The 144,179-nt window shown below is 38.9% G+C and overlaps 8 protein-coding genes and 1 pseudogene across 10 annotated transcripts; 4 read left to right on the top strand and 5 right to left on the bottom strand.

Annotated features, from left to right (window-relative positions):
* The first annotated feature begins 3,333 nt into the window (after window positions 1–3,333).
* On the top strand, window positions 3,334–63,954 carry nlgn2b (neuroligin 2b). 2 transcript variants are annotated; one of them, XM_033978189.2, is made up of 9 exons: window positions 3,334–4,060; window positions 25,851–26,584; window positions 34,030–34,083; window positions 41,371–41,520; window positions 54,717–54,902; window positions 57,869–58,134; window positions 58,741–58,894; window positions 59,161–59,521; window positions 59,948–63,954. In XM_033978189.2, the coding sequence occupies exons 2-9, from the start codon at window positions 26,068–26,070 to the stop codon at window positions 60,873–60,875; spliced, it is 2,616 nt and encodes an 871-aa protein (XP_033834080.1). In that variant the 5' UTR covers window positions 3,334–4,060; window positions 25,851–26,067; the 3' UTR covers window positions 60,876–63,954. The 2 variants fall into 2 exon arrangements, with proteins under 2 accessions (XP_033834080.1, XP_033834078.1); XM_033978187.2 differs by having other exon boundaries at window positions 59,155–59,521.
* On the bottom strand, window positions 18,728–18,832 carry LOC117382050 (U5 spliceosomal RNA; annotated as a pseudogene).
* Window positions 63,955–66,008: 2,054 nt separating the features above from the next.
* LOC117381787 (endonuclease domain-containing 1 protein) lies at window positions 66,009–68,118 on the bottom strand. The gene is made up of 2 exons (XM_033978805.2): window positions 67,807–68,118; window positions 66,009–66,636 (listed from the first exon to the last, which is right to left on the bottom strand). Exons 1-2 carry the CDS (start codon window positions 68,101–68,103, stop codon window positions 66,028–66,030), a joined length of 906 nt encoding a protein of 301 aa, XP_033834696.1. The 5' UTR covers window positions 68,104–68,118; the 3' UTR covers window positions 66,009–66,027.
* A 2,237-nt stretch (window positions 68,119–70,355) lies between these two features.
* Window positions 70,356–98,098, top strand: kdm6bb (lysine (K)-specific demethylase 6B, b). 2 transcript variants are annotated; one of them, XM_055226421.1, is made up of 21 exons: window positions 70,356–70,541; window positions 72,524–72,651; window positions 74,616–74,739; window positions 86,480–86,536; window positions 86,618–86,819; window positions 87,003–87,221; window positions 87,528–87,683; window positions 87,756–88,007; window positions 88,499–90,831; window positions 90,957–91,083; window positions 91,223–91,328; window positions 91,777–91,982; window positions 92,081–92,241; window positions 92,326–92,394; window positions 93,092–93,240; window positions 93,330–93,444; window positions 94,059–94,246; window positions 94,341–94,482; window positions 94,822–94,948; window positions 95,015–95,185; window positions 95,648–98,098. In XM_055226421.1, exons 3-21 carry the CDS (start codon window positions 74,621–74,623, stop codon window positions 95,669–95,671), a joined length of 4,923 nt encoding a protein of 1,640 aa, XP_055082396.1. In that variant the 5' UTR covers window positions 70,356–70,541; window positions 72,524–72,651; window positions 74,616–74,620; the 3' UTR covers window positions 95,672–98,098. The 2 variants fall into 2 exon arrangements, with proteins under 2 accessions (XP_055082396.1, XP_033834062.1); XM_033978171.2 differs by having other exon boundaries at window positions 72,520–72,651.
* Window positions 98,099–101,176: 3,078 nt separating this feature from the next.
* Window positions 101,177–104,442, top strand: tmem88a (transmembrane protein 88 a). Its single transcript, XM_033978366.2, has 3 exons — window positions 101,177–101,528; window positions 103,200–103,514; window positions 104,067–104,442. The coding sequence occupies exons 2-3, from the start codon at window positions 103,209–103,211 to the stop codon at window positions 104,346–104,348; spliced, it is 588 nt and encodes a 195-aa protein (XP_033834257.1). The 5' UTR covers window positions 101,177–101,528; window positions 103,200–103,208; the 3' UTR covers window positions 104,349–104,442.
* A 278-nt stretch (window positions 104,443–104,720) lies between these two features.
* pcolcea (procollagen C-endopeptidase enhancer a) lies at window positions 104,721–112,630 on the bottom strand. The gene is made up of 9 exons (XM_033978117.2): window positions 112,499–112,630; window positions 110,897–111,005; window positions 110,556–110,814; window positions 109,221–109,345; window positions 108,703–108,839; window positions 107,490–107,785; window positions 105,359–105,436; window positions 105,111–105,281; window positions 104,721–105,030 (listed from the first exon to the last, which is right to left on the bottom strand). Exons 1-9 carry the CDS (start codon window positions 112,579–112,581, stop codon window positions 104,900–104,902), a joined length of 1,389 nt encoding a protein of 462 aa, XP_033834008.1. The 5' UTR covers window positions 112,582–112,630; the 3' UTR covers window positions 104,721–104,899.
* Window positions 112,631–115,960: 3,330 nt separating this feature from the next.
* On the bottom strand, window positions 115,961–122,694 carry vamp2 (vesicle-associated membrane protein 2). The gene is made up of 5 exons (XM_033978118.2): window positions 122,354–122,694; window positions 120,084–120,189; window positions 119,817–119,975; window positions 119,548–119,599; window positions 115,961–119,418 (listed from the first exon to the last, which is right to left on the bottom strand). Coding segments are annotated over exons 1-5 (336 nt in total). The 5' UTR covers window positions 122,356–122,694; the 3' UTR covers window positions 115,961–119,401.
* Window positions 122,695–123,346: 652 nt separating this feature from the next.
* Window positions 123,347–129,615, bottom strand: mpp1 (MAGUK p55 scaffold protein 1). The gene is made up of 12 exons (XM_033978386.2): window positions 129,256–129,615; window positions 126,699–126,827; window positions 126,545–126,623; window positions 126,290–126,375; window positions 126,118–126,186; window positions 125,128–125,324; window positions 124,951–125,054; window positions 124,786–124,866; window positions 124,606–124,686; window positions 124,320–124,525; window positions 124,175–124,249; window positions 123,347–124,085 (listed from the first exon to the last, which is right to left on the bottom strand). The coding sequence occupies exons 1-12, from the start codon at window positions 129,376–129,378 to the stop codon at window positions 123,909–123,911; spliced, it is 1,407 nt and encodes a 468-aa protein (XP_033834277.1). The 5' UTR covers window positions 129,379–129,615; the 3' UTR covers window positions 123,347–123,908.
* A 1,531-nt stretch (window positions 129,616–131,146) lies between these two features.
* On the top strand, window positions 131,147–141,665 carry tmlhe (trimethyllysine hydroxylase, epsilon). Its single transcript, XM_033978418.2, has 7 exons — window positions 131,147–131,457; window positions 131,550–131,726; window positions 132,062–132,341; window positions 135,082–135,201; window positions 135,760–135,996; window positions 137,860–137,998; window positions 141,446–141,665. The coding sequence occupies exons 1-7, from the start codon at window positions 131,325–131,327 to the stop codon at window positions 141,575–141,577; spliced, it is 1,218 nt and encodes a 405-aa protein (XP_033834309.1). The 5' UTR covers window positions 131,147–131,324; the 3' UTR covers window positions 141,578–141,665.
* The last annotated feature ends 2,514 nt before the right edge of the window (window positions 141,666–144,179 follow it).

The raw sequence follows: 144,179 nt of genomic DNA, 5'->3' as shown, positions 1-144,179 counted from the left end.
CTCTCTCACCACAGACAACACCACTCTGCATCCCAACTTCTCCCGGCGTCTCAAGGGCACAGCCAGGTGCATCATGGGTAACCTTGATTTAGGTGAGGCTTATCATGATGCTGGATTTAACTCATCACGAGATAGGACACGCTTGGCCTTGTTGGTAAAGTCAATATTGTGCAGTAAGCAGATGAGACTTCTGCAGATGGTGACTTATTAACCTCTGACCTGTCCCTGAGGTCAGAGCTCGAGGGGCCCCGTGACCTTTAGTCTTCACAATGCAGTCTTTTTAGCTAACGTGACGCGTAGTGTGATGAGATGACCACACGTGACCTGATGTCAACTGCTAGAAAGCTCATTGTAAAAACTGTAAGCTATGTGTCTAAACAGCACTACACTGCACATAAGGAGCTTTTCTGCCTAGCTACATCTGTCACTAAAGTTCAGAGTTGGCACAGCATGCTTCATTTTTCTATAGGTTTAACAATGCATGTACACAGATGGTGGATGCATACCATTAAGTATTGGCAAAAGTGTCTCATCCCAAGTCACTGCAGTGCCACTTTAAACACATTGAAACTAAAAGTAATGATATAAATGGCTGGAGTATTGATTGAATCCCCAGGGAGCACTATTGCTTTGGTCTTATCTTGCAATAGTGTCTATCTGTTAGCTCTGAAGTATATGATTTCCCATGAATATTTAAAAACAAATCCATGTCTGGTTGTAATACATGTGCAGTATGAAAAAGTGCACTCAGAGATAACATTGCGTATAATGAATGCTGGTATTGTTCTACATTACTGCACACAAATAACTCTGATGTAACTCAATAAGGGTGCTCCTAATCGGTAGTGTTAACGTTGTGTTTATTTGAGCTCATTGTGGTTTTATCAGTTGAATGAAACTCTAGTGTAGCTGCACATAAATGAATTAAATCAAACATGTTTCCTCTGTGCACTCCGCTAACAGCCTTTTTACCTGGCTAATGATTACAAGACTGATTTTAGGCTCCTAATGGCCCTAATGACTGATTCTCATATGAGTAATATTAGTGAGCTATGTGGTCTTTGAAAATGTGCTGGTAATTTGTCAATAAGCATCCAAGCAAGAGTCAAGAAAAAATGAGCTCATCATATTGAATTTTCGTACTTGTTTAGAGGTACATTACGCAACTTTTCAGGTGTGTGTGTGTGTTCAGTTACATGTGTTTAAATGCAAAAAAGTGAGTGTGGTCATGTTTTCACAGTTCTGACTTGTTACTTGGTTTGGTAATGTTTGTGTGTCTACTAGGAGATAGACTAATGTCATGCTTTGGAACATTCCAGGCAAAGCAAACCTCTCCATAGTGCATCTTTAATATGGGTTGAGTTTAAAAATAATTGTGGACATGGTTAATGGCCGTTATTGTAGCAAATGAGGTTTTTCTATCAAATGAAGTGGACTTTATCTGATGAATGCGTGCGTCATGGTAGGACACAGTTCAAGCCAGCATAAAGAGATTGATCAAGGCCACAACCACCTTGATGCTCATGAGCCCTACGTAACATGAGCATTTCCACATTGATTTCTATAGGTTGTGGCTGATAAACACAAGTCAAATACATTATACATGCAATTACATCATAAAATAGGAAGCAGCATAAATGTTTACTGAATAAATCAATGTAATGCAGAAGAGACATCCAATCAGGGGCTCAAAACATCACATCGCCCTTTATAATTTCACTTAACAGGAGTTTTGGCACACAACCTATTGAAGTGGAGATGTTCCAGACCCATTTTGTAAAGTGAAGGCTTGGTCTCAACAAAATATAAAAGCCTATAGTAAAACAAAAGTATATGTTCATATGTGGTGATTCAAAGAAAGTGAAAGGTTATAATCTTTAACGTTATGTTTTTCTACTTAAGTTGGTTATTTGATTTTTTTTTTTTTTTTTTTTTAAACAATTGTGAAGGAGTGACATGTATCTGTATATATTTCCAGACAGTACAGTATTACTTTCCTTTGCCATGTGTATTAGTTAGGGACATAGTGAACCACTAACACTTTGTTTTAATGCAAATATACTAAGATCTGATATCTCATGATGACCCTTATGGCTTTTTTTTTGTAATGCTGAGAGCGCTGTGTGTGTGTTTTTATGTGAATGTGTATTGTAAATGTTTGCCAGGATATACTATCAATAGAGCATTGCTGTTCTGTGAATGAGCCTCTTTATTCCAGTCTTGTATTTATCAGTAGGTGGTGAGCTGCTGCCCTTGTTCTAAGCTTCATCTGACCCTTGTGAATTCCCCAAAGAAGGGAATCTCCTCTGAGTATTTAAACATAGCAACTAAAGCCTACATTTCTGCTCTTTCCTGACCTCAAGTTGCAGAAAATGATAGTTTGTGTTGTTAGTATATTTCTATTGCAAACATCGTTAGGGATATTGAATGTAAGTAAGGTCAGGAAGAGTAGCCACTTAAAATGACCACAATCTCCATGCAGTTTATGGTCTTCTGTGTGCGAGTGAACATTGCGTCCTTGAAGGTAATGTTCTGGACTTCATGAAAATGACTGTAGACTGTAACGCCTTGGGCAATATCCATTAGAATAGCTCTTCTAATGGTTTTACGATTTTATTATTTCAGACTTTATTAAATAGCCAGTGCATGGTTAGTTTTTCTTACAATTTCCAGTACAAACTTTTAATGATAACTTTCAGACAATTGTATTTGAGGATATGCTGTTTATTTTCTTTTTCCTTTTCTACGTTTGCCTAATGATTTGAGCATATTCTTCAGAGTCAAATAGCATATTCATGAAAATTGTCTTGATCTTGTTTTATACTGCATTTTTTAGTACTAATAGACACTACCTGAGAAAATAGACTACGATACAAAAGAACTTTTCCAAAACTATGTCCCAAACCATGTCCATTGAACATAACTTAACCACAACAACAACCACAGTCCATAACCAGTCCATGATGCACACAATGCAGCAATCCAGTATTTCCCTGTGCTCCAGATTGCCTCTAAAAGTTCCATGGTGTTGCTTTAAATATCCGTCCTTTGATAGTCGTGTAGTATCCCCTGTGTCTGTCTTGATTTGCTCAAACAAACAAACACAAATAAAACGGTAACCGGGAAAACTACTGCTCTGACGTCAGTGCGTTGCAGTTCCACGTTTGAGCACAATCCCAACGAAATCCCACTGCAGTTTTTTTTTTTTTTTCTTCTCCATCACATGGCGACCTCTTCTTATTGAGTTACGCGTCGCCTCTCCTTGTCATGACAACCGGCTGCGCACTGAAATATTGGTCTCTCGTTGCCTTATATCGCCGCGTGAGTGGATGAGAGACGCACTGAGAGACACGGAGGAGGCAGGGGCTTGTCGCTCCTCCAGACTGCAATCATATCACTGATTCTGAACATTTAAAGCCGTCCTTTTTCCCCAAAACATGCGGCTGTAGCGGAAGATACATCATCCGGTGCTCTAATTCTCTCCAAGTGGAAGAAAAGAGAGAGGGAGAGACGCTTTGAAGACGAGCTGCATTCAAAATCGGACTGGACACCTGATTTTTGCGTCTTGAGTAAGATGTTCGCCTTTTTTAAACCCCCCAAACCCGCTCCGTTTTAAGAGCGATACCGTGGATTATTATTCCCGTCATGAACAAATGAGGGAAGGGGGACGCGTGCTTGCGTTAGTCTTGACGCTATAGCGTTTTATTCCCACAGATTTTTTTTTTCTTCTCTTGCTCGGTTTGAGGTCAACGTTAAAACAAGTGAGTGAAATATCAGCACAGAGCAGGGTGTTGTCAGAGAGAGGGATGACAAGAGGAGGCAGGGGCGGCGGGGGGGCCGTTTGAGGTGTGCTTTTTTGGGGGGAAAAGCCGGATAAAGACGAGGGAAGGTGTACAGCTACTACCGACACACCAGCGACGCCTCCTGAGAAATAATCGCTGGGAGAAATGGCCTAGTTCCGAGCCAAAACCGGTGACCACAGAGAGGATAAGAATCGGATGGACCGGGCATCAGCACCACCATCATCGTCATCCCCATAATCCCGGTGTCTTTTCTAAAGGTAAGCCTGCTGTTAACCACCTCCACCGTGCTCGTTTTTTTTTTTTTTTTTTTTTTGGTGTGTGTGTGTTGCGCAATCGGACACATTGCGCACATCTTTGACGCACTGTCACTATTGGGAGAATGAGGTTTTAATGTAAATCCTCGCGCAGTTCGGTTGCCATAGCACAGCTTTTTTCCCTCCTCCTTTCTGATAAAGAGGAGCCTTCGATTGGCCTTGCCTGTTGATGAGCTGTCACTTAACATGGGGCGTTCAATAAGGTGCTGCTAATGAGCCCTGGATTCGTGTGTTTTAATTGGAACCTGCACATTATATGGAGTGGCTGCTTCTAACAATGTCTCCCCTAAAGTCTTTGAGAGCACCTATTGATTACTGTATTCATGTTTGGTGATTGCCTGACTTCTCAATTATGCTGCACTGATAATCTCCTGTGTAGGCCCCAACTCCAGAAGATGTCCTCTCTGATGGACACAACATTGCATTGGCTACACATACACACACACTCATGCACACACACTCACACACATACATAAAGATGCAGATAGTGAATTAAATGATCCAGGGGAGACGACGCCATTAATATTCAGCACTGGTTGGGCAGCTCTCAGTTAATGGTAGACAACAGGACCTCTGTTCTGACAGGTCAGCGATGAAAAATGGTATGTTTTCATTTTTAGGAAATAAATGAATTTCTATGACATGGATACAGCACCCATAGCCACGCGAGAGTGACATTTAGAAACCCATCAGGAAAAGTAATAACATGCTTTTGTAGACTTTTGCTGAATCTGCCCGTTGCTTGGTGTTGTTGGTGCACTGTGATCCAGATTTGTGGTACACTGCTTTATGTGGCTATGTGGGCAGTGACAGACATGGAGGAAACAAGAGCTGGATACAGGCATGTGGTCAATTGATTTGTTTCAAAGTAAAGTATATTGTGACAAATATTGACCAAAGCATAAAAGAGAAGGATTTAAAGTCAATTCTCTTTTAATTAGAAAACCAGTCTTTCAAAAAAATGCCCCTCAACAGTTCGATAACGTATAGGCCAAGGGATCACTTTATCTCTAAATACAGAATACTCAGTGTACCTCGATCAATGGTGCATCTGTATGGCTTAAATAACTGCCCATTAATGAAAGAGGTGATGCAAGGCGAATATGCAAGAAAATACAAGACCCAAATACCAAAGTATCTGGTGGTGAATTTGCACTTTAAAGGTAATAGCAATGTTCAAGTCTTTCTGCTGCTCTGGGGACCCAGCCTTCAGGGCTCATTAATATCATATGTTTTAAATATCTAAAACATCATTTTCTGTTAAAGCAAGGGGTGATTTGTTAAGATTTATCCACTGAGATATATATATATATATATATATATATATATATATATATATATATATATATATATATATATAAATCACTGATGGGCTAACAATAGCGCATCAACATTCAGCATCAAAGCCAACGTAGCCAAATATATACTGTTCTTTTCTTGTTTCTATTTTACATCTTCTTACAATCAAACAAAACAGTTCTCTCTGCATTACAAATTGAGGGGTGTAAAAGCCTTAAAATGGCACACTTATAGAGAGTGTGTCCTGAGGGTTACCTTAAAGTCCGCTGAGAGTTCTTGCATTTGTGACAGTTTTCAGTGGGACACCCCTCAGCTCTCAGATCAGGAGCATTTGTCACCATGTCATACGTGTGAGTGGGAGCAGCTGGACGTCTGCCATTAGCTTTTCCATAGTGTCACTGCTGTGGGAACATGTGAGGGAAAGTGGATGTAAGTGGATATATTTGTATCCATAATCCATCTGACAGGGTCCATCTGACATTCACATTTTGTTTGTCTAAAATTGTTAAATAGGACATAATAGTTAATTAAAGTCAGGTTTTATGGAGCAAGCGTCTTCTTAAGTATACATAATTTTGTTCCCATGCTCTATTAATTATTACCACTGCCAAGGAGGCCATGATTTTGCAGATGATGTTGGTTAGTCAGTCTGTTGGCAGTCCAATGTATGTGAATCTAGAGTATTTGTATGGCTTTACATCACTGACATCTTAAGGTCAAAGATTCAGAAATAAATTGTGGTTCTCAAACAGTGGTGCAGGTACCACATTCTGTCTCTATAGTTGTATAATTAGACAGACCTGGTTTAGTCCAGATTTAGCTATGGCCCAGTCCTGGTGGTGCTTGGAAATAGGTCTATATCAGCCTCTATCCTTCAATAACTGATAGATCTTAAAACATTGTCCCATCTATTGTTATTGTGAGATTTTCTGTTGCAATATTTCACCCTTAATACTTTGTTTTTTGTGACAGGCAAACTTGGAAAACCCAATAGTGGCATGGTCCTTGGTTTAAGAAGTTTTAGTGGATTTGTTTCCATTGTGGGTTAATTGAATTCAGGATTCACCTGTGAACTAGACAATCTAATAACCTTATTCACTATTTCAAGTTAGAGACTGTAGAATGAGTTCTGAAATGAGGTTCAAATCATTACCTTGTTTTGTGTAATATTCAGATTAAATATAAGTATTCATAATGCTTAAGGCATCCTTTACTGTCCTTGATGTTGATAAATTGTCTTATTTACTTAAATTTTACCCATCATTCAAACCCGCTGGGACAAGCTGGACTACAAATGGAGAATTTGCCTATTGTGCATGTTTTTGGACTGACGGAGGATACAACAAAAAAACATATAAACTAGGGCTGAAACAAGTTAATTGGTTAATTGCAACTAACTCATTATTGACACAATTGCCAACTAATTTAGTATTCATTCAATTAATCGTTTTCTGAACTATATACAGACTCCAAAACATGCCATTTGGTGACAGAAGATGTTTTATTACTTAGACAAAGAAGTAATTATCCCAAATTGAAAACAAGAAATGTGTTAATTTTGGGTGTTTTTTTAATGAAAGTGTGAAAACATATTATATAAAGACGTTTTATCTACTGGCATCACTTTAGCTTCATCTCGGACAAAGTTTTAAAAATCTCATATTCACAGGTCTTTCAAATCTAAACTAATTGATTAATTGAAAGGAAAATTGCCAGATTAAGTGATTACTAAAATAATGGTTAGTTGCAGGCCTAATATAAACTCCACATGGCAACCCACACTGCCTGGGAATCTAACTATTTTGCTGGAAAGATTGCCAAACCACAGAGCCTCCATGTCTTATGTATTATTGTACTTTTCTGTAACGTGTTGCTGCTGTGTGAAACCAAGACAATAGAAAACCTCTTGACAAATATAGCAGAAAGTAGCAGAATCCTCATGCTGTTGCTATCTATATCCCCATACATTTTGTCACCTTCTGTCCAGGCGAGTATCTCATATAGCACCTATCTTCCCCATCTGTTGGAGCAGAGTGCACACTGTAGCAGGTTTTCTAGGTGTGTGCGGACCATCATTTTTACGCAGAGATGTCGTGAGGGAGAGAATCGCGAGGTTAAAACGACCCAGCTCTTAGTCACGTTTGGATCGGGGAGAGTAAAGCAGGAAGAGAGCTTGACCTGGCCCATTATCTGTCTGCGAAGCTTTGGGGATGGAAGAAGAACTAAATGCCATGGTAACTGCATTGTGTAACATCCTTTTAAGAATAGCATGTAACAGTCATCCGTGAGACCTTGTAACTGCCATTTTGTCTCAAGCATAACTCACCAAACAACACTGACATTCTTGGAAAATCTTGTTTTGTACGCAAGCTTGCAAAAAACCCATTAAAAGTTGAGACTTTCTTATATAGCTGGATGCTTCAGTTCACCAGATATCCTCCATTAGCGAGTGAGTTATTTCCCTTTTTTTGTGATATTAAAGGAGCTCTGACCGAAGCCATCATTAAAACATGCGGCATAGTCTTTTAAAGGATTCTTTCAAGCCGTGCTAGTGAGTCATGGAGTACACTAATTATAAGTCACCATGCACATGTTAGCCTAGCTGCCGTTTTTCCTCAAAGGTGTGGGCAGTTTTGAAAGAAATGGCTGCTAAGGGTGAATGTATGGAAGGCCATTACGGAATGACACAACATTGGCTGCGGCTATAATTCCAGCAAGTCATTGGAAATCTTTAGCGCATTAGCATTGTATCGGTAAACATCAAGGCTGAAAATATTGGTCAGATAAATATTGCAATACCAGAGTTGCGTTTTGCATTTTGTTTGCGTTAGAAAATATTGATTCATGGGAAATTTGCAACATTTCAAGAAGATATTTTGCAATGGAATCAAATATGCAACTGTGATACATTGATGCTTTCTTTAAAGTGAATCTGTAGTGAATCTGAATTAATTCATTTTATTATAATTCCATAAACTACCGGTAATAATAATAATAATAATAATAATAATAATAATAATAATAATAATAATAGTAGTAATAATAATAATAGTAGTAGTAATAATAATAATAATAATAATAATAATCTGGAGATCATTTGGCCATTACTGTAAGTACTTTGGATTTAGGTTTTACCCCAAATATGCAAAAATGTTTTGATATCTGGTACATTTGAGTGAACATTAATTCCAGTAGTTTACATCTTGAAACCTCCACTTGTTTACTATTTTATGTACATGTAGATAAAATGCTCTTAACTGAGTTGTGAGGACATTATATGAACTATATATGTTCCATGATTGGGATAACAATACTATTTTTACTGTTAGTATAGTGTAATTAGAGTTTGATTATCAACAACATATAATTAATATAAAGAGATTTCAAAAAGCTTGTATATTTCAACTGTATCGTAATTACTGATTACTACTCAGCACTACTACGACATAGACCACAAGGTTGTGAGACACAAAGTGGTACAACAGGAATTATTTATATAGCTGACATATGCCGAGCTCTGCAGTGTCCAAACACAGTCTGAATATAATTGGCAATAGAAACAATACTACCTGGCAGAAACAATATGATGTATTCATTGAACACTTGTTAAAATGTGTTCTGTCAGTCGAATGAGGTACACTGACAAATTATTTAAACCAGCACTGGCCATCTCTGGTTAAACATTGTCAACAACTTAATTGTGTTTAATGGACTTCAAAAATGTCCAACTGGCAATTCATCAGTTTGGAATACAAAGCCCTCGTCTGATTACTGATTGGCTGGCCAGAGAGAAACCTCCACTCCACCAGTGTCTTTTTCACTTTATTTCTCAAGCACTGCCCAGATCTTGCCACACAAATAGAGTTTGTTTTTTTTGCTGTGGACAAACTGTAGCATCCTCAATATTCTTTGTCCATTCCAGTTCCATCCCACACCAATCTGCGCCTATCGGTCAGTGTTACTTGTTCATTAAAAATGATGGCGGCTCAAACAGCTTCCGAATGCCGGACCTACTGGATTTTATGAAGGGTATTACTTTGAGTTTGAAGGCTGTAAAACTTAATGGTTATCAGCAGAGTAAAGGTGGACCACAGGTTTATAGGTGGCAGCAGCTGGTTGGCCGCAGCACATAGACCAAAATGTCTAACTGACCAGGATAATGAAAGTCTCCAATTAACTCAATTTAGAGAACCAACCTGGCACTTTGTATTTTCTATCAATTTGTATTTTGATTTTTTTTTTTCTATTGGTTAATTCATGCATGCCAGGATTCCTTAAAAAAAAAAAAAAAAAAGGTAAGTAGGGATATGCAATCGATTGAATATTAATCAAGGTTGAGATAATTAATTAATTTGTAATCCTCAATGATATTCCTGGATCACAGCTATTCCTCAATCCGTAAAAGCATGTGACTTGGAGATCAGATAAAAAGTCTGTATTGTTCATGTTTAGGAAAGTATTATTTTAAGAAGGTCAAATGTTTTCATTTGATTTAAATTAAGAGGTTTATTTTTTTTTTATTGAGAAACAATATACTTCTTCCTGATTCACCTCATTTTTACATCGTGCCACTTTTAGTTTTACCAGACATGTCGTGACCAAGACTATTCTATCTATTCTAATGAGTAGTCCTCTCTAGTTGTTTTGCAGCGTTTTTGGATCTAGGCAAAATATAGCACTCAGAAGTGACAGTGGAGGAGAAGCAGCAGTGACATGGAGAAGTGAGAATGAGCACACACATTATCAGAGCGTCGTAATTGCCTTGTTTTGATCTGATGGCTGATAGCTGATTGGACCGATGAGGAGATAGAGGTGATACTGATCAGAAGATAGACTGCAGAAGAACACAGGGACACACCTCAACAAGTACTTTTTCCTTGTATAGTAATGCATGCCTTAAATATTCTGTCAGTTTGTCTGTTTGGCTGCATCTATAGCAGTGTTGTCACGATACTATGAGTTTAAACTCAATTTTTGTTTGTAAGAAAAAGGCTTGATATTTGATTTCAATATCGCGAAGAACTGTGTTATTTTCAGCACAAAATAAAGGCAGTTTTATTAATTTTACCATGTGGTCTTGTGTTAATTCTGATCAACAAGTCAAGACTACTTTTTTTTTTCTTTCTTTTTTTTTCCTTCAATACTTTCAAATCTAGTGTCTAGTTTCAGTACTTTATTTATTTATTTTTTTTTAGCGTCAATTAGTCTCTGTGTTGATATTTTTTTGTCTGACATTACAAATACATCATCATTACAAATTATTTTATTTATTTTAATTGATTAAAGGTGCACTGTGTAACTTTTCTGGTGGAGGGTCCGCCTTCGCTTATCTCCATGATGTTATCGCTTTGTCCGGAATGTTCCACAATATGACATTAATGAAATATATCTTGCATTTATTCAATTACAGGTGTTTTTATTTCTCAAAACTACCGCAAAAACCTGCATTATTACTGTACACGGATCCACATCCACAGATCTGACCTGTAACTTGGCCTGGTGATGTGGCCTGCTTGTCTCCATGGAGATAGCTAAATTAAATGCCATACTCTAGGACATTTCAGGAAAAAAAACAAAAAAAACAGCATGAAGTTAAGCAGGTGGTGGATCTTTGACCAGAAAAGTTACACAGTGCACCTTTAAGTAAGTAAGTAAGTCTGATTTGATTTTAAACATTATAAGTGATCAGTATGAGCTGCAATATTACGTGTGTGGATTTTTTATTTATTTATTAATTTTTTTTATATATATAGAATTTCAATATTTTTCCGAAATGTCACAGTAGATTTATTTTCCAGCCCAAATAGATTCCATTTGCCACCTCAATAAATAACACACTTTAGCTAGTTCTTGCTTTTTGTCCTCTTTGAAAAGGTGTGCAAACTTTGTCAGGGCCTATTATAAGATGCCGGTGTGTGAATGTATAATGCATGACACACACAGCAGTGAATGTAGCATATGAATTTGTAAAACCAGATTTGTACCGCCGCAATAAAGAATTTAGCAAGTGGTGACAGATGTGTTGTCTGTGGAAAAGAAAAATATCAGGTTAGCACTGCAAAGTCTGCTCTTTATAAATTGTGTGTTTTTTGCCCAGTGCGCTCTTGTGTTGTTGTGAGCAGTTGTTGTGTTTGACTAATAATAATTTGGAGGATTCCCACAGAAGGTGAGAGAGGCTATTATAATTCAGCTGCTGTTTGTGTGCTGGTGGCATGTGTTGACTTGCGTGGCAAAGTAAACTGCGTATATTTACTGCTATGAATGATTATCCCGAGTCAATAGACCCCCAAAATGAGATAACAGGTTGGGCATGTGATTTGTTTTCCATAGCTGGAATAGGTAATATCCTCTTTGATTTGTTTGAATGGGTGCATCATTTTAACAAACTGTTTAACAAACTGTATGATATTGTCTGATCCAGTATTTGTGGGTGTGGTTACTTGAAACTTGAATAACAGTTTTGCACCAAAAAAAAGTTTTTTTTTTACTTTAAAGGACACATATTATGCTATTTTCCAATCTCTGTTATAATTGTTTCCTCATTAAAAACAGACCTGGAGTTGTATTTTGTTTCATTCACACGTTTAACACCCAAATTCTGTATATTTAATCTGAGTTCTTCTCTCAAAAGGAAAAAAAAACTCTGTTCCACTTTGTGATGTCATGTGGTGATACAGGAAGTGCTCCACTGTGTTTTTAAACTCCATACACTTTCACTAGAATTATTTTTGATAATTTCAGCCCTGGAATTTCATCTGTTCTGAACAAAAGGTAAAAGGTAGTTGTTAACTTGAAAACTACCACATCATGACATCATAAGGTGGAACAGAGCATTTTAAACTTCTCTAGGTATTTATTTTTAATGAGGTAATGACATTCTAACATGGTTTAAAGTTCACAAGAGTCAATTTTGTGTAATATAGAACCTCTAAGAGAGAAGAATCTGTATTAATATGTAATTAAGCAATTTTCTAGTTGTGTCATGTATTTCTTCATTCATCTTCTGCTATGTGGTATTGCAGGTAATGGTTGCTATCCAAGTTAATTCAGAGAAACTACTAGTTAAAACAGGTTCCAAACAATTCACACATTCTTTCACTAATGCCAGTTTAGACTTTTCGCCCCAAATGAATCCCCATTGAACAGTCATGTCATTTCCCACAACACATAATGAGTAGCATTGTGGCCAGACCCTGCCTTATTAGTGGTTGTAGCCAAGCAGCAGGGTCAGGGAAGGACTATAAACTTTGTGCACATACCTGTTGAAATGTAATGATAATACAGTTTGTAGAAGTTCTCATTCATTCTGAACAAAATTGTCAAAATTTACAAATAAACCATTTTAGTTTAACCCTGTTTTTTTCTGCTGTACTTGCATGATACTTTCACTTCTGTTATTATTAACGACTAACACACGACATATTTAGATCACCATGTTATCTTTTACTGTTTTAAATGTTATTCACAGAAAACAACATATTAACATGTTTAATACATTTCAGTGTTATTTTTGACTCTCTGGGTCTCCCCTCCCTTTGCTCTCTGCATTAAGTCACACCCCCTTCAGAGCGCTATCACAACACAATCAGTGTGCACCCTGCTAATCAAACTACTGCACATCAGATTGAGTTTGTCCAGTCATTGTGTACAGTTTTAAATCATGCTTCTGTCCATCTAAGGAGAATGCTTGTGGGCTGAGCATTGCACAGAATAAGTAAGGAGAGTTTGATTAGGGCCCAGGAGAGGTTGCTAAAATACTCAAACATGTATGGATAACACCTCTTCAGGCATGTTTTTTGATGAGGGAGCAACATTATAACATGGCACAAAAAAAAGAAAAGGTTTTTTGCATAGTACGCCCTCTTTAAGGCCAAAATACACCATGGGTCAAGAGCAAGTTCACTGGTTAATCATTAGAACATTAAATATAAACATTGAACATTACGTAACAAAGTCCAACAAGTCAATTTTATCATCCTATCTAACCTCATGGTTCAAGGCACTCTCTGATCGCAATTAGATTTTTCTGACCTTGTTGGAAACTAAAGGCACCATTACTTTATTTTTCTAATGCAGCAGAAGTTATTAAAGCAGAATGGATTTTTGTCTTCGGGCTGAGCTGATTTTAATGCTGTATGACTCTTCTTCTTGTCCAAACAAGTAAACAAAAGCCCAAGTGCACAGTTGTTTTGTTATTCTCGGGATCCCTGTCGATACAGCTGCGTTTTACATATAGAGTGAATTTGGTTAGTTTATTCTGGGAGAAAAGAGGGTCGTGTACTGCCATAGAGAGGATAAAAAACACTACGCAGGTTATCCCAGCTTCTGAAAACATTTAAATTATTCATTTGTTTAGATACTCCACAGTGCATTACCACAGCAATCTGGAGTGGGAATCCAGTGGTGACAAGGACACAAACCAAACCCGATAAACAGAGCAGTGTTTAGGATCTTTAAGGTTACCACACTGTCGTCTTTAAGTGGGACAAGGATTCAGACTGACACAGCCAGACAGTAATATGTTGATGTAATAATATCAAAAATAACTTGGAGCATCTGCAGTCCAACAGCTAAAATTAATCACATTCTACTTTCCACTTCCTCTCACAATATTTTCAACTCAGTGGAGCCGGCTCATTGTACCTCTTAAGCCTGTCATGCATGATATACTCTGTGTGGGACAATTAAACATTTTACTTCACTATAAAAGATAGCAGGGACGTGCAGGCTTTTGGTGGATACATTTTGCAAAAATGTTCCTAGTTTGATGTGGATTTTATTCGGCCTGACACTCGCTCCACTCTGACGCAACACTCTCTGCTTTAAAGGTGCAATGTTACTTTTCTGTTGGCCTAACTGCATCTCTTTTCTTGATGGAGATAACTTTGATTTGCCCGGAATGTTCCACAGTATAGCGTTAAACTTATCCATCTTGTTTTTGTTTGTTTTTTAATTACAGGTGCTTTTATTGCTACAAAATTACCTTGTAAAACATTAATTTTAACTGTGAGTGTGGTCACATCTCCACAGATCTGATTTCTACTTGGAATGGTGGCATTTCCATGGAGCTACAGTAGATACGTTTAATGCTATGCTGTGGAACATTACAGGCAAAGCAATAACATTGTGTTGATAAGCAGGTGGCTCAAACCTCCACCAGAAAATGTATACAGCGCACCTTTAATGGCTCATAATAACTCATACAGTACACATAGTTTGTAATGAAATGCATGTTACATACATCACCCACACAGAAGACAAAGAGAATACCTCCATAACCACCTCCCTGTATTCTTCTGTATTCTATATTCACAAATAAACAAACACTTAACCACACAAAGCCTGTTATTCTGACGTTTCAACTTTATGATTCACCAATTTTAACAAATACTTTTTAACTGTACTCTGCCTGCCACCTCTTTGTCTCATCTGCGAATAACAAGTGCCATTAATAGAACACAGTTTCCACTTTTGAGTCGTTTCATCTTAAATCCCACCTCATCCCACTCTGCTGTGACTGCAGCTGCCTCCCTCCTCTCCCCATCACGGCTGTGACTGCTCTGTCACCCGTATATGACATCTCCAGTCCCATTCACACTCACATGATCTTATATAATAACCTGACAGGTGCGATTGACATTAGTCTATCTGCCACTGACTCTGTGGGTGATCCCAATACTGCCCTACAGGCGGTACAGCCATCCAAATGTAATGGAGAGTGGTGTTACTGGTGCCAAAGACCTGTTCATTACTGTCACCTGGTCGAATGTTTTTGTTGTTGTTTTTTTTCCAGGTGTTTTTTGTGTTTGTTTGTTTGTGTGTTACAATGTCTATAATGAACATTTTCAAGTTAATATTGAAACTCTTTGTGCCATGTTTCTTAGAGCAGATGAAACAACTGACGTATTGATACTGAAAATAATAATAATAATAATAATAATAATAATAATAATAATAATAATAATAATAATAATAATAATAATAATAATAAAATAAATCATATTAACAGGAGAAAACTGGACCTATACTGAACAGTTTTAAAAATACTTCTGGACTGTATCAGAATCGGTGGAAGAGCATATGAAAAGCTCAATAGCAGAAACAGATCTCCATTTTGGAAAATTGCCAAAATGTAGTGGATTTTATCAAGAAAGGATGAAATAATATGTTCATAGCTGTAAAACAGATTTGCCTTTTGAAAATTTAACTATGCTAAGAGTAAACTATGACTGAAAGACATCTTGCGTATTAACCCAAATTTTCCTCAAAACAAATGTGCAGAAATAGCTCAGTAACCAAGGCTTCATTATTACACTATCCCGCAGTTATATCATGCTTGTTTTTGTTTCATTTTATTTATTTATTAAATGTTGCTCATTCAACATTAACAATATTAAAAATGGCCCAATTTTATGTTCATACTTGAGCACATTTTGCTGAAAGTGTTGATGTCATTGCAGATGGTCAAATCAGTAAAACTAAGGTCATTGATAGAAGTCCTTTGTTTAATGGCGCCATCTGTTATAAAACTCTAAATATAGCTCACGAAATAAAACACCAATTTATTTACCTTTTTATGATATTATCACCACTCTCGGGAGGTGTTCCGGGCATGTCCCAGCAGGAGGAGGCCCCGGGGTAGACCCAGGACACGCTGGAGGGAGTATGTCTGTCGGCTGGCCTGAGAACGCCTTGGGGTCCCACCGGGGGAGCTGGAGGATGTGTCTTGGGGTGAGGGAAGTCTGGGAATCCCTGCTTACACTGCTGCCCCTGTGACCCGGTCCCACATAAACAGAAGAAAATGATTATCTCATCTTAGCTGTAATAAAATACAGTTTGGTCCTATAATAATGGCTATTTTCTTAATGTACCGGACACAAAATCTTAATTATTCTGTTGGTCAGTTGTTTTAGCTATACATGTTACTTAAATATTGTAAGTGTGTCCATGTTCAGCAGTGAAAGACTATCCAAAGTATATTTTAAGACCCATGTGATTGGATTTCCTTCGTATGACATTAGTTAATGGAGCTTAATTTTCCTCCCAACATTAAAACTATTATTTGAAAACCAGGTTAGTTTTAGGTTAAAGGTCTTTTTGTGCGTCGCTTGGACTTAATGTCACAAATGAGCAGATGTAGCATTAGAAATAATATAATCTGACCACACATCAAGGCATTTATCTGTCTATAAGTCTATTTGATGTGTAATTAGGGATGTCACAATAGATCTTTGTAAGAAGAAAGACCTCAGTGTTATGATTATTCAGTATTATTCTCACCATGAGCAAACAACAGTGAAATATGTCTTTTCTTTCATTGTCTAATATGTTGCCATTATTTTTTGTATGTTACCAGCTTTATGTAACCGAACTTTCTGACTGAGAAAGTAAAGCTAATGTGACATAAAGAAGCACTTTGCATTTAAGGTACATTTTTAGAGTATTAGATTGAATTGAACTGACTTACCACTTTATAATAACCTTAATTAGCCTTAATAATGCACGGACTGAGACTTAATTAAAAATGAACTCATAGTTTCAAGAATGATATAATTATAGAATATAAAGTGGTTGCAAATTATGTCATTTCATTCCAATACTAAAGTGTTACTCTTAATTTTGCCACTGAGTTACTGTATCCCGGGACAGTTATTTTTTACATTTGGTGGTATTCAGAATACTGTTACTTTTCTAAATTAAAAGGACTGCATAGCGGTACTTTGTCACGCATTTTTGGCTTTGAACTGCACGGTATTAGTGAGAAAAATAGAAAACGCAGATCTTGCAGTGTACAAGTGCGATTTTTCATCTCTAATTGGACATAAATTAATGCATAACAAACAGTGCAACAAAAATAAAGCTGTTTGTAATTATATGTCATGTTTTCTGCACTCTAATATAATGCAACTCAGTGTAAAAGTATTCCAAGTATTCTGAATACAGTACTCTAATTGGCCCAGGTAATGGAATAAGTACAAAATACATTTTAATTAGGGTATTCAGTATTCTGTAACTAAATACATTTTCACAGTATTCTTCTCATCACTCACTACAATTATAGTGAGATCTAAATAATCAAAAATATCCAAATAATCTTGCCATTCCTATGTGCAGTTGCTTTGTCTGCAGCCATCTTTGAGCAAAAGCTTTAAGAAAGAGATGAGCTATAACTTGACATTCAGCAGACCACTTAACCATGGATGTCATCCTTTCTCCCCGCACCTGCCTCTATTTTAGCTCTGCTCACTACCTCTGCACTTCTCCCTATGCTCTCTCTCCCACTTTTCCTTTTGACCTCACATGTTACCGTATTTCACCTACTTTTCACCACTTTACGTTGTCCACAAGTCTTCCGGGCCATATTTTCTAGCATAAAAACCCAGCTACTACACTTGGATACCCAGCAGATGACAACAAGCCGTAATGAATTGGTTAACCTTGCACAGTGTGAGCCTAATAGTCACTACACGCCCTTTTCCAGAAGCATGATAGCAAATTTTATTACCTGTCCAGAGATTAATGGCACACTTAGCAAGTTCTTCAGTGCACCGTCTTTAAAACAAGATTGGCCGAGATGACGTCAAAGCTGGAGGATATTTTGGTGCTCGTGGCTTTGGTGTCGTCACATCTGAGTGATCACATTTTGAAGTAGGCTGCAGTGCTGTCAGGCCCACGGCTACATCCAGTGTATCCTGTCTGCCCCAGTGCATCCTGAAGTCCTCGGGCTCTCCTCCCTCGCCCGGGATGTGGAGCAGAGCAGAGGAAAGGTGTTTTACCCGGGGGTCTTATGTGTAATGCGGAGGTCTCCAGAGCATTAGGGACTTAAAGGGCCACTACGGCAGAATATCAGAATGTTAGACAATAAAACAGCGACTGTATTTGGTTGTCACATATTTAAATTGTTATTTATCTGATATTCCTTTATTTTATTTTCTAATTGGGCATTATTTGGTTGTGTTTTTTTTCTGTCTGTTTAGATATATTGATTTTAGTCTGTAATCATAAATAGCCTTTCTTTACATCTACCTTTGTGCTTTATACAGAATGAATGGTTATTATATATAGTAATAAAAAATAAAATATGTGATAATATTGTTATTTTTGACAGCAATGTTTAATGGAGTGCAGATGCAAACCTGTTCCAAAGCCCTTACCTTAACCAAAATACCAGTCCATAAACCTGATCCTACCATACAAAAATAAACAATAGCCAGGATAGACACCAATGCAAAGTTACTGTTGTGTGGCATAACTGTATTCAGAAAAATACTGCAAAAGAATCCAGATTAATTGCTTCATTGAGTCAGAATTCATCCCCAAGGGGAAACTCTTTTTGGATAATCTCTTATTGTTCCTCTCCACAGAAATCTTTAGTAAAAGGAAAAAGATTTGTACGATCTGAAGAGAAACAAGAGTGAATTGAAATTTACATTTTTAATCACAGACACACAAAATATAGTGGCTTTATAACACACTGACACAATTATGCCATTTTTACTCCAACTTTCATAAACAGACGTCACTATTGGACTGTGCTTTCTCGCATTAGCCTATGAGCTGGAGGCCATGCAGCTGCAGTGCTCTCTCAGACCCTGCATCACCATCAGACACCTATACACGCCAATGCACAGCCGCAGCTATTTCATCACCTACATTGTCACTAATTAGTCCGACACCAGATACTGTGTACACAACAGCGTGACACATTTTAGCACTCCCAGTTAGCAAACAAACCAGTTCTGGCTAACTGTTAAATTGCTACTGGCGCTAGTGGTTATCTGGCTTTCAATCTGGCTTGGGTTGTTGATGCTAGTCCACTGGAGGGAAGCCCATAAATCACAATTTCACCTGTCCTGTGGTTTGGTCCTATCCAAGATAAAAGTGTGGCCATGCGATCTACAGGTGTGAACGCGACGGAGCAGTGTTTACCACCAGCGACATATTGATTTCCTGGTCTTCTGCTGACACTGATGGAAACCCTTTGTCTGCTATCAGCTTGTAGTGCTGCTCCCTGAATGATCACCACGGCTGCTGTGATCAACTGCTGCACGTATGTGTGAAGAAGTTTGTAAAGGTTCCAATATTTCCTTTAGAGGGAAGGGTTGAGCTGTTTTCTGAGTTGTATATTATAAATCATTGTACAATTCAACAGTGAATAGAGGTGTGCAATTAGGGCTTATCAAATTTTAATGAAATCGAGATCTAGTTGTTAAGTTTTCTTATCAAGAGGTCTACAGGCAATAGTGGCAGTAGAAGGATGTGGTTTAGAGTTCAGACTTTGGATGAATACATTTGATTTTTTTTAAATAAACCTTTGTCATGACGCTGGTAAAATGTGTCCTGTTTATGTGTAAAAAATAAGATAAAAATGAAACCATGATTAAGTAATAGCAGGTTTGATTCATTATTCTGTCTTTTTGCCATATGGGCCTGTGAAAATTAGATCCTTAATCTTAATTTTAGCCATGTTTTAAAATAAAGTGCAATTTAAATACATACTAGCGTATTTCTGTGATGTGCAGAATTCATTTTAGCTTTGCAAATGAAGAGACTCACAGTTATACTATTTCTATGGAATAAGCTCACCTTTGGAATAGATAGCTCCATGTCTCCACTACACTATAAAACGAACAAAAAGACAGTGCTTTGGTGTGGCATGTGTTGATTAATGCATGTTTTTTATAAACAGAGGGAGCTCTGAGAGACAAGGGCAGAAGCACAGATGAACCTGCCAATCAAAGTCACAAAATGAATAATAAAAAGCGCGAAATAAAAGCAGCACATTTGTGAGAAGTGCAACACGGTTCTTGTAACTGTTTTATTTTATGGACTTTTTGAGCCTAATTTACAATATACGTCTTCATGAAAATACAGAATTTAAGAGTATGCAAATTTGGATGTTATAACTGAAAGAAAAGTATATTCATCATGTCTAAGAAACTGATGTATTGTTTAGTTCCAAATGCATAAGTAAAGTGATCAAAACAGTAATGAATTGTCAAAACTTATGTACAGTTAGGAACTACCTACTACTACTACTACCTGACTAGTTATATCTATCTAAAAAAAAATAAATAAATAAAAATACCATAAATCTGTCTCTGTCTAAATACAAATTACAGTTAAATAATAAGTGAAATGTAAAACCTTTATTTGTATATTTATTTTTCATTTGTTTATTTATTTGTATAATGGTACAAATAAATCCAATGTTTTTTTTGTTTTTTTTTCAGGAATCTTTTAACCTCAGATGACACATACTCCGTCAGATCTGCTCCTATTCCCCTCCACATCCCAGCCCTTGTCCTACTGGCTCCATTACCTGTGAAACATAAACATTTTCGGGGCTTAACTATTAGGTTTAATTGAAAGACACATTTTAAATCAAACTGGCAGCTAGTGATTGTTTCTTTCCGCAGAACTAATTTGCTGAAAATAGTGACCCTAAATTAATTACGATAGAACTTTATTTGGGTTGACTTGTTGGGACTCTGAACAGATAAATTAAACATGATGTTAATTGACAGGAATGGGCTGAAAATGGTCTATCAGGAGCACTTTAGGATCTGACTGTCAGGCGGTTCACATATGCTCCGCTCTCATTACCATACAGTAGGCACTAAACTGTCAGTTGCTATAACGGCTCTGCTAAATGGAATGTGATATCTAGATTTTTACAACCCTTTACCATCTTTGTCTCTGCTTCCTGTGTGTCCCCGTGCGGTCTATACTCTGAGTCCAGACAGGAAGCTATAGGCATTAGTGCGATGGCATCAGTGTTAGAGTGTGAGCAGAACTTGGCCCTTTGGCTAAAGCTAAATACGCACTGACAAGGCTAATCTCCAACTTAAGAGTCCCTTATCTGTTAGCTCCTCACTTTAGCGCAGAAATAGTAGTCCTTTTTTCCTATATCATTGACTTCTCTGGGCCTAAGGTGAAGTTTAAGTTTACTTTTTACATAGCTCCTCAGAATGGTTATTTCTAATGCTGTAAAAACATGTTCAATTAGCAATTTCAGGTGCACTATGTGAATTTTTATGCATACACTACCTGCTTGTCTCCATGGAGATGTTATTGCTTTGCCTGAATGTTCCACAGCATGACATTAAACTTATCTATCCTAACCGTGCCCACAGTAGAAGTGCATGTTTTTCAAGGTGTTTTTGAGCAATTAAAGTACCTGTTAGTTAATGACTGCAAGATATACAAGTTTCATGCAATACTGTTAACATTTAAGGCAAAGCAATATCAGAAAAGTAAAAACATGGATGAATCCGTTATAATTACTTTAATGTATATAGAGTGCAATAATAAATTAGCTTGGCCTCATCCTTGTGGTGGTAATAACACTGTACAAATAGCTGCTCAATGTTGCTAGTTACATTCTTATCCAAGAAAAGCCAAATCCCATTGATTTTTGGATGCCGGTTTTGTCAAAAAGCCTTGATTTCTAAGCGCCTTGTCAGCCACAGATGTTGACTAGCTGTGGAAAGCAGCTTGTCATCTCAAGTAGTGCATGTAGTTGGAGCGCTCATTGTGGAACTAAAGCAGTACCAAATCCCAGGGCTGAGGCAGTCCTCCAAGTTTTCCACCAACCACTTAGACTTTCTGTTCAAATGTATAGCCATAAAGACAGAGAGGCCATTACCCTCTCAGACAACCTCGACACCACTATCTATTACATACAATCCAATAGAAAAGGCTTGCATCAGCTTCAGTGATTTGTGTGTCAATCTCCTTTATTTTATGTGTGTGAAGATATGCGCTGGGTGCCATTGCGGCTCACGGTTGGTTGACGTGAACAGATGTTAGGGATGTAGGAGGACTACCGTTTGGAAATCAGAAGTGAGAGGTTGAGAACAGACCAATTTGTGCGCGCTGAGGACACGGGGCTCACATGCAACCTGCTGACGCCTCATTTGATTTTATGCTAGCGCTGGAACGTCAACACTTGTTGGTGCAGGGAGGCGTGAGTTACAAAGGCGAGCTGACAGGATACACCTATGAGATGAGCAGGGAGAATGAGCCGTCTCTATGTGATATGTGCCTACTGACCTTGAGCCTGTACTACTGTGTGCAGTCACATTTGTTAACATGTAACTGTGTGGAAAATGGTTGTAGGTATATAATGCATGAACATGTGCTTCATATAATTTGAGTCTGAATAAGCCAGGAAACATGAAGGAGCAGTCAGTAGAATTAAATGTTTTAGACATTCTAGAAAACATTACTGATTGGAGGAAATATTAATGAGCTATAATGAGTTTAACTACTATGATGAAATTATTAGGCTAAAATTGCAATGTTATGGCCATTCCGCTACTAACATAACAAACTACTCCTTTTGCTCACATGCCCTATGTATGGGGACAATATATATAATACATATAGAACTACTTCAAAGAACCTAGACATTTTTAAAAACCTGTCTGACCAAGATTTCATTTCACAATGATGCTTTAATCTTGTACTGTAGGTAACATAAATCTTTCAGCTTTTTGCAGACTCACTTTATTTTTGACAAAGTCCTTGCCTTCCTTTCAGTTCTCACCTGCTTTCTATAATACGCAGAGCCTTCACAAAATGGAGTCAGTCAGGATCTTTTAATGACGTGTTTTTTTAGACAGCTTGCTCTGATTTGCTCTCACAGACCACAATATCCATCTCACATCACTAAGTTGCAGTGACGTACCATGGCTTCTTTAGCCTGTATTCTGTGCCAGTGCAGTATATGGATAGCACGCCGCCTTTGAGGGTGCTGGGATGAGGTGGCATTCACCCAACAGTTAGCTCCACATAAAGCCTTTATCACACCTAAACGGCTCCGTCTCCCAAAGCCAGGGACAGATAAGCACTGGCCATTCATCTGTAATGATGTGGAAGCAGGAAGCGGCTGAACTTGGAGCGGAGAGGGAAGGCTAACTCTGACACAGGCCTTGAAAAGAAGTGTAGAGCCATGGGATTCTGCTTGTTCAGCTCATATAAAGCTATTGGAACATGCATATTATGCTGGGTAATTGTATAGACTCTTCAGCCAGAAAGATGTGACTCTGGGCATATGCATATATATTATAGCATATCAAATTCAACATATAATCAGCTCTCTTTGTTGACAGAATAAAACAGTACTGGTTCAAATTGTTATTTTTATTTTATTTTTTTTGTTACTAACAAAATCTGAACTGAGGATTTAGTGGTGAAATGTAACAAAATTTTATTCAAAAGTACCAGAGAACTGACCAGATTTCTCAAAAAAAATAAAAAATAAATAAATAAATAAATATAACTAAATTAGTTATGAGTAAACAACTGAACAACTTTCTTGATTGAAGAAAAGTCTAAATGGGCAACATGAATTATTTTTCAAGAGGTTGTCAAAAAATCTAAATATTAATACAAAAATAATGATTTGGGAAATTGGGTACATCGTTGATAATACAAAAAATGTATATGTCAAAATGCAGCAAAAAGAATTGGGTAGAAAGGTAGTAGAAAAGAGAAAAAATAAATAAAGCAAAGAACATGTGCTGTAAACGTCTTATGAAGTGTATATATAAGTGATATTACTGCACCTTTATGGGCAATAGTCTTTTCAAATTTGTCAGATACATTTTAAGATACATTTTAGTTTCGCTTTCATGCACACTGCTTTTGCTTTGACATCATATTCTGATTATTGTTACCAACAAATATTGACATATTCCTTTTTCCCAGTATCGCCCACCCGTACTTTTTATTTGTTTAGATGAACCATTTTATCTGTTTGCAAAAATGTAGCCACAATAAGAGACATTTTGGGAGGAATGCACAATATGCTTTGTCCTCACAGAGCACAATGGAGTCCTTGTTTAATTGCTCTTTTGTCAGCTGCCGTCTGCCAGAAAGCCATTACATCATACATCAGGTCTGAATCCTTTGGCGATGACTGTTTAATTCAGGTGCACTGTAGAGAAAACAACATCCCCAGAAACCTCACTACAGCAAAAGCAATGTGCTGCAATAGATTTTTCTCACTTTGCTTTGACCGTTTGTGTTGACTCTATCGACTGATGTAACACACTCTCATAGAAATCGTGATAATACATTCGACTGCTTCCTGTGTTCCTAGAGTAAATATGAGGTCATTAAAGAGATATTTGAAGCTGTATCAAACTTGCAGGAGACGCCTGTGGCTATGCCCGGGTTCATAGATGATGTAAAGTGTTTGGTGCACACAACTGGTAATGTAACTTGTGCTGCTTAGAGTTCAAAGTTAAGATTTACATTTTTTTCATATAAAAGGCTCTATTTCAAGATGACCAGTTTGTTTGGTTCTTGAACTTCAACAGTGAAACAATGCAATATTGTTCTGTTTGTGTGCTGTAATAATATGGCATGGACATGTATAGATATAACAGTTTGTTTGCGGTGTTAGGAAGTAACTGAGTACATGTACCGAGAATACATATGCTGAGTGCTAATTCTGAGTAACTGTATTCAAGTACAGTTACTTTTTGACATTGCATTACAGTACTTGATCTTGTAATATACTGCAAACTGCATGTAATCAGTGAAAAATGGCAACTCTGCTTTTGTGGTGAGTGATTTTTCCATCTCCAATTAGTGATAGGAAATACTTTAAAACAGTGAAACAAATATAAGCTGCTTTTTCAATGTGTGCCTATGTTGATAGAGACACACTTTAAAAAAACAATCTATGTTGGATCTTTATGCTATAATTTAAATCTAACTCGATGTAAAAGTATTCTATGTATTCAGACAGGACTACTAGTATTCAGACAGTAATACGGTGGAATACGTTACAACACGTATTTTAATGTAGGTATTCAGTATTCTGTCACTAAATACATTTTCAAAGTATTCATCTCTTCACACCTCTGTCTTCATTTAGGATCAGGGCACATGCTTTTTACACTTGTATTTCCTTATTGCAAATGTATTACTCTAGCATGCTATGATTGGTGTCAGTGTATTCTTCTTAATCTTGGGTGAATATTCTCTTAGTGTGAGGAACCGGGTTTTATTTTGACACATGAGTTCTAGTCGAGGTAGGACTTATTTTTTTGGTTCATCTGTGGTAGTTCTGTTCAGTTGCCTCAGTTTGTTCCTCCATGTGGAAATCTTACTCCAACTGACAGGGAACAGGCAAAGTCTTAGTTGAAAAATATTATCTAAGTACTAAAGATGGAAACAATGAATAATGCATCCTATTGTGCTTATTATTTGTGTACTGTCTGGACGGCGTTCTGATTACATGTCAAAATTTCCTCCCACACAGCAATACAGTCTTCTCAGTACAATCTTGATTCTAGTGTGAGCAGATTTGTACTTTTGTTCTGCAGTGGCTTTTTAAAGACGCTGACGGCGCCTTTAAAAAGCACAGCTCTCCTTGTCACACTGTCACACCTGTAACCTGTCTGTGTGTGTCTTCCAGGCCTAATTGGATCCTGACTGCAGCCTCGGGCCTATCAGGAGCTGAGGAGGAAGACGGATGAAACCACACGCGCTCTCGGAGAATGCTACCTACCCCAGCGCCTCACCATGTCAGCATAGGGCACCAGCTCACCTGTCCTCTGCCACTCACCCTCTTTTTACCCTTGTTTACTCCCTTCTGATTGGATGCTCCTCCGTCTGTGTCTGTCTGAAGTGATATGACTACACGAGTCTCTATTTTGGACATGTTGCTTTTTCCTCTCAATGCTGCCGGCCATCAGGGCTATGGTGGTAAGCGGTATCACCCCTCTCACCAAGTCACCAATCACTGTCTGCTTTGGCTTTTGGGACTAGCCCTCCATTTGACCTTGTCCTTGTGTCAGCGTGTCGACCCCAAATACCCCATAGTGTCCACAGGCTATGGCAAAATCCGGGGCATCAAGAAGGACCTCAACAATGAGATCTTGGGCCCAGTCGAACAGTTCCTAGGTGTCCCATATGCAACAGCACCTATAGGAGAGAGGCGTTTCCAGCCCCCCGAAGCACCCGGGTCATGGCAGGAGATCAAAAATGCCACCCAGTTTGCCCCTGTGTGCCCCCAGAACGTGCACGGTGTCCTGCCCGAGATCATGCTGCCCGTGTGGTTCACAGACAATCTGGATGCTGCCGCCACCTATGTGCAGAATCAGAGTGAGGACTGCCTTTACCTCAACATTTATATTCCCACTGAAGATGGTGAGTATCTTCTAGTATAAATAGTTAATGTTGAACAACACTAAAGCTCTCAGCGTATCCCCAAGACATGCTAAAATGGTTTTCATAGAAAGGACCAGGTCATAGTATTAATAGATACCTTCCTCTAAGAGACACTGTAGCCCAAATGTAAATGCAAAAAGGTGTAATGACACTTCAAAATATACAAGCAAGAGTGCAAACACTCATACAAGAATAAAGTACCTAGTTTGCTACTGTTGGTGCTACTTTAATGACTCCTCCCTTTTCCATCAGGTGTCGCCACGGCAAACTAGCCCTACATAGATTTGGTTGATCTTTGTGTCAAATGACCTTCCCGTTACAACTAGTCACATTAGGCTTCTGTGATCAGGTTGGACAAAGGGGCGTGTAAAGGCTTCACATGAATGCAATAATGTATGTACATCAACATACAATAACTCATATAATGTGTATACCAATGTTTTCACTATTTTCCAAACCATAATATAAATTACTTCAACACTTGACAAATTTTGATTGTCATATAAATGATCACGTTATTACGTTATTATATCAGTTCATCAGAGGCAAGAAAGATACTCAGTGTAGCAGGTTTACTGGTATATTATGTCAATCAATGCAATACTGCTCTTTATATTATCCATTAAGATGCTTACCGGCTAAATACAATTTAAGTATATAATAAGGCTGGTAACAATTTGGTGAATAGAGAATATACTTGCCTATAATTAAATTTTGTCTTAACATTTTCAATTGGATTGAGTATAAATAGACTCTAATTTGAAAAAGTGATTGTCAGAGGAAAGCAATTGCATTGTCTAAACCTATTATTACTATGACAGCCCAATATAGAATTGTTATCAACAGATATGCACCGTCACCATTGAGTCACAACTGCTATTCTTAAAACTGCCAAAGGAACAAAGTGTTTTTAATGTTTTTTTCTTCTTTTTTTTTTTCTTCAAAGCTCTATTACAACAATTTTTAATAATTAACCAGTGTCATCGAAAAGCACATGCACTTAGCATGATGCTTTTGAAGCCTGCATAAAGTTTACCCTGTGTGGGACTGTGTAATGAGCGAGCAGAGCAGTGATGTACAAAGGAGACAGCTGAGCAGCAGATTTCTGCCGGTTCCTTTAGTTAGTCCACCGAGGCGCTGTGATGACAGTGCATGTCTCTTAACGACTGACTGACATATGCTTACAGTTAGAGACTGGCGCGCTGGAGCAACCCCTAAACTCACACATCGGAACTAATCACCCCACTGTTCCCATGAATAAGAACACGTTTGAGAACATGTCTCCTCGGATCAATCTGGTATCACATATGTTTCAGGCTCAGATGCGGAGGGCAACTGTTGCACAAAATAAAGGCATTAGGTTTAGATCATTTGTAGTGATCTGAGAGAAAAACACACACAGTCATGGACTAAAGTAATTATAATGTATATAATAAGTTGATAATTACCCATGTATATCTTCATTAACACTAAGCTTACACATGTTGTCTGGGCATAGTGCATACCAACCAGTTGACAGGGTCCCAGAATTTCAGTTGAGTTTGAAGCCTTTGGTGTCCAACTGCTGTTTAAAATAAGCACCAAACCATGTATTTCTCCTAAAAATATGAAACCGTATTATTAACAATATAAACGCCTTCTCTTCCAGCTCTGAGTTTTGTGCAAAATCTCTTTGAGTTTGAGGTCAGTTTCCCTCTTCAGTTGTTGTTGTTGCTGCTGTTGCTCAGGTCTTTTTGAAGGTAGATGTAGCCTGTGTTCAAAACAACCAGTAGACACTTAACCACTGCCAGCTGTTTTGCCCACTATTTTGCTATTTGCTTCATGGGTAAACCAAAGTTACAACCTTCCTCTCTGATCATTTTAGATCAAACCTGAGCCTATTTGGAGCTATTTTGGTGCTGTAATGATCTTAGAGAAGGCAGATGGTCAGGTAAGAAAATCACACCATCAAAGTCAAGCAAGGCATATGCTAGTGGTGATAGTAGGCAAGAGTAATGTTACAATTTTGAAAGATTTTTAATGAATGGGCTCTTTTGAGACTTGCGTATTCACTTGACACATACAACTGACTATAAAATACACCTGGATCTAAACTTATTGTCTTAATTTTGTGTATTCATGTTTTGGAATGAATGATTTTGAAGTAACAGTACTTCTTATAAAGGGTGGTGCTAGATTGTATTCTCCGGAGGGACGGTCTGCTGTGATTGGTCAATTGTAGTGATCAACTTTAGGAACGGGATTAGAAAACGGGTTATGGTTAAGGTTAGGTTGAGGAAAATTATTTGGGTTAGGAGTAACTTTAAAAACTAAGTTAATACCTTCTAGCCTTAGCTCAGATGAAATGAAAACCAGTAGGCGTACAATATTATAGGCCTGTTCATAGCAATATAACAAGTTAGCTTTTTATGGGTTTTAGCTTCCTGTTATATGCAACATTTTGAGGACTTTTCCCATTCAGAATATCAAATATTTTGTTTTAAATTGGTAATCATCCTGGCAACAGGCCTAATGTGTCATCATTCTGAAACCCAGAGATAGAAATTTAAATTTATATATATATATATATATATATATATATATATATATATATATATATATATATATATATATATATATATATATATATATATATATATATATATATATATATATATATATATATATATATATATATATATAATATTATATTATATTAAGTTACAAACAATGCAATTTTAGCCAGCATCAAACCAGTATTTGTACAAATGTATGCATTACATGGATGTGCTTTATTCCCAGACTGGATGCTGTAGTGTGTTGTGTTAATCTCAGGGGAGTACTTGTGCAAATGAGTGAGACTGATTTCACATGTAGCCTGTCTTCTTGTCAGTATCTGTCACTTATTGTCAGGGGTCACCGCTTACACAGTGCTGATATGGTCCCGAGGGATGTGTTTTTTGCCTTGTATGTGAGAGTGAACCGGGGGGAAAGTGGAGGAGAGCAGAGTGCTGGTGCTATCAAACAGCACATTTTTCATATGTAAGTTGTCACAGCGCCTCAGCTTGTTTACGTGATGTCACAAGTGTGCGAATGTCAATCGTGCTTGCTCTAGTTCACAGGGCACTGTCATTGGGCTTTAATATTTCTGAAGATATTTTTTCTTGGGCCACATCCATGTCATCTTCCACTAACACTAAACTTTTCTCTGGCTTTGGTATTCGCTTCCTACGAAGAGATGGTGAGGGATGCAAGGGCTGGCATTTGTAGTGTGGGTGTTGTGTTCCAACTCTCAGTTAATGCTGATAGGTGTGCCAAAACACAGTTAAATGAAGCAGCCAAAATCACACTTTAAGGAGTTGATTTTGACACATTTAAGCCCCTGCACCTTTATGCTGTGTATTATCTTTGTATTTCTACTACAGGCACACTTGTGTTCTATTTCAGTCTACTAAATCCCCACTCTGAACATGCTCTTTGCTGTATTCTTTGGAGCCACAGGAAAATCGCCGCTCTCTTTTCTCTCTGCATCTGTTCAGCCCTCCTCAGTGGATCCCTTCCTGCCTCCTCTCCTCTCTCCTCCATCTTTATGCAGATGGGTGGTAGCAGGGTCAGTGTTGTGAATGCAAATGAGCCCAATGCCCTTCTTCACCAGGCCACAATCTAGCTGACTACTTCCTGATGCCAAATGAAATACAAATGGCTTCTTGATGTAATGTAAATAATACAAATGTCCCCTAGACAGAGGAGTAAGTTTTACACCCCCTCTTTTATCTCTCTTGCGCTTTCCTCTGCTGCTTCACCGTCCTCGCTCTCCTCTGAGGGAGGCTGCAGGGCAAGAACACTGTCCTGGTGCATTCCTCTTTCCTCAAGACACTTCTCAGGACCCAAGATCCTTCATTTTTATTGCAGCTAGAGCAGCCATTTACCGTGCTCTTTATTAAAAACCATATTTCAGGACGCAGGACAGAGGAGGCAGGGATAGAGCTGGAGGCGAGGGACACAGGAGATGCAGGGGATGGCTGCTGTGTAGAGGGGGCTGGACTTGGGCTGTGTCTGACACCTTGTCAGGCAGACAGGCCACCGCAGACATGACAGACTGCAGCTTCATCGACGCTCCGCGCTGAGGGGATGCACAGGGATGCAGGCCAGCTTGTGCTCTGACCACTGGCTCAATGAAGCGGACAGAGAGGCTGTGCAGGGAGACAGGGAGCGGCACTAGGTCACTCCAGACTGGGACAGGCCCTGCTGAATAACCCCACAAAGGGCAAAAGTCGCCACTAATCACTGGCCCATTATGTCAAGAGAGCAGAAAGCAGCAGGCGTGTGCACTTATTTACTCCTCTAAGATCGAATGCAGACAGTGGACAGTTTTGGTTTAATATGGGAGGGTATTAATCAATTGTGGGGACTGAAATCTGTGTACACACTCAATTTTTGGAGACTTGCCTTTCTTAGGGGGACACAAAATCATGTCCCTATGACATAAATTCTTTATTATTAGATCAACAACATGGTTTAAAGTCCAAACAGGTAAAGGTGAGGGTTTAGGTTAAGCAAATGACTATGGTTAAGATTAGGATTAGCCTCCAGAAAATGACTGTAAATCAATGGAAAGTCCCAAAAAAGCATGGAAAGTGTGATGTATTTTAGTATAATAAATTGCAATAAGGCCGATTTAATGTTAAATGGATACTCAAAGTTAAATTTACACAGTCCATTAATCTTGATTTGAGCCGTTTAAGATCATGATTGGTTATAGGGAGCCCGTGCCACGCTGCTCAATATGTGTGGCAAAAACTAGTTATTTAGTTTAGATATAAAATCCTTTTACATGTACAGTGTAAAGTCAAGACTGATGCCATTTATAAACATTTTAACATTAATTAAACACATATGCACAAGTGACAAGAACCCTGCTAAGCTTCAGCTGCTACTTGTCTGTAATGTCTAGCACAATGTTAAATTTAAACAATCTGGATTAGCTCTTTCTTGAGACTTGAATTGTTGGTACAGGAAACATGCTGGTCTCAGGTTATAACATGAATGCTAATTTACACATCTAGTCCCTGCAGATTAGTGTGAATACTGGGAATGCAGATTAAATGTACACAGATGAAATGACCACAAATAATTTAAACAGATATTGCACGTGGTCACATCATTCAGATACTATGCTAAAATAAAAATACACTCATATACATAAACACATGTATTTTTACAGCCTCTATTGCCCTCCACCAAAATCTGCACATAAACATACTCCTGATCATTCAAAACATGAACACATTATTGGCGAGAAACCATTTGTGGGCAAAATGAACACAGCATCAGATTTCCATAACTCTACATTGAAGCTGTGTGGAAGTAGACCAGGCAGTTGATATGTTTATGCCAAATGAACAGCGAGAGGAGAAAACTTCCGAAGCCATATTTGTTTTTTACATGAGACATTTTTACTTTGAGAGAGCAGAAGAAATCAGAGCAGTGTGCATTAGGCGATGAGGTGTGGTTGCAGAGTGATGCTAAGTAGTGGGGAATTGCTGAGCGGGCTGTGGCTGACTAATGTGCCTCTCTGTCCATTACCGGTCTGTCTACCTGTCTGCCCTGAATTAACCACCATCTCGCCATATGGCAGGAAGAGCTCCCCCGAACAAGGCGCCTGCATACTGCTACTGAGGATGCTGCAAATCTATTCAGCATCGACCCTGGTCCATTTAGAAGGAAGATAAACATTTTATATCGGGAAACCATATTCATATTTGTCCATACTGAGGCACACTGAAATGCACTATTGTAAGAGATGCTGTAGTGCTAAAGTATTAAAATGCATTGTGTACAAGCAGCTGCAGTGAATTTAGTTTATATATTTGTGCACATTTTATTATTATTATTTGATTTTATTAGTCAAATTTGCATTCACATTCAAGATTTGGATTACGTAATTAAGATGGAGAGCAGTGGAGATTAACTGTTTATGGAAGAAATGTCCAAACACATGTTAAATCTTTTCATTATTTTTAAGGAATTATTGATATATATTGATTTAATATGGCAGATTTCTGAAACAATACTACATATTTTCTCCTAGTTTATTTACTGACAGGGAACACACTAAACTTTGTGTCAGTTTTTGTTTCATCTAGATAGGCCCAGCATTTACAGAGACATTAATAAACCTATAGTACCAGGACTATAAGGGTTTAATTAGAATAAAAAGGCCTCCAACCCACTAAGATCCACATTAGTCATATAGTCAATTAAAATATTACTGTTTTGTTTGGCTGTATAAAAAGGTTCTTAAAGCCAACGTAATTTCTTGCATATTGAGTTTGCAGACATTGCTACAACAATACATATTGTGAACAGCCCTATAGTGCCCTAATGTTTTATGGCTCCTTTGTCAATAGACACAGTCGGCATTGCTTCAGTGAGGCTTCCAGCTGAATGTGAGAAACAGGCCTGTCAGCAGCGCAACTTGCAGTGTGATAAACCCCTTGGCAACCCAATGCAGAGTCTTCTCTCCCCTTTTAAAGGCATACTCCGCAATGCCTTCCTTCCCCACCGCAGCGCCGCACACACGCACAGAGAGCTACGAGGAGGACAGCAACAGATGATAAGGGCACCGTTAACATGCTTAGAGTGTACATGTAAGGCTAGATGATCGTGGGGGGGCTCAGCAAGACAAACGTGAGTGAGTTTTAATGACTTCCATGACACAGTGAAAGATACAAAACCCGGTGGTAATTGAAGCACTGATGGAGAGCTTTGCTAACAGAAACAGAAGCAAGAGAAAGAAAAAAACAAATTAATGGGATCCTTATCAGTTGAGACGTACAGAGGTTGGTGCACCGGGGCGTTGCTTGGTCACCGTGATAAATGCTTTTTATTGGCCCAGTCCTATGGAGCGTTTAACAGGCGTTACCATTAAAGCTTAATGTGGGGGGCTACTCTTTGACCTTGGTGAATACAATCGTATACCTTCTTACAGCACACAAGTACAGCACAAGTAGCACCTTTTTCTTGGCTTAGTACTTGTACACCTCACCTTGTTGTATAATGTTGGTTTCAATTTGTAAGGCTCTCTGCAATGACGTTCAGTTTGGGGCTGCACCACTGGCCCGACTTAATGTAGGAAAGCGGTATCCTGCAATTGCTATTCGCCTTTCCTGACCAAACGGAGTGATGGCTTGATTCTGCCCATTGATTTTTTCTTTACAAAGCAGCGGTGTGTCAGGACTGATTGGGAGAAGGGGTTGAGGAGAAGTGGCCTCTTGGGTCATTTACAAGGCACTCCGTGACTAGATGTTAAACACTCGAAACAGATGAGTTTGAGGTGATCTTTGAAGGAGACGCTGTAAGCATTTTGTCTCACAGTTTTGATGTGCTTTGCAAAACAACTGAGTAATCAATGTTCTTTCTTTTTTTGTTTTTCTGAATGTTAGGTCCACTCACAAAGAAGCAAGATGAGTCGACACTGAACAGGCCAAGGGATGAAGGTAAGGCTTTACAATCTCGTAAATCACAGGGCATCTTACACGCATACAGCCATGCTCCTATTTTAACTGCATGAATTTTCTCCCTGACAGGTGAGCATAAACTAGAATCCATGCACAATGCCTCTTTATGTGCGACTACTGATTAATTGCTTTTACATTATATTCAGTCTTCCCGCACAAATCACCTATAGGCCTCTGTGTTTTATCTGCAAGGTTCATTTTATATAAACACTAATAATTTAAATATGATTATTGATGTGTGACTTTTGGTTTCATCAGTAGAAAAGGACTGGACTGGAATATAAAAGAGTATATTTTATTCCACAGCCAGCAATTGAAACAGAAATGGAGAGAGACCAATATTTTCCAGATGATGCAGTTTTTTTAAACCCCAGAACAGCTGATAGCCTCTACATATAATTTGACACCAATATATAGGGTCAATTTGAGCTATTTTCCCAAAATAATACAGCTTAAATAAAACTCAGTAACTGTCTGTCCACTGTTCATCATATAAGAATGGCATACTATTAATGAAAAATATCATGCACGAGTTTCAGGCTAATCGTTCCTTCCTGATTTGAAGCATTTTGTGAGGACCTTTCCCCATTTAAAAGACACAATATTTAGATTTGAACTGTGTTGTGCAATAACAAATGTTGACGATTGCCATGGCATTTCCTTTAAATCCGGAAAGAATGAGCAATGATTTATAGACCTCCATGTTTCACAACAAACTGTTAAAAAACAGTGCAGTGCTGTGGCTTCATCACAATATATATGAAAGTTGAGCTCAGTACTAACAAGATTCAGGGTACAACCGTTATAGGCTTTGGTAAATTAGGCAAATGGGGGATCACATGTACTCTGCGTGTTCAACAACAAGTGAATGTTATCATTATTAATGTCTCATTTACTTGCTTGTGTTTGCCTACCCCACTGGCTCTGACACATGTAGCACCCTAATTACTTCAGTAAATAATTTTCGAAACTGGTAAATTGGACTTAAACAAAACACATGTAAATCTTATAGCAGTGTTTCTCAGAGGCTTGTACTGAGACTATGATTGCACAAGCCATTCCTATTTGAATCCATTTATAGATGTCACTTATTACCTTTGCTGATCAGTAAGGTATTGATTACTGATTAAATATAGTGATAACACAGGCATAAAGTTTTACCTATTTTTTACAGATTGTTTTTAGGCTATGGCATCAATAATTTGATTAGGGGAGCCACCATAATCTCTTATATTAATGGAAAACGTCTTCTAGTACAGGGCTATATTCAGTACAAGCTGATGGAAATACTCTTGTCTCTCCACTGATGCAACTCAAATCCATGAAGACACTGTAGGCATCTGTCAGACGAGGCACACTTACTGTATATTACATGACCGTATGCGCACTCAACAAAAGCACAAATTTGTGCATTTGTGTGTCTACTCGGATGGGCATGTGCCGCTCTAATTTGTGCCAGCGTGTGCGTGTGAGCCCTTTCCCCCCCAACCCTCCTCATTTTCAGGCCATGTGTGCTATTTGGGTATTGAATTCTCTTTGCCTTGCATCTCTAATTGCCATGGTTTAAAAAGAGACAGATGTAGCTAATCCAATTGTGCGGTTTCTTAACGGTGGAAACACAAGGAAGGATTCGCTCAGGATTGCCGGCGAGAGAAGCGAAATGATAGAGCGGAGATGAAAGCTGTGGAAGAGAGAGCACAGGGGAGGGCACTAGTGGGAGAAAAGGGAAAAATAGTCATAATGAAGACAAGTGCATGATGAAATGACATTTATAGAGCTTTGAAAGTGAGAGATTTGGAGAATGACAGAGCGAGAGGGCGGAGGAGTGGAGGACTGCTGGAGTTTGACATTTATGCTGACACCTGATGGATCTCGACAGGATCAGGAGGGCTCTGTTTAGGGCCTGGTTTTCCTAGTTTAACAGGCTGTCTATTAAGCCCCGCCCAAGGATCCACCTTCCAGACATTGTTACTTTATGTAGATAAGACTTAAACCTCACTCCCTTCATAGATATGCTGCTTTTGTTTATTATTAGAGGTGTGTTTTTGTTTTATTTTTTCCATATTATGTCCACATTGCAGTCAATTAAAACCCTGAAAGTGCATATCTGATTTAAAAGTTGATGTATTTTTAGACATCCAGGCATAAAATATATCCAAAACAAAAATATAATACTGCTATTTTTGGATCAATCAATGAGAAAAAACTGTTGGTAACTTAGGTGTACAGTTTTGCACTTACTGTATAGTCGGTAGCAGGAAGATAATATTAGCAGACCCAGCATCACATTGCAAACAGTCCTGCTTGTGTTTTCAAAAATTATTCACTTTGGGGGCCAAAGGTGTATAGGTCCTGAGGTGGAGCGGGATATGTATTTACTGTACCCCAAATGAAAACCTTTCACCCATGAATACTAAAAATCAAATACAATATTAAAATAATAATTAAAAAAATAAATAAAATTAATAAAATTTATAATAATAATAATAATAATAATAATAATAATAATAATAATAATAATAATAATAATAATAATAATAATAATAATAATTTTAGCAGATATAATGAATAAAAGAATAATTACAAAATGCATGCTTAAGCTTAACAATACCTGAAATGTAATGTACTATAAGACATTATGGGTAACAATAATTCTGTATCATGCAATTATTCTCTTTTGATGTATTATTTAAGATTATAATTACAAAGATGTTGCTTCAATTTTCCCAAAGTAGTAGGCAGTAGTGATCTCTAAACAAACACACATCTGTTACCCTCTGCGTAGCCACTAAGTTACCATTTGAAGGCCAAGAGAGTCTAAATTGCTTGTGTATGGACTGTACCCAGGTGTTAAAGCACATCTGGACAAAAGACTTATCTTATTGTGGAGTTATTTTGCAGTTGGCTCCAGGAAGAATGTAAAAAGTGCATCTCATTGAGTGTGGGTTTGTGTGCGGGGAGGATGGGCTGACTCAGGCGAAAACTTTTACACCCAAATCAATCTCAATTTCCATAAGAGAATGAATGAGAGATGAGCAGAGGAATGGGAGAGTATAGGACGATCTGGGTGGTAGGATATTGCATTAAGACGGAGAATACTGAGCAGAAAGGATCAAATTAGGTAGACAGAGGAGGGTAAATAATGCGCTAGTGTAGAGGGAGAGATAGAAAGCTCCTTGTCTGCTGCATATAAAGTTGGGATTAAGCCCACACCTCATCGTGAAGGTACTGTAGGAGAGGTAACAGGTCATGTGTCAATGTAGATTTTAAGTGAAGAACAATGGCATATATTTTGGGACGTTTACATTGAATATACTGACTAGACTGTAAATATGACATTGTTATGGGTGGAGAATAATCACAATGCAAATGATTTATTATTATTGTTAGTATTAGTAATATTATTTTCAGTGGTGAGTCTGCAACTGTTTCTTTGGAGATGTTATTGCTTTACCTGGGATTTTCCACAGCATTAAACATGTCTGTCTTGTATTTATTCAGTTACAGGTTTCATAGCTCAAAAATACCTTGAAAAACATGCATTCGTGGTGAGATCGGATCGCCTCTCCATAGATATGACCTGTGACTTGGCTTAGTCAGGGGAATCACTTGCTTGACTCTGTAGAGATACACAAGCTTAGTGCAATACTGAGGTACAATCAAGGCAAAGCGATTATATCTCATGGGGAAAAGCAGGTGATGGACCTTCCACCAGAAAAGTTACATCGTTCCCCTTTAAAGACTGTAGTAGAAGATGTATTAGACCTATTAATTAAGTCACAATATTATTATAGCAGTAGGTGTTGCTAGTTATTATACCCAGGATCACAGCCACTAGCATCTTGAATGCAGATTTCTTAATGCCCCTTGAACTCACAGTGGCCTATAACTCGTCAGATATTTCATATAATCTGCTTTTTCATACATCAAATATGTAGATGTAATGTAGTGTGGGTTAATCTTTTAGAAACCATTTAGTGTGGACATGCTTCTAATAAAAGTCTGTAAAAGTCCAATGTATTGCTCAGATAAAACATGGAGGTACACCTTTCATTAAACCTTTGTAGGTATGCATGAGCTTTTTATCTTTTTGTTGAAATAAAATGAATGTATTTTTCCCTTTTAAACAGTCTCTCACATTTATTGGACTGAGCAAATATTTTAGTGATGTTTTAGTTTGCGAAGAGTGAAATATTATGTACTTCGGCACGATGTATTATTTGAAGCAGTGAGTTACTACAGTCCAACTAGTGATTGTGCTTAAAGATGCACAGTGGAACTTTTTCCTACAATACAGCATTAAACTTATCTATTTTGTATTTATTAAGTTATAGAAATACATTAAAGCATTAAACATACTCTTTTTTTTTTTTTACTATGTGTGGGGTTGTTACTTGGCCTGGTGGCATCATGGTGATATGTTTAATGTCGTACTGTGGAACCTAAAGCAATACTTTCTTTATGGAGACAACCACGTAGCAGACCCTAACACTGAGTTTGTCTTATTCTAACTTAATACTACATTTCATAATTATATAGTTACATTAAATTACATTCTGTCAAGTGAATTGTCATGTTAGAGCCGCTACAGCTCCTGTCCTAAAGAAAAGAGCCTACTATTGCATGGCTTCTTTCTGAATACACCATTTGCATTTTGTGTTTTTCTCAGATGTCAACTTGGTTTTTCCACATCAATCATACAGGCCCATTAGGAGGCCTCAAGATGATGGGTAGCCCTTGTGGTTTTGAAGGGGCCAAGCATAACAGTACAATAAATTCTGCCATAATCTTACATCAAACATTGTAAATTGATGTTTGTCTATCAGTGCTATGACGAACTTCAGTTCAATGTGTGGTCTATTTATATGTAAAGATAGTGGGATAGTTTCAAGATTAATTTATGGTATTTTACATAATTAAAAGTGCACTATGTAATTACTTGGATATGCAATTGCTCTGACTGGAATATTGTATTGTAGAATATACCTGGAATCAGTCTGTCTTTCATTTTGTTTCATTTTAATTAATTACTACTCTCTCTCTCTCTCTCTCTCTCTCTCTCTCGTATATATATATATATATATATATATATATATATATATATATATATATATATAGATATATAGATATATATAGATATATATATATAGATATATATAGATATATATAGATATATATATATATAGATATATATATAGATATATATATATATATATATATATATATATATATATATATATATATATATATATATATATATATATATATATATATAGATAGACCTCACCGTTGTTTTAACTTTTTAGTGAATCAAATGCACAGAATTATAGTATTATGAGCTTAAGAAAAATACAGGTACTGTTAAATAACCTTAATCCTTTAAATGTCATTGACAAAGTAGGTTGCATTTGTCTATAAACTCTCATCTATCCCTGTGGATTCATTTAGTGCCATGAGTACGGTGAGTGCGGTTCAAGGCGACCCTCTGATATGTCACCCCTCTATACTGTCATGGTAATGCAGGGATAATTGAACTTGTTTACATATCCTTGGGGAAATCAGCAACGGCTCTCAATCCACCAGAGGAGGCCGGCACATCAGATGTACGACTCAAAAGCATTATTTTTACACAGCGTCTATGTCATACGTGCTGAACATGAATGGATGACGGCGTATGTAGGCATATGCTCTGCTCCTCTCATCCTGTCCGCTGCTTCTGACGAAGTGACGCACCCTATACTGCATGTGTAACCTGAGATTCAGGTGGTGATGCAGGCGCCTTGTGCAAATACGTGAGTAGAATTTGTTACCAGGGCAACAGGCGTTCAGTGAGTCGGTGCGACGGAATGGCTGGTGCAGTTCTATTAGGCAGTTTCCATAGCGACTCGGCATCGCAGCTGCCTATGCAAGAGTTTGTGTGTGCGTGCTCTGTGAATGTCGTGTGTGACTCCAGTGTGAGTTGAGTGTTCATTAGCGTACCTTGCTATGTATGACTTGCTTTGTAACGTTTGGTATGTTTTTCATCTTTTTTTTTTGTTTGAACCTCCCCTCCATGTCTCTAGCCTTGCCGGTTGTCTCACGCTGGCCTATTTTCATCCGCTACCTTTTTATCTCTCTCTCCCCCTATCTCTGTCTCCTCCATCTCCTAGTGCTGAGGCTCATCAGGGTAAACAGATGCTGGGGCTGTTATTTATGTTTCCACTTGGTCTGGCTTTCATACAAATTATCCACAGGCCGTGCACAGTGCCGACGATCAGCCTAACTGGGCTGCACACTGGCAGCTCACCAAGCCCCATCCACGCACAGACAGGACGAGCTGAGCACAGACACTGCGTGGGGGAGCGGGGGGGCTGCCGGAGACTGCCATAGCAACAAAAGATGGCCGGGACGCCAGGAACACACAGGGCAAAGGGACCTGCTCCTCTGCTCCTGTTAGATACATACAGGGATAATGAAGAGGGGGGTACTGTGTGGGATAAACTTGAAACTGTTGTACTACCTATAATTTCACTTATTACATTATGATGTCAGTGGATATACAGCACTCTCATTTCATAGACAAAGGTCAATTCTCATACCAGGTCCTGTCTATGTGTAGTTTGCATGTTATCCGCATGTCTGGGTGGGTTTCCTCCAGGTACTACAGTTTTCCCCATCACCCTAATACAACAGACAAATTCTCCAATAAAGTAGTCCTGACCAAACGGCTCTGGACTGCGGTCACCCACTGCAGACCCCATCTCACCGTGGCAGAATTGAAGCGTTCGGTCAAATGCACAAAAACAGATTTCACTAATCAAATATTAAAGTTACCTTATTAAACATGGTATGTTTTTGGTATCTGCTCACATTTATTCTTTTGAACCATGTCATCACATAATTCACAAAGAAAGAGGTGACAGGAGGTCTAGGCGACAACTTGTAGCAACCAAAAGCACGATTTCTGACAATTACAGCATCATTGTTGCGGCACATGCTAACTCAACAAAAGGAGATATTTTCAACATTATTGCACATTGTTGCACTCGTCTGTGGACAGTTCCGTAATGATCCACATTTTCTCTGCATTAGATTTGTGTGTCTTTTTATAATTACAAACGCAATGGGAAGAAGTCAATTTTACCCTTATGAGACAGTAGTGTCAGACTGTGGTGTGCATGGTCTTCACTTAGGGATTTTTCACTTTGTACCAATAAAGTAGAGTACAACTTGTTCCCCAGAATTCAACTTTGTTAAATGTATTCCTTGTTTGTTTGTGTGCTGCAGATATCCGTGACCGCCGTAAGAAGCCGGTGATGCTGTTCATCCACGGGGGCTCGTACATGGAGGGCTCAGGGAACATGTTCGATGGCAGTATATTGGCCGCCTATGGAAATGTCATTGTTGTCACCATGAACTACCGCCTTGGCGTGCTCGGTAAGTCATGTCACCCCTTCCAGACACTTTTAGGGAGTAGTAAATATTGGCCCCTATCCGATACCATTTCTCTAAAACATAAAAATGATTCAAATAATGGAGGCCTGTGGCTATATTATTTCTGTCATGTGAGAACGTGGGTATGTGTAGCATAGTAATCTTTAGGAGTGAAACAAGACAAATCCCTTGTCAAATTAAACAGAAGATTCTATAATAAATTTATTTAGAAATCTTTCCCCAAAAACCTGCACAGATCTGTTGTCCAATGCCATTTATATTGCTTGCAGTCTGATGGCAAATTAAATTAAAATCATGTCTCTGTGCCAGGATAAGACATCTTATGGCATTATGATATCATAAGATACTGTGTGATGAGATCTTGTCCCTTCCAATAATGTATCTGTGTGGCATTGTATTGTATGGTCCATTCAGTCTCAATATATTCTATAGAGTTGAACTCTGAATAAATCTTATCTCTCTCATTCCACTACTATAGAGAGTGGAATTGTCCACATGCACACAATTACACGTGTCTATTCTGGATGTTCATGTATTTTTGAGTTGTGGCAACCAATAGTGACTGTTGTTAGCTTTCACGGCTGATGCCACAGATCAGAGGATGTGAGTGCTTCCCTATTCCCTTTAGGCATTAAATATAGCTGCACATGACATACATGGATGCACAATTCATCATAAACACACAGTGATAGAAAATGATACACACGGATTACTCCAAATAAAACATTCATGTCACGTTATGCCATGTTTGTTATGTGTACAAAAGTTCTCTTAGAAACAGATTTTATTTGTATGTTAGTCATTAATGTCAAAATATTTTGTCAGAGCCTTTAAAGCCACATCCAGATGGGAAACATGCATACTGTATATGCCCCATATCTTGTTTATTTATAATAGATAAGTAACCAGGGATCCTCTCCCTAGTTTTGAAGACATGGGTTTTATGTGTATTGGTGTCTCTGCTAATGTAACCTCTTATGAATCACTATGAGTCAGTTGCCTGTCTGGTAGACAAGCTCATTGGCCGAGGTTCCTTATTCAAAACAATCAAGATGGTGACAGTATGTCCTCCCAACTGTGAGGTTAGTTTACTTCTACTTCTATTCAGTTAAAGAAGATCAGGAATATAAGTCTGTTACTAAATTAACAATGTCAAAGAAACATGAAGAATGACTTAATGTTTTGTGTCTCTGTGCTAACCTCAAGTCCATCACTTGTGTAAATAGTTTTATCCTTGTCCATCTGCTTTGGCTGCAGAAGAAATTGAACTGATACAAACGTCTATCAGACTCGCTGATACAGCAAGGACCCTGGCAGGCCAGGCTCTAGTTGCATGTGACATCTAAAAGTAAAGTCACATTGTTATTGTAGGACTTTGTGAACATGGGAATATATTGTAGCTCAACTAAATAGACTCAAGAAGTATTCTGTTTATGCACATGTCTGAAAGTAGAACTACAATGTGCCTGTTGGCTGTCAGTGTATTTCTGGATTAAGGCACTCTCTGTTTGTACATTCTGTGTTAGAGTTTCGTGTGTGTGACCTCTGAGTATGTGTATATCTGAGTATGTGTACTCCCATGCTCCGGAAATCAGTGGAGTTCAAGTATTTGCACCGACTGTCAACTTTTGGAGGTGTTTGCATACGCACTATCTCCGTCAGTCATTGTGGCTGCCAGGTTGGGTAATCAAATCTTGTTTATTGCATCAGGTCTGTTTCAACATATCAGAATAACAATAAACAGTGAAATGAGAGTCATGTAGGATGTCATCCAAGTGCTGTGGCGAGGGGTAACATGATCCAGAGCTGTATTGACAATGCCAGGACACACCAGTCCATGAGGTAGTGACGCAAACTGAACCTGAAATGCTTGTAACATTTGTGAGGTAATGTTTAGTTTTAAATGAAAATGAAAAGTCCCAATATTTATAAATATTTGAATGAGGGGGTCATTATTGTGTACCTTATAGCGTGTTTTACAGCAATACTGATGCACTTAACAAACTACATGGATCTCTTTGCCAATGAACTAATGAACTGGAATGTATTACCTAATGGTTTGGCAGACTTGTTAAGATGCACATCTGGTTATCATTTGTGCATTGTAAAATCTGGTAAAACACACTTTTCCAAACTCTTTTTCTTCGAAAATTTGGCAGACAATGTACCACTTTCTTTCTTAGATGTGTTTAATTACATCGGCCCTCTTGTGTTGGTACTGCCCCCTGAATTCAGTCTATTTCTTTGTCTTTAGTTAACAATGACACTATTGGTGATGATTCATTCTTCATCCAACAGTGTGTTTATATAAATTACACACTGTACATGTGTATTATGACATCAAGCTGTTAATCAAATGTCTTCCTTGTGTCTACCGTTTATTTAATTGTAGACATAAATATTATTGGGCAATGTAACGTCATGGAATAGTTTTTATAACGTCATAGAATATTTTAATTAATTTATTTTTTTAACATGTGTGTTCTTAATTTTATTGGAGAAGTGGCTTAGCTGTTTCATCTCATCACAAGAAGGCTGAGAAGAGATCATTTCCAGACAGGGACTTCCATGCGTGGAGTTTTCATATTCTTTGTGTGTTCTCCAAAAATATGTGTGGTAAACTTGCATGGTACTCTCTCATATTCAAATCCAACAGCTTTGAGTGAGTCTTGAATCATGTTTTTAATCCAGACTGATGATCCATATTATCAGAGGGATTCATACACATCTGCACTCACGAGCATTAATAACTATATGTGCTTTTGCATAGAGCCTCAAAAACACATACTGTATATAAATAGATGGAGGTGGAGAGTGATCCTGCTGAGTGATTATAGAAGATGACGCAGTGTCCTCAATTCTTTTAAAACTCTTGATACAATTTGGTCTGTAGGCAAAAAAACATGCACTCCCTCTTCTACAGATGTAGGCACTAAAGAGGTTAGTGTATTAAACAGATGACTCTTGTATGCTATTGCTATGTATGTCATGTCCCATAAACCTGCATATTTTTTCTGTGTGCATGCTAATTGCTGCACGTGCATGTGTAATAGTTTTGCATAGAATAGTTCTGCATAGATGCGTAAATTATACATAAATAATGCACTATCCATGTGAATGTTTAACAGCACCCTCCTTTGACTTTGAGATTTGCTGCGCTGAGTCCAGGAATATTAGTTTATTATCAAAATGTAATAAAATGCACACTTTTAATAATGTGTTTGAATGTAATATGGAAACACGCCGAGCAGGGCCAACACAAATTTTTAAAACAAGTTAAAGGCGCACTATGTAACTTTTCTGGTGGACTTGGCATTGATCACATCTATCTCCATGAAGAAAGCATGAGCCCACTAGTTAGATGCTGTATATGGAGCGGCTGTGACTGTTTTGGGCAATAAAATAGTGGTCATTTATTAAGCAAAATAGCACCTCCATGAAGATGTGCAGATGCCAGACATGTTCCTCCAGAAATGTTGCATAGTGCACCTTTAACACGAATAGGGTAGCAAAAACAGTGGGATCATCTTTTTATATGGTTGTTTTAGAAAACTTCTGAAAGGTGTCATCTCTCTATTGTGTGTCGGTTTACACTTTCAAGCAGCACTGTATTACAAACTCACAAGATATCACTATGTCTAGAAAAGAGGAGACTTTGCATGGTAGTTTTTGTTTCGCGATATTTGTATCAATACCAAACATAGAATTTTATTAATAATAAATTGTGTTTCATATAATATTTTTGCAGATAAAACTGTTGGCTGGCTCGATTCTTGGGCCGCCTGTGCCTTTAAGAGACTGATCAGGAGTCAGGAATAAGACGAAAGGAGCGCGGAATAGAGACGGATGAGGGAGAACGGTGCAGAGATGGAGGCAAAAAGAGAGCAGAAGGGGGGAGATGGGAACGGGCTAAAAATAAACTGTCAGAAATGCTTTTTGAAAACGGCTCTGATGCTAAGTATTCATTCAAATAACTCCTGCAGCCTTTTATGCTCTCGCTCCACTGGTACATATGTTAGCATGCTATAGCTCTTCTCCAGATAGCCTCATGAATTTATCAGAGGCTGGATATAGTGGAGTAAAATGGGTGAGTGGTTAGAAAATGTCTGCTAGTTCAGAGGTTAGTGACAGTAGATTCTTTCCCCCTCCATGGCGTCGCGGCTCACCTTCCTCCTGCCCTGTGCCGGAGGAGCCTTCTGATTTGTGTTGCATAGCCATCTGTTCTGACTAATTAACTAATTAACTAATTAATGAACTCTGGGGAGAGGCCTACCGTCGTGTGGGCTCCAAGAGAGAACATTTTTCACCTCAGGAGGAAGAGATGAAACGCTGCTCCTCCAAACCTTTCTTCTTCTAAGGCATAGCAACCTATTAAGCCGTAGCTACGTCAACGTTTAATGAAAGCCTATTGTTTGTACAAAGGGATTCATCCATTCTGCAATTAGTTTGAACTTTAACATTTCAAAAGGATCCCTAGAGGGCAAAAAGTCTCTAAAATTTTTACTCAGATAAAATCAGTTGTACACTATTATGTGTATGTATGTGTAGGGAAGACTGATATTCATTACTGACCGTGAACTCTTTGACACAGGATATGAGTCGGTTGCCCTCTAACCTAAAGTTGTGCGGTTACTTGCTTCCAGACTATTTATATGAAGGTTAATCCCACCGTCTGCGACTGAGATGTGACTCGTGAAATATGTTGAAAGTTCAACATGCAACAAGTCCCACAATGTACTATGTAACCTTTATGCCACCTGCTCGTCTGGAGATTGTATTGCTTTGCCTGGAATGTTCCACAGTATAGCATTAAAATTTAGCATCTCCTTGAAGACAAGCAGCTTTTACAAAAGATCTATGGAGAGGTGGCTGCTCACAGTAACATGTTTTTTAGGTAGTTGTAGTTGTATTAATGCAAGATAGATAAATCAATATGTTTAATGTGTCACATTGTAATGTAGGACATTCCAGGCAAAGCAATATGATCTCCATGGAGACAAGCAGATGGTAGACCCTCCACCAGAAAAGTTACATTATGCACCTTCAATAGTAAAACACCAACTCATTTTTCCACTACTGTATGAATGCTAATAGAAGACAGAAGAAACTCATTTGTGTGGGCACCAAATACAAACTGTAATATGGAAACATTAAATGCACAAAAAAAGGAAAATATTTAGTAAAAGAAGTTACGGACAATGATATTTTTTATCCAAGAGTGTAAATCCAAAGCGTGATGTTTAGTCAGGATGTGTCAGCATTTCAAGAATATTTTCCTATTGGAGTAAATGAGCCTTGGGACGCTGTTCAAATCCTGTTGTTCTCATAAACCACACGTTACCCATGACACATACTGCACTCGCAGCCAATAAACATTTCTGCCGCCATTTGAGTTTAGACCACTGTCTCTTCTCAGCTCAGCATTCCTCAGATCCAAATGAAACACGCCCACACTCTGCTCAAAGCTAGACAACCCTTTTAGTGAGCAGTAGTGAAAAACAACACATTTTTATAGTAAGTGCTACTTGATGTATGGTAGTCAAATACAGTGATTTGTGGTCAGGGGAGGTGAGCGTTGCAAGAGCTGTGGTTCTGAAAACTTGGGCTACGTAAAATTGCAGGTGCATGGGTAAAAATATACAAAATTACAATACAAGTACTGCTGCCAAAATTATACTTTAGAAAAAATATGCATAAAAATATTACTGAAAGTAGTTATTATTTACTTTTTAAACAAATTTCTGTACAAAAACTTAAATAAAACCAAGTTGAATTCAGTTGTGAACCATAGTCTGTGTATTCTCTGAGCTCTGGCCTGTCAGTTGAGGTGATGCAGTACAGTGTGTATATAGAGGAGCAGAGACAGCACTGAGACAGCTGGGCACCTGCTGAACTTACCAACTTCTGTAATTTTAAATGTAAGTAAATTCAATTGCATGGTTATAATTCTACCCAATTACAAGTACATCGACTTAAAAGAATAATTACTCAGCAACATATTGGTATTTACTTTTTTTTTTTTTTGGGCTTATTTATCTTTAGTTAAATTATCATTGTTTCTAGAAAAAAGTGTGTATGCGACCATCAAAATTCCCTTATTGATTTTATATGATTGATTTTTATTTTTATTTTTATTTATTTTATTTATTTTTTTTTACATCATTAAGAATGTTTTGCAGTATTATGAAAATCAAAATATTTTAAATAACACTGTTTATGGTAATAATGGGCAATAATAGTCCTATAGCAAACAGATTTTTTGTCTAGTTCCCAAGTTAGGGGTTTCTCGGAGTGCGAGGTAAAGCTTAGGGGGTACTCCACACAAAAGAGTTTATGCATTATCTACATCTCCAAAGCTCAAAATGCTCTGTTCCACCTTGTGATGTCATGAAGTGGTATTTTTCAACTTAGCATTTACCTTTTACCTTTAGTTCAGTCGAGATTGGCAGTTCCAGGGCTGACATCATCCAAATGATTCTAGTGAAGGTGTGTGCGCTTTAAAAACACAGTGGAGCTCTTCCTGTATTGCCACATGACATCACAAGTTGGAACAGAGTGTTTTCTGTTTGAGAGAAGAACTCAGTCTAAATATGCAGAGTTTGTATGAAACATGTGTGAATGAAACAAAACACAACTCCAAGTCTGTTTGTGATGAGGAAACAAAATTATAATATGGATCAGAAAATAAAATAGCGTAATATGAGCCATTTAAGTTAATACATCATTGTTTTTTTCTTTAGAAGGAGCGATACAAAGTGCGTAAGTCTGAAAGCAACCATCAAAATTCCCCTGATGTTATTGCCACTGATCCTTGAACCTCCCCGCCTCCTGTCACTGTACTGTCTGAAGTATTGCCTTTGAAATGTAAGTGACAGCACAGTTTTACGACACAGCCTGGGTGCGTGAGAATGGGCCTCTGGGGGCTGAAATTGAAAGCTATACGTCAGGTAATGAATACAGTGTCATTGGGAGCCTATAGGTGACGTACTAAAATCATATTAGTACAGCAGGACTAGGCCCAATTACAAGGTATAATTTCATTCTGGTTGTACTTGACATACAGAGTGATGCATAATTGAAGGCGACCTGCCAGCTAGTCCTCCCTGTGTACCTCAGCTGATTCTCACTGGAATAATAGTCCTAATATTTGAACTACACTGTAAATCACATCTTTCTGTCAGTCCCTTTATGAATGCTTGGTTTAGATATCTTGACATTTACCTGCACGTACTGAGGCTGAGAATCATTTATATGGCAACGCCTTTTCTTTTTGCAGTAGGAAGCCTGTAAATGTGGATTCATTATGACTATAGCATAACCAACAACTGCCTGTATTTTTTCTTCTTTAAACATTTAACCATATTGTCTGTGTAATCTCTGAGTCGTCCAGGTATGGTCCATAGCAAAAGAAAAAAATATTCTGTCAACACTTTCGTCCAGTTGACAGAATCTAATTTTTCTTTTTCTGTTTGATCATATTGAAAAGTTTTAACTTTTTAACTGATTTCATTTGACAATAGACACCTCTCTGTGAATAGAAAAAGTGAAAGTAATTTAAAAACAGAAAATACAGTCAACCATATGTCTGTTGTTCCTTTGTGCTTCTGCCGGAACATATTGGATTTCATAGTAATGAGATTTTACCTCCCTCGATGATTGTTTTAAGACTATACATGTATTGTTGTATTTGAAGATTTTTGTCTCTGTCTGATGCAGCTGAATATATGTTTATAAAAACCATGTGCCAAAGACTGCAAAACACATTTTAGAGTCAATCAAAGCTTTATTACATATGGAAAAATCTATATTTTAATGATGTACATATGATTTTTTATCTTATGCTCACATGTTCCCTAGATTTGTCATATATGAATAGAAACTGCTATATTTAGTGTCAAGAGTATTTAAGGATAGTTTTGGATTATGATTCAGTTTTTCAGTTCATACTACAGACACAGCAGTATACATGTTTTTTACTGTAACCTTTTCACAGAACACAAAAGCTTTAGGCTAATTTCATCTATGCTGTACTCCAGACCTCTTCACCAGTAAACAAACTCTTTCCAGTGACAGGGAACACATTTCTTTTCACCCAAACGACTCACCGGAAGTCATCTTGTCATGTTTCATTTGTGCATAACCACATTCATATCCTCTCAATAATCCCCAAGGTTAGCCTACAATCCACAACCATCAAACATGCTGCTTCTGAAACATGATAACCGCTCCTTTGTGCAGGAATTATTCACCATCTGCTAAGGTTTTTCTCGTTTTGTTGTGTGATTTTTGCCTTATTAATTTGGTGAGTCATGCAGAAAGACTGCTTTGTTTTGTATCTTCCTGTTTTCAATCACCTTCCCTCTGCGTATCAAAAGGCAATATTTTTCGGCACTTGTTTTCGACACCTCTCATCCTCTTAGGTGTGATGAGGCAATGACATTATCAAATACGTCCTTCACTGTCGCTCGTTCACCTTTCTGTCATTTTGGGTCTGACAGTAGCTTTGGGCAAGACTCAGCCTCATGCCTGCTTCACGTCTCCTGTGTGTTTTTCATCCTCTTCTTCCTCTTTGTGCCAGAATGTGCCCATTGACCCGCACAGGTTTTGGCCAAGCTTTAAAAATCTACTATTTGAAATGACAGTTAGATACATAAAGGATCAGAATCAGAATGACTTTTCATTACAGACATGCAGCCGACCATCATGTGACTTTATTAAAAATAAAGTCACATGATGTACCACTTGACAAACTTTACATTTATTTCCTGTGATGTGGTCTTTATTGGAATATTGGTGCATACTGCATATCATTCACTTTAGCTGTATAAGGTTAGAGTGCAGCTTGGATAATCTGTATTTTGATTCATCAAGAAGAATATTGTTAAACTAATTGTACACGGAGGATCTTCTGGTTGTGAAGTGTGAGGTGCTGATCACTCCTGAGATATTTATAACTACCTACACTTCCTTGGGGGGGGAAACTGGTCACAAGCCAGAACAAGTTAAGTTCTGTCTTGAGAAAATAGATAATAATAATAATAATAATAATAATAATAATAATAATAATAATAATAATAATAATAATAATAATAATAATAATAATAATGAAAAAGAAAAAATTGCTTGTACTTCTTTTACTGCATCTATGGGTCAGTTCAGGACAGTAGTTGATACAAGGTGTTGTGTGCTGCCGGCTTATCTGTGAATAAATCATTAGATATTACAGTCTGACTGTAGCCTTTGTAACTTGTAGGTAACTGTCTGTTGCAATGACATTTGAAGTTTCCCTCCTCTAGTTGGAGACCACCCCTTATTCCTCCCTGTCCATTGTCTGCATATGAAGTGTGAGTCAGGAGACCCTCCTCACAGCTGCTTGGCTCTTACCTAAAGCCAGCGTTGAATATGCATGAGACCATCCTGATAAACTGCTGCTATCAGCACTAAAGTCAGGAGGAAGCCCCACTCAGCAGATGGAGGGAATCAGAAAGAAAACTTAGTGAAAGACAAACCAGAAGACCAGGCGAAACATATCTTCAATAACAAATGAAAATGCTAAGTGTGTTTGCTCATGATGCCCTTGTAAAGGCAATGACAGCGCCACGTCCCGGCTGCGTGTTTGTGCGCGTGTGTGAGTCTGTTTGTGTACTTGAATATATAAGTGCTTAGATGTGTGTATGCAAGTGCTTTGGCGAGTGTCTGTCCATATCATTTTGCTTGAAGCTCTGGACAGTTGCCAAGCAACTGTGGCAGGCAGCGCAGCACTCGACCGGGCACACGCACACATACACACACTGTGGTGTGTGGCAACACAGGTCAGCGCTCATATCTTACCCTAGTCACTCACTCGGGCTAATGTCCAGTCAATAGGAGATGAACCAGGGATTATAGTGCTATAGCACACGCCATATTATAGGCATGCATATATTTATGACCACACTCGTGACACTGACATGAAAACACATTAAATCGTTTTAATTGAGTGATGCCTGTTGAATCTATGCATCTATGTAATCATGTGTCAACCTTAATGAGTAAGTATTTTGGTAATAATTATATACCTGTGTACACACATCTCTGCCCATTTCAATTTTCAGTGTATCACACTCAGAGAACCCCAGAATATGATATTGTGAAAGGCTGCGTTTCTTTTCCAAGGACATATACATTGCACATACTCAATCTTTAAAATGTGGAGTTGCACATTTTTTTGCTTCTAGTCCTAGTTTTTGATCAGTGTGTTCAATTATAGTCTTGACTCAAGTTAAACATGCATTATATATTTTTTTCTACTCCGCTTGCCTCTGTGGAGCTGTTTTTGCTTTGCGTGGAATGTCCCAGAGTATGGCATTTAACTTGAGGTTGCCTCTCCACAGATCTGAGATATAACTGTTGCTTTCTGTCTATGGGAATTAGTTGCATGTATTGTGTAACATTCCTGGCAAAGCAAAAACAGCACGTGAACAGAAGTTGGTGTCTGCTTCTCCACCAGAAAACGCACACAGTGCACCTGAATTTAACTATTGCAGTTTGTCTGATTGTTCTCACATGTTAAAGGTTGAAAAGTTATTTTATAAAATGCCTTCCAAATATAACAGTTGCAGATTTCTTTTGTGCATGTAAACATGGATCAAAATTCTGAGCTATTGGATTATCTGTTTATTCTAGTTGTCTGATTTGTACTGATCATGTAAATGTTCCCACTGTAACATATTTAGTAAGTCTATCCAAGTTGTAATGGTACATTCATTATCATGATGGCCTCATCATGGGCATCATCACTACCTCTCCAAACACATTCCTCTGCTCTGTACAGTATGCTGACTGTCCTCCTGGGCCATCTGCTCCTCAGCTGCTTTAGGCTCTGCACAATCTCTAGCATTATAGTTTTAATCCTACGAGTTACTAAGTGTCTCATACATTGTGTCCAAATATTTTTCCTGCACAAATATATTGGCGTAGTAACAACAACAACAAACAATTTATGAGCTGTATAGTACATTTATTATTACAAATGCATATATTTATGTCCCGTTTTCAGGAGGTATTTGGCAGCAGGTAGTTTGTTGGCCAGCTGTTGCAACAACTGTTAGGTTCAAAGTGCACACAAAGTGGCTGTTGCAGATTCCACCATATGACAAACAGTCCCCTCGGTGCTGGCTATGCTCTGCCTCACTCTATTAACTTTATGCATTAGGTTGTAAGAACAGGACGAACCCGACGAGAAAGAACAATGTCAAATCAACTATGTATCCAAAAGTCTCATTATGTGCGCTTAATTAATTCTAACACCTAAGCATTCCAAGTGGACGATATTTTTTTTTTATCCAAATGTATGCCATAGAGGTTAGAGGTTGTGGTAGGCTCGTAGTAGAAGTAGCTGCTATGTATGTTTGTACAAGTGGTAAGTTATTCAGTCGTGACAGTTTTGTGCTATATAACCCATAAAAATTTACTCTGATTTAATTTAGATTCAAAATTGTATTGTCATTGCCATAGAAAACAAGGAAATTTTCTTTAGAGCATCAAACACTGCATAGTTTTGATGTAGTGCAATACAAAAGTTATCAGTATGTCTTTTTGTCATTCATTCATACATATTCCCTTTGTATTCAATGTTTTATAACTTTTAGATTTTTTTTAATGAAAGCCCAAGACTGTTGCACGCTAAATTATTATGTAGAATATTGTATAAGTCTAGTATAGTATTACAAAGTGTGTGTAACCATATACTATATTCAATAGTACATTTCATGAACAAAGACTGAACATGCTTCTTCCAGTTATTATTACATTAGATTCTATCACTGTACTCCCCTCTAAATTATGGCTTTAATACATATCTTTGTATCATCCAGCCCACAATCATTCAGGTAACGTTGATAACCAGATCCCGCAGAGCTTGGACATAAGACAGCAATAGGATGCTTACCTGAGTGTCTGAACCCTATTTTCCTTTTGGGGATACTGTATCTTGTGTGGTTTATTTTTAAATGGGAGCCTGGGCCCTACAGGTCTATTAGGGAACATTAGTCTCTGTCAGAGGCACACATCAGTGGCTGCTAACCGGCTCTCATTACCTCAGCATCCTGAGCAGCACCTACACAGCGGTCTCCATAGAATATCAATCACAGGATCAACACTCATGCTCCATTGGTCTTATTCTCATGGAAAATAGAGTGGAGCTGGTTAGACATAGGCCATAATTTACCTCTAACATTTCATATAAATTATTATAAACTTTTAGAACCACTACATTTTGCTTCACTTTAACAATAAAGGGGACAACCACAACCATTGGCCTACAAAAAGGTAACAGATGTTTTGCAAAGGGATCTCCCTATTCATGGGTTTTGGACAAATGATTCCTTCTTGATTGTGAGGATTTTGTGAGGACCTTTCCCAATTCAAATAGAATATTTATTTAAATGAATAGCTTGAATATCATACAATGGTTAAGGATCCACTAAAACAAATCATATGTTCCTTTACTGACCCCCTGTGGCAGGAGTTATGTTGCTATGGTTTTCTTTCTTTGGTTTTGAGAGTGTTCAATTTTTACCCTAGCACTTCACTAACACCACTGATCTAAAAAATAATATGTTTTTTTGAGTAATTTGAGTAACAAACCACACACTGCATACTTCACTAGCTTATAAAATGTCTAATGCATTAAAACTACTTCCATAGGAATATTGTGCAAGTCTTTCAGACCATTGTCCTTCTTTACAGAGAGCTTGCTGGTCACAATGGCTGCCAATAGGCGAGTGTGTTAATTACATAATTACAGTGATGCTGAGCGGCTCCTATTAGAATCCTTATGTATTATTAGACACTGAATGGACATTATGTACACTTTGTTTGGTACCGGTGATAGTTTGTTCAGTTTAATTTAACATTTAGTGGGTGTTTACCTACTGTTGAAATGTCTTCCCTTCTGTTCATCTCACCCTAACTGTGCTGTATTTGTAGTGTGGGTATTAAAAAATGAGTAATTTGGCGTAGCTTACAGTGTTAAAATCTCAGCAGACTTCACAGGAGCTGGAGCAGTTCTCCAAAATGACAGGTTGCCATCTTCCGCTTAAAAGAATAGTTTGAGATGCACTTGGATTACCTTGTTGTCTGACACTTATTTCACTTTTCTTTTTTTCTTCTCTTTTTGTTGTCGCTTTGGCCGGCAGGCTTTCTTAGCACAGGGGACCAGTCAGCGAAGGGGAACTATGGCCTGTTGGACCAAATCCAGGCTCTGCGCTGGCTAAATGAAAACATTGGGCACTTTGGAGGAGACCCAGAGAGAATCACCATCTTTGGCTCTGGAGCAGGGGCGGCCTGCGTGAACCTCCTGATCCTGTCACACCACTCTGAAGGTGAGGCCGCGCTTAATCAACACATCAACACAGTATGAGTTACATACACGTTTTACAGGATTACATTTAAATATTAAAAATCAAGCACGTTGCATTTTGACATATTACTAAACCACAACGCCTACCAAAGGCAGAATAAGAATCTGACTTCCTTCTGTTTTTATATTTTACAACAGCTCAAACAACAAACAAACCAGTTAGCCCGCAGCAGAGTGACCCCACATATGTGTGTGTCATTGTGAGTTTGTTGCACTAAAAACACTTTTTGTCCAAATCTGAGGTGGGAAATGTTATCATCCTGTGCTTCTTAGGCGTTTATGTTTAGTGTTAATTCCTCTGAAGGAGGAATTAACATGACACACAAAAACATAATACACACAAATTCTAAAATTTGTTATTTCTACAAACTGTCAAAAATATAGATTTGGAGTACTACTTCCACCTCTTCTTGAACTTATGCCCAAAGCGCAGTAACAATATGTAAGCAACAAGCGCTCATGTAATACTAAAAATATTCAAAAATATGTTGCTATATGCAAAACTCAATTCTTTCCATTCACTGGTAGCTTGTATAATAAATAAAATGCAGAAGCAAGTCTCTGTTTGGATTTTGACACATACACACGAGGATATCCCCATAAACTGTGAAAGCCGAGTGGCGCAGTGGACTGGGTTGACAGATGGATATAAACAGTAGGTTATTCCCCACCACACACTGCACCTTGGGACACAAGCTCTGAGATAATCCCAAATAACGTCACTCCTCATGGAGCTCAAATCACTCAACTATGCCAACAAAAATTGTCTTTCTGAAATGAAACCTATCCTGTCTGACCGACTAATACCCTCAGATGATGTCATCAACATTCCTGAGGGGGTAAAGCTAACTGGAGTCACTGCTCTGTCTGTAGCTCTGTTTCTCAAATTAGACTTTAATCTGAGGTTTTAATACAATCTGAGTGAGTCAACAAGTGAGATGATTTGTTCTGATAAAGAAGTCCTTAGGTTTTTGATTACAGAAAGTTTACCTTCACACTATAATAATAATAAATGTCTTGCTATTCTTGCTTTTGCCAAATGTTATGCACACCACTCTTTGTAAACAGTTGAGTAATACAGGTTGTGTTGTTACAATGTATTTCATTTAGCCGTAGGCAGGTAGAATTTTAACACAATTGCATTTAGTGTGATGTATTTGGAGGAGATTTGATGGGAGTCACCAGATGTTGGTTCCCTAATCCTGTGATGGGATCTCTCACTAAAACCCAAAGTCAAAAAGTGACTGAAAAGTGACTGTTTGAATCTGATATTTGTAGACTATGAGCTGTGACAGGGTCCGCCACCTGCTTTTCTCCATAGAGTTGTTATTGCTCTGCCAGGCATGTTCCACAGTATAGCATTTAAGGCTATTTAGGTATGCAAGATAAATAAGTTTAATGGCAAACTGTGGAACATGTGAGACAAAACAATAACATCTTCATGGGCACAAGCAGGTGATGAACCCCTCTCCAGAAAAGTTACAAAGTGCCCCTTGTCTGTGTCCTCCGCTTCACTGTACTCAATAATCTATTAGAAAATGAATATGTTTTTCATTACTGAACTAGTAGTGGCTGAAGGTCATTTGGTCCTACCTCACAATGTGTTTTTGGTCCAGTGCAAAGCAGCATTTCTCTCCTATAACATCAATATACTTGCTTTTGGGAAGTATTTATTTTGTAGATCCTTTGCTCAGTCTGCACTGCATGCATCCACGGAGCATCCATTTTGAAGTCAGACTGTAATGGCTGGAAGTGTGAAAAAAGTTGAACAGTTTGTGGAGGTACTGTATGAGCGGATGAGAGATGGGCTGCCTCCGAGAGCCTTCCTAATTGATTTCACAGGGAGAGGAGCGGGGGTGGGGCACATGCAGAATATGGCAAAGGGGGATGGGGGGGCTTAATTATTAATGACAGAATCTGCGGATAAAATAGAGGGACACAAGCCATTTTACATAATAGCGCAACAGTGCAAGAAGCATCTTTCTATTTGCTTCGCCATCTATCTCCTCTCTGGCATTATCTGACACATCAAGACCACTGCTGCGCGTTGATTCACCGCCATTTTTCTTCTCGCCGTCTCTGGTCATATGTAATGGGAGCATATTTTTCCCTGGCTGTAACATTCAAAAAGATTTTTTCCCGGCAATGCAACGCAGCAGGATATCTCCTTCATCTTGCTTCATATGTATTACTCCACATTTGCTCCTCCTCCAACATATGCATTATTTAACACACTCACACTCCTGGCTCTCCAAGGCCTGCTAAGTGTGTCAGGAAGAAAAGTGTGCTAAACTGATAGAGAATATGTGATTGTACGTGGTTAAAGGTGTGCTGTGTTACTGTTCTGGTGAGAGGTCTGCCACCTATTCTCCAAAGGAGATGTTAGCACTTTGCCTGGAATGTTTTACAGTATAACATTAATCTCATCTTTCTTGCATTTATTTAAAGTGTTTTTACTTGGTTTTGCTCAAACATACTTTGAGAAACATGCACTCTTACTGTGAGTAGGCTCGCCTCACCACAGATCTGACCTGTAACTTAGACTGATAGCATCAACTGCTTTACTCTATGGAGATTGATATGTGTAATGTCTTACTGTGGAACATTCCAATAGCATATCCATCAGTAGTTTTCAAATTCTACACTGTGATGATGCCGTACTCTCAGATGCGGGGCAACAGCTTTTCTGTTGATTACACTGTACGTTTTGTTGAAATATCTAAAAAGTAAATCCACAGTTTTTAAACCTGATCATTTCTGTTAGCTACTGGACCGTAGAATTCACTATATTGAAATATTTCCTTTAACAATATTAATTCTAGCTGCCTCCAACTGTGTTAAATATTATATTATTTCTCTAGAGACAAGCAGCTGAAGAAAAAGCTCCATAGTGCATATTTCACAATGGATATGCTCATCTTCCAACAGGCTTGTTCCAGAGAGCCATTGCACAAAGTGGTTCGGCTATTTCCAGTTGGTCAGTCAACTACCAGCCCATGATGTACACTAAGACCCTGGCTAAGAAGGTGGGTTGTAACCTGGGGGACATGGCAGAGCTAGTGGACTGCCTGAGGAGGAAGAGTTTCCGGGAGCTGGTGGATCAGGACATCCAGCCGGCCCGATATCACATCGCCTTTGGGCCTGTGGTGGATGGAGATGTGGTGCCAGATGACCCTGAGATACTCATGCAGCAGGTCAGAGCTAACACTGGTGATCTAGTGGTATAGACATTACTCAAACAGCATTTTTACATGTAAAATGGTGATTATGAAGTATGACAAGGGATGGGCAATCTTTTTAAAAATCATGATGTCGATAATGATATTCTGACAATGCACATGTGCTAAAATGTGCCTTTTAACGATGAGTTCACACTTGTACAGTCACAAAACTGGGACAAAACCTGGAACTAACTCTGGACTAGAGCAGGACTGAACCAGGACTAGAAGAGGACCAAACCAGGACAAAATTAGGACTAACACTGTGCCCAAACCAGGACCAAACCGAGACAAGAGTGAACTCATCCTAAATGTCTTGAGCTGCAACAAAATGTAAGTGACTGTAAATTTTACCACATAAGAAATGTAACTTTGAGGTAATTTTTAATAATTTTAATTCTTTACAATATACTCAATATAATATACAAAACATCAAGTGCAACATTATCCATTTTGATGTATTTCCTACTGTTAGTTCTGACTATTTTCTGGATGGAGATAGATAGAAAAAATACTGGCATGTTGAAACTGTTTCAAGCCTATTATTGTCTAATTGTGTTATGTTGTGCTTTGTTGACACAGGGTGAGTTTCTAAACTATGACATCCTGCTGGGAGTGAACCAGGGAGAAGGTCTGAAGTTTGTGGACGACAGTGAAGGAGAAGACGGGATCTCAGCAGCCTCATTTGATTACACCATATCCAACTTTGTGGACAACCTCTATGGATACCCAGATGGTCAGACCATACTTCATTTTACACTCTATGTATTTACTAACCATATTAATTATAAACACTATTCTTATAGTAAGTCCTAAATTGGAAATTTTATAAGTTAATCTACAGTTTAGAAAACATTCTAGAAATACTATTAATCAAAGTACTTTGTAATACATGATGTATCTGTTGTGACAGTTGCAACGAAAAACTGCACTTTACTGCATATTATGCTTTATTTCAACAGTGAGTTCTCATTTAGCTTTCCTGTTTTTGGCAAGGTAAAGGTATCCTCAGGGAGACCATTAAGTTCATGTACACAGACTGGGCTGACAGGGACAACAGTGACATGCGGAGGAAGACCCTCCTGGCCCTGTTCACCGACCATCAGTGGGTGGCCCCTGCCGTCGCCACGGCAAAGCTACATGCAGAGTTCCAGTCGCCCGTCTACTTCTACACCTTCCACCACCACTGTCAGACCGAGGCCCGGCCAGAGTGGGCTGACGCCGCCCATGGAGATGAGATCCCCTATGTGTTTGGGATCCCCATGATGGGGGCCACTGACCTGTTCCCATGTAACTTCAGCAAGAACGATGTCATGCTAAGTGCCGTGGTCATGACATACTGGACCAACTTTGCAAAAACAGGGTATGTATGATTTTGTAATATGTGTGATGTAAGACTTTTTTTTGTATTAACTAGTTTACTCTCACAGGATATCCAAAATCCCTAATGTAATATGTTTAATGTTCAATATGTCAGCAAAATGATGCAAGAAATTTTTATCTGGCTTTCTCTATTTTGCCACACATATGTGAATATTTCTCTTGCTAGCTACCACAAAAAACATTTCAAATTATTGCCTCTTTTTTTTCATGCAGTGCTGTGCTTTAAAAAAAAAAAAAAAAAAAAAAAAAAAAAAAAAAAAAAAATATATATATATATATATATATATATATATATATATATATATATATATATATATATATATATATATATATATATTATTATTATTTATTTATTTATTTATTTTTTAATTTATATATATATATATATATTTTTTTTTTCTTTCAGAGATCCCAACCTCCCTGTTCCACAGGACACCACTTTTATTCACACAAAACCAAACCGCTTCGAGGAGGTGATCTGGACCAAGTTCAGTTCAAAAGACAAGCAGTACCTGCACATTGGTTTGAAGCCTCGAGTCCGGGACAACTATCGGGCCAATAAGGTGGCCTTCTGGCTGGAGCTGGTGCCACACCTCCACGGCCTTCAGCACGAGATCATCAGCTCTGTGAAAACTCCAGTGACTCCCGTAGGTCCCAATCGCATCAGGCCCAACCCTGGCCCACGCTCCACACGTCAGCCTATCATCTCCACATACCCTCCTGACCCAGACCCCGACAGCTCTGAGCGGCCACGTTATCCCCCCTTCCCTGAAGAGACACGGGACTACTCCACAGAGCTGAGTGTGACTGTGGCTGTGGGCGCCTCTCTGCTCTTTCTAAACGTCCTGGCCTTTGCTGCGCTTTATTACAAACGCGATAAGAGGCATGAACTCATGCAGAGACGTCACCGCCGCCTGTCCCCTCAGAGGGGCACCACCATGGGCATGGGTGTGGGCATGGGAGTGGTAGGAGCCCCACCTCACAACGACCTGGCTCTGAGTCAGGAGGAGGAGCTGATGTCACTGCAGATGAAGCAACAAAGAGTGGAGCTGGAGCACGGAACCCCTCTCCCCTCCCGCGGAGTGCACGGTGACCTGGAGACACTGCGGCCCCCTGTGTGCCCCCCTGACTACACACTGGCCCTGAGGAGAGCCCCCGAAGATGTGCCGCTGATGACGGCCAACACCATCACCATGATCCCCAGCACTATCAGCAGCATGCAGCCGCTCCACCCCTTCAACACCTACCCACCCGTCCCGGCCCCCTCTGGTACTCCTGTCCCCAGCCACAGCAACAATGCTCTGCCGCACCAACACTCTACCACACGAGTATAGGACCACGCACAACTCTGGGCTCACAGAGACATACCACAAAACTGCTCCACCATCAACCCTCTGTGTTTGTCTCTTTTCATTAAGCCCTCATTCAAGCTGCAGTTTGTACGTTTTACATTCAGGAACACCTCGACATGAGGACAACAATCAAAGGAGGGTGTGTTCAAATGCTCTTTGCCATTGGTTCTTGCAGCTTTGCCTCATTACAGCTTTCTGTATTTGGTGTTTTGAGATGCCAAAAGTGCAGCTTTACGCTCATAGCCCCCTGTCAGACGTAGACAGCCTATCACAGTCAATCAGGCAATTTATGTGTAGCTTAGTTGTTTTGATCATGTGTTGTTGTGTCAGTGTAAAACTATGTTTGACATAGAATACAAATAACCATTTTCATTCATGGTTTAGGGGAAAAAGACAATGAACACAGTGAGCTGCTTTGAACGAGGCGGCATATGCTTAACAAGCTGTGTGTCATAAAGAAGAGATTTCCTGAAACCTACAAACTGCAGCTTTAAAGGCCCAATCTGGAAGTGTAATTTGGCACCATGCATTGAGCACTTTGTCCCCAAAGCTGTCTCCGTTCTGGTTTAGAGATATGAGAAATGTACTGTTTGCAGTACAAGAATGTGACAGCTGAGCGTCGTCCCTTCATTATGAAATGTATTTTTTATATTTACAAATTAATGTATAGTATTATACTGTATAATACCAGAGTCTTGCTTCATAGATCTATGTAGAGATGATGCCGTTTCCAGATTGGGGCTGGCTCCTCTGGGCGTTCCTGGATAAACTGACTCACTCAGTGTGTGGGGTGCGACCTGAATCCAGGCTGCCCATTAGACTGGGCTGCATCTGGGCCACACAGGCGCTAATCACATCCATTACTTTATTTGTTTCTCACTCATTATCTCTGTCTCTATCCGCATCTCGGCCCATTTAACTGCTTCTGCATTTACGGCCTCACACCACTTTCTCTGTGCATCTGCCCTTGTAGCTCTTTTTATTAAACCATTGCATTATCCATCTCACATTCCCTCCTCTCTCTTGCAATCACTACTAGACTCTTTATTCCTTTTGGAGTCTTTTATACAAAAACACAAATGTAAATGATGTATTATTAATAAATTGTAAGGATATGAATGAAAAAAGATATTCTGATATCTCGTTTTTACCAGCATTCTTGGTGCCAAGTACTGTGACAAAGCTCCTCTCGTGCTGGCGTCCAGTGGACGTCTGAGAGGCCTACCCTGACTGTATTCTACAAAAGGAAATACCATTCAGAAAAGTGCCAACCCCTTCATTTTTCTGTTTGATCCACACTTTTTAATTACATTCAATGTTGCACTGTGGATGGTCTCTTCTCAAAGGGAAATCAATATATCCTTGTTTAAAAAATGAATATGAAGTTTTATTGCTGTCTGGAATATTTGCATGTTTTTTTAAACAGTGTGGACATTTGCCATTTAGATTTCCCATATTCTGCCTTGTTTTTTATTATTTGTCATTATTATTATTATTATTATTATTATTTTTTACTTTCTGTTTTAAAATACACAGCACTTTGTGGTACTTCAACTGATATAAAAGTATAGAGAGATGAATATTGTGTAAAAGTATACTAAAGAGAATAAAAATTTCCTCTTTATTTTTTTCTAACACTGGGGCTGTGCCACACATTAGCAGAAAGACTGACAAAGCCTTTATCTCCCCCTCATGTTATAACTTGTCTCTTTTGCACAGCCACTCTCAATATCACACGAGGAAAGCACTTTTTAAGTTACAAAAAACAAAAGTGACTGCTCGACATGATTAGTCCTAATGCGTTTTGTGTGTGACTGACTATATCCATATGCTTCGGTGTTTGAAGACTGCCTGACACTTGTCTTTCATCTTCTGTTGTTATTACTCTCCTCTCAGTGGGATGGGCTAAATTTACCATGGCTTAAAGGTGAGAGCGCCTTGCAATGTGTGTTTCACAGCTCTCGCACAACTGAACAGGAGACTGACGGGTCGCACTTTGGACATTCATGATCAAACAGCCCAGTGATTTCAGGACAAACGTGGACAAACGCTGATAAATCTGTTGTCTACTTTGATCTGCCGGTGCACGCAGGAGCAGAGCCGAAAACAAGAGTTCAAAACTCCCTGACAGACACAACTCATCCTCATGTGTCACTACAGGAGCTGGATATGTGTGGGTCATGTGATCACGACCCTGGGGCCAGACTGCCATCCCTCACTGGACTGGAGCAGAGAGGACAAAACCAACACACCACACAAACTGTACATTTTTTTTAAGTGTAAGAGAACCAACTGGGAATTTGTAAATATTCTGTTTGTCCTTTGGTTTGAGTGATTGGCCAAACCTTTTTTTGTGACAGCAGGTGCAAGTTTTGTTTTAGTTTTTCATCTTTTTTGTTCTTTTCCTTATTAAGAAAATATGTTTCAACGGGCCACAGAAACATGCTTTCAAGAATAACATGATTTTAATGACAGCATATCTGTTGAGCTCAGAATACACTCAAAAAACTAATGCTTTCAGTGCATTAATACTGTATAATCACCCTTTATTGGCAGATAGCAAAGCTAGTTAGGGACATTGTAATGTCACATTATGTTTTACATAACAGTCCTTTGATTGGTGGATAGGCCTAAATATTCAGATTCTATTCATCCTGCATTAATCTTTACTCGTTGTCAAGTTTGCATTTGTGCCAATTTTAAAGATGCATTCTTTTTTTAATTTTATTTCCATATAATGTAAGGGTCAGCCAACAGATCGGAAGCACACTCAAGTTTACATGTTTACACTACAGTTATGATGTTGGCTCGATATAAGTGAAAATTAAAAAAATATATATGAATAACAAAGGCTTAACCAAACTTCAGATATCCTCTTGTACCAGATGCTGATTGAGAAAGTGGAGGCTTGCACCTGTTTGTCTGTTTCATTTAGTCTGTTTTAGTATCTGCTTGAAGCTCAACATAATGTGAGAGAGCAAAATGGACTGAAGGGGTTGAAAGAATAAAAGTTAATATTTCTATTTCAAATAGAGGCTATTACACACTGTATGTTGTGTATCTGAACTGGAAATCATTAAAAATACATTCTTAAACAAAAGGCTTAATTTTAATATTTAACCAAATAACCACATTGCCTTGAGCAGTAATTACCAAACTATGGGTCAGGACCCAAATTTGAATCCCCAAAGGTCTCCAGGGGTTTCCTTTTTTGTCCATATAAGACAGTGTTTTGTCAGGTAGAAGACTGAGACATCTTATAGATGAGAAAATTTCCTTAGGACCCTCTATCTCCTTTCACCATGACATCACAACATATATTCACTGCAGAGGAAGTTCACACCATGTAAAACACAACATATAAGTGAAGATTTCTAATGTTGTATTGGTGTGATAGTTTTCATAAGCAACGTTAAGTGTTCAGGATTCTTTATTATAAGAAACTGCAGTAACTAAGCGATGATCAAAGTTTTAAAGAAAACTTTGGGGACATTCAACATATGGTGCTAGACGTTTCTTCTGTCTTCAGTTTTGTGCTTTTTCTAGCCACTAGGGGTCAGTGTAAGCTACAGCACGCCTTTATAATGCGACTGTGGCCAAAATCTGCAGCTTCTCTAACGTTTAAATCATTTTCACCTATTATTTGACATTTTGGCCAAAGCTTAATTTATGGAATCAATGCACTGTATGTGTACAGATGTAACAACTGTGGAGCAAAGGTCCGCAGCAGCAGCAAGGTTAGTATCAAAAATAATCCTAATCCTGCTCACATTTGTATCAGGTCACCTATCCCACTGGCAGGGCGGCTATCGTGTGTTACACTGACTAGTTACTACTCAGAAGAAACTTTGCAACTATAGTTGTTAACTTTGAATAGGCCACATTGTATATATAGCTAAGGCTATTCCATATTTATAGGCCTAACTGTGTTTTGCACACTACGCTGTTTTTGCACATTAGGTGCCATCAAATTGCAGTCAACATAACACTCTGGGGAAGTTTAAACTAACATACAGCTACATGTCTTTCACATTGTGTTACAATTTCCATGTCATGTTTTAACTTACATTATTTATTTGGGTGAACAGAATGTGCGATGGAGCTGTTCAGCTTTACTGCAGTTTTAAGGTATTTTTATTTTTTTCTATTCTGAGAATGCAGTATTTAAATCCTCTCGGTCCAGGACAATATTTTTATCATGGTAGATGTACTTGCAGCATAATATCCACATACTACAAAAGTGATGCATTTGTATTTACTATATTTGAAAAGAAATGCTTGAAATTGACCACTAGAGGGAGGCACAGGGCCTATGCTGCAGAGAGGGAGTCACACAAGGCAACTCTGTAATTCTCTTTATTACGGCACGTGCTGTTAAAAGAACCATGCTTAGATAAACTATATTTTACTATGGTATTAGCTGTAACTCCACAGCCTTGTGATAAAAGACATTGTGTTTTCCATATTGTGATAGAAATGTAAATTCTTTGTGAGGTGAGCACACATTGTAGTTTAGTTCCTTGGGCATCATCCAAATTACCAAAATTATGATGAATCCTTAAATCATGGTAATCTGAAAAAGCTAAGAATGTTAAAGAGGCTGTATGTAACTTTTTCTGGTACAGTGCATGCCACCTGCTTGTCTCCATGGAGTATTTTAAATGATAAATAATACTTTGACAAAAGAGGGATTCTTACTGTAAATGTCACAGTATCTGATCTTTAACTTACCTGCTTGTCTTTATTGATACAGATAAGTTAAATTCATACTGAGGAACAATCCAGACAAAGCAATAACCTCTCCATGGAAACAAGTTGGTGACAGACTCTCCACCAAACAAATTACACAGTGTACCTTTAAGTTAAGAAATTGGTAACATTTCCTTGGCTGTTCCCATATATTTATAAAAAAAAAAAAAAAAAAAAAAAAAAAAAAACATTTTGATAGGGCTTATACTACTACGTTGATTTTAGTAAGAAAAAAACAACAAAGACAGCTGAGGACATCTCAAAATATGTTGTCTTTATTTCACAAGAGAAGCTAAAATAACCAGCAGGCCAAATAAAACTCAAAAGTAACTTAGAGATGAATAAATTTTTCAGTTACAGTGGTTGCATGTACACATTCAGATGTTTAGATGGTATGTTGCAGGTAAACAGGAAGTGGTGATGGAGAAATGCAGTTGTCATAGAAGATCTGAAGGTTCTGGTCGACCTCCAGGTTATCTTTGAGGAACATCTCCAGCTCCATTACTGTCATCTCATGGACACTGTTACCCTCTTTGGCATTTTTGGCCAGAGCCGCATGGGACGGGAAGCGAATCCGGACGTCGTGAGGTGCGTTCCGGTCGTATTCTGTGCAGCAGTAAGCAGACCATTTGTCTTCAGGGATAGCCACACGGTCCTGGTTGTTACGGCGAATCATGTTACCCCTGGTGGTCACCCCGGTTACGATGTAGGCAGTGCCACGGCAGAAGTTGTTTAGACGGACTCGGATGCGCTCTTCATACTCACGCCATGGGCCAATGTTGAACTCACGGATCTCAGGGACTACATTGGTCAAAGTGTAAGTAGCGGCACGGTCGTGTGGAGTGGACTGGTGCTGGTCAGGATTTAGATGGCCTCTTTCATAAAGAACCACATCCGAATAGTCATCAAGGACCGCCTGGCTGTCTTCAAACTTCATATGCAGGTATCCAGTGGGGAAGGGCAGCATGTTACCATTTCCATCTGTTTCAGCCAACTACAAACAGAAAGCAATATATCATGATCAGTGGTGGATGAAGTACTCAACTATGTTACTTAAGTCAAAGTACAGATACAGGGAAGTATCACATTAATGTAAAAATATTAAAGTACCTGTTTAAAAATATATAACACACAGATTTTGATAAAGTATTTAAAGTAGTTATATAGATTAAAAAGGATAGAGATTTTGGTCAATAGTAGCAATACAAATCCATTTCAAGTTGTTTCTCATCAATTTTGTGTATTTTTTTTTTATTTTTTTGTTTACTTAAATCCGAAGCTTGAACTCTAAAACTTTAGTCAGAATATTACCACGAACGTGGTAAAAATAACCTCAAACCATTAAATCATGTGAAAAGTGCTGTTTACTTTTCAGTACAGTTAAAAAATGTAGTAGAGTAAAAAGTACAGTTACTTACTCTCAAATAAAAAAATTCAAAAGTATAAAGTACCCACTGTAAAATGTACTTAAGTAAAATACAGATACCTAAAAATTCTACTTAAGTACAGTACTTTACTACTTTTACTCCATTACTTTCCACCACTGATCATGACTAGTAACGAGTTATTTACTATAGTCTTTTTACAATACATTTTTGAAAGTATGTCCTTTTATTGGACAGACAATACTGAACAAAAGTTACATTGACACTGAAACATTTCCTTAGCGTTCAAATGATTATAAATGATTTAATATTGATAAGTTATTACTGTTTAGGGTAAGGTTTATTAGTCATCATATCTTCAGGTAGAATTAATAAACTAACATTATGCTATTTGTATTTGCAGTAGTATTTGTTGTATATTCATGGATAATTATATATTTAATTTATAAGTTTATTCCATAAACCATACTCTTTTTTTTCATTTACTATTGAATGTAGTACGTGCACGCTTTCGAGGAATGTGTCGGGAACATAAAGATCCTATTTACCATATTCTCTTTTTTCTATTATTACCTACCCATGGTTTTCAGAGTGATGAAAATTTTGTTACCATAGCAATTACCAATCCAAAATAAAATAGTATATCTTCTGAATGACCAACCATCCTCCAATGACACCATATAACAAGAAGGTGAAACCCGTGAACTGACTCTTTTCTTGGTAATCACTGATATTACAGTTATTATGATTGGTATGGTTTCAGACACATATAGCCCCACCTGTGGTTCATACATCCAGGGATAGTCCACTCGCCTATCCCCTTCGGTTTTCTTGAATGAGTAAGCAGAGTACACCGGGATCCTCTTTTTGGGGTCGTATAAGGTCACGTACCGAGGTCTGTCTGCGTAGCGTTGGCAGATTTTTTTCAGCCCGATGTCGGTAAAGCCCCGTGGTGGTGTTCCCATATATAGAGAGTCCTTACATCTCTCCACGTGATTAAAGTCAGGAACTACTGTCGCCAAAGTTAAAGGTAGAAAGCACAAAGTAAGGTTTAAGAATAAAAATAAGGAATGCATCTTGGTTCTTTTGCTGCTGCTGCTGTGTGCCGTAAAAAATGAAATAGAAAAGTGTCCAGAGATGAAAATGAACAGTAGATATCGATATTGTATGTAAAGTTGCGACTGTCAGGATGACCAAAGACGGAGTGGTTGAGCACTCATTTGACTTTATAAGAGATAGACAGATAGGATGTAGAGTTATTAAAGTAAAATGCAAAATGTGCTACTCGATATTTATTGAAGAACAAAACGACTAATACTAATACTTGTCAGTGCATCTCAGCTGTGTATAGTGTGTTAGTGGCTAGTGTATTGTGGTGTCTTTTTATTGCATCATTGTCATAGAGGTTGTTTTTTTTTTTTTTCATACAAAGGATCTCAAATAAGGACAATGGCAAACACAGGGCAATGACATACATTTTAAATCACAAAGACATGATGAATAAAATGACATTTCATGTATTAGTCACTTTTTCTGTTATACATTTAGTTGATCATGACAATGACAGATAGACCCCTTAAGTGGTAGAGAGTGCATAAAACGCAATGAAAAAAAAATCTATGCTGTTTCATATTATGTAAATACTAATGGTGTGTCATATTAACTTGAGCAACAGTGTCTCTACATAATACGTCAGTTGTGATGATTGGTTGTTGTTTTTGCCCTGTCTGGCCCTCCACACTAATCTTGAGCTATGGCATTCATAACTTATGAAACTGGTGCTGATGATGCAGTTATATGGACAAACATATTTTAGCTGTCAGCAATTTGTAATTTATTTTATTGCATACTTGCATATGTACTTCTTACAGTTTTGTATTTTGCTCATTTGATATTTAACATTTTTATTTTGTATTATTAGGCAGTGCTTTAACACACAACGGTTTACATTTATCTCTTAGATATTTAATGCGGGCAGCCTACATGCTTTTCTGCACGTTCCATCCACATGTAGTAAAACATACCAACCACTTGGGGACACTGCAAGCTTGTTTGTCAATTTATCTTTTTCTCTATTCACTCTTAAAGACTTATTACAATTATTTAATAGAAACATTGTATTTAAGATAACCTATCCAAATATTTTAATTAGTATTAAGTTAAAGTACAAGTTAAGTTCTGTTCTGTTTTCTGCAGATAGCAACATCCTATGGGAAGTGAATTTTAAAAGCTGATGGTAAGAATTACGTGAATGTTCAATTGTAAACACTCAAATAACAGAACATAGTTTCAAACATAGGCATTTTATTTAATCTGCTACTTTAAGAGACTCTCTGTGCCACCAGGGGGCATGATTTAGTCAACTCTCATTGCCTGTGGACAGTCTGTGCTTAGTCCTGCTGCAAAGCTTGCTGATTGGTCCAGATACCCACATGGGCCAGAGCAGTGTCCAATAGAGTTTCGGTTGAACATGGCTGTTGCTAAGGCACTTAAAGGCAGAAATCTGTCAGCAGTCTCCCTCCACCATTTCACTCGCCTGTCTCTGTCACTGCTGTTTCAGACTTCCATGTGTCCATCTCACAGTGTATGTTCTCTCATCAGATCTGCCTCTTCCTCTGAGGCCACAGGCTGTGAAAAGATTAGAGACGTGCAGAGGGATTTTGCATTTAGGGCACAAAGGCAGAGCCCGGAGCTGTAGCCCCTCCTCCTGTGGTTGTCTTGGCACTTGACATTTGAGCTCAGATGAACTTTTGTAGTCTGTCACCTCAGCACCCTTCCTTTATTGGGTTTTCATTCATTGGATGCTAAAAATGTCACTTATTACAAAATACTGGCCATGGTTTGCATACAGCTGTATTACCAGCTGACCATAATACATTAAGCTAAAAAGGAAATATGTGTTTAAAAATAGTTGTTCCTTTCTTAAAGGTAACAGGATGTCTAACTCCCACTGATAATAATCAATGGAGCTACTGTAAATTTAATGGAAATTGTCATTTCTTATTGAAATTAAACATGCATTGAGCACAGTGCATTGTGTTGGTGAACCTGGGGGAATATATCAGCTTCATATCTGTGGAGAGATTTAACATATTTGCTCTACTGTATTGGCACAGTTCCAACGCTCACTTGTTCCACACACACATAGTGCCTACTGTATGCACTCACACAGGAAGAGAGCAGAGAAAGAGCTCCTCCATGTCTCTGTCTGCTATTATTCCCCTCCTCTTACCCGTCTGTTCACAGCCAAATGTGATAGATAAGAGATTCTCCTCTCTGATTGGCTCAGGGCTCGTACTGGCAGCTGCTTGTCCCGCCCCCTTGGTCTCAGCACATGGATCGGTCTGATGTGAGAGCCGAGCATCAGAGAGCGGAGTGGAAACAGGAAGAGGAGGAAAGGGGAAGAAAGGAGACAGGAGAGGATCGGGAGAGACAAGGTGGTGAGGAGTGAAAGGGAGGACCAGGGGACAAGGGTCCAGAGGGCGTGAGGACCAAAGAGCAGACACTGAAAGAGGTAAAGAGCGCAGCCGCACACTTCACAGGATGTTCAGGCGCTTGTCTCTTTAATTTAAATGTCCTGCCTACAGTGACACTCCATACAAGTGAATGTGATTGCTTTTTTCTGTTGATTTATCCTTCCACAGCCTTAATCTGCTGTGTTGTGTCTTGACTGAAGACACTGCAGTAGCTGTCTGCAGACTGTGCTGCACATTCATGCATGGAACACAGACACACACAAGCAGAGCTCGCGCACACTCTCACACACACACATGCGGACACAGAGCTCACGTGCACACACTTGAGTGTAGGAGCAGGAATTTAGAAATGATGAATGTGGAGGCGAAGGGAACTGTTGCAGTAGCACACTGTTGTGGTTACAGCTGTACTTGCTTGTAACTGTTGAATAGCAGACACACTGTGGGTGTTTGGGGACTGATAGTGTTTAGTAGGTAAACTAAGATTAATCTCATTTGAATTCAAGTCTAGACTTGGAGGCATTCTGGGCTTGCCTTCAATAAAACTTAGCTTTGCTGAGAGTGACACCACTATATATATTTTAAGTTGTTTAAAACTATATTAATAAATGACCTGTCTTTTGTATATGACCTAAAACAGGCACTTTTATCAGGTAAATCAGCCGGTATTATCCCCGGCTTAGACAGCCACCTGGATATTTCATCTGAGATGGCAACCACCTCACCAGGAAGCCGTCTAGCACACACACACACACATAAACACAGCCATCTTTGAACCGGTTAACCCGATCCATTGCTTTTGTTCATAAATTTGTGACTATGGGGCATTGTCTGGTAAGAGACACCCCTCTTTCTTGTTCTTGACCTTGCCTTGGTACATTCCAGTACCCCTCGGAGTGCTGTGCTTTATGGAGCACACGCCGGCTCAGGCGGCTTTTATGGAAGGGGAGAAGGGGACGCGGCTGTGCAGAGAGGGGCAGTGGGGATGTTATTTTTAGAAATCAGATACTGTATGTTGCTTCTCTGTGATTGTGACACTATTTTAGTCCCACTTCTATTGACATGACACACTGTCCACTTGTGCGTTGGTGGAGCTGGTTTGCCGGTGTCTGTGCCGTGTTGCTCCATCTGTTCCCACCATGTCTGCACTCCTCGTGTTAGTGAGCGGCTGTAGGAGCCACCAGAGACAGGCCTGGTCTGGTGCAGCCCATCCTTCCTTTTATGGCATAGGATCTGTATCCTTCCTGCAGCACACATACACACATGAGCACTCTATTACTCTACAATTACACTACAATTACACTAAAATTACACTAAGATCTGGGTGAGACATGAGCAGCACTCCTGCAATTGTCTGCTGCAGCACACAAGCACACAGTTACAATCATTAGACCAGGCTGTATATTTTAACATTAAAGGCCTAGACTTTTGCCTGTAGACAATCAGCACTAAATAATATTTTACTCAGTGTTTCATGTAAGGTATTCCAACATTTTATGCAGCTCATTCCCACTCACATGTGCATGCTAACATTCCACACCTTGCTGGAAGCCTAGCTCCCAGCTCTGGACGAAATGATATCATCGGTTGCCACGGATACAAGGACACAGCGTGTAGAAAGGGAGGGGGTGAGGCAAAGCCAGGCAATACACAGTGCAAGCAAGAGAAAAGAAGGCTAGGATATTGGATATCAGAAAGATCTCATTTGAGTCAAGTAGTAAGGATTGTAAAGCAATATGAACATAGTAGAAGGACAAATGAAAAAAAGCTTGTTTATTTCTCATTTTCACACATAAAATGTTTTTATTTGGAGAGGGTAGAACTGCAGTAATTATTGTCCAGAAACACATGTCTTCAGTCAGAGAAAACAACTGAGGAACATAACAGTGATATCTGAGGAGAGTCTGGGAGACCGTGAACAACACAGCACATTCTTTCTGACCTGTACATGTGTGCACCAACTGACTGGGGTATTTCCTCACTCCCTCCACTCTGTGTTTCTGTGTTCTCCAAAAGCCAGCGGGAGTGAGCATGTCTATTTAAAGAGATCGGAGCCTGCAGAAGTCTGCTGTCTTACAATCTTTACCTGACAGTGTCGAAGTTGGACCAGGAAATCTGCCTCCTTTTTCTTCAGCAGTCATTGTGAAGGTAACTCAAATGCATTTTGACAGAGATATACAGCTAAGACAATAAAGCTATGATGCAAAATGGCATAGAACCCCCTCATTGGACAAAAAGTGCAGACACATGAATGAATGCACAATTATTCCTCTGTAGTAAAATCCCTCACCGAGGTTTCCTTAGTGACGGAAATGGTGTTGTAGTTTTATCACTTTGTGGCAGCTGACTTTTAACACTGCTCAGATTAATTGTTGGATCTGTGCTTGCACTGCACATTCTTTGTCTTGGGTTATCCTGTTGTAAAACAAAGCTTTTGCCTAACAGCAAAGTTAACCTTTCTGTTCATGACATCATTTGGCCTCTGAGTTTGATTCCAGATGTCTCCAGTGAACTCTGCACATATGGATTCAATACTGTGAGCACAGCAGCATTGTTAGGCAGAGTCACATTTAAAACGCAGTTAAATGGAAGCGAGGCATTACAACTGTTCTAAAAAAGTAAATTCCACAATGCAAATGGGAGGGTCTAAACCAGATGGGCTCTCTATAGTTATTATAATCTTCCTTTGTAGCAAGCTTAGGGTTAAAGCGAGAATAGCAGTCTTTTCTTGTCAAACAAACAGAGCAATTGAAACATGGTGTCTAACAATGTATTGCTTGCAGCATACCAAGCAGTGAGGAAGCAAGATCTCTCACAAGAGCACTGCTATATATGAATATTTCATCCTGGATACATTATTTTATACTGCTGGGCATCAGCTGGTAACTACACTCCTGAACACATGAATCCACTTTATAAACAGGATGTTATGATATTATCACACAGTTTGTGCAGCATTTTGTTCTAAGACTAATGTTATGAGTGCATAAGAACTCTTTGTCTACTTCTTACAGTAAGAGTAATATCTAAATGCTGACTCTAAAAAGCCAGAGGCGTTTGCAGTAAAATGTATGTGTGTCTGTGTGGTGTCCTTTCTAACAGGAGTGAACCGCTCTAAAGTCATTCACTTAGCTCATTCACCACTCACAGTGGGGTCATTGTAGCAGAGTAGCAGCCATGTCATCACAAACAAACCTTTGTGGAACAAACCCAACAATAAGGGATGTTTAGAACATAATAAACACTGTTAAGACCATTTACTGATAGTTTGACCATTTACAATCTAAATATTAGACACCTTCTAATTTGCAGCTTCAGTTAAGAAGCTGTCACAAATCCATTTAGAAAAAGGCAGAGGAAATGCAGAGCTACTTTTAATGACCCATGTTAGACACTGCGGTATGATTTCAAAACACTTTAAATGAGATATGTGTAAATAAACTCAGATTTATAGACTCTTTCAGCCTCTGCTCCAGTCGTGTTTCCTCTCTTTGTTCTTACAGTGAGGTTGCCATGGTCTTTCCTCTTAGTGCATGTTGTGTCTGTCTCTGCATGGCCACTGGCTGTGGTGGCTGCTGGGAAGCAGTGATTAGAGAGGCAGAATGCCCAATGCAGCTGTGGCTGACTGATGATATGTCCACTGAACAGGTCCAGAGCAGCTAACAAAAACACAAGCTTTCACCTTCAGTAGTCACACATCTGTGGCAGAGCTGCACCATATATCACATTCATACAATTATGACATCACAAAGGTTGCATTTATTTACACCTCTGTTCTCCATGTTCTTATATGTATATGATTATTGTATTCATTTATCAGTTCATATTTCAGTGTTTTCTCAATTATCAACATGCAGAATCCTACTTTATAAACATTTGTTGCAAATCTAGTCAGCCATTTTTTTTTCCCCAAACTTGTGTAGTTCTAATCTTTTACATTATTAAATGTGACTGATTAAATGGTTTAATAGTTTATTTTGCTGTGTGCAGCCAAGTTTTTGGAAGTATAAAGTATAAAGTGTAGAGACCTGATGTGAAAATCTATGTGTGTGTGTGTGTTTGTGTGTCTGTGTGTGCTGTTCAGTATTATCCTGTGACACTCTCTGTGGCAGGCTGCATGTATCACCCCGTGGAGCTGTACTCAGGCCGTAACACATGGGACTCCTACCCAGCTGGAGGACCTAACAGAGGACAGTGGCCTTCTGTACACAGTCGGCCCTGGAGCCATGCTCAAAGGTCAGTAACGCCATTACAAAACTCATACCTTTATCTAAGCTTTTACTATTTGACTATGTAGTTCCACAGATGTCAAGCAGGGCTATTTCTAACCAAAGTAAAAAAAAAAAAAAGTAGACTGAAATCCATACAGCTAAAGTGAGTAACTTCCATGGCTATGAGAAAGTACAACACACAAATATACACATTTCTTCCTCGAAAGTCTGAATTCTGCTCCAAACCACATGCTTTTACTGATAGAGGATTGTCTGTAGACTGTCAATTAAAAAGACCCAATCTCATCATTGACCATTAGAAACTACTTAATCTTGTTTGTGAAAAAAGTTGATCAATTGCACATGCCTTATTGTGACTCTATCATTGTGTGCAGAGGGTCATTGTAGCCTGTGGACCCAGAGTAGATGTTTGTGCTGATTCAAGTTCAGAAACACATTAGAAGCTGACTGATGAACTGGCTGTAATGAGCTTATTCATCTCGTGTCTCTTGAGCTGCAGCTGGGAGCATGTCTCCATCTGCAGTGTGAGAACCAGGACTCTGAATGAGGAAGCTGATTGTGACTGCAATGAATATGATGAGGACTAGAGCCATTAGTGTCTGATTAGAGATTTGGGCTACAAACAGTCAGTCATGTTATAGTTGCTCTTTTAATAGAAATCAACTTGAACTGAAGAACAACTTAAGTGTGGTTTATATGGGTTACATAAGTGTCAAATTTCTATAAAAAAATGATTTTGTAGAAAAGTAGATTGAAGTAGTCCAAGAGTTGTAAAGAGAGGTAGGAGATTCTGGATGTCTAATGTATGGATGTCTAAGTTTATTTATTTTTGGATAGTATTGTCCATTGAAGTCTGGCAATGGTTCCACTGTAGGAAGTATTATAATCTGTGATGACGTAGGCCAGATAAAACTATCAACAGTTAAAGTGCGTACTGGAGGTGTCCTTGGTACAGTAGTAGTAGTAGTACAATTACCCTTTCTCTTAACATTTTCATTACATAATAATAAATTATTAATAATGAATTATAAGAATTATAAGAATTTTATCTTATATAATATCTATGTGCATATAACTGGTTGGATTGTGGCTTTTAAATTGCATGTTTATTGTTTGTGAACACCTTTGGAAAGCTTCTATTTGAATGCTCCTTCAGTGTGAGAAGATGGATGTTAATTTGTTGCTGTGCATTTGGCTGTTTAGCAATAATTAGGGAGTTTAGTGGTACAATAATCCCAACCTGGGTTTTATTGCACTTGGATCGCTTTGAGACTCAATGAGATGCCGTGAGGAATAACTGTTGGAATAGTAAATTCTGCTTGTTGAGCATTGGTATGCACAACACAGTGTCTTAAACTATGCAGATATTTTATTGGCCCTCGCCACTCACGAAGTGATGGCGAGGGGCATTGTTCTTCCTGGGTTTCTTCTTCTTATTATTATTATTGGCCCTCGCCACTCACGAAGTGATGGCGAGGGGCATTGTTCTTCCTGGGTTTCTTCTTCTTATTATTATTATTATTATTATTTTTCCGCTAAAAGGATCGCATTTTTCACCCCCTGAACGTCGACGAAAAGTCCCACATATATATATAGGATCGACCGGCTTGGTGAAAAATTTCATAAAATTGGCATCGCGACAATGTCCGAAGCACACCGGCTCGACAGCGCCACCTAGAAAATTCAAAATTTTGAAATGAATTGGGAGCCGACACGCATTTTTCGCCCTAGCTTGACGAAATTCACACCAGTGATAGAGCTCATGGAGACAAGCAAAAAAGCCAATCATAGTGCGGCCCTAGGACGGACAGGAAGTCGGCTATATTGAATCGAAAATTCGCCAAATTTTTCGTTGCGTATTTTCAAAACCCTACTAGTCTCAGGTTTTTGGTCCAAATGAGCTCAGATTTCACATGCCACATCCACACACATGGGTTTTCAAAAGTTATCCACATTTTCTCCGAATTCCACACGGTTCGCCCATACGCCGCCGCCAAAATACGCCTTCGTTTCCTGTTTTTTCGATGTCCTCTCACGACCACAGGCATTGCCCTACAGAGCTCACATTCACATCACATATGTGTGATTGGGGCATGAATGGAATGCAATATTAATTTTAATCAAAATGAATACTATAGCGCCCCCTACCATAGGGGTGAAACGCCAACATTATCGGATTCCTACGAAATTCGGGAAATAAATTGGGGGAATGACGTGGACCAAAAAATAATATTACGGGCATAGGTCATTTTTCACACTTGGCCACCAGGGGCGCAAAGACTCCAAAAAAAATCATTTAAAAATTTCTGACACGCACATGCATTGGTCTACACAGCTCAAATTCACATCACACGTGTGATATGAGGGTATTAACAGAATGCACTATTAATTGTTATCTAAATGAACACTATAGCGCCCCCTACAGTATTGGTAAAATACACAACTTTGTCCGATTGGCATGAAACTTGGGGAGATAATTGTGGGCATTAAAAGGGTCAAAAAAGTCCATTACACCATACCTGTATTATGTACGTGGTTGCCGGTGCAAAGCCACAGACCCCTCTCATATAGAGTCAGAGCCACACAGCTCAGGGCCACACTGCATATTAACATTGTTCTTCGTTTTTCCGCCAAAACAATTGCATTTTTCACCCCCTGAACATTCACGAAAAGTCTCACATGGGGGTATAGAATTGACCGGCTCGGCAAAAAATTTCATAAAATTGGTGTTGGGAAAATGTCCCATGCCCCCTGACTCGACGGCGCCACCTAAAAATTCACCCCTATGGGAGAGGAGCCTGGTTTATTTTGGAAAACACACACAAAAAGCAGAACAGTGATAGAGAATGGGGGGACAAGCATAAAAATGAATTGAAGCACTGCTCTATGACAGACAGGAAGTCGGCCATTTTGGATCAAAAAATCGCCACTTCATTCGCAGCGTGTTTTCAAAACGCTACTAGTCTCAGGTTTTTGGTCCAAATGAGCTCAGATTTCACATGCCACATCCACACACATGGGTTTTCAAAAGTTATCCACGTTTTCTCCAAATTCCACACGGTTCGCCCGTACGCCGCCACCGAAATACGCCTTCGTTTCCTGTTTTTTCGATGTCCTCTCACGACCACAGGCATTGCCCTACAGAGCTCACATTCACATCACATATGCGAGATTGGGGCATGAGTGGAATGCAATATTAATTTTAATCAAAATGAACACTATAGCGCCCCCTACCATAGGGGTGAATCGCCAACATTATCGAATTCTTACAAAATTCGGGGAATAAATCAGTGGCATCACAAGAAACAAAAAAATACATTATGGCCATTAGTCATTTTCCACGGTTGGCCACCAGGGGTGCAAATACTACAAAGAAAATCATTAAAAAATTTCTTACACGCACATACATGGTTCTAGACAGCTGAAATTCTCATCACACATGTGATATCAGGGCATTAATAGAATGCACTATTAATTGTTATCTAAATGAACACTATAGCGCCCCCTACAGTATTGGTAAAATACACAACTTTGTCCGATTGGCATGAAACTTGGGGAGATAATTGTGGGCATTAAAAGGGGCAAAAAAGTCAATTACACCGTACCTGTATTATGTACACGGTTGCCGGTACAAAGCCACAGACCCCTCTCATATAGAGTCAGGGCCACACAGCTCAGGGCCACACTGCATATTAACATTGTTCTTCGTTTTTCCGCCAAAACAATCGCAGTTTTCACCCCCTGAACGTCGACGAAAAGTCCCACATATAGGTATAGGATCGACCGGTTTGGCGAAAAATTTCATAAAATTGGCATTGCGACAATGTCCGAAGCACACCGGCTCGACAGCGCCACCTAGAAAATTCAAAATTTAAAAATGAATTGGGAGCCGACATGCATTTTTCGCCCTAGCTCGACGAAATTCACACCAGTGATAAAGCTCATGGAGACAAGCAAAAAAGCCAATCATAGTGCGGCCCTAGGACGGACAGGAAGTCGGCTATATTGAATCGAAAATTTGCCAAATGTTTCGTTGCGTATTTTCAAAACCCTACTAGTCTCAGGTTTTTGGTCCAAATGAGCTCAGATTTGACATGCCGCATCCAGACACATGGGTTTTCAGAAGTTATCCACGTTTTCTCCAAATTCCACACGGTTCGCCCGTACGCCGCCGCCGAAATACGCCTTCGTTTCCTGTTTTTTCGATGTCCTCTCACGACCACAGGCATTGCCCTACAGAGCTCACATTCACATCACATATGCGAGATTGGGGCATGAATGGAATGCAATATTAATTTTAATCAAAATGAACACTATAGCGCCCCCTACCATAGGGGTGAAACGCAAGCATTATCGGATTCCTACGAAATTCGGGGAATAAATTGGGGGCATGACGTGGACCAAAAAATAATATTACGGGCATAGGTCATTTTTCACACTTGGCCACCAGGGGCGCAAAGACTCCAAAAAAAAATCATTTAAAAATGTCTGACACGCACATGCATTGGTCTACACAGCTCAAATTCACATCACACGTGTGATGTGAGGGTATTAACAGAATGCACTATTAATTAGTATCTAAATGAACACTATAGCGCCCCCTACAGTATTGGTAAAATACACAACTTTGTCCGATTGGCATGAAACTTGGGGAGATAATTGTGGGCATTAAAAGGGTCAAAAAAGTCCATTACATCATACCTGTATTATGTACGTGGTTGCCAGTGCAAAGCCACAGACCCCTCTCATATAGAGTCAGGGCCACACAGCTCAGGGCCACACTGCATATTAACATTGTTCTTCGTTTTTTCCGCCAAAACAATCGCATTTTTCACCCCCTGAACATTCACGAAAAGTCTCACATGGGGGTATAGAATCGACCGGCTCTGCGAAAAATTTCATAAAATTGGTTTCGGGAAAATGTCCCATGCCCCCTGACTCGACAGCGCCACCTAAAATTTCACCCCTATGGGAGAGGAGCCTGGTTTATTTTGGAAAACACACACAAAAATCAGAACAGTGATAGAGAATGGGGGGACAAGCATAAAAATGAATAGAAGCACTGCTCTATGACAGACAGGAAATCGGCCATTTTGGATCAAAAATTCGCAGCTTCATTCGCAGCGTGTTTTCAAAACGCTACTAGTCTCAGGTTTTTGGTCCAAATGAGCTCAGATTTCACATGCCACATCCAGACAAGTGGGTTTTCAGAAGTTATCCACGTTTTCTCCAAATTCCACACGGTTCGCCCGTACGCCGCCACCGAAATACGTCTTCGTTTCCTGTTTTTTCGATGTCCTCTCACGACCACAGGCATTGCCCTACAGAGCTCACATTCACATCACATATGCGAGATAGGGGCATGAATGGAATGCAATATTAATTTTAATCAAAATGAACACTATAGCGCCCCCTACCATAGGGGTGAAACGCCAACATTATCGGATTCCTACGAAATTCGGGGAGTCAATTCATGGTCTCAGAAGAAACAAAAAATTACATTATGGCCATGGATTATTTTCCACTGTTGGCCACTTGGGGCGCAATGAATGAACTTTGACTTGCATGTCTATGAATCATATCTACTCCTAGGTTTTTCATCCGAATTACATCAAACTCCACATACAGTATGTGCATATGTCGATTGTCAATAATCATCCACGTTTTGGGGATATTCTTTCTGGTTTATGCACAGCACACTGTCAAAATATGACTGCTTTCCTGCATATTTGATTACCTCTCACAGACACATGGATCAGCCTAAAAAGCTCAAATTCTAATCACTGATGCGGATTAAAACTGTGAATAGAGAACCATTATAAACATGTGGCCAGTGACCTCCATAGCGCCCCCTACTGTACAGGTAAAAAACTCAACTTTGTCCGATTGGCATTAAAGTTGGTGAGATCATTGTGGACCTCAAAAGAGGCAAAAAAGTCCATTACACCATACCTGTATTGTGCACAAGGTTGCCGGTTCAATGCCGTGGACCTCCATTATAATGTGTGGGTCACGCATATTTATATAGAAACTGTGTGAAGGGGGGCGGGTTGCAGCCGTGGGGTGGCCAGGCGGGGAAAATGGTGCGTGAAGGCGGTGGCCGGCCCCGGGCGGTCGCGTGGGGGGGCGGTCGCGCAGGGGGCGAGGGCCATCATCGCCGCTTGCGGCTTTAATTATTATTATTTTTCCGCTAAAAGGATCGCATTTTTCACCCCCTGAACGTCGACGAAAAGTCCCACATATATATATAGGATCGACCGGCTTGGTGAAAAATTTCATAAAATTGGCATCGCGACAATGTCCGAAGCACACCGGCTCGACAGCGCCACCTAGAAAATTCAAAATTTTGAAATGAATTGGGAGCCGACACGCATTTTTCGCCCTAGCTTGACGAAATTCACACCAGTGATAGAGCTCATGGAGACAAGCAAAAAAGCCAATCATAGTGCGGCCCTAGGACGGACAGGAAGTCGGCTATATTGAATCGAAAATTCGCCAAATTTTTCGTTGCGTATTTTCAAAACCCTACTAGTCTCAGGTTTTTGGTCCAAATGAGCTCAGATTTCACATGCCACATCCACACACATGGGTTTTCAAAAGTTATCCACATTTTCTCCGAATTCCACACGGTTCGCCCATACGCCGCCGCCAAAATACGCCTTCGTTTCCTGTTTTTTCGATGTCCTCTCACGACCACAGGCATTGCCCTACAGAGCTCACATTCACATCACATATGTGTGATTGGGGCATGAATGGAATGCAATATTAATTTTAATCAAAATGAATACTATAGCGCCCCCTACCATAGGGGTGAAACGCCAACATTATCGGATTCCTACGAAATTCGGGAAATAAATTGGGGGAATGACGTGGACCAAAAAATAATATTACGGGCATAGGTCATTTTTCACACTTGGCCACCAGGGGCGCAAAGACTCCAAAAAAAATCATTTAAAAATTTCTGACACGCACATGCATTGGTCTACACAGCTCAAATTCACATCACACGTGTGATATGAGGGTATTAACAGAATGCACTATTAATTGTTATCTAAATGAACACTATAGCGCCCCCTACAGTATTGGTAAAATACACAACTTTGTCCGATTGGCATGAAACTTGGGGAGATAATTGTGGGCATTAAAAGGGTCAAAAAAGTCCATTACACCATACCTGTATTATGTACGTGGTTGCCGGTGCAAAGCCACAGACCCCTCTCATATAGAGTCAGAGCCACACAGCTCAGGGCCACACTGCATATTAACATTGTTCTTCGTTTTTCCGCCAAAACAATTGCATTTTTCACCCCCTGAACATTCACGAAAAGTCTCACATGGGGGTATAGAATTGACCGGCTCGGCAAAAAATTTCATAAAATTGGTGTTGGGAAAATGTCCCATGCCCCCTGACTCGACGGCGCCACCTAAAAATTCACCCCTATGGGAGAGGAGCCTGGTTTATTTTGGAAAACACACACAAAAAGCAGAACAGTGATAGAGAATGGGGGGACAAGCATAAAAATGAATTGAAGCACTGCTCTATGACAGACAGGAAGTCGGCCATTTTGGATCAAAAAATCGCCACTTCATTCGCAGCGTGTTTTCAAAACGCTACTAGTCTCAGGTTTTTGGTCCAAATGAGCTCAGATTTCACATGCCACATCCACACACATGGGTTTTCAAAAGTTATCCACGTTTTCTCCAAATTCCACACGGTTCGCCCGTACGCCGCCACCGAAATACGCCTTCGTTTCCTGTTTTTTCGATGTCCTCTCACGACCACAGGCATTGCCCTACAGAGCTCACATTCACATCACATATGCGAGATTGGGGCATGAGTGGAATGCAATATTAATTTTAATCAAAATGAACACTATAGCGCCCCCTACCATAGGGGTGAATCGCCAACATTATCGAATTCTTACAAAATTCGGGGAATAAATCAGTGGCATCACAAGAAACAAAAAAATACATTATGGCCATTAGTCATTTTCCACGGTTGGCCACCAGGGGTGCAAATACTACAAAGAAAATCATTAAAAAATTTCTTACACGCACATACATGGTTCTAGACAGCTGAAATTCTCATCACACATGTGATATCAGGGCATTAATAGAATGCACTATTAATTGTTATCTAAATGAACACTATAGCGCCCCCTACAGTATTGGTAAAATACACAACTTTGTCCGATTGGCATGAAACTTGGGGAGATAATTGTGGGCATTAAAAGGGGCAAAAAAGTCAATTACACCGTACCTGTATTATGTACACGGTTGCCGGTACAAAGCCACAGACCCCTCTCATATAGAGTCAGGGCCACACAGCTCAGGGCCACACTGCATATTAACATTGTTCTTCGTTTTTTCCGCCAAAACAATCGCAGTTTTCACCCCCTGAACGTCGACGAAAAGTCCCACATATAGGTATAGGATCGACCGGTTTGGCGAAAAATTTCATAAAATTGGCATTGCGACAATGTCCGAAGCACACCGGCTCGACAGCGCCACCTAGAAAATTCAAAATTTAAAAATGAATTGGGAGCCGACATGCATTTTTCGCCCTAGCTCGACGAAATTCACACCAGTGATAAAGCTCATGGAGACAAGCAAAAAAGCCAATCATAGTGCGGCCCTAGGACGGACAGGAAGTCGGCTATATTGAATCGAAAATTTGCCAAATGTTTCGTTGCGTATTTTCAAAACCCTACTAGTCTCAGGTTTTTGGTCCAAATGAGCTCAGATTTGACATGCCGCATCCAGACACATGGGTTTTCAGAAGTTATCCACGTTTTCTCCAAATTCCACACGGTTCGCCCGTACGCCGCCGCCGAAATACGCCTTCGTTTCCTGTTTTTTCGATGTCCTCTCACGACCACAGGCATTGCCCTACAGAGCTCACATTCACATCACATATGCGAGATTGGGGCATGAATGGAATGCAATATTAATTTTAATCAAAATGAACACTATAGCGCCCCCTACCATAGGGGTGAAACGCAAGCATTATCGGATTCCTACGAAATTCGGGGAATAAATTGGGGGCATGACGTGGACCAAAAAATAATATTACGGGCATAGGTCATTTTTCACACTTGGCCACCAGGGGCGCAAAGACTCCAAAAAAAATCATTTAAAAATGTCTGACACGCACATGCATTGGTCTACACAGCTCAAATTCACATCACACGTGTGATGTGAGGGTATTAATAAAATGGATTATTAATTGTAATAAAAATGAACACTATAGCGCCCCCTACCATAGGGGTGAAACGCCAACATTAGCGGATTCCTACGAAATTCGGGGAATAAATCAGTGGCATCAGAAGAAACAAAAAATTACATTATGGCCATGAGTCATTTTCCACGGTTGGCCACCAGGGGCGCAAATACTAAAAAAAAAAATCAAAAAATTTCAGACACGCACATGCATTGGTCTACACAGCTCAAATTCACATCACACGTGTGATGTGAGGGTATTAATAAAATTGATTATTAATTGTAATAAAAATGAACACTATAGCGCCCCCTATCATAGGGGTGAAACGCCAATATTATCGGATTCCTACGAAATTCGGGGAATAAATCGGTGGCATCAGAAGAAACAAAAATTACATTATGGCCATGAGCCATTTTCCACGGTTGGCCACCAGGGGCGCAAAGACTCCAAATAAAATCATTTAAAAATTTCTGACACGCACATGCATTGGTCTACACAGCTCAAATTCACATCACACGTGTGATGTGAGGGTATTAACAGAATGCACTATTAATTAGTATCTAAATGAACACTATAGCGCCCCCTACAGTATTGGTAAAATACACAACTTTGTCCGATTGGCATGAAACTTGGGGAGATAATTGTGGGCATTAAAAGGGTCAAAAAAGTCCATTACATCATACCTGTATTATGTACGTGGTTGCCAGTGCAAAGCCACAGACCCCTCTCATATAGAGTCAGGGCCACACAGCTCAGGGCCACACTGCATATTAACATTGTTCTTCGTTTTTCCGCCAAAACAATCGCATTTTTCACCCCCTGAACATTCACGAAAAGTCTCACATGGGGGTATAGAATCGACCGGCTCTGCGAAAAATTTCATAAAATTGGTTTCGGGAAAATGTCCCATGCCCCCTGACTCGACAGCGCCACCTAAAATTTCACCCCTATGGGAGAGGAGCCTGGTTTATTTTGGAAAACACACACAAAAATCAGAACAGTGATAGAGAATGGGGGGACAAGCATAAAAATGAATAGAAGCACTGCTCTATGACAGACAGGAAATCGGCCATTTTGGATCAAAAATTCGCAGCTTCATTCGCAGCGTGTTTTCAAAACGCTACTAGTCTCAGGTTTTTGGTCCAAATGAGCTCAGATTTCACATGCCACATCCAGACAAGTGGGTTTTCAGAAGTTATCCACGTTTTCTCCAAATTCCACACGGTTCGCCCGTACGCCGCCACCGAAATACGTCTTCGTTTCCTGTTTTTTCGATGTCCTCTCACGACCACAGGCATTGCCCTACAGAGCTCACATTCACATCACATATGCGAGATAGGGGCATGAATGGAATGCAATATTAATTTTAATCAAAATGAACACTATAGCGCCCCCTACCATAGGGGTGAAACGCCAACATTATCGGATTCCTACGAAATTCGGGGAGTCAATTCATGGTCTCAGAAGAAACAAAAAATTACATTATGGCCATGGATTATTTTCCACTGTTGGCCACTTGGGGCGCAATGAATGAACTTTGACTTGCATGTCTATGAATCATATCTACTCCTAGGTTTTTCATCCGAATTACATCAAACTCCACATACAGTATGTGCATATGTCGATTGTCAATAATCATCCACGTTTTGGGGATATTCTTTCTGGTTTATGCACAGCACACTGTCAAAATATGACTGCTTTCCTGCATATTTGATTACCTCTCACAGACACATGGATCAGCCTAAAAAGCTCAAATTCTAATCACTGATGCGGATTAAAACTGTGAATAGAGAACCATTATAAACATGTGGCCAGTGACCTCCATAGCGCCCCCTACTGTACAGGTAAAAAACTCAACTTTGTCCGATTGGCATTAAAGTTGGTGAGATCATTGTGGACCTCAAAAGAGGCAAAAAAGTCCATTACACCATACCTGTATTGTGCACAAGGTTGCCGGTTCAATGCCGTGGACCTCCATTATAATGTGTGGGTCACGCATATTTATATAGAAACTGTGTGAAGGGGGGCGGGTTGCAGCCGTGGGGTGGCCAGGCGGGGAAAATGGTGCGTGAAGGCGGTGGCCGGCCCCGGGCGGTCGCGTGGGGGGGCGGTCGCGCAGGGGGCGAGGGCCATCATCGCCGCTTGCGGCTTTAATATATAAATATTTTCCCTGCCTCATTTCAGACACAAAATAAAACAAGCGGTTAGGGTTATGACTTGACATTTTAGTCCTTAATTGTTGCAGTCTGGACTTCCAAGTAAATGGCAATGATATAAGACAAGTTAGACATGTAATTATGGGAAAGAAAAGCTTCCATGGAGATAAGACACAACAAAACAGCAATTTCCTATCACAACCATACATTTATATACATATACACCACACAAATGAGTGTCATTACTATTGTTATGTCCCTGTAGCAACACCAATGTCTGTTCTAACTATGCTGCTCTCCTGAGATACCATAACATCTTTATATTTATGTTAACCATAATTATTTTTTTCTTCTTCTTCTTCTTCTAGATGCCAAGACGGGCGCAACCAACCACACCATCCACAATCATATCGCCTCTATAATAGGTCAATGTTTTCAATGTTTTCAAGTTTTCTCTAATACAACAATACAGCATTTGGTTAGTTTTTATCCTTTTTTTAAACTAGAGAGGACAGACCCATTGACCATGTTCCGGGCAAGAATCTGTCTAAGGGACATCCCATGCGTGTTTGGGATGATAAAGAGCAGCCATACAAGACCCAGAGCTGGCACCAAGATTTGCGGTCCTTCCATAACAGAGGGGGAAGCAGTTATTTATCAGGACCAGGGGAGCACTACACCAACTGGAACAGCAGTGGTAACTCTTTGGTAAGTACTGCTGAGCCAAAATAGAGAAATTTAGGTGCACTATGTAACTTTTCTGCCACCAGCTTGTTTCCATGGAGGGATTAAACTTGTGTATCTTGTATTGTTTCAAGTACTGGTGGTGCAAGCCCTCCATCAAAAAAGTTACACAGTGCACCTTTAATGTTGGCTGTCTGTGTGTGATAGCCTCCTCACCGCAGCAGAGATCCACCATCACTGTCGGATAGATTTGCCCCGTCAGATTGTAGAAGGAGTTTTCCAGGTAGACTGGTAAATAACAGACCATTACCATGGAAACGACCCGCCCTCCACCAGCGCAGAGAGCAGTTTCACCAGCACAGCCCACCTCAATCTTTGTCCCCACGAGAAGAGTGTGCAATCAAGAGGAGAAGGGACTCTGAGCAGGTGAGAGCATGTGGCCAGAGATTCTTTAGCTGTAGAAAATACTAAGCATCAAGTCGACACTGGGGAGGATGAGGGGGTTATGTGTAAAATTAAAAAAAATAAAAAAATAAAAAGAAGACATAGCAAAAGTTTAGTTTCTATGACAACATACATGTATAACCATTGTGTGCAACAGAATGTATCATATGATATTATATGGAACCAGTGTTTAATATATGTAAAGAAACTGTGTCCAAATTACAGCTTTGACGTTTTTAATCTCAATTTTACTTCTAATTATAATACATCATATATTTTCTTTTTTAGTCATTTCATCCTGGCTCAAGGCATTCAACATTACCTACCCACCCTCCATCACCATCACGGCACCACCGCAGTAACCAAGAAGACTGGAAACCTCTGGGAAACAGGCCAGGACATTCCCAAAACTCTGACTGGAGGCCCTCAACCTCTCAGCATCAGGTAGACTCAACTTTTAACTTTATAACACATAACATGACATAATCTTCATATTGACATTAAAAATCTTTGAAGGAATCCTCAAAATCACATACTGGAGGGAAAAGCAATCCAACGTCTTTAAGTCGACCCCCACATCATGAAGGCAGGGGAAAAGAAGAGAGAAAGACCCCCTGTTCACCAGCAGATCACACTCGTGTGCCTTATAGTCACCAAAACCCCCACCACCATCAACGGCACACTGGCCTCAGCAGAACACAACAGCACAACCCCCCACTGCACCCTGTGGAGGATAAGGATTCACGCAGCAACCACAAGCAAAGACTAGTATGTAAAACTGTTTTTCAGGTAGTTTGACAATGCTAATCAATCAAACATGTTAATAAAACTTTGTAGAAAGATTTATCTGAGATCAAACAAAAATAATTGAGTTCTCAGAAACCATAGTTCATCCTTTCTGAATCCTGTCTATTAATGAGTTTTGGAATTGGAATTCTTCTTCAGGATTGACGTAAAAACAGGAACATGTGCTGAGAGAAGCATACAGAGCATAAAGAAAGACAGATACATATTCAATACATTTGAACAGGCCAATATTTAAAAGCAGCAGTGAGACACACGACTACTAATAATAAATACTGCATATTGCACATAATGATGAGGTAGCAGTAGGTCACGTTTCACCTATTAACAGCAAATTAAACCCAATGAATAATAAATTTGACTTTACTCACTATTATACTGCAAACAAATGTGGCTATAATATTTATCTATTTTGCACAAAATAAACATATATTCATATATGTTTTTTTGTCCAGGGGGCTCAGCACCGGGGAAGTTCAAGGGATCCAGGTCCTTCCAAGTCCTCTGCTGCAGACGCTTCAACTGTTTCATCCACACATTCCACTGCCAACAGCCCAACTGCCCCATGCAGTCCCACCTCGCATCGACGAGAAAGCTCCCCCATAAACCACCGCAGTAGTCCTGGCAAAAGCACTCATCAGAAAGTCCACAGAAGCCCTAGTCATACTCCGAGATCCAGTCCGTCTGTAACACTATCCACGAGCACAGGCTCATCAGAAAAAAGCAGGAAGATCCCACAGCACCTGACATCCAAACAGTCCTCTCACAAGTCCAGAGAAAACAAGCTTAAGTTTAAAGAGAGGAAACTAAAAGATAAAAAGAATCGAACAGGTGAAGATAAAGACAACAGAAAGACCGATGAAAGAAAACAGCGAAGGAAAAGAGAAGGGAAGTCCTCAGATGAGAGGAAGAAAAAGAAGAATAAAGCATTAAGAAAAGAGATAGCTTCAAAAGAGAGCGCTCCTTCCATCTCCAGATGCAGTTCTATAGTAGAGGCCAAAGTAAAAATATCAGAAAATCACAAACACAGAGAAAGGAGTGAACTAGCTGACAAGGTGTCCCATAGACCAGCTGTAAATGTCCAGAATATTTCTAAAATCCACTCATCCCCTAGTAGAGACAGGCACACCTCAGCAAGGCTGTCCTGCAAAACAGATAATCATAAAACCCTGAAAAAGAACAGCAAGAGCTCCAAAGTTCATCTCAAGAAGAAACTAAAGCGGCCCCTCCATTCAAAAGACAGACAGGATAAGAGTGTAGAAAAGACTCCTTCTATACTGGAAGGCACACACGCAAATTCCCACGATGCACTCCCATCCTTACTGTTCAAAGCCTTAGAGCCACTGAGTACAGCATGTTCTGTAAGCTTGCAGCACCCCATCCGTGGGAACCAAATTGGGAAAAGACCTGTTCTCAAGGCCCCAGATCTGCAGCCAGTAGGGATCATGGGAAATTTGAGAGATTCTGTGGACAATTCTGCGAATAGTCCACCTGTGCTGAGTTGGCAAGGCTCTCCAGTGTCTGTAGAAGATGATGACGAACTCGAAAAGGGAGTAATAAGTAGACCTGTCCTGCAGCCCAGCCCAACGCAGTCACCTTGTCCTGAACATAACATGGATTCTGATGGTAATATGGATGGAATCACGAACGATAGTACGTTTGAGACTCCCATTACAGTCGACAAGGTAGAAAGCAATAGTGAGGCGTACAATCATAAAAAAGGAATAGATGATGTTTTTAAAAGTTTGGCTACATTCCTTGGGGGGCAGAGGATACCGTGTCGGGGTGGTCCATTTGGTGGGCCTCCTGGTGTGGACTCGAAAGGAGTGAAATATTCATCATCTCTCTCAATACAACCAGACATTTACAGTCTTGAGAATCAGGATGCCTCCTCTTCATCAAAACCGAAGAAGGAATTACCTGTTCACTCTACCTCAGGTGCAGTTTTGAGTCCATCTTTTAGCACCAGCCCCATGCAGAAACGACAAAAAGAAGATAGTATTGTGAAAGAGGAAGAGAAAGAAAACAATATTGAGGGTGATAGTGAAAAGCTGCAGGCCCCACTTCTGGACAGCTCACTAAGCGCTGAGCTCACACTAACCACAACACACACAACTGCACTCCAAGGCTTTATTCACATGCCTGCCAAAACAGAGGAAAGAACTGCAAATCTACGGTGCTCTGACTCGGACAGAAAGAGAAAACATCCAGCTCAAGATGGAAACCAGGAAGAAGAAACAAAAACAAAGAAAAACAAAACAGAAAGCGGCGCTGTTTGTCATAAAAACAAAACAAATGAAATTAAAGTTGAATGTAAAAAGCCGGTTTCATTCTCCGTGCCGGTTATCTGCAGAGAACTCCTCCAACAAAGCATGCAAGGCCAGACTCCTCAGGAAAACCAAACTTCACACAGCAAAGACATCCAAGCAGACAAGAAGCCACACATTGGTAGCACGGAGGCCACACACACTACTGTAAACACAAAACAGAATAAGAATAAAAATGCATCAAAGGCAGCTGGAAATAAGACCTCAAGGTCAACTATAACAATCAATCTGACAAAATTATGTGTCACCACACCAGCATCAAAACCCCCAGTACCTCCAAAAGACCCTCTCAAACTGAAAGCTCTGTCTCTGGGCATGTCCAAGGAGGTTAAGATCCTTTTGGTCCGAGTCAAGAGCGATGGACGGCAGACTTACAACATATCAGAAGTGGAGGAGCAGCGAATTCCACTGTCTACAATCAGCATTCGCAACACGGCCTCTGAGCTGATCAAAGCCTGCAAGTGAGTGTAACATCTAATATTAATGTGTGAAAGACTTGAATTATGCCGTGGCTTTTTTTTTTTTTTTTTGATATCTTTTTTGATGAATCATGGCTCTTGCATGTCTTTTTATCTCTGTGTTCCAGGGGAGTCTGGGTGAAGGGGAAATTTAAAGAATCATACCTGCTCCCAGCCTTTTCTGTTAAGCCCAACATCGAAGTCCACATCCCAATTCCACGGGACAAACTCAACCCCCCCACTCCAAGTATTTATGTAAGTCGTCCACATGCGTTACCTGCATCAAAGATTACTCCTATAATCACAAAATACTCATTGCAGTGAATTTTTTTGATTATGTCTGTATATAAATAAATGTAATAAATAATTATGAAGCTCGCTGTTGTGTTTACAGTTAGAGAGCAAGCGAGACGCCTTTTCTCCAGTCCTCCTTCAGTTCTGCACAGATCCTAAAAATGCTGTTACTGTCATCAGAGGGCTTGCTGGCTCCCTCCGCCTCAGTGAGTTTATGTTTATTCACTGTACATTTGACTGGTTTGTTTGCAGGTTTTTTTGTTTTTTTAAGTTTTTAAATAACTTTAACATATTTGTGAGTGACAGTAGACTGCCTGCATCACACCCAAAAATGCTCAATAGCTAAATTCTCAAGCTAATGTGATCCTGACCGAGCATAGCCCAAGACCTGTACATGGGTCAAACTGCTTCTGACATGGTTGGCCCAGTAACATTGAAGGATGGGTCAAATGCAGAGGATACATTTCTCTATGGGGACAAACAATAAACTGAACCTTAAACTTAATGCTTCTTACACTGTTTTAATTGCTGTTGCTGTGACATCTGAGATTAATAACCCAACTGAAAATAATAATGCTTTAAAAATGAATAATAACAAAATAATAATAATAATAAGAGTGCTTATAGTGATATATGTTTGGTTTTTTTTATAAGATCTTGGCTTGTTCTCCACCAAGTCCTTGGTGGAGGCAAACTCAGACCATGCAGTGGAGGTGCGGACGCAGGTCCAACAACCTGCCGATGAGAACTGGGATCTAAAAGGCTCCTCTCAGACATGGCCCTGTGAAAGCAGCCGCTCACACACCACTATTGCCAAATACGCCCAGTACCAGGCCTCCAGCTTCCAGGAGAGTCTAGAGGTGTGCATTGTTATGCTTTGAACTAACACAATGTGTGCAAATATATGTCATTTTTAATAGCACATAATGGATTTTAAACAAATATAAATGTCTTACAGGATGAGAAAGAGAGTGAGTCCGAAGAAGAGGACGATGAAGACAAGACACCTGAACCAGCTCAAACTAAATACTCTGTATCATTAGCAAATAGTAAAAGCACCTCAGCCAAAGTCAGTTCTGTATCTGCAGCTAGTAAAGGTCCTGGTACCCATAATGTCAGGTTAGCTCAAGTATTGATGCTGCTTGAGACATTAAGTACTTTTTTATAATAATACTGACTTGAGTCTTGTTTTTTTTTTCCCAGCTCAGAGCAGAAACCAGTAGGAAAGGTTATAAAATTTGGGACCAACATTGATCTCTCTGATCCTAAAAGGTGGGATATCCATTAGGGATAAAATACTATATGCTTTTCAACATTATAGAGGGAATATAACTTAGCTAAATCCAGACTGAGGTATGTGGCACTATGAATTGTAGGACAATGAACTGTAGAACTCAATTCATCAATCTGGAAAAAGCTCTCACTGAAAGCGCTTGGGAAAGGAGGACTGTGATGATGAATATTTGATTGGACAAAGCATCACAACAGCAGAACAAGCCAAAAAACTTGTTTGTTAAATCATGTTGAGAGAAAAGCTTAGACAACTTTATCGTCCATAAATGCATAAAGCAAAGCACTCTGCAAAAACAAAGTAATGCATATTTACACTCAAATAAGTCTCAGTACATCCATTGGCATCACCATGTTTGTTTTGATTTTGTTTGGGCACTTCACTTTTGACTTCTGTCCAAACCACAATGCTGTGATTGGTCTGAAGCACTGGTTAACCGGGCCCGATCGCGACAGTGGGAGCTTAGCCAGATGGATTTTTGTGAGTTTGTGAACTTACAAATATTGTGAAAATCCATCTTGCTGGCCAAGTTAGAAGTAAAATAGAAGGATTTTTCACTCATCTCTTGTCATTATAAATATATTGTTTGATTGTTTTTTGTTTGTTTTTTATCCCAGTGTTGCCTTTATGTTTTGACATCATTAATTGACTTGGCTATCTGACATGTTGTGTAATCAGGTGGAAGCCACAGTTGCAGGAGCTGCTGAAGCTGCCAGCATTCATGAGAGTGGAGTCCAGTAACAACATGCTGAGCCACGTGGGTCACACCATCCTGGGCATGAACACCGTGCAGCTCTACATGAAGGTGCCAGGCAGTCGCACTCCAGGTACCCGTCTATACAAGGCCCTTGGACAATACTTCTTGTGCTTTCAAATTATGATCTGTCTAAAATTATGTTTGACTTTTTTCAATCAGGTCACCAAGAAAACAATAATTTTTGCTCAGTCAACATCAACATTGGACCTGGTGACTGCGAGTGGTTTGCTGTCCATGAAAATTATTGGGAGGCTATTAACAGGTTTTGTGAGAAGTAAGTTTAATAGGTCTGCATTTTTGTTCAAATTAAAGGGCCTGTGCTTGATTCTGATTTCAAGAAGATAATTGCTCTTTATATGATGCAATAAAATTTTTGGGGTGGATACTAACCTATAGAGAAGCAGGATCACTAGTTTTTCATCAGGCTCATTGTTCAGACCATGAGAAAACAATTGCCTGTCACTGTCCCAGTCCTTTGATTTCCTGACATGGTGCATATTTTTGGTTAATCTTTTCTTTTATTGATCAATGACCGTTTCATTATTTGAGTTCATAACTTTCTGTTGGTTAAATCAGCAAGTTTTTGAAGCCCTGTGAGGCGACTTTTGTTGTGATTTTGCGCTCTAGTTTGATTTGATTTATCAAGAGAGAAAAAAATCACATATAGTGGGCAGAGATTGATGAGAACCATGTGGAAATAACTGCATGAAATATCCCAAACAGTTGTTTCTCTGTCGTTGTGCAACATCAGAGTAGAAGAAAGGAGTAAGTGGGCACTGTTAACTGTAACTAAAACATGGTTCAGATTCTGGTAGAGGCCTTTTAAGTCCCAAATATGACAGTCCCACATACCTGCCTATGTAACTGATTTAATTGTTTTGTCTTCAGACATGGGGTGGACTACTTGACTGGGTCATGGTGGCCAGTGCTTGAAGACCTCTACAGCTCTAATATCCCTGTTTACCGCTTCATCCAGAGACCAGGCGACCTGGTCTGGATCAATGCGGGGACTGTCCACTGGGTTCAGGCTGTGGGCTGGTGCAACAACATCGCCTGGAATGTGGGTCCACTAAACTGTGAGTTAATAAGCAAGATGTCATCTCAAATTACTAATTAAATCTAGTGGCTCACATGCTGCCATCCTTACCCTCTGCTTATTTTCTCTTTCAGCATACCAGTATCAGCTGGCTCTGGAGCGCTTTGAGTGGAATGAGGTGAAGAAGGTTAAGTCAATTGTCCCAATGATCCACGTTTCATGGAATGTGGCTCGCACCATCAAGATCACAGACCCAGACACTTATAAGTTAATCAAGTAAGTTCTAGCTTTACTAAGAGCAACATTGAGTCTTTCCTCAAACAACAGTCCTTCAAACGGCCAACATACATACTGTTTAGATCTCCAGTGTAGATTTAAGTTGGGTGGAAAGTTGGGTAGGTGTGAGAGAGTTCTGGGGGACACATGTTTTTGTAAAATGGCAGCCTTCCCAGTGACCAGGTGCAACTAACTTGTAACATACAGGGCTTCAAGTGCACTGTGATTGTAGGGCTAGGTATACTGTAGAAAACATAATCTCCCTCTTTTAAATATATTTGCAGGTTTAGGTCTATTTCAGTCTTTTAAAAGATTTCCTATTGTTGTCATCCTATTCAGACACTGCCTGATGCAATCCATCAAGCACATCCAGATTCTCAGAGACCAGCTGGTGGCGTCTGGAAAGAAAATCTCTTACCAGAGTCGTGTGAAGGACGAGCCGGCTTATTACTGCAATGAGTGTGATGTAAGAGTTTTTAAATACTAGTTTATGCATAATATAATTTACACTTATAGGAGACTTTGTGTGCAGCTGGAGGTATTTAACCTGCTGTTTGTGACGAGTGAAAGCAGCAGTAAAAAGTCCTATGTGGTGCACTGTGAGGACTGTGCGCGGAGGAAGAGTCCAGCCCTCACAGGAGTAGTGGTGCTGGAACAGTATCGCATTGAGGAGCTGATGAGGACCTACGACAACTTCACTTTGGTCAGTGTCATGCTACAAATGTTTACAAAGGCCTCCAGGTTTCTATAAACTGTAATCAATAACAAGGCCCTTCACCCAGCTTGCCAGTCTATGAAGGTGATGTGTGAGTGAGATTAACGTCAGTCTCATGGTGTAGATTGCCCCCATGCCAGGGCACAGTGGCTACAGAAGAAGCTTTCCAACACCTGCTGTGGGGGAGGGAATGGATAATGCAGTATAAAGCACTTAGTATTTTGAAAGTCGCCATCTTAATCCAATAAAATATTGTTATGAATAATGGCTATGTAAAAATGTATTAGAAGCAAAAGCTAAACTGGTAATAATATAGCACAGTTTTTTTTAAGACATTTGATGAATGTTTGAATTAACAACACATACATGCACACTTAAATCAATGTTTAAGTGTGCATGAATGCATTACTCTGGTACTATTTACCCCTGACTCTTTTATTCTCTCCTCAGGCGCCGATGCAGATCCCAAAGTGACAGCTCCTCCCTGGTGTCTATCAGCCATAACCAAAACTCTAATGGCAGCACAAACATTGTCCTGAAGGCAATCTGTTCCTGTTTTTCAGCCAATCACGTTTACTCGGTATTGTTTACATCACACAAACACAACATGGATACTCAGCCAATCCAACAATAGCTCACTGTCTTCCCCAGCTGCTGATTGGACGTGTGTTGTAGGAATAGAATGACTAGAATGGTAAATTTTTCATACAAGAAACATTTTTACAAACAAATGTGAGCTTTGCTAGCACTGAAAATCAGGTTCTTTGTTCAACGGACACTGCTGTGATTTCAATAGCGTCAAGTAGCCGGTTTTATGTGTAATTCAGGTACTTTTATGCAAATTTACTACTAGGAACTTTTCTACACCAATCTAGTTATTCTATGTGTCCATGACATTGGTGTGATTCTGTCGTACCAGCAGGGGGACCTCTTCTCACAAGTAGCTGATTGTCACATTTTGGCATCTACTGGTTTTTGTTTTGGTATTCAGGTAACATTGTCACTTGTAATTTCTGTCTGTATACTATTTGAGGTGCTATCCAATTCATATTTATTCCGCTTAGATACTTAAAAAATAACATACCAGCCTAGAAGTACACCACATTGGCCTTGTGAACTGTATTTAGAGGAGTGGTAATTGGAGGTTTAAACTTAAGACACATTTTTATGTAATAACTATACAAACAAATGGAAACATTTTCTCTAAAATACGGGTTTACTAAAGGACTAATATGGTTTTATTCTTAGTTGGAAATCTGTGTGGGAAACTACAATTCTATTTCCAGATAATGGTGTTTGGTGTTGTTTCTATTGTACACAAATGAAAACACAGTTTTATTTTTGGAATGGAAATATGGTCCCAGTTTTATACCTCTTGTGTTCTCTTGTTACTAGATAAGAATTGTAAATTGTGCATTAATTTATAGAGTTCTCGTTGGTGTGCATAGATGCAGTACAAAGTAAGGGGTATGTGCTGAGCTCCTTGAAGTCTGATTAAGTAATAATGTCCCTAGAGACACACAATCAAAGCATGCAAGCCAGTGAGGGCAAACGGGCGAGCTGCAGCATTTTACTTCTCCAAAATGTTCTCTTAGTGTGCACTTCTCTGTCGACTTAGGTAACATGTTTAGTTTTAGCACTTAAATCAAGTTAAGCCTGGTGTTAAACATACAGACAGTTGTTTCAGTTTAAATGTCATGTAAATAGACAAAGAGACTCAACCTGTTGTAAAGGCAGTACTGTGCAAAAGCCTTTAACCATGTACCCGATGGCTCTGTATTGCAAAATGATACAGAATCCCTTCAAGACAAACCTGGATCCAAGAATTTTAATAGCTAGAAAGTAAAATTCTATATTTATTAAGCTCCTAACTGCATTTTGGGTTTTGCTTAAGGCTCTGCACAATACTGTCATTAATCCATTTTACCTCATAGTTAAACAGCTAGAGCAACAAACGCTACAACAATACATTTTCTAATTCACTTTTGTGTATAGAATGTTTCAAACTTGGCTCTGCCCACGCCCATCACTCTGTGCACACCATGCAATGTACATAATGTATTGTTTAAAAGTCTAATGCAAGAACCAACGTAGTTTTGTTCTCAGTCAAATGTATTGTTTATATTGTTTGAATACTTCAGTCATTTGCTTCTGCTTTGTTGTTGGTATATTCTAAAATCTTCATAAATATTCTCTTTAATTGTTGTGGGTCTCTGAGCCCACTGTTATACCTCTTTTTTGTTGTCATTTTTGTTGGATATTAGAGAAAATTGTAAATTCTAACATTATTTATAGTGTACATTGTTTTTCTGACATATTTATTGCACATCAAAGGTACTTCATGTAAGAAGGGGCTACAAGGTATTTTCAAAAGTACAAGGGTAAAAGAGAGTGGAGAGGGCAAGTGCAATTGGGGGCGGGTTTATTTACATGGTGCTAGACCCCTCCTTGCCTCAGTGCCCCTCATCAACAGCATTAAATGATGTATGAACACTCACACTTTTGGTGCTTTTACAAACCATAACAAGACTGGTTACATAAATGAAATGATGTCTTTGTACTGTATCAACATCTTTTCAAGTTCTCTTTCATTGTATAAAGCTCATGAATGGTGAGGCATTAGTGGTTTATGAACATAAGCGATTGTTCACGTAATTGTTGAGACTTTTGGGGATCTGACTTGTAAAGGCATGGTTTGTTTTCTTTCCAGTGTCTTGTCTCATTTGAATTATTTGACTGTATTTATGTCCTTTCGTTCTCTTGTTTGATTCATGCTGCACTTATTTCTTTGAGAAGTCACATAGAAAAAACCTGAGCCAGACCTGTCTTAAATCCCTCTGTGATTTTCTGTGACATATTGTATTGTTGTTCAAGAAATAAAAAAGGTTTTGATAAATTGTTCATTATTAGTCTATGAACTGTAACAGCACTGTGTAGGCATAAACTTTGAATTTACTTCCAATATTTTAGAGTTGTGAATGAAGAACTATAACATGCTGAAACAGTCGATAAAGAGTGTGCCAAATGTCCATTTCTATAAAAGATGTGATTGTTTTGCTTGGAATATTCTGTAGTAAAGCATTAAACTTATCTATCGCCATGAAGAAGTTAAAAGATCTGTGGAGAGCAGGTTGCAGACTCCACTGGAAAAGTTACATAGTGCATCTTATGTTTTCTAAGTGTGACAAAAAAGAGAAACACTGAATGCTGTAATATTTTAAGTTCACACTGACTAATGTGGGGCCACGTGACACACTGTATTGTTTCTAATCAACTTTCATCCAAACAGAATGAGCCTATAGCAAAACTGGCTAGAACGAGACTACTGAAAACAAAGGCTGAATCTGCACATACTTGCAAGTAAGTTTAGTAGTTAAATCTTTACAGTGTTTGCAAAATACAATGCCAAGCCAGGCTCAGCAAAAAAAAAAAAAAAAAAAAAAAAAAACATTGGCTGTTAACGGAAACGAGCTAAACAATCTAATGCGCCTAATGAGCATATTATTCAGTCACATTTCTGTAGTTAATTGTTGTGAAGCAGCAAAGGTGTAGTAATAGTAATACCAATAAGTAAGCTAGTTTTGGCTCCCTATAACCTACTTAGTCCTAAATCTCTGCCTTTTATCAACAAATAAAGTTAACGTGCTTCCATAGTTATCAGTCTTTGTGACATTTTGGTATTATTGGCCAAATGCACGTCCTCTTTCATCAGCTGCAGTGCAAAGTATTACCACTGGATGGTACTGATGGACCACGCGTGCCGCCTCTTCTTTCATCGTTTGGACTGTGGACTGACTGCGGGAGTGAACAGTGGCATTTCTCATTTTCCTCCCCCTCCTACATTTTTCTGATACCATCTTGTCAAAGCTGCAGCTGCTCCATTTAAAAAGCCAAGCAAATCAAACCGCTCCAGAATCTATGACATTTTGACTGATTATGCTGTACCCATGAGGGCTAGAGAAAACATCATCCATTTATGGTAGAATTTACTCACTAAAACTCAGTGGTGGAAGAAGAACTCAAATTATTATTCAATTGTTTTTTCATGTGTCGTGTTTCTTGTCCTCATTGTGTTTTAGGTTCAACAGCTTTGCCCAAGAAAAAAAAAAATCTCTTTTGGACAATAAGGTATATTTGATATGTTATAGTATATAATAATAATAATAATAATAATAATAATAATAATAATAATAATAATAAAATATACTTTTTTATCGTTTTAACTAAAAGTAGTGAAGTAGGCTACCAGTTGAAAAATGTACTTTTACAGTAAATAAGTAAAAGTATTTCACACAGGTTCTGAGAGCGATTAAAGCATCAAATATGGTGATCTTTATACATAATTGTGCAAATTTTTGGTCAATAAAAGAATCAATAACTTGATTTATGTGCTAAAAAATAATCCCTTGGCCATTTCAGGTCTCAAACTCTGAAGAAAAATGCTTTACTTTTCAGTCCAGTTAAAAAAATAATAATAATAAATAGTGGAGTAGGAATTACAGATATCTGCTCTCAAATACGTAAAAAAAAAAAAAAAAAAAAAAATTATTCCCTGCAAAAATGTAGTGAAGTACAGATACCTATACATTTTACACTACAGTAGAGTACTGTACTGCCACATCTAAAAATGAACTCTAACCTCATCTGTTCTTCTTCCTATTTTGTACGGTTGTTGACTTCTTGGCCTTGTCTTTGTCAGGTCAAGGGTGAGGGGACAGGAGGTTGTCAAATGTGCAGATGCTCTCCGTATACCAGTACCACAGCAACGGATATCCCGTTTCCAGGGACAGGAAGGCTGCTCTTCCTCTACAACCCCCCAAGATTCACGTACAAATATAATGTAATACCACTGTCATTGTTAACTGTGCAAAGTAAGTTGTCTCCTTCTTGTTTTTTCATCAGCAGCATAGAAGTTGCATACAGCCTTTGATCACTCATTGTTTTCACCAGCTTTGCTCTGGGGACAGTGTATATCTCTACTCTTCAGAAACCAAATAAACAACAGATACCCTTAGTGAGGAGGAAAGAAGGGACTTCAAAATCAAAACAAGTGATATCACTCTTTGAACTAGAACCGTTTGGTTCTTATCAGTCCCATGATACCCTCTTTTCGCCGCCAAATTGGTCAACATTCCCCCCATCCTCATTTCCTTCAGAGGACCAGTGCTGTTTTTCATCACAAGGTCAAGGGTCAGTGATACGTTGGTCACTTCTCCAACCAGTGGTCAACTCTGACATGGCCTTTGACATCTCACTTCAGTTGTGGCTCCCCAGGAACAGAACACATCAGGTAATTTAAGTTGATGCTATACACGCTGTTTGAACAGTTTCATTATTTGATTGTTTGTGAGATAAAAATACAGAGAGAGAGAACTGAAGTAACTTGTCCCAACCTTTGACAAATACTTTTTACATCATAAGAACACTAAACAAATAACTATAAGAAGAGGGTGATTATATATTTACAAAATCACACCAATATTATAATTGTATCTTTTGTAATAATAATATTTATTTTTTTTTAAACATATAAAATTTGCAGTGTATTATATCATGCTTAATAAGTACTGTAAACTCTTTTTAGATGCTCAGAATTCATGGCCAGTTGGAGTGGATTCAAGTTCTTCAGTCGTTCCATACACTGCAACATTATAAACTTATAGAGCAGTGATGAATGCAGTACTTTTTGTAGTATCATTATGCAATCTGATTACATTTTCATAACAGGAGATTTTATCATCACAACTGGCAGTTGTTTGAGTTTTGTAACCAGGCTGGTTATCAGTATTTAGAGTAGAGAAAGTGGTGTGCGCTTGGTGTAAAGTGTTGTGGATTGAGCAGCACAGCCTGACTCCTCTAATCTCTCCAAATAAACAGAGTTCCTCCTCCCCCTGGCTCCGCAGCAGGGCTCTGGGGTTATCAGACAAAACCCTCCTCTGCCCCCTTGCCCCCCTGCTCCCTCTCTTTCCCTCTCACACATACATCAGTCCTGGACCGGCATTAGCATTAGCGGCACAGGATACACGCACACACACTCCATATCTCAGAGTGGAGTCGCTGTGAGGAAACAGAATGTCAGGGAAGGAAACACTGAAGCCTGTAGGAAAGCACTAAGTCTGACTCAGAGCAGCAGGTCTGAGGTGGAGGGTCAGTGTATTTCAGAGGGCATCTGATGGTTTGTACCTTCTACAGGACAAAGCAGAGGACCACTGTGATCAAGAAGAACCATCTCTGGACGGGCACGTCCAAGACAACTACAGAGTGGGGACTCTCCACTGCCCAGGTCTGAGGATCCCATCAGCAGACACCTCCAGCTTCAAGCTGCAGCACAGTGAGTGAAATAAGGGCTAATGACCAGTTCAGTAACTACATTAAAACTAACCCACCTATTACTATTACCCCTAAGAATTTGAAATTAAATTTGCTGTTGAATTCTTTGGTAATGCCCAGAAGTGGGTAGTACTATTCAGTTACATTTACTTGAGTAACATGAGTGTTTTTCTGACACTATATTTTCATTCCTACTTGAGTAATATATATTACAGTGTGCTCTTACTTGAGAAAAAAAAAGGGTATTGTATTGTATTATATTATATTATATTATATTATATTATATTATATTATATTATATTATATTATATTATATTATATTATATTATATTATATTATATTATATTATATTATATTATATTATATTATATTATATTATATTATATTATATTATATTATATTATATTATATTATATTATATTATATAATTTTGTTGACAATAATCAGTTGATTTGAACATTTGTGTTTACTCCACCATTCTCTCAGATGTTAATAATAACATAATTTACATGGGGTGCAAATTATAAATTAGATGCTATGTCCAGATCGTTACTCATACTTAAGTACTTAGTAGTTTCCCAAAATACTTTTTTGTCTGACTTGAGTAATTTCTTGGACTATTACTTTATACTTCTACTTCAGTAATATTCTTTTGAAGTAACTTTACTCTTGCTTGACTACCCACCTCTGTTAAAACTTTTTTTTTTTGTTTTTGTTTAATAAAGTAATCTTTAACTTGTAAAATACATATTTACTGTTCGCTTCTATGAACAACCAAAAAATATCATTTTGAGTGAGTGATTCCAAAATGTATTTAAATAATAATAATAATAATAATAATAATAATAATAATAATAATAATAATAATAATAATAATAATAATAATAATAATAATACTTTTTGGAGAGTCATTATTTTGAGTTATCTATGATCTAACACACACACATCTCACTGTACTCCACAAAAACATGACATGAAGCACCGTGATTGTACTAGAGTTATATAAGGTTGTTATTGGTCAAATATGACGCAGAGACGGGTTCTCACATCTACTGTATATATTTAGGTTGGACTTTTTTCAACAATGTTCAGCTGTTTGCGGCTCATTGTTCACTGGTACTAGTTTATCCTGCATTTTGGAGGTGGGGTCACTGCAACCCATTTCCTCCCTCTTACAGCAGGCCAGTTATCTGTAGAGACTTTCCACACCTTTCAGCACAGTATTTAAGGGAAAACATTATCAAATGCTTGCAGCTTCCCACCATTTTGTTGTGTAGTAGCTGTTTAATGGGCTGAGAATTAAACATATCCATTCATTTAAGTGTACATGAATGTAGAAAATAATAATTTCTGGTAACTTTTCTGGCAGAGGGCTCACCACCAGCTTTACTCCACTGAGATTTTATTACTTTGCCTCGAATTTTCCACTGTATGGCATTAAACATATCTATCTACAGAGACAAGCAGTAGACGGCACCATACAGAGGTGTGGAAAGGTGACCCTTCTCAAAGTAAGAATGTACAGTATGTGTAGGTGTTTTTTTTTAGGATTAACCATCCATAATTAAACAAATGCTTTTTAGATGAGTTTAAAACCGTACTGTGGAACATGCCAGGTAAAGCAGTAACTAAAATATGTGCATGCTTTAGGAAATATGTTTGGTTTTGACAGGATTCCACCATGAGTTTGTCGCGGAACGGGACATTGGAGAAGCCGATGTCAGAGCAGACCCAGTCAGAGCTGAGGAGCCCCTCCAGAGCGGGGTCAGGGGTCGTGGTGCCTCCTCCATACTCGATGGGGGGTAGTGAAGCGGATAACCCCCTGGAGTTGCGCGGCTCTCTGGACTGCTGGGCCTGCTCTGTTCTGGTCACAGCTCAGAACCTCATCATCGCTCTCATCAATGGACTACTGGCCAGCGCCATCTTTGGGACCATCCTAACGCCGGCACTGGCCATGATCACATTCGGCTTCCTCTGCCACTCCACAGTGAGTCAGTCTGTAAAGGCTATTTCTATACAACAGGTCAGAGTAAAGGAAGGATGTGAGATGGAGGGTCAGGTAGGCCACTGCTTTGGAATGCCACTGGCACACAAAACGAAAATGTTTTTACAACAATTTGACACTGTTTTCTAAGGTCTTATTAGATTTTCACAAAAACCAGTTTAATTTTTTGCAGCTGTGGCTACACTGACCCCTGCCCTATAGCTATGGGAGTGTGGTGCCAAGAAAATGAGCTTGATTATGCTCAAGTTTGAGTGTAAAACTATACACTCTTCATTTTTAAATACATCCCAGCACAACCAACAGTTTTGGTTGATTAGTATATTGACATTTCTGCTTGTGTATTCTTCAACTCACAAGGACAAAAGAAAAGATGTTCCAAAAATAGTAGCACATGAAATGGGTCTGTCCATGTAAAGTACTCAGTGACAGGATATAGTTGTGACTAGATGTTCACTGGAATTCGGACGTCAGAGTGTACTGATGAGTGTGTGTTTGTGTGTGTTTGTGTGTGTTTGTGTGTGTGCATATTTCCAGGTGCAGCCTCATGGGACATCAGTGTACTGCTCAGACCTGTTGGACGATGGTGGCTGTGTGGCTCTCTTGGTGGTGGGCTTTTTGCTGCTGACTCCTCTATTGGTTTTGGCTCTAGCTGCGTACTGTCGATTGGCTCGTCACCTGCAGTTGGGCCTGTGCTTCATCCCCTACAGTCGGGCTGTGTACAAGAACCTGCCTGCCTCCCGTCACAGGGGCGCAGGGGGCTGCTGCAGCCAGCAGGGGGCGGCAGAACGAGAGGCCAAAGGCAGTGTGTGGGTGTGAGGGGCTCTCCCTATGGACATTTATAGGTAGTATTCTCCAAAAACTGCCTTATAGTCTAGTTCTTTTTGAAACATTTGTACAAACTATGTGTTACTATCTACATGCTATTTTTTTCAGTGAACATGTTTTATGTTTGTTTTATAACTTTTATACAATAAAAGAAATTGTTTATGAACTGTTGTTTTACAACAATGAAATTATTTTTTTATTTATATCATTAATTTAACATCATCCAGGTCTTGGGTTTGATTCCCCAAACAGTTTTGATCAACTTTAACTGGTGCTTTTTTATTTATTTTTTTATTTTTATTTTTTCTGCAGATGTAGTTACCACAGGAAAAACAGCAGATGGCGTCAAAGACAATGAACACATTTAAAAGCGATAAAACCTTTATTTATATAAATTACAAATATAAGGTTTGGGGGTGCCTTTACACATATTTTTTGTGAAGAACAGATAATCAGTGTCATGTTTTATGTTGTGCTTATATTTCACATTATAGTGGTCATGTTTTTGTGATTCTTGGGTTGGGTTTCTGATTCTGTCTGGGTTAGCAGGGCTGGTTGTTGATGTTCATTAACAGATTGTGATGCTGGGGTTTATATGGAGCTGTGAATGCACCAGGAGCCAGAGTACCACGCCCGTCGTCGTCCACTTGACCCATAATGATGTAATTAGCACCTTAAAGAGAGAGAGAAAAAACAAAATCAACTTAAACATTAACAATTTTGCTGTGTTAAGTTTATGTGAATGCAGTGTACCTCTTCTGAGGACTGGACACTTTCTGCACTGTGACACCAGCTTCACTGACATAGTCTCTCCAGCTTGTGTGATTATAAGGCGCCCTGATTTGTAGGCCCTAATGAGGGACACTCCCACATTGACAGTGCCACGCGGCCCAGGAGACAGAGAGCTGATCTTTCCAGTTATGACTAAGAACAAGTATGGTATTGTCATCAGATTTTATAAAAAATCAGTGATTGGTTTCTAAGTGAATGTCATAGCTTACCAAATTCACTTGAACAGAAACTGGTCTTGATTGTTCCGTCTCTTTTGCAAGCTTTGGCACAGAGAGGGTTCTGGGCTCCTGGAGAAATATAAATAAAGTTAAGCCTACTTAAACAACTGCAGCAAAATTGAAAAGAAACCATAGGCTCTGCAAGATTTGTTCTATTAATATGTGGCCTTGGGTTGTACAACACCTCATAAACTAAATAAATGGCAATAATTGGATACCATAGAGTGAAATCCAATAATAAGCCTGGCTGAGAAAAGCGGCCAAATAGCCTACAATAAAAGTGTACTATTAGGCCGACACGATGGAATGAAAGAGCAGAGTTGATTAAACTTTTTGTTGTCATTTTGTTGTCTCTGGTTCTGGAAGAAAAAATTCCATTCATTTTTCCCATAGAGTTTTGAAAAAAAATCTAATATTAAGAGTTCAAAGACATCGCAGAGGCTAAACAGCTACGTGGTAATTAACGTCCATAACACGGTTGTTTTGAGTCCCCCCCTCCCAAAAAAAACATATTTGAAATGTACGTTTTGAAATTTTTTAATGTTTTGCTTCAGAAACTGATTTTAAATCAAATTAAAGCCGCACGTGGCGCTAAAGGCCCTCTCCACCCCTTGCAGCCGTGGGGTACAGGCCACCGCAAAGTTCACACCTCTCGTCCACGCTTACATCGCTCTACCCCCAAAATTGGCATCAATCTAATACAACTCCAGTCATTCAAATGACACTATATCTGACATTGTTGGAAAATAGACTTATGTCCTCATTGGGTGTTTTGTTCAGTATGAGTGGAATATGTGTACCAAATTTCAGTGGTCTATAACAAAACTTTTTTTTTTTTTTTTTTTTTTTTCACACCAGTTAACCAAAACCCCCATATTTACATGAGAAATGTTGGACATGGCCATGGCAACACAGTTAAAAATCGAGGTAAGTCGTCATGACATGCCAAATTTCAATGGTCTTTGACAAATAAAATTGTGTGGCCCATTCAAATTTTCAAAAGGGCACTGTAGAGCTGTTTTATATCAGAGCTGTACATCTTGTATTGTTGAGTCCAGCTCGTCAATGCACAAATGTTTCATTGGGTCCAACTCAATTCAACATCACCTGTGAGAAATACACATGTTATTTGTTTTATGTATTTCAAAATTCCCACTGATTTGCAGATTTCCCACACTCACATTTTAAAATTCATCAAAATTCTAAACAATAATGTTTAACTGCACATGGGTCCATGTTCTTTTGACCAATTTTCAAGTCTTTTGAAAGAAATACCAAGCTGGAGATAGTGAAAGTAAAAGAAGTACAATTTTGCAAAAATAGTATTCTGCCCAATTTGGCCGATTTCTGGCTTTAGGATGGGCTCATAATATATATCTATTTTTACTGGTCATGGGCTATTTTCACGCTCTCTATGTTTAAAAAGATTTTGACTTTTATCGTTTTTTGTTGTGAGTGTCATTAAGATTTTATGATACGGTTTAATTAATGTTTGAGGTGGCATTACTGACTCTTCTTTCATTATTTTTTCTCAGGGTCTTTTTAGAGGTCAGAGCCCATCGAGGTCTAATTTTTGATACCGGTCACTGGCCTGTCAGGTTGTGTTTACTACTTGATTTTTGCCATTTTTCCTCGCCCGGACTTTATCCCAGGCTGTCTTGTGGTCACTCATTACCACATAAGTGATTAGTCCTGAGCAAGCTCTCTAACTTTTTTTTTTTTTTTTTTGAGGAAAACAAATTAATAGTAAATTTACTTCCAGAACCGTTGGCGGGCCGTCACTGTTGAGCTCCATTTGACTTAATTGCACTGAAGATCTGGTGAGAGAAATACGCTGGCAATTTGCCTGATGTGGGACATGTGACATGTCAGATAACATCTCACAATTATGATGAGTTACACTTTGATAACTATGTATTATGGAAATAAATATATAGGAAATATATAGACTATAACACTTTAGTGCAAACTTGAGACTGAAAAACCAACAGCATTAGTAATGACTGGGCTGCAGCTCTGATCATTCATTCTTATTCTGATAATGTTGTGCTACAATTATATTATGTGTTATGTAAACATCTAATATTCCACTTAATCCTTTAGGCACATATGATGTACTTACCTGGTTTCCTTCCATTTGGCCTTGTGACAGGGGCAGATCCACGCCCTCTAGTGGGCTTCACAGGTTTGGGCGGGGTGGACTCTGGGGGAGGAGGGGGGACGTACTTTTGAGTTACTGGGGGCTGTGTGGTTGTGGCAGGTTTGACTACAGGTACAGTTCTTGTGTAGTGGGACTCTCTTGATGGTATTGATGATCCTTGAGGGAAGCTGGTGTACTGGGCCAAGAATCCATCAGAGGTCACGCTGAGGTCAGAGACAAACTGGACCAGCAGGACATTACCACTGGTCACTATCGGCCTATGGGACACACAAGAGTTCTGCATAAATCTGCTTTAGTGTGACTGTGTCTACATTCACACTGCAGGTCAGAGTGTTTTTTTTTTTCTTTTGTTTTGTTTTGTTTTTTTTTTTAGCTCAAATACGACATGGATTTGACTTTTTCATGTCATTGTCAACAACCCAAATCTGAATTGAATATACACCAGCACACTTTCATATGTGGTACCACCATACAAGTCTGATGTTTATATCTCATATCCACATATCTCATATTCCACATGTTTTGTTTCATTCAGACATGTTTGAGTCACCCTTTATTATTAGTCTGTCTGCATCTCCAAAGCTTAAAAGCCCTTGTGATGTCATGAATCAGTAGTTTTCCTTTACGTTTCGATTAGTAGAGATTTCAAGGCTAATATCATCCAAATGATCCTAGTGAAGGCGTATGGACTTTAAAAACATAGTGTAGCACTTCCTATGTTTTCTGTTTGAGCCTAAATATGCAGGACATGTGTGTTAAACATGTGTGAATGAAACAAAACACAACTCCTGAAACAACATTATAACATACATCAGAAAATAGCATAATATAGCTCCTTCAAGCATATTAAACATCTAAAACACCTGCCCCATCACAACAGCAGTGAGGCTAGAAAGAGCAAATACAGTGAGGATTTAATGAATTCATATTTAGGGAAAGAAATTGAAGATACAATATCAACTTTAGCAGTGAAGTGCTCTGATAATTATTGTATTGTTAATAGTTATTGTTTAGCCTGTAGTTGTCTTCTACATAAACCAAGACCTGCAGTGTGACCATGATGTCCTCCACAGAAAGCCCCTGATGAAATCCATGTATCTGGTATTTTAAAGTAACTCTGAGAACTAATTATTGTTTGAGAATAAGAATCACCAAACCTGTATCTGCTACTTACACTGGAGCTTGTTCCCCACAGTATTTCCCAATCAGGCGTGAATCATCCCTTTCTCCCCCGTTATAGAAAGCCACATAGTCAAATCGGCAGTAAGTGTCTGCTTCCAGCGCAAACTTTTCAAACTGGACTTGAATCACCTAGTGTCAAAATAGAAGTAAAAAATACATGAAAATTAAAATCTAGCTTTATAGTTCTAAGTGCATTATGCTCTACAAACCCTGAACATCTGGGTTATATGAGTTACCATCACTTATGAATATTTAGGCCTAGTTTTATATGCTTTTTCTGGGAAGGTTTATTGTATTTTTGAGTAACGTAATTTGCCAAATTTCTATCATTAATGCATTTTGAAGTTCACATTATGTCATTATGCAAACAACTAAATCCAAGTGAAACAAGTTATCCACCCTTATGAGTAAATTACTTTCACCCAGACCTGTAAATCATAATAAATATTGTAAATCCCTGCCATGTTCACTCCTGTGTATTCCTTCCTGACAGTGCAGAGTGTGACAGACCATGCCACGCTCCACAGTAATGAGCCAGGAGCAGCTGGTTCCTGGGGGGTACTTGTCGTTGGGCCAGTTGGGAGTCATGATCTCTCCCTGGGCTTTGGTGATCTTCCCTCCGCAGGTCTGCTGTTCTGGATCACACACAAATGTCAGTAACAGTGGGGATCAAATATCGTGTTTTTGATGAATCATTAAGTGATCCTCTAAACATGTTCACAGTTGGACCAGTGTCAAGTTTGAAAATGTTCTAGTGATTTCCTGTGATCTAACATAGTGGTGTCAAATTCAGTTTTACGAGTTCAACTAAGAAGGAAATGGCAGTCACGTTAAAAAAGAAACAAAAAAATATATAAAAAACACAGATATTTAGAGTTTTTTGACAGAAAACTACATTTATAAGAGGCCGCTTGATAACCTTGTTTTGAAGTCTCCCCTTAAATTGTAGATTATGAAAGAATAAAAACCTAAATAAGTACTTATTATGCTTGTTAAAAGTTTGTTATGCTTTTACAGGCTACAGAAACTTCCTCAGATCCAGACTATTCCAGAGGGACTTTCTCTTCCATTTAAAAGGTCAGCAAATGTTTAATTGTTTTGTTTTCTGTCAGTATTTAAAACATCATAAAAATTCTGCACTTTTTGTGTATACTTTTAGATACAATCGAAATAACCATAACCTACATTGCATGTATAGTCTTTATATATACTGACTCGGGTTGTCAAAAGTATCGAAAATCATATACCAACTGATACTAAAACCAGTACTGAAAATGTAACTTTTATTAAGTATCGCTATTGAAAAAAAAATCCCATGAACATGACAAAATTTGACCTTTTTTAAATGGTTTTAGAGCAGGGGTGTCAAACTCATTTTCACCGAGGGCCACATTAACAAAAGCGTTGCTCTCAAAGGGCCAGATGTAACTGTAAGATAAATATCACTACGTTTTAATCTTGTTAATTAACCATTTCTATATTTATTACTTATTCAAGTTACAAATTGCATATGGATTTGCATAGACATGAAAAAATAGCTGTTTGACTGTGTATCTCCTGATAAACTGACATTTTAAGACAGTCATACCTTTTAATTTACTTTGTCGCGGGCCACATAAATTGACGTGGCGGGCCGAATTTGGCCCACGGGCCTACATGGTAACTTAAAGCAGTATTATTTAGGGCTGCCTGTTGTTTTATTAGTTTTTTGTTTGTTTTATTCATTTGTTTTTTCATCATTGTGGTATCAAAATCGGTATCTAGCATCAAGCCTTTTCTTCAGTATTGAATCAAGTTTTAGTATCGTGACAACACTAATACTGCATTGACTAAACAGCCACTTACCATCTACATAAGGTTTGATGGCACTGAAGTAAGCCACAAACCCTCTTCCCTGTGTAGCCTCGTCAGAGACCATCTCCAGCATCATGGTATTGGTGGTGGAGATCAGATTCCCGGGTCGAAATGTTCCACAGAAGCGCCCCAGTTTCTGCACGAGGTGGGAGTGACCATTGAACACATCCAGATAGTCATACCGGCACTGTGAGTCAGCCTCCAAGTCGAAGATTCGGAAAGAGAGAGTGACTAAATTACCCTCTGGGACCTAAGAAGACCCAAGAACAGGAATGCCAATGAGTTTGAATGTCCCAGTCAACACGTAGTAATGTATGAAGTAAGTGGCTCACTGTAATACGCCAGGTGCATTTACTGTTGGGTTTGTAGAAGTTGGGGAAGGCCTCACTACCGATAAAACCCGAGTCTGCTACCAGGTCCCCTCCACAGTTGAACACAGGCCTGAGAACGGAAGGAACATGAGAAAACTGCTGTCCTGCAAGTGGGCCTGTCATGATAAATACTATTTAAACTTATTGTTCAATACATAAAAGATTGCTATATTATGTTGTACTTTTACTTACTTTTTGTTACATTTGAGCAGAATGGGATAGAGTAATTGTGCTATTTGAATAATGCAAATATCACAGGTTATACTATCCTGTTATAATTGTATTCAGTGTTTTCTGTGGCAGTTTTTTGCAATCTATAACACTTGAAAAAGCTTAATGTGACAGGCCTATCTGTAAATTATCAGTGCTTTTGGAGCGTTTGTCCATACGTGCTGATAATGCACATTGATCTATTGTAGCTTTCTGTTATATATCTGTCTGGCCCTCTCTTTAACTAAACCCCATATTCATTATTTAATAAAATGTCACAGTTCACATTCACAGCTGAAGTTGTCATTAGCACCACAGTATTAAAGGGTCTGTTAATCAAACCTTTGTGGCTCGACTATGATAGAACCCCTGACCAGATTAAACCTCAAAACACACTATGCTACAGAATTATTACTGAACTGTGAAAATCCCACTTGCAACATAGAAACTTGTCACATCCAAAACCAGTAAATGCTGGAATGTAATTAGTTGCGAGGTGTTCAGTGATGGAGAGCATTTCAGTCCAGACAAATGTTACTTTTATTGGCCCAGACAAATGAATAAACAACAGGATGTTAGGTCTGTAATCTTTTAGTCGTCGATTGTGTCTTAGTTCATCACATTTTTTATTAGTCAGCTTATTGTTTTAATTGTATTATAAGGATTTATTTGGACCAGCTGGGGTTTTGGGGATGAGTGGACTGTCTAATCTGCCTTTTCACTTATGAAGATGCTGTTTATGCATGCACATCTGTATACAAAGATACTAATAACAAGTCTATCAGTGCACAAGGCATGTCTTTAGATGGCCAAGAATTTCTTCTTTAGTTTACTGCATCCCAACAGGAAGTCTACAATCTGTATTATTACACATCTTAGAATGTTGTACTGTGGCTCTAGCAAATGTTATAAATATCACTGTGTGGGGGACAGGGGAAACTGTCCAAGAGTTTATGTTTATGTGAATCTAAGCAAAACATGTATCATTCGTACTGCGTGAATGCACCATGCTGCAAACCAACTAACAGTCATAACCCAACCACATCCAAGAAATGCCTTAGTCTCAGAGCTAAACAAAGACTGCCAAGAAACAGCGCTGATTCAACCCCACGGGGCAGACGCAAAAACATTAACATCTGGCAGTCAAAACACCTCATATCAGGAGCCAGAAGTCATCAAGCCATTCAAAGAAAAAATGTTGTTAGAAAAGACTGTTAAGGTGGTTTTACTAGAAAGTTCTGGTAACCTAATTATTTAACCCTTTGTGAACATTCTAAGTTGTCAGATGAGCAGGCACAGCAACTTATAAATAAATGAATGACTATAAATCACTATTAACCTTGTAAAACTTACCTGGTTGTTGCAGCCCGCTGAGCCTCAGACCATCCCAAAAGCACAGACAACACCAGCAGACCACAAGCACAGCTCCCATACATGATGATGATGAACTCTGGGCTGTTTACGCGGTAGTAGAAGAAACAGTAATAGTAGCGGTAGATTTGTAGTAGGCGTCTCAGGACAAGGAGGGCGGGACAGTGGATGACGGACACTGAGAAAGCGCTGCAAGGGGGGGATGACGTGAGGCCTGTAATTAGACACAGATGCTGTCCCACAATAACACTGTTTTCTGTAAAATGGGCATTGAGGGGGGTTGTAGGTGGGTTTGATTTCATTGTTTTGGTAGAAGTTTGTGGAAATGTGGAGAAAGTCAGAGCTGGGTTTGCAATTTCTACTTCAAATACCAAAAGTTCAGACTGTTGAAGGCCTGAGGCAGTTAGAGCCAAAATAGGGTCATAAATGATAACATTCCAGTTGCCCAGACATGACACCTTTAATAGTGCGCTGTAGTGAGTTTAAAGAGAGCCCAGGAAAATGTGGCTACTTTTGCACATGTTATTTCAGATTATTGCTGACATTTACTTCAACAACTCAGAGTTTTCCATAATTTCACATGCAAAGTCTGTCTGCATTTCAAGTTATGTAGTATAGAAGTCATAAACAAGCTTAACAATATATAATTTTATGTTTTCATTTGTGTGATGTTGTTTGCAAAAGGCCTGCTGGTTGTTAGTCTGTTGTCAAACTTTATGATTTAACGTTTCTGTTGATGTTGTCTGATCATTTGGAGACTTTACTGGGTTATTTACCTCAGTTTAATTTGATTTATATAATACTAAACTATAACAGAAGGGAAAGTTCCAGACCAGCGCTGTAACCTGATGATTACTCTCGTTTACCACATTTCCCTAAATCCCAGGAATCCTTCAGCTCCATCTGAGCCAGAAAACTGTCTGTTTACCCCCCTTCAATTTCCTAAACCAGGGAAATGTGGGAGTTCTGTACACATTTTTTCTCGTCCGCGCAGACACTTTCTCTAATGTTGCAAAACCATCAAAAACAACACTGCCCCTTTGATCAAATACAGACTTAATGTAAAAGCGCAAGACACAGGATCATGTTACAATGCTGAAGAATAACACAGACTATTGGAAAGAGCACCATACTGCGCTGGGTCAAGTCAGGAGTTTGGATTGCATACATTATCTGTTGGGGTGATTGGGGGATGCTATGTGTAGGAGTACGTGAGCTTTGAACTCTAGGGAGATCCAACTGACTGTTCTAACTCCTTACTGATGTGTCACTTTGAGCGGCCCATTCTTTTTGAGGGCAACAGTACGAGAGGACTAGAGGATGGAATGTTGATGACCAATATTAGATTTCCAGAAGTGAATAGTTTAACAGTGAAAATATATTTTCTATTGCAATGTGGAGCAATTCTGTGTTTGTACCTTCTCAACGTTATTACTGTAAGCATTCCTCTGGCAAGTGTTTGTTTAAGTCTGTCCAAGTTAATCTTTTTCTGACACAAAATAAATATAAAGCATGCAAACACATGAGAGTCTGTAAAGGCAATAGACCAAAGCTGATGATTTCATAACTATTGTAAATCTATGGAGTGCTAAATTTATGGTTTGTTCGACAGCACATTGCAGCTGACCTTAGGAATACACAGAACCACATGTGTACAGAAAACAATGCAAAATGATGTAGAGGAGATATGAACTTTAATAACATCTGTTGTAAATTAGCAATAGGCAAGTCTCAGTGGGTCCATAGCACTTCATGTGGCCCTGGTTGAGGTTTGGCTCAAGGATTTTTTTCTTTCTCTGATTATATGATCATCTTAGATGTAACAGTTGAATGATATATCCCTGAAGGGTTGCTGTCTATGAAACACTGGCTTATAGTATCTTATTACAAAAATACATGATGTTGTTTCTCCCCTTACATGTTTTATTATCTTCTCTGTATGTCTTCACATTTCATAGTTTACAGCAGACATATTTTAAAAATCTTTCACTATTCTTAAATTTCACAAATAGGTTTGAATTGACCTAACTGTTCTCTACATTTTTTAAGCAGTCTTTGTATGAATCTAAGGCAACCTTTCAGGAGCAGTGGGTGATCACAGCCCAATGCCCAAAGATTCTTCACATCTTGATCCAGAAATAAGTAGCTTGGGATTAGGCATATTTGAGGTTGATGGGGGAAACCGGAGCACCCAAAGAAAATCTGTTTATAGTCGTAGAGAGAGAATATGGGACACAAACAGACTACAGCATTTAAATTGTGCATTTGGGATCTTTTCTTGTAACTGAAATAATAACATTAAATCTAACATGAATAGGCAGCTCTACTTTAATCAAGCTTGCAGTTATATTACACTTTTTATTATTCAAGAATATTATATTATTTAGTTTGAACTCTATTCAGCATCTCATACAGGCTGCTACGTTAAAAGTCATTTATTACGATATTTCTGTGCTGTGTGCAGAACTTCTTTGTCGAGGTTTATTGAACTCACTATTATGGTGACACCTGGTGGTGCAAAAGATTAACTGCACATAGTAGGAGAATCTAAATAACTATTGTTACTTGTATCCTGAAAGAAATGACCCATTAAGGATTGGTGAGCTGTTAAAAAGCATCATATGTTTTTTTTTTTTTTTTTTTTTTAATTTTATATTGTATTAAAATATAACATACACGGATCATTATTTTACAGTTTATGCATTGTAAACCTTAAAATTGATCTAAAATGACTTAGTAATAGAAACAGGTTTATTGACTTCCTGTTCCAGAGCTGAAAATCCCCGTCTCTTCATTTTTGTAATTTTCATAGTTGAATTTTACATTAGCAAGCAGTGAGTTTTCATTTCTGGGATGATTTTGAACCCTACATGTATGACCCAAATTCACGATTACTCAAACATGGATGACTCAGTCAATCGAAATACAGCTTTGTCTTTGATAATAATGAGGGAACATTGTTATAACATGGTTCAAAGCTCATAAAAAATATTGTATAGAACATTTCCCCTTGAAATAATGGATTAAAAGTTGGAAAATGTATTTGGACAGGAGGCAGGCCTATGTGCTGCAGGTTTGTCTTAAGCACCTCCATGTGGTGTTCTGTGGAACTGCAGGCTTTGTTAGTAAACCATTTATTGTGATTCAGACAAGGGCATGGCCTTTATGATTTATAATAGGGATGTCAGGGATTGTCAGGTTACCCTTAGGGACTTTAACCCAAGCCCTTCTCAAGTGACTCATTTCCTGTAGTATACATTTTAAGACATCTTTTCTCTTCTTAAACACATGTGCTGGTTTGTAAAATAGTTTCTAATTTGAATTGATGAAACAAATACTGGTACTGTTAATAAATTTATACTTTTTCATACATGTCATAGCAGGTCCCACAAATGCACACTCACATATCACAGGAAGCACACACAAACTACACATCATCATGGGTACCGTTTTCCAATATACATATATTTCATGATGTTCATCAATATAATAAGACATTGATAGATTTTTACACTACAATTATTTTATGTACTTCAGTTTTTCATTCAACTTCCCTCCTTTAATAGACTCAACCTTGTGTAGATTCTAATCCCAAACTGGACAACAACGCAATAAATCTATCAAATAAAAACAAGAAATCAAAAATACTATGTGTACATTGCCCATGAGGGTCCAGCCTTGTCCCTCCAAAAGGCCAGACAAACAGAGGCAATAGTATATTTTCTTCTAAACAAAAAAATAAAATCCTATCCCACAAAAGAATCAAAATTTATCCTAAAAAAATAAACACTTTAAATAAACAAGAAAGAAAAAAACAAAATCTTGTAAGATACAAACAACTTTCTGTTGTAAACCATAAAATTTGTACGCTTTCTTGGAAATTAGGTTTAGAATACTTTTTTCCTATAGACTTCCGTTCTTTTTATCTGTCAGTGCTTACACACAAACATTTCAGTGACATCTGGAGTTATTACAAAATTGATGCAAAATGAAAAATACAAATATTTGGTTCAAAATGAAACAAGTAGAATCATTTGTAGCTTTAGTCCTCCAACAAAACATTCAGAGATTCAATAGGGTCCCTCCTGATAACTGTGTCCGAACCATTTGGTGGCAACATAGGATTGTAGTGTCTGATAGTCTGGCTTTTTGAATCCAAATACACACTGTAGTTGAATTGGGAAACCATCAAATGATTTGAACACAGCCAAGTTGAGATCCCTGAACATTTCTCAAGGTTGACATAAGACAATATTCTCCATCCATATTTATCCCATTCCATCAAAACAACAACAAAACCCAACAACAAAATGTGCCACGGTTACACATATGCACACTTTTCCATACAGACAAGAAAGCAACTGAACCGAAAAAAAACAAAAGAGCACTCACTTTCAGGTTCACCATTGTTGGCTGAGCACTCACAGGACAAGTGGAATTATGGGAAAATCATAGAAGTCCTACCCCAATCATTAGTGTTGTGTCACTTCAGTGCATCGTTAGCAAGGATGGCTAAACAGGTAACCCTGTCATGACTTTGTATTGCAATAAATCCCAATTTACATTTATTAATTTTTACATATATTTTGATAAATATTTTTTTAAAATCTTAATCTGAGGATATAGGACCCCCTACCCCCAAAACACCCCCATATTACAACACCAAACAATGCAGCTTTTGAAGCATTTATCTAGTTAAAGTTGGCAGCACTATGAAGACAGAGAAATAAAGAGTTGTGCTATTAATGTGTCGAAAAAGACGATCTTCAGACCTGGGTTGCTTCACATTGGGTTATGAGGGCATTATTTTGGGTTGTCAAAGCATGCTCTTCACAATGATTTGGTTAAATTGCATATATTCAAATGGCACACTCACATATGGTAAGGTCCTCAAAGATACAAGGGTTAATCTATTTAGGGTCATTTGAACAACCTGTACTTTCTTCCTCACTTGTTTTTGATGGCAATTGGCAGCATAAGCAAAGTATCTGGTCTTTGGTAATCTTTTTAGTCTGGAAGTGGGAAAGTGGGGGAGTTGTTATAAAGGTAAGAACTAAAACACCTCTCCCTCTGCTCACATTGGTCAAAGGAAACAACCAAGAGGCCTTCACTCGAAAGATTTAAGCGGTCTAATCTGCTGGGATCAACTAGGGATATTCCCCGAGACAGGGCTATTCTAACACACACACAAACACGCCTAAGAGTCTAGATCAATGCACAAGGGGAGTGGGCTGGTCTATGGAGCTGGTGGGGAGTTAAAAGGCTACGTTAGCTTGTCATAATTACTAGCAGTTGTTTAGGGCACCTATGAAACAAACGAAAGCCTCTCCCTTAATGCTTGGCAGTGTACAACGCTTACAGCGATATTATATAAAACGACACAGGCAGGTAGAAAAGAATTTTCCTTTTTACCTGCCTGTTTGACACAAAAATATACTATCATAAAATATATATTCTATTGTTTAAAAAAGAAAAAAAGGCCTTAACTAGAAGGTGAGAGAGAATGCTACTCTTTAAGGTGAACTGAGTTTAACTTAAACCCCAGCCAGCACATAATTGTCTAAAGTTATTCCTGGTTTTGCAAATAAGGCTGAATAGTTTGTATCTGTGCTCTTATGGAATGACCAGCCAGAGAGCGCCATCAAAAACAAGGTAGTTTGTGCATTTGAGATTTCCTCGCCTGGAGTCAGCTACCACCCCTCACACAAAGTGGTGCGAGAGTCTGATCATGTTAAGTATTGTAGTAACTGGATACTAAGGCTTTTGAGTCAATGAAGGCTTGTGAAAAAATAAAAGTAAATACCCTTTACTATTTTCAAGCCAAAGTCCACATTGACATTGCCACAGTATACACTTGTGTCTAAAAAATAAACCTATTTTGGACTGAAACCCCCTATTCTAACTTAGACCTATGTATAGATATTTTAGTCTCACTATGTGGTTATGACCAACATTTTTCGACACATAAGATACTTACAATTACATGTGCTACAGTAAGAGCATTTGCACTAAACTGCAATGAAGGAATGTTCTCGAAATAAGACACTACGAAACATTTCAACAAAAGAAACATCTACAGACATTGGTCCGACTGTACTATGGCAGTTTCAAAATCATTTAAAGTTACTGAGGTGTTTAAGCATGCTAAGAGGAAGTCTGAGGAGCAACAGTAAAAGTATACCTGAATAGGACTTAAGGGACTGTGACTTGTCACAACTAGAGATGCATGTAAAGATGCATGCAGTATTCAAGATCATCTGAGAGAGGGGATTCTCCCTAGAAATCAGCAAGATTGCACCAAAATGGTCGTGTCAAAGCACAATAGGGGGAGTGTTAGTGACTGTGTCTCCAGAGATAAACTATGCAACAACATTGAAAACCGAGTAAGCCAGGGAAGGACAGATGATGGGAACATGCAAGTTACACACTTTGAATAATAGGCAGTAGTTAATGCTGAAGCATACATAAAATGAATACAAAAAAATCAAACTTACAAAATGCACACACACCGCACACTCACCTACAAAAACAGTATATATCAGAATCAAAGTCTACAAAGAACTACATAATATCAGGTATGTAACAATTCTAGCCAATTGTTTCCTTTCCCGCTGTCACAAGTGTTTGGTTCTCAGTTGGTATGGCCAGCTGGAAAAGCCAAGAGGACCCAGAGACAGGGTCACAGAGACAGGTGTGGGCAGGGGCCAAAGCGAGGTGATGGGCGTGGGGGAGCCATGGGGCCCTGAGGGGTGTGAGGGTGGAAATATATTGAGACTATAGAAGGGAGAGAATCAGAGCTCTACTATCAGTGATCTTTTTGTCATCAATTTGAGGGCTTTTCTGTAGCAAGGACGTTGAATTAGACTGGGGTAGGAGTGTCCCTTCTTAGGTGCTGAAATACACTGTGAAAAGATAAAAACAGATGAAAAGTGAGGAAATCATATGGGCTATTAAGCCTTGAATTCAGCAGTATCTAAAGCAGAGATATATTTTTTTTCATAAAGACTGTGAATAAAACTCTTAAATCTTACCAATAATGACGATGAGGATAATCACACATATCACACCCAGGATAATCATCATCTATAAGAACAATACAAAAAATGTCATTAAAATTAATTTGCTCTATTTGCAAACACCTTGTTTTAACATTGCTGATAACATAAGAATAAAATAAGAAAGCAACAAGAGCCATCATTAGAACATGAAGTATTAAAATTGAAAGCAAATATCTCAATAAATCCTTTGATTATATCACTATTTACTTATTTCTGCTACATGTTTATAGGTTTGTACTCACCTTAGCATTTTTCCACCAGTATTTATTCTTGAGTTTGGCAGCACTGGTCTCAAACTGGGAAGCTCCGGCCTGCAGCGCGTCAGCCCGGTCGTCTAGTTCTGACAGCTTAGAATCACGCTCCAGAACCTTGTCCACGTTTACACGCATGATATCCACCACCTGGACACAAATAGTCTCATTTAATCATGGGACAATAGACTTTGAGAGAACTGCAGTCTTCACAGCTCCAATCGACATTAAGTGGTTGGCTTGGATGACAGCGCTTACCTCATCCACCTGCGCCTGTGTCTGCTGCAGACGGCGGTTGCTGGTGAGGTTTGGAGGGGGCTGATTCCCTCCCTCTGGGGCAGGGGCACCTGAAGCTGGGGCAGACCTGAGGACCACACATTTATGCACTGTTACTGATATGTGAAATACTCATGCTGACATCCAGTACTCATTTGTATTAAAAGTCTTTTATCTACCTTTAAACCTCTATTTTTATTTTATTCAGTTATTAATTCTTCATATCTTGTGATGTTATAGAACCTCAGACTCACTGTGAGCACAAGCATCGTCTGTCATGTCTTGTTGAATGGTTTTCTCTTTCACTTCCCTGTCTTTGCACACAGCACTAGCAGCATCCTTTGTGACAGACAATCTGTTTAACTGAGCATGTCATTTACAAAGAAAAAAGCTATACGCTCGAACCAGACTTACCTAGTGCTTGTACTGTGCTTCGAATGCTAAAAGTATCCCAACTTATTATATTTCTCAGTTGAGAATGCGGTTCATGTAATTTGTATTACTCCTCAATCCTACGTAAAAACTCAGTAACAAGGTCACCTTTTTGCTCAGATCTGTTTGTTACAGTGGTCTGATACTGTTGATCCATGTGTTCTGTTTCCAGATAGACCCACTCATGTTAAGTGTATTCTCACTACATTTTACCATTTAAATGTCATAATATACAGCACACTGTCCATGTGTAAACATGGTGCGTTCCTCAGAGACTGGGGTTAGCTTTAGGTTCATTGTTGAATATTGTTGGAGTAATGATAATCTACAGTTATAACATTTTGAAAAGGTTGAGCTCTGTGCATATGCTGACAGATTATTGACAGATAATTAATTGATTTATTTAATGAGTTACTGACATAATAGAAGCCGTGTTTTGGCCGGATTTGACCCTAGCAGTATTCTTGATAGTGTCCGTTGCTAAAGGCAGGCTGCATGTCCCAGGCTCAGCACTGGAGAGCGACATTTCAGCACTGGACAGCTCCTCACGCCTGTCCCACACTGCACCTGACCACAGCGCCATGGCTCCGCTTACTTACTTCACATACTCTTTTATATACTATAAAGGCTCTGCTGAAGCCAACTCCATACACCAAATGGTGTTTGAAGAGTAGCACCGCGGCCTGTGAGGAGCAGCCACAGCGCGTCACTGTGGGTGGGAGATTCACTGTGGAGTCATGTGAGCACGGAGCCCACGCTTACAACCTATTATTTGGAGTTTACGCCAACAAATGGGACCTTAAAGCATAACTAATACATACTTCAAGCATATGGTCTTTTCTGTTGGTTGCTATCATCTTTGTCTGCTACGCACGGTCTGACATGGCCTACGCGGCTCCCACGGCCATTTTCCCTCAGCCCATCTGCTACATCACGCCAAAAACATGTACACAGACAAACTGATCCATATTTATCCAAATACAGTCCGTTCTGATTGAACACAGTGCATGTTGTTTGCTTTACAGATGTCCGCCCTCGGACCATGAATCGACGCCATAGAGTGTGAGGCTAGGCTACCCCAGCCCCCCCTGCAGGCTCACACAGCGCCTAGGCCCCACTCAGCCACGAGAACAACAGCCCCGTGGAAAAGAACAGCATTCAATACTGTTTAATACATCTACAAGCTTTGTATTGTGAAAAAAAAAAAAAATCATTTCAAAGGACATCCATGTTGTTTAATGCTAGGCTCCAGTGGTTTGATAAATGTCCTTGTTGAAGAGGCGTATTCTTCACCTGTGAGCTGCTAACACACAAATAACCAAGGACACTGGATGTGTGATATTATAATGACATTAAAAAGGACTGTCTTATCTTGAACCAAGTAAACGACACACTGTGAAAGCACAGACCGACTCATTTCAAACCAGTCCAAACTGGAAAAGTGCGTGCGCCTGGGCACGCTACAAGACCCACTGAGAGACAGGCGACGGACGTGTAAGTCTACAGATAAAGCTGAGTGTTCAGACACATTTATGTCTCTAAATGCTCCCAGTAAAATCTGCAAGGCATTCTCACCAGTGTAACATTTAGACCAGGAATGCAATTGACAGTCGTGATGTACTGTACCATGGACCAACATGGACCAACATGGACCAACATGGACCAACATGGACCAACATGGGGCCGTGCGCGCAAAATCAAGAACCATCCAGGCTCCGTAGACACGAGGCACAGAGCGGGACATTCTATGAGCACATTATGGATTGCTCATAAGACAAAGATACACGATAAAAAATACGCGTCCATCGTCGTGTACTTACATGTTCTTGGTTGGAGTGGGTGAAGAGCTGTGGTGAAATCCGGACTGGAAACGTTAGCGCGTCCCTAGAGCCTGGCAGATGGATGTGGATTGCCTGGATGTGGATGGTGCGCTCCTCTCTAGCCTCTGGCTCCTTCCGCTGGTTATTGTCGCGTTTGCTGAATCAAGGAGGAGCACTGTCCAGCACAGATATGAAGCGTCGCTTCAAAAGCCCCTTTCTTCCTATTTCTACTTGGATGTGGCACCTGCAGGCTATAATAAGAGCCTGGCGCTGTGCTGTCCCTACAGTAATGAAGGTGTAATAAACAGCGCCTGGATTAGCTGGACAAAGATGGCTCGGTGACGTCAATCGCGGCGAGTTTCATGTTGAAATGGGAGGTCGAAGACACTGCAAATACGTCTTTGTGCTGTCCTGAGCGGCCTCGCTGGCCTGACAGCGCTTGTCTGGGGACACAGGGAGTATTTGGATAATTTTGAGAAAGTGTCATAGCCAGTGCTGACTTTACACAACATGCCAAGATGCCTGTTTTGATAGCAAGTCTGCATGTCAACAAAATGGCGTTCGTAGAAAGGGGGTGTGGCCAAAGTCCAATTAAATACTGAATTCAAATGGTAAACGCGAATAAAGATGAGGTTTACCTATAATTTCTAGCATTTTGGACCATACTGTCTTACTGTTACATTGGCTTGGCTATGTGGCCAACTGATTCTCTTTCAAATCTAAGGATTTCTGTGTTCCAGTGTGTTCCTCCTGGATTATGGACCTATCATCAGGCTATCCACAACTTTACTCATCCATTTGATTTATTAACAGTATAAGCTGATTCTAATCCATTTACATATTTGGAACAGGTTTCAAAAATCTACTTTTTTATTGTGTTTAATTGGATGGGGGTAAACCATTTAGCCTCTTTACCAACGAGTAACCAACACAGCCAGAATGTTTCTAATACACTAAAATAAAACAAGGCAAATACATGCAATGACATACATAGCTGAACATAAAAGAAACTTTATTTATGTTTTCTTTTCCAAAGTGCGCTTACAGTATCCCGTGAGGTATACCATTTTGACAATGACACAGCTGTGATCACTGGTCAGTGATTGAAAGCGTTTGTGAACATGATACAGAATATTTCACTGGTGTTACATACATGAGCATACAGTTTTGAAACTTCATGGAAAACAAAAAAAAAACAAAAAAAATACTTGAATGATGCACAAAATGAAGGATGAAGTCCAAACAAATCCTAAAGGAAAGGATTCTGTTGTGGTAAAGTTTTGTATTTTCCCACATTGCAATAAAAGTATTCAACGGATGTATGTAAACACCCCTACTGAGCATTCCCTGATAAAGCTTTTATTTTTTGCAAAACAAACACTCAGCATATTGCTTTCTTCAGATATCACATACACTAGATACTTTGTGCAAAGTTTCCCAATAAAAATTAGGCTTACCCAAAGTGACTGCCCACACCTGGGGAATTACTAACTGAGATATTTAGAATTCATATTGCATTTACACTACTAAAAGGCATAGGACCTTTTGGACATCATCAGTACACCCATGACACTGGGACCCACTGAGGGGTGGAGCACGCACTTTCTATAGCCTCCTCCACACCTTTCACACTTTCATCCACATCATTGTTGACCAAAATCACATCAAAAAAGTGTCTGTATGTGGACAAAATGGCATCTGACTCCTTCTGGATCATCTGCAGGGATTCCGCCTTGGAGACAACATTAAGATAAGTATATTTCAATAATTGCAAAGCTTTAAAATTATAATTATAAAATAAATATAATTTGAACTAAATACCTGGGCAGCAGTCGTGGTGGGAGCGATAAACACCACTAGAGGAGCAAAGTCTGCTGTCCGCACAATCTTCAAGGTCTGTTGAACAATAAAACTATAATGAATAGAGTACAAATAATAATATTGAACAGTGTTGTCAGGAATCAACCTGTGGCTCAATATCAAGCACTGCAATTTTCCCTTGTTCATGGATTTTATAGATGGTCTCAAATTTTGTTCCAAACATATTTCCCTGGAAGCTTCCATATTCAAGGAACTCATTTCCAGTAATGCATTTGGTCATTTCTCTCTCGGTTGGGATGAAGAAGTATTCCTTTCCATTCTCCTCATCCATCCTCTGGGGTCTTGTTGTATCTAAAATGTAAAAAATCCAGGATTTCTAAGACTTTCCCAAATCAGAGAAAAACTAAAACAAAATCTATAGATGCACTCACGTGGGGCAGGATAGGAAAATTTGTCAGGGTATTTGGTCAGTAATGCATTTTTGATATTGCGTCTTCCAACTCCTGGTGCACCTACATAAAGAAAAGAATACAAATATTTGAATCTTGGTGTGATTGATGATTCAGGTTCATATTCGGTTCAGTTCATTTTAGAAAGATTTGATTACTTACCAATCAGCACTAATGTTTTTCTATTGAAAGCTGGAAGTCGCACAACCTCTTCATATGAAATCACATCTAATTGGTCAAAAACTAAAAAAAACAAACAAAAAAACAGGAGATTTGATTGATATTGAATAATGGTGGTTGTTGAATACACTATTTACTAACACTCACCAGAGCTGTGTTTAGCCAGGTACTTGTCTTTGCATTTCTTTTTCTTCCCAAATGGGCTGCAAGTCGGTGTTCCTTCTTTTGCTTTACTTTTGCTTGCTTCCCTCCTGTAGCAAACTCACATTATCATTTCTGAACCTACAGTAACATTTAAATTGCCCTGTACAATATGTTTTTTACCATTCTTGTAGCTCTGGAGAGGGTATGAGGCCAGCAAAGTCTGCAGCACTGCTCTCCACTCTGCCCTGCCACCAGTTTGGGTCCTGCTTGTTGATGATGTGAATGATGTCACCAGTCCTAAACTTTAGCCCCGCCTCTTTACAAGGGATGAGGTCGTCCTTGGAGGGGTCATAGTCGAACTGAGCCCTCATGTAAGTCTGCAGAGAAGTTGTGGAATTATATATTTCTATTTCACTGACAAATGTTTTTGTCACAGACTTAAACTGTAACAAAAACTGGAGAAGTCAACCGGGTAATTTACCTTAGGAGGAGGGTACAGTACCATCGTTGTATTTTTTTTAATTACTTAGTATAATGTTTGGTCTTAATTTTGACAGTGGACACCAAATCCTTGTGTTTCCCCTTAGGTAAATTATCACAATGGTTTGTTTTGGAGGTTACCTCACAACACCCTGGCAATGTTAGTATGCTAACATGAACAAGTTACTGTATTCACTAGGGTGATATGAGAAACCAAAATGTGTTTTTAAAACTACATCATTAGTGCATTCTACCTTTTTTAAAAACCTTAATGGTTAACATACTGTACCCTGCCAGCAGCGACCACAAAGAGTAAAAAAATAGTTTTGAATTTCACAATACACACATGAATTATTCAATCAGTCATTTGAATTATCTTTCAATATGCCCATTAAACAAGAAAGACTTTTGTGTGAAATAAACTGTTAACATGTGTTTGTGGCCAATAGATGACAGAGTTAAACACTCTACAAAGTGTTTCAAACCTACACTTAAGTACTAATTCATAGTCACCTGAATGCTCATTGGCTAACAGAGGATGCACCTAACAAAAATAAATGTTTAAACAATCATTGAGCAAAACCCACTCATGTTAATAATGTCAATTCTCACAAGTACAAAATATCATAAAACACACAAAGGTATTGTACAACTCCAGCAAAAGTAAACAGTCTTAGTCTGAAGTTTTACCTCACAGATTCGAGATCGACTCTGCTGGTTGGAAATGATCTTCAAGGTGACTGCTCCATTTGTTTCTCTCTAAACAGTCGTAATATTGACATTTAGCATCAAATTTCAACATACAAATAAATAAATAAATAAAATAGGGGCATTGTTTAAACAGTTATTCACTCGATATTACCAGGACTTTTTGTAGATAATCTACAGAATGGTTTGCCACACTTTTCCCATTGATTTCAGCTATCTCATCACCTTCATGCAAAGACCCTGAGGAAGGAGATATCATTATACTGTACTGTATTTATTTATTACTATTTAAATAATAATATTAATAACACTACTACTACTACTGCTAATAATAATAATAATAATAATAATATTTTGTGCTGATAAATGCAAAATATAGTAGAAATATTTCACGTTATCCCAGATTTACCTTGTCTGTGGATCATGCCTCCATGTAATATTCTGGCCACTGTACACCTCTGTTTGTCATTCAGTTTCAGTGTGACTCCCTGTAAACACATGCACCACAGTGAAAAGGTATCCCAAAAATACTGCATGTTCTTCATAGTGAATGTACAACATACCAGTGGCTCTGAGGGATTCTTTTCAAACACTACTTCTCTCATTTTAGTCATCTCTTTCCCATTCAGATGTCCAGCACTGCCGTTTGTAAAAACCTCTGCTCCTTTGTTTTCATCCACTTGCATATCAACCTATTTAAATGCAAACAAAAGCATGTTATTACTATATATATTCAGGCCTGATGTGAAAATTACTATACTGACTTATTGTTCAGTTAATAATAGATGGGGCAATTTTACTTTTGGCTCAGTATTTATAGTGTGTACCTTTTTTGTACTAGTGAGGATATTTGAGCTGTTGAAGGTTGAAGTAACTGCTATGGCACAGAACATGTTCATTAACAATAATATACTTTTTGAAAAGAGTTCACAGGTGCTATCCTGCTTTAGGGTTGTAGTATCAGTGGTATGTATATTTAAATATTGTACTTCAATTGTGACAGGCCTATATACATTGAGTAATTCTATTTTCAAAGGTCAATTAGATGATGTAGGTTTCCCATAGCAACTGTTTCTATCCACGCTCTAAGGGCAACATCTATGGTTCAGGTTTGACATATGTTGGAAGTTAATCATTAGTCCAGTCAAGTGACACCTGATTAAGCACATTTATTGTTCTGGTCCACCAGGTTAATGTGGTCATACCACTAGTGCCACAGAGCAATGGAGACAGGATGACTCTGCTGTATATTAAAGACATTGCACCCAAATAAAAAAAAAATCTCTTTTCCTTTAATGATGGCTAAATAATTATATGCACTGTTGGAAATATATTTCTAAACTTGTATGATCTCTAAATGGTACCAAAAATACTATTCTAAAAAGTTACAATGTTAGGAATATCCTTCATCAGTATCAGTATCTGTTTAAGTAATTACTATTGAAATACAATAGTATGCAGGCAACAGGACTGATTATACTAGCTTTAAAATACTACAGCAGACCGGTAAATACTTCAGTTGTAGATACACATTATGCTTATGGCACATTAATTATTCATAAGTTTTGTAACATCTCAACATAATTATAACATGAAACCTATTTACCAATGACTTAAAGTAAGCTAAATGTTCTGTTCAAGAGTGTGTAGCATCTCCTTGCATAACATTTTACTCAACTAGATTTTTTAAATAAATTTAAAATAAAAAAATTGCATTTGGTTTGTGAGAGTCTATTGCGTGTACATCTCATTCAGTAGCAGACAGGAAACTCTTTAAACATAAATGTCAGCTGTGGATGCGTGGGGTGTATCAGAACAAAACAGCTTCAACTGAAAAAGCACAACAAATCCAGGAAAGACTCAATTTCCTTTTACTTCGACTACTGGGAACAAAAACAAACTCCTGTGTCCTCCAAATAAACTACGGAGATGCAAACAGCACGACATGGTTTAAATGCATTGGGCTGAACTTGAAAACTCCATTGCTAACAAATATTGATATTTTAAGGAAACACAATAGAAGTAGATTGGTATGTTACCTTTGTTAGCATAGACTTTCATGAGGGAAAGAGCAAGCCATTTAGACACCATTACAATGGTTACACACTACTAAATTTAAGCAAGCGTCAAGATGTTAGCAATAACAAATAGGCTTAAATCCCCTTAAAGGCTGTTACCAGCCCAGGCTTGCTCATGTAGTGTTCAAAACATCAATGCTAAATTCGTGTCATTACACTTGTGTACTTGTCAAATGTAACTATTTGGAAGACATGACTTAACATGTGACTTGATCTGTAAAAAGAAGATCTTGACTGATTAGTGATCAATTATCATGTAATAACTCAGTACTACAGGTGTGCATTCAAACTCACGTGTATTACAAGTAACAGACTGTATACTATAACCTTATCTTCTGAAAGCAGCAGTTTTCAAGAGGTCAACGTTTTTGCTCAAGGCTATAAACATGCAAACTGCTGATGTCAGGAGAAGAGTTTTCCTCCCCCATGCTTTAGTCATTGCAAACTTTTCAAATGTAGCTGTGACTATATATAACCCTAAAAAGACTTAATAGAGCTACTAAGTGCCAAGTTAAAATGGTGTTCAAGAACCATCATAACATGTTTCCTTTCCCTGTTGGTCATCAGGTTACATAGATCCAAGCAGAGTTTGGGTAAACAAGTTTCCAACCCCCAGCTGACTTGAAACAGTGTTACAACAGAGGGCCACTAGGAGTCAGGACCTTTTTTGAAAAGCCATAGTTGTACAGTGATAAATACGGTTGTTATATAATCATGTATTAACATCCAAAAACGAGTGTCTTCTTCCGCCCATTTCCCGAAATCCCTGCTCAAATGCAGAAGTGATTCTGCCTATTCAGTGTCTGATTTGTAATATGCTGACAAGTGTGGTATTGCAGTCAGCTGATGAGTTGATGACAATCCTACGTACATAGCCTAAGTAGTTATTATCAATACATTCAAATGTAACTATGTCCGGGCTATTAATACCTACTTGATCTCTTCTTAAGAGGTTGTTTTGCAGAAAACATATGTCCTTTACCCGGAAGCACAGCTGTAGGTTCGTCTACACTAAACTATAAAAGAATAAAACACTCTTTACCTTGTCAGACTTTGGTTTGTTTTGAAGCAGTTGCTCCAGGTACAAGTCGGAGAGTGCCGTGCGGACACTGCTGACCGGCTCCAGGATCGCAGTGGGATCGTTTTTATTAGATTTTAACGTCATTTTCTCCCAGTAGATAACGCACCCTGTGAGACCTACGTGCCCCCGCTCAAAGTCCACAGGAGACTGGCCTGTAAATGCTGCTAGAGAGCGAAAAAGAGCTGATAAGGAGTCCCGTGGATGTGATAACGCAGTCTCAGATAAAGGTCCAAGGTTCGTATCATCAGCCGGTGAGATGCACGGGCTGTCTTTGAAGCAGACCCCGCTGACAAAGCAAGTAAACACGGGCCTGCTGCTGCTGCTCAGAAGGGGCGGGTGTATGGGCCGTTCAAGAGCTCACTGTACCATCGGAAATCGGAGCGTGCTAAGCAGAGACGTAACATACATTGCTACGTCCAACACATCAAGAGGGCAAATAGACTAAATCAAATAAATAGTGTTGTACTAGGCAATTGCGTGCAGTGACAGTGTGCCTACTAATAATGTGTCTTTTTGTTTAGGCTAATTTATTCAAGCTAGATAAATACGGACTTCTTTTTTGTATCACGTAAAGGCATCGTTCCGCAGCGCGTGAAGTGACGCAAACATACGCTACAAGTGAGAGATAAACGTGAGATAAATATGACCATAAGGGTACACGCTGTACGAGATATATTCAGTTCAGGGCAAGATGTCTCGCACTATCCACCAGGTTACTCACAATGACAAGAATTCTAGTTGTTTGTTACATGTAATAACAGTGACACATGTAGTTACTGTGCGTTTTAGCCTGTGTATGGCTATATGACCTAGCCTGCATAGGTGGACTAAGCCTAATATAATCTACTCAAACTTTTTATCCATTGACTGTATAAGCTATATTACTTTTTCTTACTTGAAAATGGCGTTTTTCTTGTGCATCTCCAGAGGGAGCCAGTGTGCAGCTTTAGGTTTCGTCTTCACGCTAGACCTCAAGCGTTCCCTCAAATCAGAATCAGAATCCTTTTATTGTCATCGTTTGTGAACACAGTTCACAAAGTAGGAACTTATTTTGGTGATAAAGTGCAACATAAAACATAAAACACATGAATAAATACAAATACAAATTAGGGCATGCACGAAGTAAAAAAAAAAAAAAAAAAAAAAAAGATATGCTTAAAAATCAAATCAAATACTTAAAGGTAGAAAATATATACAACAGCAGCATCAGAACAACAGTGCAAACATGACTTATTAAAGTGGCCGGTGTTATAAAATGTCCAGTTTTGTGCAAATATTATAAAGTGTTCATGAGACAAACTGCAGAGGGGAAGAAACTGTTCTTATGACGAGAGGTCATCAACAAATCAGTTGTTGAAGTTCTCACAAACACTATTTATAGGGTTAATAAATGATTTAGCCTTAGCAGCTACAATACATAAACGCATAGATATAGTCCAACATGAATCAAGTCTATGGGCCTAAACATCGTACTATATTATTATTATTATTATTATTATTATTATTATTATTATTATTATTATTATTATTATTATTATTGTGCTGTTGTTATTATTATTAAGTTATTAAAACATTTCACCTAGTCTTGTGTTTTAAATATGCCTTTTGGTTTTAAAACAACCGCTTTATAGATATGAGTTAGCACGCAGCTGATTAGCCTTGCATTTGAACTCTTAAAATTTGAATTTTTCGAAATATCCATGGGAAAATTAATGAAAAATGCTCTTACAGAACCAGAGCATGAGGTCACTGTTGCTTCATTAAAATAACTCCTGCCAGATTTATTTATTTTCTCACATGAGGGAGTGAACTGCGCATGCGTCCACAGGCGTCTGTCTCCGGACAGTTCTCGTGTTTAATTATTTAACGGCGGCTGTACTATAGCAGTATTTATCCTGAGATGAGTGAAAGGCTCTTTGGAGAGCTCTCTTTGACTCGTATTTTGATTAGAGGTAGCCTGGGTTAAAAGGTTCAAGAAAAGTTTAAGTTACAGTCCAAGTTTTGAATTTTTGATTCGACTGCTTGACGCAATGTACAGCTCACTTCAGAAGAGTCTACGTGCAGCATCAAAACACCTTCAGCTGCTCCAAAATGTCAAAAGCCACGTGCCAAAAGCGTACAATAGTCACGTTGCGGCTGTGAACCTGCTGGACCACTGTTTAGGTGAGTGCACTGCTGGTAACAGGACAGGCTACGTTAATTCATTGTAATGCACCCTGATTGTATTATTTGTGTTACTTTGCATCGCACACTAGAGCTGCATTACAATGGGACCAGTATGCATCTTAACTACGTGTGGCTGCGGGATCACTGTCGCTCAGAGTCCTCGTTCAATGCAAAAACAAACCAGAGGGAACTTGACTCTGCAAGTATTGACCTGGATATTCGCCCTGTTAGTACCAAAGTGGAGGATGGTCGTCTGCTTCTTAAATGTATGTCATTTCTTCTGTAGCCTACATAAAACGAATTAATTTATATTGTTCAATATTAAGCTTTCAGCTATTCAGTCACTACTCTAATTATCCATTACATTGGGTTTAAGCCTAGATTATTTTGGGAAATGCAGTATTATTATTTTCTTAATCTTCTTTTTTTTTCTTCTTTTTGGTTAATATTGTGGAAGGTAATAATTATTGAGTGTTGCAATCATCCGTCAGTCATGCATGAGTGTTCCATTTTCTGAATGCAAATGAAATAACAATTGCAAAACATGCACTTTCACCTGAATTACTGCAATGTAAAAGAGATTATAGGAAGTATTTTTTAGGGCCCGATGATCATGTGACGAGCTATGACCTGAACTGGCTCTCTGAGAACAGCTATGAAGGAAACAGAAAGAGCACTGTGCAGCCCCGTGTACTATGGGACTCCGACACTTACAACAAAGCCAACGTGCCCCCCGCCAAATGGGACAAGATCATGAATTGTGACAGTGAACTCAAGCGCTTCCTTCAGAACTACCTCCTGTTTGGGGTCGCATTTGTACAGGATGTCCCAGCTACAGTGGAGGCCACAGAGGAGGTTACACAGAGGGTCAGTCTCATCAGGTCAGTGAGAAATATTATTATCATGTACAAGCTCAATATTCACATACACAGATGCTCAATTGTAATTTTAATGGACAAGGGGTATGGTTCTTCGTTTTGAGTTTTTTTTTTTTTTTTTGACAAACTTATCTAATTTTTGAAACCCTGAACATTAGCAAAAACTCTCACATGGGGGCATAAAAATGATTAGCCCGGCAAAAACTGGTATAAAATGAGCATCATAAAAATGTCCCATGTCCAACGGCGAAGCAGACCCCTACGAAAGAGGAGACTGGCAAAGTTTGGCATAAACTCACAAAACGTGAAACAGTGATAGAGCTCCATGAGAGAAGCCTAAAAATGAATTGATGCACTGCTCTATGCTGAACAGGAAGCCATATTGGATCAAAAACTCAACACTGCTTTTGACTGCATGTTTATAAAACGTGTCTAGTACTTGTATTTGGTCCAAATTAGCTCCGATTTGACATGTCACATCTAGAGACAAAAGTTATACATTATTTTGGGATACTTTCTACAGTTTCCATGTAGCACGCCAGTGAAAAACACTATCACAGGCATTATCCTAGCCCTAGAGAGCTCAAATTTGAATCACTAATGCATGATCTCGGTCTGAATGTAATGGACTATATGGAGCATATGAAAAGTGTACACTATAGTGGTTCCTACCCTATACATGAAACTTCAACATTATCAGATTTGTACGAAACGTGGGGTTTAAATTCTATGCATGAAAAAAAAAACATCAGGAACATTACTAATATAGGGTATTTGTAACAGTTGGCCAGCCGGGGTGCAAAATAACATTTAAAAAAGTCATCCATTCACATTCTTAGTCCGACCGGGTTGAAATTTGCATCACTTATAAGCTGGCTGGTACTGATTAAAGTCATCATTCAAGGCAAGGCAAGTTTTTTTGCATAGCACAATTTGTACACAAAGTAATTCAAAGTGCTTTACAGAATAAGAAAGACATTAAAATCACAATAGAACAAATCAAAACATAAATAATCACAAATAATCATCATAAAATTAACATTAAATGAGAAAAGTGCATCATAAAAATCTCCAATCTCCAATCACATGCACAGCTAAACAGAACCGTTTTGAGCCTGGATTTATACATTGTCAAAGTAGAGGCCTGTCTCACATCTTCAGGAAGACTGTTCCAGGTTTTAGCTGTGTAAAACCATAAAATTGAAACACTGATTCCCCATGTTTAGTCCTGACTCTGGGCACCAGCAGGAGGCCGGTTCCTGAGGTCCTCAGAGTGCAAGATGGTTCATATGGCACAAATATGTAGGAGATGTATTTTGGTGCTGGTCCATGGAGAGACTTGTACTTAAGCAGAGCTGCTTTAAAGTCTGTTCTCTGAGCCACAGAAGTCAGTTGTCACAGTTCTGCCTGTTTTGGTTATCCCCAGTCCAGTTTCGTGCTCCAGTCCTTTGTTTGCTCCCTCCCTGTTTTCCCCGCACCTGAAGTTCGTTGTTAATCAGGGATGTAGCCTTTATGTTCTCCCTGTGTTCATTTCGAGTTGCTGGATTGTCTGTTCATTTGGTTGTTTGTTCATTTAGAAGACATGCAGGCTCTTTAATTTTCAAATAAACTTTATGTATTCACCAGGACAAGGAGTTTGGCAGTTTTCTTGTGATGCACGTGAGTCCAGTTTTTCACCAGCGTGACACCAGTGCAGAGACCTGAGCACAGGACGCATGTGTGAAGTACTTCCTGGTTCTAGTCAGGACCCAAGCAGCAGTGTGCTGGATGTACTGCAGCTGTCTTAACACTTGTTTGGAGAGGCTAGTGAGCAGGCTGTTGCAGGAGTCTAACCTACTGGAGACAAATGCATGGATAAGTCTCTTGTAAGAATGTTCGTTTCTGGTGTAAGCATCAAAGAGGACCAAGAGACTGAAACATAAAGTCAGACGGGTTTAATGCAGGGGTCTCAAACTCAATTTACCTGGGGGCCGCTGGAGGCAAAGTCTGAGTGAGGCTGGGCCTCATCAGGGGTTTTCCACAAGAAAAGCTTTGTTAAAAAAATTCCAATCTTCTCAAATCACTTTATTTTTTATTTTTTAACACAAAATAAGATGAAAAAAATGTATTAATTAAGAAGAAAATCAATCAATCAGTAATAAATAAATCAAATAATAATGAAAATAATAATTATTATAATAATTAGATTTTCTCTAGTCATATACTACATGTGGTTTCTTCAGTCTTCTATATCTGCTGTATCCAGATTCAAATGTCTGTGTTAACAGTTCTTTAACCTTTAACCTTCTTCTGAACATGAATGGAACATTGAATATGAACTGTTCTTGTGAACATGGCTTCTCTTGCCTACTTGCTGCTGGAGACCTAGCTGCATAAAAAACAATGGCCATGTCCCAATTTGCCAAGGCGCCCTTAAATGCTCCGTTGGAAAGGTACTTACGGCCGCGATGCAGGGGTGGCCGCATTGCAGGAGCGGATGTCATGCAAGGGCGATTGCTATGCAGTGGCACACACATTGCAGAGCCGGTTACGATGCATGGGCAGTTGCGATGTAGGGACGGTCGTGAGTCCATGGCAGGCGCATGAAAAAAACAAGTGCATGGCAGAGAGTGCCACTATTGCCGCTTGCAGCTTCAATTTTAGTTATTTTATTTTTATATTTTTTCAGAATGGAAGTCCTAATTCAAACCAAACTGCATATTGTTGCACCATTGAAGCTCTTCTTTCTTTTTCAACTGTGTAGAGAGACCACCTATGGACGAATGTGGTGCTTTACCTCTGATTTTTCCCGTGGAGACTCTGCATACAGCCAGCTAGCCCTCGACCGCCACACTGACACCTCATATTTTCATGAACCTTGTGGGTAAGATTATAATGAAGTCTTTTATAGAGGACAGATTATCCTTTTTAGTATATTCATTTAGTATTAATTGATTACATACACAGACTGGGATGTTACATTTTGTTCATTGCAAACCACAAAATTTAATAATAGAAACAGGTCCATTGACTTACTATTCATAACTGCAGAACTGAGAGGGCCACTCCCTCACAGTGTAATTTCACTATAACGAAGAAGATATTTATTTAGGTGTTTTTCAATTAAAAAATCAATGTGACTTTTTTTTTAACAACACGCAAGTACAAAAGAAGTGGCAGGGATAGGAGGTCAATGAAAGCAGGAAGTTTATGAGCACACAAGACTCAAATGCAGGTCAACACATAATCAGTCAAACATGTACCTGTATGAATCAATCAAAATTCAATTCTGAGTAAGCTTATGATGGGGGAACACTGTTATAGCATGGCTAAAAGCTCCTTGATTTTACATAATATGTCCATGTTATTAAATGTCATATTAACCTGTGTCATAAAATGTAAGCATATAGTAGTGAAAGTATTTGTGCATTACTTGCTGTAGGATTCAGGTGTTCCATTGTCTCAAACATGAGGGAACAGGAGGAAGAACATTACTGGTGGATGGCTTTAACGCAGCTGAAAAACTTCGAGAGAATTCACCAGACAATTTTAAACTCCTCACACAAATTCCCATCAAGCATGATTATGTTGAAAATACAGGTAACCACAAAAACCATATGAGAGGCATTGGACCACTGCTGGAAGTCTATCCTTGGAACAAAGAGCTTTACATGATCAGGTAAAATGAAGCATGCCCATGTATCCCTACTGTTGTATACAGTCTATATATTGTGTTCACGTGGCATCTCATCAACAGCCTAGAATTGAGCTGGAGTAAAGTCAGAATTCTGTGGGTGGCAGATTTGTTGAACTGGTTCATGGATGATATCTCATTGTTAATGTATGTGGACCTATTCACATGAAACAAAAACTGGAACTTGATTACAGACTCTAAAAAATTCCTTTTTATTACAAGGACAGTGACATTATTAAACCAAAATGTCACAAAAGAATGAACAATTTCTGAATTTCATCAATAATACAACCCTAATTCCAATGAAGCTAGGATGAAGTGTAGAACTTAAAAAAATACAGAATACAATGATTTGGAAATCCTTTTCAACCTATACATGTTATTTAATATTCAAACTGATAAACTTTATTGTTTTCATGCAAATATTCACTCATTTTCAATTTGATGTCTGCAACACATTCCAGTAAAGCTGGGACAGGGGCAACAAAAGAATAGGAAAGTTGAAGAAAGTTTAAAATACACCTGTTTCGAACATTCCACGGGTTAATTGGAATGTCATGATTGGGTATAAAAGGAGCATCGCTGAAGGGCTCAGTCATTCACAAGCAAGGATGGAGCAAGGTTCATCACTTTGTCAACAACTGCGTGAGCAAATAGTCCAGCAGTCTAAGAACAACGTACAGTTGCAAGGAATTTAGGGATTTCATCATCTACAGTCCCTAATATCATTAAAAGATTCAGAGGCAAGGCTGAAAACCAACATTGAATGCCCGTGACCTTCGATCCCTCAGGCGTTACTGTATTAAAAACAGACATGAATGTGTAAATGATATTACCACATGGGCTCTGGAACATTTCAGGAAACCATTCTCAGTTAACACAGTTTATCGCTACATCTCCAAGAGCAAGTTAAAACTGTACCATGCAAAGTGAAAGCCATATACAACATATACAACACCCAGAAACGCCTCCAGCTTTTCTGGGCCCGAGCTCACCTGAGATGGACTGACGCAAAGTGGAAAAGTGTGCTGTGGTCTGACAAGTCCACATTTCAGATTATTTTTGGAAATCATGGATGTCGTGTCTTGCGGGCCAAAGAGGAGAAGGACCATCCAGATTGTTATCAGTGCAAAGTTCAAAAGCCACATCTGTGACAGTGTAGGGGTGTGTTAGTGGCCATGGCATGGGTAACTTGCACATCTGTGAAGGCTCCATTAATGCTGAACGGTACATACAGGTTTTGGAGCAACATATGGTGCCGTCTAACCAAGTTTCAGGGACGTCCCTGCTTATTTCAGCAAGACAATGCCAAGCCACATACTGCACGTGTTACAACAGCGTGGCTTTGTAGTAAAAGAGTGCGGGTACTAGACTGGCCTGCCTGTAGTCCAGACCTGTCTCCCACAGGATTCCTCCTGCAAAGCTTCAACAATTAGTGTCCACAGTTTCCAAACGCTTATTGATTGTTATTAAAAGGAAAGATGATGTAACACAGTGATAAACATGCCCCTGTCCCAGCTTTATTGGAACATGTTGTAGACATCAAATTGAAAATGAGTGAATATTTGCATAAAAACAATACATTTTATCAGTTTGAACATTAAATAACCTGTCTTTGTAGTTTATTCAGTTCAATATAGGTTGAAAGGATTTGCAAATCATTTTATTCTGTATTTTTTGTTTTGTTTTACAGTGTCCCAACTTCATTGGAATTGGTTGTCAATTTATCAACTTATTAATGATTAACAATTTTAAACAAAATATTATATTTTTAGGTAGGAAAACAGTCCATAAAATGTTGCATATAACAGGAAACTGAAACCCATGAATTGTGTTTTTTTCTGTCAGATACAACAACTATGACAGATCAGTGATAAACACCATCCCTCACAATGTGATCCAGAGCTGGTACATCGCACACCGAGAGCTGACCACCGAACTGAGGCGACCCCAAAACGAGCTATGGATCAAACTCAACCCAGGAACTGTAAGGCGTGTTTATGTATTTTAACATCTTTGTACAGTAATATCTATGTGAAGACAATCCATTCAAATGTATTTACACATGTGCAAAACAGGTTGTGTGTGACTTATTGTAGTCACAAGCATAATATTGTGGTTTGTAAAACCCCTCACCACACACTTTTCACACATTCACACATTTCTCAGACAGACATTAACATTTTGTCACATTTCTCTCTTGTTTAAACACTCTCAAAGTTCAAACCTTCGTAGGCGCCTTTGTCGGTGCAGAACGTTGCATTGACATTGTGGGTTTTGTCGGGGGAGGAAACGTGCAAACATACAGCACTTCAGAGTCACACTGCCAAGATGCACGCATTCTGTACTGTACAGGAGACATGGCACGGAGAAGATTGATTGACAATGGTCTACAGTTCCTTAGCCAATCAGGAAGCAGAACACAATGCACGTTCATACACTATAAAAAAGCATGCAAAATTGCACCAAAAAAATCTGAGAAACCACAGGAGAGGCCACGAAAGGTGAACTGCGTCATAGTGAGAGACAAGCTGTACTTGTGAACTGCTCAATACACACATACAAAAATAATTTTACAGATGCACAAAACACACACACAACACTGATTTCACACTTACAGAGTGGTAAGTGATTGGTAGTTATGCATGCACAAACCTCCAGATATCCACAAGGACTTTTGACACGATCCACATGGAGATCTGATACACACGTAGATGATACATTCAGGCATTGACTAAAGCTGGGAGATTGAGCTTTCCAACTGGGACAGCCGCTATTGCTGTGAAACTCGTTGACTGACAGCCGGAGCCAGGGTCGCAGGTAGGTGAGGATCTGTGCAGCGTGAGATTATGGATGTGTCTGTAAGGTACAGAGTCTGTCTGAAGCTGCACTACCTCACTGGATACTGCTTTGTGGCTGAGTCGCTCTGGAGAGCAGGGCTATGGTGATGAACTGAAGTGGCTGCTCTACGCTGCTGCCTTGTGACGGACAGCCGGACTTTTATCAGCATGTGTGGCCACTTTGCACCCCACGTGAACGTCCATATGGCATTTGAATGGATATTTATTACAACATTCATGAGTTTATGAGAAGGTTTTGGAACTGTGCATCATGGCGCTGTCCTGACTTCCTCCTGCTTCAGACTTAGTTATATGTGGGGAACATCTCGTTTAGTCTGGGTTTGGTCCTAGTTTAGAGAATATTCCGTCCTGGGATAAAGCTCCATTATTGAGTTGTTCCGTTTCCTCTGATCATATGGCACACAGGGCAATGACAATCCTTATGTACCCGATCCACGGAATGCACTGCACACCCCATCCGCTGCGGATATTCAGCGTCAGAATATTCCTCATGTTTGTCTTTAAATATTCAATAGGAACCACTCCAAAACTTCCTTGAAACTTGTGAATGTTATAATAAAATAAATAGTAACAGTGATTAGACTAATGCTTTGCCTCTGACTGTTCTCAAAAAGAAAACCACTGATAGCATATCCACAATCTCATACTGCCCAGATTCCCTCACCTGCCTGTGGCTTTGCCTCTGTGCTGCACTCGGTTCCCGAGTCCCAAAGGTGATGATCATCAGCCTCTATTGGCACTTGCCACGGAGCTTTGAGGGCTGTTCCAAGAGGCAACATGGGCAAAAAACAAATAATTTTACCTCTCAGTGTATCTCAATTATAAGCCAAAATTAATCATTAACTGATTCTAGTGTAAAACAAAGGCACTCTGGATTTATCAAACTCGACGTGAGTCCAGGTACCTAACACCATTCCTCGGCAACAGTAGCTCAGTTGGTAGAGCGTTTGTCCACTGATTCGAAGGTTGGCGTTTTAAATCCCGCTCTCGACATAAACATCATTGGTAGAGCAGTCAGATCCACTCACCCACAGGTTGACAGTGTGATTCCAGTTCCCACAGATGAATGCTGTCCTTGGGCAAGATACTTAACCCACCACACCGCCAGTTTTTGCATACACTGGCGTATGAATGTGTGTGTGATTGAGTGAGTTGTTCCTTGTTCCTTGTAAAGTGCTTTGAGTGCCTTGAAGGTGGAAAAGTGTGATCATTTACTATTTACTACTCCCCACTCCAACTCGTCTGAACCCGACCTGAACAGGCTGTGGGCTTGAATCTAGTCTGACTAGCATTTCTCATACTATGCTTTAAAATATGGGTGTAGCTATTACAGGCAAATGAGTGACTGGGTGTTCATCCAAGCATTAGTTGACTGTTATACAGCCTGTCTTAGCTGTAAGCTGGAAACAGTTGGATAAGACACAATAAGTGTTTCTCAATTCTCAGGATTCTTCCTCCACAGACCACTCTGTAGTGGGCTCCTTCAAAGCAGAGCTAAGTGTCCTGCTCAAACTGCCTGGAGCACATATAGAACAGGCTCCAGAGGGCGTGACTGCGCAGTGTCACGTGACCACCTCAAATGTGATAGCACTTGGTTTGAATAGAAGTCAATGCTTCTACAAATGAAAAGTATTCAGAAGCATCTTTATGTGTAACAGTCATTCAAACACTAATGAAGAATAATGAAGGCCAAGTGAATCATCTGATCTATCAGCAAATGATCAAGTTATTTAGACTAGTCATTAAGGGCTGATTCACACATGAAAGTCCGCACCAAGAACAAAGTGTTCTGTTATTTTAGCTGGTCTCTTGCTTTCACAATACCTCCATCAAATTCAAAATATTAAACTTCGCACTTTAAGTTGCAGTGCATTGTGTGCAATTTGCAGCGCTCTGAGGTGGGATTGGGCCAGTTGGAACACTACTTGGCGGAGCTCTGATGCCGTGGATCTGTGGCAATTGGGAAATACCCAATAAACTGAAAATAATAATAATAAAGGTTCATGGTAGTTGCAGTATGAAAAAGAAAAAAAAATCTTTGTTTTCTGTATAACATTATTCATACTGTTGATATTTTATAATACTGGTACATAGTTTTATAGCAATGGTGGTTCTGCCAGTTGGAAAGCTCAGTCCTCCAGCTTTAGGTAGACCCTACTGATTTGTAATGTGAAACCAGTGTTGTGTGTTTGTGTGTAAAGCGGTTTTGTGCATCTGTGAAATGATTTTTCTGTGTACATTTTGAGCAGTTCACATTTATTTCATGTTGATAATTTACTGACTCTCTTGAGTCTTGATTACATTTAGTCGCACACCCATCAGGAATGTATGCAGAGCATACAACTACCTAAAGTCACAGACAAAAAAAAAATATGTAAACCACAAATTATGTCACAGACAAATCAAAATTTTACACTAATACACTTGTGACTACATTAAGTCATGCACAAACTGTGTGTGTGTGCGTGACTTAATGTGACCATGATTGCATACGTACATACGTGTAAAAACATTTGAATTGATTCTCTTCCTATAAATATCCGTGTAATTCACACCTGTACTTTTACCCTTAGGTTGTATTTATTGACAACTGGCGTGTGATGCATGGGAGGGAGTCTTTCACTGGTTTGAGGCAGTTGTGTGGGTGTTACCTGACCAGAGATGACGTGCTCAGCACAGCGCGAGGACTTGGACTGCAGGCCTAAACCTCAAACACAACAGGATTTTTTAGGAAATTAATTCATTGATTCATCCATGGACATTCTGAAACTTCTGAAAAAAGCTGCTATTCATTCAATGTTTTTGTAATTAAATAAAATCAAACTGGCTTTTACTATTTAAACAATATGGATTTAATCTTGGGTTTGTATTTTTTTAATGTATTTGTTTTATGTTTATATGTTTTATGTATTTTTATGTACATTTAATTGGCTAAACCAAATCAACAGTAATTTACAGTACTGCAATTGTGTCCTAGTCTAAACTTACAAGCAAAACAAAAGTAGAGCCCAAGTTTGTCAAGCTCCTCTCCTAAGCGTTACCATGGACCTCTTGTCCATCCCTAAATATGACTATACTCATGTAAAATAGCTGATCTCAAAAACCTGCACAAATTGGTTGGTAGAATATTTAATGTGGGGGAAAGATCCATATGAATTAACAAACAGTTGAAGGATTTAATAAATACATAGTCAATTCACATGCAGAGAATAAAATAGCTCAATTCTGTAAATAACTGCAGCTCATTTCTAAATTTGTCTTATGACATGGTTGTTCTTCACTACCTACCTTTACTTAATTAGAAGATGAAGAGATCCTGACTGATCTGCATTCCACTGCACAATTTATGCTCAAGGAAATTTCACTTCTACCTTTTCTACAATTCATAACTATTGTAAGTAAGCGTGGGCTTTTGTTTATCTTGTGGTCGCTATAGGTGGAAATTTTAATTTATTGATAAATTTAAATATAAGGTGGAAATTTGGTAATCTTCTCAGATAAAGTATAACACCTGAGCTCACATTTATGTCATCCTGTATAAAATCAACTTTAATTGGATTTATTGATTATAATAATTGCAACAATTAAATTAACTAAGTAATTATTTCATGCTCTGGGGAGACCTGTAAAAGTTCATTATCTCATGGGTGTAAAACAAATGTCACAAAAATGTATGTAGCTTTGTAATTCTGCCATAAATACTCGGGGGAAGTCAGGGGAGAATTGATTTAAGGGGGAGACGCAGAGAGACTGGCTGGGGACAGCCGAAGGCCAGGGTTTACTGTAACAAAGAATAAACCTTTTTTCTATTTCAAAACTCACCAGGCTTTGCAAATGGATTATTATTCATCAAGAGATAAAGTATTTTTCCACAAATGAAGAATATTAATTTTTCAACAACAATAATGGTGTTTTTTTGTTTGTTTTTTTTCCCCCTGATGCGTGGAGCTTTAAAAGAAGAATATGGATGGAAATTGGCTTATGTCCTGGATCATCACTGTTGGATTCAAACAAGTTTTACCCGGTGAACTTTTGCTCAAAGTAAAATTTTTAATTGAGAAATTAGAAAATATTGAGATTTACAAGGAATTTTTAAAAAATGTGGAAAGATGATACTGAAGTAAAAATCTGAAAAATTATGCACAAGCAACCTCTCCTCTTTGAAGACGCAGCTGAAATGTGGTAATTGAAAGGCTCCACTCGCAGAACTCTTTGTCTCAACACTTGACTATATTGAAGTTTGACCCAGATCTGAACAAACCCCCTCCTAAAAAACTACAAAACAGGACAATCATGGACACATGCAGATACAGATGGAGTAGAAACAAGCAATTTCTCACAACTCAAGGACTAAAAACAGACATTTCTTTAGCTGTAAAGAAAACTTGCATTGGCTAGAATACTGCTCACCTAGCTGAACTGAAAAGACACATGCATATGGCCATCTAAACAGAAAGAAAATAATCAAGCAAGAAAGAATGCAGAAAACTGCATTTGGCAGCTATAACTATGTACAATATGACCCAACAACATGGAAATGAAAATCACCAACTGCACTCACAATTTCATAGACAACTACAGACTGATCAGCCAACACATAAGCAGAGGAAAAATGGGAGAAAAGAGAATCAAAAGAAGAAGAGAAGATTTTCTAACTGCTAAAGGTTGTAATAATGCATTGTTCCAGTTGCTGATCTCTTAGGTGTAGTAAGCCCCGATACAATGTGTAGAATATTCCCACTTTCACACTTTGGCCCTGGTTAGATACACATTAATAAGATACAAAAATATATGTGTTCAATGAAGTAGCACAGAAAATGCTTTCTTCAGAAGTTATTTCAGTTCATTTAATCCTTTAGGTCCTGCTCACTGTCATCTTGGGTGCACAGCAGGGATTTTTTTCACAGATTGAAAGGCAGCTCTAAAGAACCATTTTAAAATTACACAATGTAACTTTTCTGGTGGAGGACCTGCTACCTGCCTGCGTACATGGAGATTTTATTACTTTGTGTCAGGCCTGTGAAGAGGTGACCCCACACACAGTATGAATGTGTGATTTAGAGGGCATTGAGCAGTAGAAACACCCATAGTAAAATTATTACAAGTTAGATACATTTAATAGCATCCAGGGAAAAATATACTTTGGAATTAACCTCCACCTAAATAAGAAAGGAGAAATGTGCCTAAAGATAAAAATAAAACAACTATTCCCTTCTTCAATAACTTGGAACCCATGTGATATCCATTCATTTTATCATTTTGCCATTCCCACTGATTGTCTTCATCATAAAACTGGCATGGTTAACA

The sequence above is a fragment of the Periophthalmus magnuspinnatus genome, chromosome 14 (assembly GCF_009829125.3).
Source record: "Periophthalmus magnuspinnatus isolate fPerMag1 chromosome 14, fPerMag1.2.pri, whole genome shotgun sequence".
Taxonomy (NCBI): Eukaryota; Metazoa; Chordata; class Actinopteri; order Gobiiformes; family Gobiidae; genus Periophthalmus; species Periophthalmus magnuspinnatus.
This window is presented reverse-complemented; position numbering and strand designations above follow the sequence as displayed.

Coding starts and splice junctions, on each gene's coding strand:
- mpp1 (XM_033978386.2), bottom strand. CDS start 129,378: ATGACGTTAAAATCTAATAAAAACGATCCCACTGCGATCCTGGAGCCG. Junction 126,828..129,255: donor ACAAACCAAAGTCTGACAAG/GTAAAGAGTGTT, acceptor GCATTTAAATAG/GTTGATATGCAAGTGGATGA. Junction 125,325..126,117: donor GTCGATCTCGAATCTGTGAG/GTAAAACTTCAG, acceptor ACTTCTCTGCAG/ACTTACATGAGGGCTCAGTT.
- tmlhe (XM_033978418.2), top strand. CDS start 131,325: ATGTACAGCTCACTTCAGAAGAGTCTACGTGCAGCATCAAAACACCTT. Junction 132,342..135,081: donor CAGAGGGTCAGTCTCATCAG/GTCAGTGAGAAA, acceptor TCAACTGTGTAG/AGAGACCACCTATGGACGAA. Junction 137,999..141,445: donor TCAAACTCAACCCAGGAACT/GTAAGGCGTGTT, acceptor TTTTACCCTTAG/GTTGTATTTATTGACAACTG.
- pcolcea (XM_033978117.2), bottom strand. CDS start 112,581: ATGTATGGGAGCTGTGCTTGTGGTCTGCTGGTGTTGTCTGTGCTTTTG. Junction 110,815..110,896: donor AATGCACCTGGCGTATTACA/GTGAGCCACTTA, acceptor GGGTCTTCTTAG/GTCCCAGAGGGTAATTTAGT. Junction 105,282..105,358: donor TTTCTGTTCAAGTGAATTTG/GTAAGCTATGAC, acceptor ACTTGTTCTTAG/TCATAACTGGAAAGATCAGC.
- LOC117381787 (XM_033978805.2), bottom strand. CDS start 68,103: ATGCATTCCTTATTTTTATTCTTAAACCTTACTTTGTGCTTTCTACCT. Junction 66,637..67,806: donor CCTGGATGTATGAACCACAG/GTGGGGCTATAT, acceptor TTCTGTTTGTAG/TTGGCTGAAACAGATGGAAA.
- kdm6bb (XM_055226421.1), top strand. CDS start 74,621: ATGTATCACCCCGTGGAGCTGTACTCAGGCCGTAACACATGGGACTCC. Junction 87,222..87,527: donor GGAGAAGGGACTCTGAGCAG/GTGAGAGCATGT, acceptor TTTCTTTTTTAG/TCATTTCATCCTGGCTCAAG. Junction 92,242..92,325: donor CCTGGTACCCATAATGTCAG/GTTAGCTCAAGT, acceptor TTTTTTTCCCAG/CTCAGAGCAGAAACCAGTAG.
- tmem88a (XM_033978366.2), top strand. CDS start 103,209: ATGAGTTTGTCGCGGAACGGGACATTGGAGAAGCCGATGTCAGAGCAG. Junction 103,515..104,066: donor GCTTCCTCTGCCACTCCACA/GTGAGTCAGTCT, acceptor GCATATTTCCAG/GTGCAGCCTCATGGGACATC.
- vamp2 (XM_033978118.2), bottom strand. Junction 119,976..120,083: donor CACAGGCGCAGGTGGATGAG/GTAAGCGCTGTC, acceptor ATTTGTGTCCAG/GTGGTGGATATCATGCGTGT. Junction 119,600..119,816: donor ACTGGTGGAAAAATGCTAAG/GTGAGTACAAAC, acceptor TTGTTCTTATAG/ATGATGATTATCCTGGGTGT.
- nlgn2b (XM_033978187.2), top strand. CDS start 26,068: ATGACTACACGAGTCTCTATTTTGGACATGTTGCTTTTTCCTCTCAAT. Junction 34,084..41,370: donor GAACAGGCCAAGGGATGAAG/GTAAGGCTTTAC, acceptor TGTGTGCTGCAG/ATATCCGTGACCGCCGTAAG. Junction 59,522..59,947: donor ACCAACTTTGCAAAAACAGG/GTATGTATGATT, acceptor TTTTTCTTTCAG/AGATCCCAACCTCCCTGTTC.